Raw genomic sequence first — 144,179 nt, 5'->3', positions numbered from 1 at the left:
GAATTTTCTGCCGTATAGATAGTGATGGAACTGTTCTACAGCTTTCACTATGGCGAGCAACTCTTTCCTGGTGACACAATAATTCCTCTCCAGTTTAGACAGGCACTTGCTCCAGTATGCCACTACACGTTCTTGGCCGTCTATTTCTTGGGACAAAACAGCACCAACACTTTCATTACTCGCGTCGGTGTCGAGAATAAATGGTCGGTCAAGCTGAGGATACGTCAGGATTGGAGCAGATGTTAAAGCCTCCTTTAAGTTGTTAAATGCATCCTCGCATTCTTTTGTCCACAAGAACTTCTGGTTGCTCTCTGTCAGCTTGTGTAGGGGTCTTGCGATGGAAGAAAAGTCCTTCACGAATTTCCTATAGTAGGTGCAAAGCCCTAGGAAGCTTCCCAGCTGATGGACATTTTCGGGACGTTTCCAGGATTTAACGGCTGATACCTTTTCAGGATCCGTGCGCACACCTTCTGCAGAGATGACATGTCCCAGGTAAGTCACTTCCTTTCGGAACAATTTGCATTTAGCGGGACTCAGCTTCAGATTGGCTTCTTCCAGTTTCTGAAGCACCTTCCTAAGATTTTCTAAATGTTCTTCAAAACTCTTTCCGACGATGATGATGTCGTCCAGGTATATGAGGCAGGCTTCGTAGGAAAGGCCTTTCAAAACAGTTTCCATAAGACGTTCGAATGTTGCCGGCGCATTACACAGTCCAAACGGCATCACCTTGAATTGCCAAAGCCCTTGTCCCGTAGTAAATGCCGTCTTTTCTCGGTCTTCAGGCTGTATTTCTACCTGCCAATACCCACTCTTTAAATCAAGTGTTGAGAACCACTTGCTTCCAGAAAGAGTGTCTAGAATGTCGTCAATTCTAGGAAGAGGGTAACTGTCTTTCTTCGTAACCTCATTCAACCAGCGATAGTCGACGCAAAATCTTGTTGAGCCGTCTTTCTTTCTGACTAGGACGATGGGAGAGGCCCATGGACTTACTGAAGGCTCGATGACATCGCTTTCTTCCATATCTTTTAACAGTGTTCGCACCTCTTCCTGTTTAGCATACGGTAGACGTCTTGGATGTTGCTTGATTGGGGGATGATCGCCGGTATCTATTCTATGTTGTGCCAAACTAGTTCGACCCACGTCAGAAGAGGAGCGGGAGAAAACAACTTGAAGATCTTTAATGACGCGATCGGCAGCATTCCTCTCTTTATCGTTTAATAGCGCATTCTGCAATAACTCCGATGTAATTCTCTCTGAGGACACGGATTCTTGGATGTTACTCTTTCTTTCAACGGTGGTAAGTGGAGTACATGCTGCAACCACTTCACCTTTCTTAATAATTCTCCCCTTCTCAGTTACATTGGCGACTCTCACCGGGATAACCGTTCTGGATAGGTCGACGAGTGTTGAGGCTACTAGTACTCCTTTTTGGCTATTACAGTTATTGGGATATTCTATGATGCCGTAGCGGAAATTTCTGTTTTCGGCTATGGATCCAGGAAGTAAAATTTCTGTTCTTGCCGGTATTGTGATATTGTCTTGTGCTATGATTTTATGGACAGATTTAACTTCATCATTGACTCCAAATAACGCTATGTCCTCAGATGTAGAATGCAATTCGTTATTTTTAAAGTCCAAGGAAAAATTGTATTTCCTTAGAAAGTCCAATCCGAGTATGCAAGAATCAGTGATCTCTGCTATATATGCCGTGTGATGGTAAGCGGCACTTCCAAACGCGATGTTAGCATTTACTTTTCCATCGATGTTGATCTTCTCACCGGACACAGTCTGTAGGGTAACGCAGGGCGGCGTCCAGATAAGTTTGCTTCCCAGTTGTTGAGCCAAATCTTTTCGGATGATGGTAACGTTGGCTCCTGTATCTATCGTCATATTGCAGGGAACTCCATTAATATGTCCTATTATGAAAAGTCCATTACTGCCGCTTCTCACTGCAGAAATCTGAAGCGCTTTAAACTGGGGCTTTTCATGATCTGGCAACCTCCGCCCCGCGAGATGGCCACTAATTAGTTTCCCTGCTGTTTGTTAGGAGCGGTCTTAGCATCCGTGCCCTGGGGTGTTCTGCAGTTTCGTCGTATGTGTCCTTCAGCACCGCAGTTCCAGCACTTTACGGTCGGTTTCTTCTCACTAATATTCTGTCTCAAGGTTGTCTAGTTAAATCGTCTAGACGAGCAGTGACTTGATCCCCTGGCTCTTGGACTTGAGCAGCTCTGACTGGATGGCGGTCTCGACGGGTGGCTTGCTGGGCTGCCTCAAATTTCATGGCATACACTAAAGCGCTTTTCAGATCTTTAACATCCGCCATTCGCAGTGCTTTCTGTATTTCAGGGTCCCGGATGCCATCGATGAAATATTGCAGGGACAGGATTTCCCTTGTTTCTGTCGGGCACTCCGAAAAGGCGTGATGTGACAGCCTTTCAACATCCGTGGCGAGCTCCTGAAGCGTTTCGGTGAGCTTCTGTTGACGAGATTTTAATTGGAGCCTGCTGTAGTCTTTTAAACATTTCTCGCCGAAGCGCAGCTCCAAAGCGCCGGATAGAGCTTCGAAATCTAGCCTTTGATTTTCGGGAAGCGTCTGCAGGATATCCGCTGCGTCTGCTCTCAGAGAAGCGGCGAGATGACAGGCCTTAGCTTGGGAATCCCATCCATTCGCATCCGCAACGATAGAAAATTGTGTCCTATACACCTGCCAGGAGGTCTTCCCATCATATGTAGATAGTTTCAGAACGGAACGAGCAGGCATCGATAAAAATTTGAAACCTTCAGAATTGTTTCCTACCGTCGCGATGCACTTCTTTAGGCTGTCAACTTCTTTGGCGACGGCAGCAGAAACCCTATCATCAATTTGTTGTTCGACGGCAGAAACTCTTTCTTCAATTTGTTGTTGGAAGGCCGAAACTCTTCCTTCGACTCGTTGCTCCACAGCCGACACTCTATCTTCTATTTCATCTTTGACAGAAGAAACCTTTTCTTCAATTTGCCCGACTTTATTTTCGACAGCTCCTATTCTGTCTTCCATAGCCTCAAATTTACTTTCTATTACGCAGGTTATTTCTCTTTTCATTTCGTCTTGACCTGCTTCAATCTTTTCTTGTACAGCTTTTATGTCTTCTTTAAAAGTTACTTGACCAGCTTCCAACTTTTCGTGAACGGCTTCCATTTCCTTTTTAACGGATCTTATCTCTGCTTTAACAGAGTCTTTCATATCTTCTTTAAATGATGCTTGGCCAGCTTCCATCTTTTCTTGGAATGCAGCAAAAGCACTAATGAGCTGTCTCAATTGTTCTTCCATCGCTCTTGTGATTGGCATTCAAATCCCACTTCTGACACCAAAAACTGTTGCGTGCGTACGGGTTCATTATGAAATGAATGCACAAATCCGATGAAAAATGAACAAAAATTTATTATTATCACAACAAAAATGCTTAAATTTTCTCAAATTATCATGCAGTATTACAATATTTCACAGTAGTTATCTTTTAACTACTCAAATGTCCAATAGAATGTAATTCAAAATAGCTAAAGAACGCTAATCCGCGAATTCGCTACAATCAACAAGAGCAGTTTTCTAAACAACAACAAACTAAGCAACTACTACAAACTGAGATGTTTTCCTCCTTTTATAAAATTTTAAAATCACGCGCTAGAATTTTCCAGCACTTTCTCGAAATCAAAAAGAGATATTTATTTATTTAACGCACGCGCTCTTGTATTTTTAATTTTTCCGGCTTAGCTTTCTTTTAATATTCGTCACGCGCTGCACTGCGCGAGAAATAAAACCATTTAATTTATAATTGAACTAACATTAGCTTTTTAAATACCAAATTCGTAACAATATTCTATCGTATTTTTGAATTTTCATTACAATTCTCCCATGCTTTTTTCAAATTTAAATATTTTTAACATTTACTTTAATTAAAATAGATGATATATTAATATTTCATTATAATTTATCCGAAAAATATATTGTTAAACATTATCGCTTCATAATTTAAAACAAAACTTTAAATGTCGACCCACAGGACTTCAATTACTAATTTAGTTGTTTCTACATGTAGAAAAAATACTGTATTATTGTTTGAAAATTAAAAGAGGAGCTGCTATGACCTTTAAGCTTTTACTTTGTTTGATTTTAATGAGCTTAAGTTCTCGGACATTTTAAATGATCATGAAGATCGCTTTTATTTTAGCTGCCCTTTTATATTCAAAGAAGATGTCATGCCAGTACAAAAACTTTAATTTTATTAAAAAAAAAGTGTAAGAAAGTATTGTATTTGGGAAAGTTTGCTAAACTTCTAAAACACCCAAAACTGCATTTTTCAAAGCTGCATAAAATCATCATCTGTTGTTCCTCAATGCCCTCAAAAAGTTCCAATGTAGAACGATTTTTTCTTTTTTCTTTTTTTTTCAAAATTTAAAAATGTGTCACGAGAAAACAAGCATTGCTTTGGAACTGGAACCTTTGTCCCTGAGCTAATAACATTTCCAGAATTGGATAAATTTTTAAATATAATTATAAATTTTAGAAATATATTGGTTATTCATTTCGTACTATTTACTTATGTTAGAACTTCGACTGCCGAAATTTTTTAAAAAGTCAATTACAAAGTGTTCGCGATCTTGTGAGTCTAAATTTTAAGCCACAAACTTGAGCGCAAAATTTTTGTAGTTTCACGATTTATTCAATGAATTGATCTCAAATTTTGTAATTTTCATTGCAAAATTGCATAAGCTTCCTTCTGAATAAAAGCTTGTTCGTTACACAAAGAAAGTTATTCAAAACTAAGACATAACCGAACAAATTTTTAAAATAAAACCTTTTAAAGTCTGAAATTATAAATTTTAAATAGGTAAAGAAGACCTAATTTATTTGTCGGTAAGAACAAGTTTTTTCCGCTTATCCAGGGCTCTACTGAAACAAATACTGATTTCAAGGTAATCAGTTCTTGCAATGTTAATTTGACTGAAGATCGAAAAGACTCGTTCACTTCAATAAATAATATTCCTAGCAAAACAGAGTTTAAATTTAATGAATGTTTTCACATAAAAGAAAGTTTTTCTTCTAATCTCGCATAATGCATATTTCATATACCTTCAAATTTTAATCAGAAGAAAAGAAAAGGAAGGTAAATTCATTCTATCATCCGTAGCTCATGAAAAATTAGAAAAATTTATCATAAAAATCTGATGTGTACACCACATGACTTCCTTGTACGAAATATTAAATTATACGCATTTTTTGTTGCATTTCATTTAAACTTATTGGATTGAATTAAATCTACTTCGCCGAAAGCGCATAAACCACAATAGAATAAATGCATTCTTTAAAATTCACTCTATTTGTTTACCATAGCGACACTCTGGCGCTAGGTTCACTTAACAGTATTATATTTCGTTCATATTATAACTCAGAATGCACAAAATTTATATCATTTAAAGAATTATCTAATCGTTGCCACATGTTCTATTCAAATACTATAATAAAGCTATATAGATTTATAAAAGAAATTAAACAAACAAAACAAAAAGGAAAGAGTTTTTCACAGACGATTCAGTATTTCTCTTTCAATTAATTCAGTTCTCACTTCGCAACAGAGCAAAAATACATAAAAACTCAAAATATCTGTATTAAAAATTATGAAGTAAATCTTAAACACATATTTCCTTGAAAAAATTCCAGAAAGAATTAAGCATGATTTAATTCGCAATAATAAATGAAGGCGATATCTTTGTTGTTGCGAAGCTAAGTTTCTTTAGATTGGCAACAAATCCGCTATCCCGCTGTTTCAAATATAAACAAGAGCAATGGCCGCCCTCAAAAAAAAAAAAAAAAAAAAAAATATTAGGCTTAGCGGCACTTAAACAACTTTAAAATTGTTGATAATTCTAAAACTGTTACATACAGATTTACTAAAGGCATAAAAAACTTAACCGGAAGATAAGAACAACATAATTCAAGCACTTTTAAAGCAAAAAATGTACAATTTACAAACATATAAGAGTAAAGAAACTGAGATTACTGAGCCGGGTAACAGAGTGGATATATATATAAATATATTTAGTAGGTAGAAACATAGCAGCGAACTTGTTAAAAAGTCACCAGGAGCTGTAGCTACACGAAATATTGTAACACGGTACTACATAAATAAAAAGAAATTTGTCTGTAAAAAACTGGAAAATATTTATATATGTTTGTAGCGGCCGATTTCAACCAAAATACGAGGTGCACATGTGCATGTTATAGCAGTTCTATATACAAAATTTCAACGTTCTGAGGCCACTCGTTTTTGAGTTATGCGAGATACGTACATACTTTCATACATACGCCAGGAAAAATTCTGTTCAGAATTCATTTTAAAGCAGTTTTATAAATTTTTTGGAGGAAAAGAGCATTTTATTCTGTCCATACGTACAGATATCACCCAAAAACATCGTTAAATTGCATTCGATAGCGGTCAAAATGGATATTTTCGTTGAAATATGTTGCCTGAAACTTTTCGCGATTACAATGCTTCCTTTTTACTTCGTACAAGGAAGTAAAAATACGCAAACGAGATCATGATATTCAAATAAAAGTTCACAAAACCATAACTCTAAAGATAAACTTCAAATTTGTTGTTAGATGACCGTTTGTCCTTTTAGCTGAAATGAATCAATTTCGTTGACTCCATCTGTTGCTAACTGTGCTGCACTAGTTCTTTTCTGAAGCCGATGAAAATAAAAATAAGCTTTTATGTCACCACATGATTTCCTTGTAAGGAATACTAAATTACACGCACTTTTTGCTGCATTTCATTTAAACTTATTTCCTGGAATTTAATTAGAGATACATTTCTCCTTCAATTAATTCAGTTCTCACTTCGCGGTAAGGCAAAAATACATAAAAACTCAAAATATCTTCACTAAAAACTGAAAGATATAGCAAAACATAAAACACCAAATACAGTTAAAAACATTTTTTACAATTAAAATTACTGTTTCTACGCAAAAACAAACAATTCGGCAAGAAGGCAGATTTTTCGGTGAACGAAACTGAAAGATTCCTTTTGGTCACACTCGGCAAAAAGACACTGAAGGTGCAGAAATAATTAATTCACTGTTTTGCTAAGTTTCAAATGTAAACAAATATGGCTGCTATGGTAAAAAAAAGGCTTAAATTTTATTTAAACAACATTTAAATTGTCGATAATTCTACAAATATTGCATTCAAATTAACTAAAGGCATAAAAACTTTAACATGAAGATAAGAACAGCATAATTCAATCATTTTTAAAGCAAAAAATTCACAATTTACCAAAATATAAGAATAAAAAACTTGAGCTCACTGAGCCGAGTAACAGCGTGGGTATTTTTATACATTTAACGCGACCGATTGCAACAAAAAGGGAGGTGCACAACTACATGTTATAGCAGTCCTATATACTAAATTTCAACTTCTGAGTTGAACTACTCGATTTAGAGTTATGCGAGATACATACGTACCTACGTAGAGATGCCATGAAAAAAATCTCTTCTGAATCCATTGTAAGTCAGTTTTTTAGTTCCGTTTGGGGAAAAAGAGTCCTTTATTGTCTTCACCTACAGATGTCACGCAAAAACATCATTAAATTTCATTCGATAGTGGTCAAAATGGATATTTTCTTTGAAATATGATACACGAAATTTTTCGTGATTACAATATTTCCTTGACTTCGTACAAGGAAGTAAAAGTTAAATCTGAAAGCTTCCATATTTTATAACGATAACCTAAAATGATTTGTTAAGGTTATTTACGTTCTCGTTGAACTCGCAGTCTACCAGTCTGCTATTGGACTCACTCCTGCTAACACATTTTTTTTTTTTTTTTTTTTTTTTTTTTTTGTCTTGTTAGCTTTATTATCAAGCATAATTTTCTTCGCACTTCCGCCATATACGATTCAACAACAAAATTGTAAAAATTTTAGACGAAGCATATTCTCGATGCAGTGTTAAACGTTGGCATACATTTTAAAATTTTCTTTCAGTCTTTTCTCAGTTCATCATATCAGTGTTCAGTTTTCTTAGTCAGATGGTTTCCAAAACTTTTTTTTTTTTTTTTTTTTTTTGTCTTTTTATGAGTAACTTTTTGTGTTAACTTTGTTTATTAAATATCACGTTCTTCGTACTTACGACACATAAAATTCAATTTAACAGCAAAATTCCAAAATATTAATAACAGCATATCTATAGAATTTCCAGTACGCAATCTCGCACCCTGGCGATAAAAATGTCTCATTCCGTAAGGTATTGCCATTTTTCTCTTTCGAATCGTTGAACTGTTAATTGAAAATTCCTTAAAGTGTTACAAAATGTGAAATATAAAATTAGAAATTCAAAATTCGGGACTCCGGGTGCACATGTTTGGGAAGAGGACTCGCTGCTCATAATTTCATAGTTCTAGGTACCGTTGGTTTTTCACAGTTCGAGGAACATACATACATACTTACAGATTCTTCATTATTTAATTTCTTTAAGATAATATACGGCAATAATATTTGGTGGCAACAATTTGAAAAATGATTCGCCATTTATTGTGAACGGACACAAAATCCCATTTCGAGACTAATATCGACTTTTGGGTCTAAAAATAATCGGAAATCGATTTAATCGATCGTTAAATCGATTTTTAACGATCGCTTAAAAATGCTCTTTAAGAGTTTAGTATGATTTATCAGTAGAGACTATTGATAAAGATGGCCCAGATGGAATAATGAAACATTTTTTAGGATATTAGATAAATATTCGTTTGGATTACGTGAGATCGTTTATATAGATATATTTCTATATATCTATATCTATATATATAGATATCTGTATATATAGATATATCTATATATATAGTTATAGATATAAGGTGAAAAATTATGTAATATAATTCTAAAAAAATATTTAATGTTTTTAATTAGATATATCAGGTTTTTAGCATTTAAATATTCTCATAACATAAAGCTAATTTAAATTTTAAACTATGAAAATTTAATTGTATACAAATAAAGAATAAATTATTGCTACGAATTAATTTTCAATATCACTTAAATTCAGAAAGCATATGTAAATTAAGTGCAAGTATCTAAAAACATGATAAAATATTTAATAATTCAAAAATTAATCATAAAATTTTAAAAAATTTTTTAAGACTAAATTAATTTCAAAATTAAGAACTGCATCTATTGCTTTTAACTTGTTTAGTTTCTGAATTAATAACAGATAGATTAAACATGAAAGAATAATACCTTACTTTTTTTCTGATTGGGAACAAACTCGAAGGAAAAGTGAAACAACGCAAAATCGTTTTTCGAGATTAATAGCCCTTTCGGTCTAAAAACGTTATTGTTCCGAATAGGGAAAATGTTTTTTAAAAATTAACTGCGGATTAAGGTATAACTTCTGTGGTAAAATACTTGGAATTCCTTATCATCGACCCCTAAAGGTTACCTACGGAAGTTACGTTTACTTATTAATAAGTACCGCCTCTGGTACTGTTTACACTACTAACACATAACGCAGGACTAAAATAATAAAACTTAATATGAGATTTATTAGCCACGACTCGTGGATGTTACAGTCAAAACGAAAACAAACTAGCCTTCAAACACTGCTCATCAACTTACAATAATAGATGATTGCCGATATGCTAAGGCAAGACAATTTTCCAATAACAAACCCTACGCGCTAACTAGTCGCGACGAAAACCGGTCCAAATCCTTATTATATACCGAACAGCGTCAAAATTTCAATAGCTCCATAGCTGATATCGGAGTGGCTTTCAGATCATGGCAGCAGGATCATGAAACAAGTCCCAATAGGTCACGTTTGAGATTACATTTTAGTTTTCAGCTATGTCACTTGCCGTAAAATTTGCGTAAACCTCTGTTCTGAGTGAATAACGTGAACGTTTAAGATCCTAATAGTTATTTGCTAGAAAGAATAATCAATAAATTTTCTGTCGTTAATTTTTAATACCTCATGAACATTCTTTCAGTTTTCTTCCTTTATATATTTGCGCAAGTTAATTCATCTCATTGCAAAATCTGATAAATCACCAGCTATAAAATCACCACATGACTTCCTTGTACAGCCTATTAAAATTTATACATTTTTTGCTGCACTTCATTTAAACTTATCTCTTCGCATTAACCGATCCCTCGAGGCAAGTTGAAACTGTCATCAAAATTTGATATTTTGAAATTAAATGTCTCTGTGAATTTTTCTACGGGAGTCAAACTTCTTATAATTTTCTTTTTTCATAACGAGTATGAAATTTTTCCAGATATAACTGGAGGAACCGCATTAAAATTAAAATTTCGTTATTTGTGGAAAATCTGATATTACAAAATATGAAAATTTCGGTCATTTCTGTAATTGGAAATATATGGCTGCAATTCAACGATTGCGAAATATGACGGCACTTTTAAGCTGTGTAAAGAACACATTTTGCATTTCCGGTTGCAATAAAAGAGGGAAGCGTAGAACTATATGTTATAGCAGTCCCGTATACAAAATTCAGCTTTCTGCGCCTAATCGTTTTTGAGTTATGAAAGATACGTACGTATGTATGTACAGATGTCACGAAAGCATTTCTTTTGAATCCATTTTAAGTCCATTTTGCAATCAGTTTTGGAAAAAAGGAGCCTTAATTCTGTTCGCATATTATGTAATCATGTATGATTAATAATTCCTTCGCTTTTCAGGGAAAGCCCCCAAAGCTGTGTAAAATTGATGCGTTACTGACTGATGTGACTGATGTAAAACGTTAGCGTTCAAATTGATGATTTAAAAACGGCTTCAGAAAACAGACCTCTATTTCGCATCAAGCTTATTGCACCGGATCCCCCATTCAACAAAGCATCTTGCTTCAGCACAACTGGACCATGAAATACGTTCAAACATACACATGCTAACACGCGCAGAAGGAACGTGAACTGAAACTATGCGAAAGGACTTTCAACCCCCACTATGGCATCCGTCCATAAAATATACATTACGTACCTCCTCACAAAAGGAAAATAAAAAAATAAAAGGTGGTCGGCTTTTGTCCTTTTAGTGCATAAGACTCCACGTTTTACGGTCCGATTTGTAAAGTAATGGAAAGACGCTGCTGTAGATTTATCGTGTCTTTGGATACTCTAAGAGTATTTGCATTGAGTTTATAACCTCCTTTTCTCTCTAAGTTTCTTCTCCAGAAGAAAGGAGGAATCTTTCTAAGGAGTTAAGGTGGACTTGGAACGAGACCAGGATATCTAATCCTCTACGTGGAAATATTATAGCTTGACAGTAATGATAATTTATCGATTTGTGTTATATTATTATTAATTTTAATGTCATTAAATCATCAATGGAATTTTCAGCGTCGGTTCCATGAACAGCTCTCAGCACACAGAAAAATTAGTGTAATTTTTACAGTAAAAAGTAGATAACTTCAGACTCTTTTAAACATTCTTGAAATTAATAAAAATATTTCAGCAAAATAATTTCAGAAACATAGCCAAAATCTTTACTCGTTTAAAATATGTATCATTTGTGGCTAAGTTTTGTTATGAGCCCCTTTTTACCGTATGTGACTGCCACGCTGCATATTTTCTTTAACCAGGTTTTAGAAATATGCCTTAAAGCCTTGCTAAAGAATCTGTCTGGAATATAAATATAAAATATTTCAAACAAATAGTTGCCTTTAATTATAATTACCTTTCAAAACATCCATTGAATAACCGCTAAGGCAATAATAAGATTAATTACGCATGCAAAAATTAATTAGTATAAATACCATTTTGTACATATTTTTAAATAAAATATTTATGCCTCAGTATTCTAACGTTTAAGATGTAATCCAGATTTGCCTGCGTAAAACAACTATTAGCTCAACTATTAGCAAGTCAATGTTGTTGTTGTAGTCTTGTCCATGAATTTCATGGACGAATGGTTTCCAGAGCCTCAGGGAGGTTGGACTTTATTTTCCAACCTAGTTTTGAGGCAGAGCACCCAGAGGGTAGTCCGAGAGTCTCCCGCCCGTCTCCTTTACCACTAATACACACCAGAGGACTTTAGAGGGCTCCCCATGTCGCAAAGACACTATACATTAAAAACATCCATACCTTCTCCGAGATTCGAACCCGGACCCTTCGGTACCGCAGTAGGCTCCCTTAACCACTATACCATATGGAAGGGATAAGTCAATGACAGTATAATTAGAACATCCTAGTATTTTAAGTATGTTTGTGGTTTTAAGACAATGAAAAGTATATGAAAATAATGCACCAGGAAATAATAAATCAGTAAATAATTAACAGTAGCAATGATCATTGTTACTATTATTGTAACAAATTGTATTAATATAGTGGATCATTTTTATCTGTAAATTGATACAATTTTTAACGGTATTACTTGGTAAAATTCAATTTTCTTCGTGACTGGACGAACTTTCCAAATTTGTAATTGTCCTTTTAAGCCCCAAATTGCACGAAAAGTCCTCTAGTATCGTGAAAATATTTTAAAATTTCTATCCCAATAGCTTCTTAAAATTGCATAAAACTCAATGGGGTTAAATCAAAATTAGTTTTAGCCTGAGAAAACGATGTCAAAACAATCAACCTCAGCAGTTGTGCATGGCAAAATAAATGAAAAAATGACAAATCTAGGAATCCTTCTGACCATAGATTGGATTCTTTAATTCGATTCGAGAAAAAATCGATTTCGAAAATTTACATGAGTGCATTAATGGCTGAAACTTCTTGTTGAGCTGTATAAAATAAAGTGCATTCACTAAAATTCAAAACTAAGGACATGCTTATGGGATATGCTTCTTTCATGCACGGTAGTCAGAATATATTTTTACATTCAGGTACACCTATAGCTTAACACTTCTTCCAGGTATTTAAACTGCAATTCTTTAAATTCCTGAAATTTTAAGCGGCTTTAAATTCCAGTGGGTCTGAATTATACACTGAAGAAAATAATTACTTATTATTACTTTGAAAATGATCGTGGAAGTTAAAAACATAAAAAGCCTTTAATATAAAACAAACATCACTTTATGAAAGGATATCTCCTTCGTGATTCCCTCAAATGCTTTGAACTTATTTTTGAGATAATCGAACCCCGTAACATCACATATTTTATTTTTGCTCCTAGATAAATACACAGAGAATGTTTCGATAAAGAATTGAAAAGAAGCCAATGATTATTATTTGAAATAAGAAATATAGTCCACTACTTTTAAGTACTCTTTACTCTTTTTTTAAAATGTCTATATAATTGTCCAAACAAGCTGTGGATATAAGGATATGTTTTTGCGCTTTCCGAAAAGAAATATTCCTGTTCTACAATTCAAAAACGTTGTTAAATTCATGGTATTACAATTTATAAGTGCAAAATAAGCAACGTTATTAATCGGATAAAAAAAACCGTCAGTTGTTACCTCTACATGGATAGAAGGCTCCAAACGAACACCCAAAAAAGGTCTTCTACTGCATTATCGAAAAAAGAAAAAAAAAAATCTGAAAGCTTTCAGATTTTAAATTACGTACAATGAGGCGCTTTTTAAAGTGTTGCCTTTATTTATTAAATATCATGTTTTTTTCAAAGTTACTCACTTTGAAATTCTGAGTTACTGTTGAACGTGAAGAATCTTAAGACCTGATAAGCGAATAATCACTTGAATTCGTGAGACAAGAAACAACAAGACAGAAGGGTAAACTAGCCCTTTATTATTCCAATTTAAGTTTAACAAACTCTGTCTTAGAGTGTACAATAAAGCTGATACTCGGGCTTTGAACTTAAGAGACTAAGAATAATACTAAACTAATCTAAACTAAAGAGGTATAGCCGAAGCTATCAAGATTCTAACCGAGTTGGCCCCTTAACACTAATAGACTGCGAAGCTATCAAGGGCCTAAAGTACGGCGGAGCGTAATAATAGCTTAGAGAGAGTAGCCTAAAATGGCGGACGCTTGCAGGCAAAATACCTGGTATCTCTTTCCCTAAGACCGAAGAACTTCGCGGCTAAACACAGCTCCTCGTCATTATGTATTCAGACATGATTCTAAAACAACGTTCTAGCCGGAAGTAGTAAATTGAAGTTAAGAATCGACAGGAAAGGAATTTTAACTCAAAATTTAATTGTGAATAAAATTAACATAATCCTAACAAAGGTACGCACTCTTTCTAATGTTTCTAAAGTTAAATCATTAGTAGAACAGAAATTCTTTAAATATATCTACAGCAACAATAAATAAAATAACTTAAGCTAAAATACGTAATGTTTATCAATTAAAATACATAATCTGATTTAATAAATGTCAAAATTAAGGTAACATTTTGTCTAATTTTAAATCCCAATAGGTGTGTTTCCCTCCCATTTATTAACTCTTAAGTTTTTTTTGCAAACAGTTTGTTACTAAACACTTTTCTAAGTTCTTACGCACCTTGAGAAATTTAGTAGCATGGGTCTTCTACTGCATTATCGAAAAAAGAAAAAAAAATCTGAAAGCTTTCAGATTTTAAATTACGTACAATGAGGCGCTTTTTAAAGTGTTGCCTTTATTTATTAAATATCATGTTTTTTTAACTTAAAGTATAAAATTCAGTTCAACAGTAATATCTCAAAATAATTTTAAAATGAGCATATCTTTAGAATTTCCGGCACAGTTCCGCGCGCTTGAGATAAAAAGGTTTACCCCCCCCCCCGTAGAGTGTTGCCATGGCTCGCTTTTAAATCGTTGAGTTTGTTAATCAAAAATTCTTTAAAGTTTTACAAAATATGAAATAGATAATAAAACAAATTTCAAATTTGGGCCTCGAGATGCCCATATTCGGATGGAAACGTACGTTATTCAAAACTGGATAGCTCTGGGTACCGTTGTTTTATCACAATGCGAGAAACATACATACATTTATGGAGATTCTTCATTATCTAATTTCTTTAAATATAATACAGGGCGATAATATTTCGTGGCAACAATTTGAAAAGTGAATCGGACATTTATAGCGAACCAAAGCAAAATGCCAAAATGAAAGTAATAGGCCTTCAGGGCAAATTGCTCCTTTTGACTAAAACGGAGTCAAAATTTGAACTATGATCTTTCCAATTATAAAAATTATTCTAGCCATTTACAGACAAGGAAACTGAGATAAAATTAAAAAAATTGCACCCGATATTAAGTATTTCAGTACTAAATTAAGAGGCATAGAAGGTCGTTTCCGAAAAGATACGACAAAAAAGAAAAAAAGAAAAAGGAACACAATGCATCCTCACGTTTTCTGCTTCTCGAAGCAATTCTTCAGCGAAATACTTATTTTTAAGACCGACTTTCTATTCACGATATTTTTTATTAAAGAAAAAGTACTAAATATTGCATGAGATGGAGAATTTAACTTCCTGATGTATTTACTGAATCAGCTTTTGTCCCTATCCTGTATTCAGAGGGAAGAAAAATTCCCTTTGTATGCCGAAGAACTTTGATCCCCACGGAATTTCAATTTAAAATTTAGAGATTTTCTAGATCGTAAATCAACCCGCTTGTCTAGAGTTGAGATTTTGGAACACTGACGCGTTTTGTCGAGAGAAATCCGTGGACGCCATTGGAGGAACCAAAACACAGCCTTAAGGTATTTTAGTGCTCACTGAAATTCAACGGATTTTGAAAGCTTTGAATGAGTTTGAATGCTGAATCAAGCTTTTCTGACCTACAGTAAGAGTGGTGGCAACTTTTTTTCCTTTCATCCGTTCACGATGCAATTGCTAAAAAAAATATTAAGTATAACGAAAATATATTACATTTTTTAAAAGGAATAAAGCCCAGCCAAACAATAGAATATTATGCACCTTTTTTTAAAGCTATACTTTCTTTAATGCTTGTGTTTTACTTATAGGGTATAAATATTAGTACTCGGTTTAGCATTCGATTCCCTTTCTTAGAATTACCCTGAAAAGTCTTCAGAGATTCAAAGTAAAAACCAGATTTAAATTAATGGTTGCTTAATCAAAACTGAAGGAAATTAAACTTGCGTATTCATATAGGATGAAGTGATATCTTTGTGTTTCTTTTTAAAGTTAACTAAATAACTTGAGCAAAACAAATTAAGGTACATTTTAGATACTTAACATCTCTAAGGATCCCAGCGAAGAGATGAATTTCAAACATTAAAATAAAAAACAATGCAAACATTCTATAGCTTATTTTGCCCCTTATAATTATAAAAAAAAAAAAAAATATCTGAAAGATTTCAGATTTTATATTACGCCCAAAGGTACTTTTTTTACGTTTTGCGTATTACTTTTATTTATTAAATATCATGTTCTTCGCATTTAAAACCTAAAATTCATTTCAACAGCAACAACTCAAAATTTAAGAACATATCTTTAGAATTTCCGATATGCAGTCTCGCGCGCTGAGGATATTTTTTTCCCGTACAGTGTTCCCATTATGCTCGGTTTGAAATCTTTGAGTTTTTTAATCAAAAATTCGTTAAAGTTTTACAAAATATGAAATAGATAACAAAACTAATTCCAAATTTGGGCTTTCAGATGCAAATATTCGAGGGGAGGACTACGTTATTCAAAATTTAATGTCTCTAGGTACCGTTGTTTTTTCACAGTGCGAGAATCATACGTACATTCATGCAGATTCTTCATTATTAATTTTTTCAAATATAATGCAGGGCTGTAATATTTGGCGTCAACAATCTGAAAGTAAAACGCCGTTTAATAGTGAACCAGCGCAAAAAATGAGAAAACGGAATTAATCGCCCTTCTGGGCAAATTGCCCCTTTGGGCTAACAATGTAAGCATTCAATAATTACGCAATTTGACTAATGTTCGCAACATGCAGTAAGAAATTTCTCAATATGATATTTTATGCAAGTAAGTAATATGAAATTAAAAGAAAATAATAATTTAAAAACTTAGCACATTTTTTTTTCACATACGTTTGCTTCTTGTTTAATTAAAGTATCAGTAAAATACACAAGGACACAGTTACGCAAATATCTATGCCTTCTGAAGGATTCAAAACAAGGATGGTAGGATGCATCTCGACTAAACATACCAACGACCGAGAGGCATGTGGACGAAAACATTGTACTGTGTCCAATTATTACTCTGAATTTACGCGACACTGCCGGTATTCGTTGGGAAGCACAAAACATGTATTTCAAAATTATAACTCATGAAAACTCGCATTTCCTCTATGATGGCTCTTGACTCACAACACATTTCTTCTATGATGACTCTCCTCTACGACACAACTTACTGGCCTAGCAATAATAGGACATGAAACATTACAGATGAATTATTTTCAAAACTCTCTCAAAAACAAAGTCTGAAAAGCAGTTTTTCTTTATTTTTGTATTACGTGTGCTTGTGCGAGTATATATGTAATATACAAAATGAAAATTTTGTATCTGAAGTTAAAAATAATGACGGTCTGGATGCGAATATAAAAAGCAAACGTTAAAAACCGGTTAATATATTTTTTACTTTAGCCTTGGTTCTCCATAGCATTACTGAAAGAAAGAATATATAGTTAAACTAGTGAAACTGGCGGGCACAATCATTATTATTATTATTATTATTATTTATTTATTTATTTATTTATTTATTTATTTATTTATTTATTTATTTATTTATTTTATTTTATTTTATTTATTTTATTATTTTTTTTTTTTAAGTTGGTAGGCTACATATTTACTGAAAATAAGCAAACGTTATAAGTAGATACCTGCTAGAATTTTTGCGAGCGAGTAAAAAATTCTTAATTTTCTCACTAGAGAGTGCAATCATCGAATTCTATTATTGGCAATTAATGACGTTAGCATAGTATACGAAAGCAGATGGAAATCTGGAACCTCTTATATACCTATCAAGAATTTTCAGACATTTTTCACGAAGAAAGGCCATATCTAAAGGTAATTACATAGGAATTAGGAATTTCATTAGTTTAAGCATTCCCCTAAAGGGGTTGCTAATGAATGATTGAACTAAAACAAAATATGTTATGTTAAAAAGTTTAAAGTAACTTAAAAGTAGAATTTCCCGATTAAGAAAAAGATTAAGAGGCCTAATATTGAAAAACGATTTTGTCATATATATTTGTAATAATAAAATTCCATAGTCAAGAATACACTTAAAATTCTAACTGTATGTTTTTTTCATTTTTTAATGGCGACAGTCTCTTATTTGAAAGTACGTGGAATTAAATCCAGAGCCCCGTAGTCAAGTTGTTTTTCCGCCTTTTCTGCACGTACAGTTTTAGAATGTTCTGGAAATATTTAAAGCGAACTGGAATGGCTGACGAGGCAGACGTCGTTTCTTGGAAGCTCCGCCTTTCCAGAGACTATAAAAGGCCTCGCAAAGGAATATCGGGGGCTTTTTTTTAATGAACGATGCAGTAAACTTCATACAAAAAGTTATTAGTAGTTCTTTTTTATTTACTCCGGATATCTGATTTTGTAACTGCTATTTCTCCTGACCAATAATAAATGGATCCTGTTTTTTAAACTTATCGTCTGATAATTTAAGCTACGACTACATCTATGATTCTTCACCAATCTATTTATTTCGGACAAAAGCTAGTACATCACACACACACACACACATATATATATATATATATATATACACTGAGGTGTCGCATAAATATTAGTACATACTTTAAGAGGAGGTAGAGCACAGAAAGATGATTCAGAATTGCACGGCAACCCGTGATCGGAAACGTCACGGAAAATTTGGTATCAGACGTAAAAGAACTAAAGGGACACAAAACAGAGATTACTGGAAGTATTTGTTCCTCATAAATATTATATATGATGTAGTACACGAAACTACTTCAAAATGTTACGAAAGATGTTCAAAGTTTCCACCATTACACGAGATGCCTGCAATACACCTATGTACCAAGGATTCGTGGATACGGTTGAAAATACCTGGATTTACTTGGATATCTATATAAGCGCAGACGATTCTTGCAACGAGCTCCCTTTCAGAGTGGACAGGTATTTTATACACAACAGCTTTACGTGCTCCCACAAAGTAAAATATCTGCTCAAATCTGAAAAGCATGCGAGTCGAGCAACCGGACCACCATGCCCGATTCATCCAGAACTTAGAAGAGAAGGGCTAGCTCATAGAGCTTTTCCCCCTGAAGCAGAAAGTGAGAAGTGATGACGTAGCCATGATGACACTGAGCGCGCCAATATAATTCCCAGCTTGGAAATTAGCGTTTTTGAACCAGCGTTTAAAATGAGCTGTGTGTGAAAGATAGCTATAATTTGGAAGAGGCAATGTTATTGCTTTATGCATTTTAGACTGAACCATTAAAAAATTTAATAATGCTTACTCAATTTTAAAATAATAGATAAAATGTGCTACTCTTTTAACATAAAGTTCCGTGGGTTTTTTTATTTTTATTTGCATGTTTTTTTTATTTAATGCACGTTTATTTCTAATCATTTCTTTATTTGCATGCTAACTGAGAGAATTTTTATACTGCTTCTAAGATAACTTCTAATAGCAGCTATTTAAATTTACTCAAAAAACAACTTTACATTGACATAGGTTTAAACATATATGACATAGTATATGGCAACATTTCTGTTAACCTACTTTTGATTTTTTGCCTAATTGTAAATTTTACATTGTTATAATTCTCTTCCGATTCAATATAATAGATATTTTTTAAATAATTTTGTAATTTATACTTATATCTATATTACAATTAAATAAATGTATATAAGATTGTTACCTTAATTTTGACAAAATAGCTTTATTCAGAGTACCTAAAACAGTTATTTAATTTTTCAAAAGTGTGAGTAAAGGAAGCAGGTCTTTTTATGCCAATTACTTTGATGTTTTATACTATTATATTTTATCTAGAATGCTAATCTAGCACATAATCTAATCAATAATTAGTTACAAAAGATACAATAAGAATAACTTTAACAAGTACTTAGAAAAATTAGTTTGTTAAATACTTGTTATTCTTGTTGGTACAGATGCTTTCTGATTTCCTGTGGGGTAGAGTATACCTTTTGAGGTACTTTTTGAAAATAATGTTTTCTCTGGAGCGACGTTTTGTCTTCTCGTTTCCCTTGACCATTAAATAATTTGGTTTTAGTTTGCGACACAATTTGATTTCTTCTCAATCTCTATTTAAAAACCGCTTTAATAATATCAAAATTTAAAACAGTCACATCTTCTAAAACAAATCCTCTATCTAAAACGCGGTTTCTCAGTAATTTGAGGCAGAGCGCGAAATGAGACCTCTGATTAAAACAAACTGCACATTTTGAAAAGAACCAACTTAGTCCAGTTTAGAGTCATAGCAGAATTTTCAATCTATATGCATTTCGTCGAAACTGAGAACGCATATTTTTTCTAGAGAATACAAATATTCGCCTCTTTCCTTCTTTAGAGTAAGAACATTACTTTGAATTCTTGGACTACACTAAAATTTAGAAAACACTAAAAAATAAACACCATTTCTTTAATTTGATAATACTAGGTAAAGATATTCCAATTTTTTTCTTAATTTTTTTCTTTCCAAAAAACATAACTTTAAGATGACAGAGCTCTCAAGACGATGCAACGTTGAATATTTTCACTAGACCACCTGATTTTTTTCTTCCTTTTCAGTAATGCATTAATCTGCGTCTTTATAAAAATAGGCTTTAGACATTTTTCCAAATCCTCCGATTTGTGCTCCCCCCCCCAAATTTCGCTATTTGAGATTTTAATTTCTGATACCAATTTCTGTCTAGATGTCGTCCACCTTCTTTGTCGCTGAACAAACATTCTAAAATTTTTCTTTTCTCTATTTTTCAATACTTTAATACAATTTAATACAATTTTCTAAGGATATTATTTTGTTCTTCAAATTATCAATTCATTCTTGTTTATCCTTAAACATTCAGCATGATCTACATTTTCATTTGTGAGTTTTATTTCAAAATCATTAAAATTTGATTTATTATTGTCATCATCAATTTCGATTTATTATTGTCATCGTAATTTACTTTCGGCACAGCATTCCATTGCAACAGTTTCTTTTTGTGGCTATCCAAACAAGCGATTTTTCATATCATCTTCATAAACACTGCATAGAAAATGTTCGCTGCAGATTTTTCCGCTCTTCACATTAATAGAATCTTCTCTTTGACATTTGTGTATCAATTCTTTCGTCAAAAGCAAACTCTCATTCGGACTGCAGCGCAAAAAGCCATATTACGTAAACAATACTTTACAATATAGAATTTAAAATAAAAACTGACTAAAATTACATATATATAAATTATTTTAAATATGTACATAATTAGAAAAAAGATATATATATTATTAAAATTAATTTTGGATATGTAACCTCTAGAAAATCGTCTCGCAGCTCAATGAAACTACTGTTTTAAACTCGGGAAATCAGGACAGGTGGCATGACAGTGACGTCAGATTATTGCCTGTTACGTCCCCCCATTAGGCTCGCGTCGGCGAGGAGTCGAACAAAGAAATGAGCTAGCCCTTCTATTTATCCCTGGATTCATCGACACATTCAGATGTCTTCCAACACATCTTCCATCTTGTTGGGAAAAAAGTCCTATCTTCTTGAAACAACACGTTGTATCTCACATTTTGTGGAACAGGGGGAAGTAAGCTTGGTAGAATATGATCCAAAACAATGAGATAACTTGCTGATGTCGCAGGTAAAGCCCGACTAAGCACTCACCAACCAAACTAACCCAATCATTCATTGAATTACGATGTTGGGCTTCATGCGGTTTCATTCCGCAGGGTTTCGTGTGAACATATAAATACGCACTGTATTCGTTAAAACCACCATCTTGAGTGAAATACGCCTCATCAAGTAAACAAAACATGATATGGGAAATGAGCATTTTAGGACACTGATGGCGATACCTCTGCGCAAAACGCACACATCCTAGACGATCTGTAGGAAACAAATGATTCAGCTTGCAAAACACACGATGTACGCTATTCCGTAATCCTCCTAATGCAGCAGAGACGACATGTACTGGAATTCCTCTTTACGGCGCATCCAGCATATTATGTTTCACAGAGGGCGTAAGAGTTACTTTAGGCCTATCCTCACTACGCCCACTCTACTACCTCTTAAAGACCCATATTCATACCATTTTTGATGCGCATTCGAAAACAAAAGGAGGTCCGGTATATCTCTTCGTGAGAACTGCTCTCGATACAATCTTCGAGCTGCTCGCGCATTACCATCAGCCAATCCGTACACTAAATGTTTTAAAGGGACGTACCACTGGGGTTTATCTGAGCTAACAAACATAACTGAAGTAGCCGACTCATCTCCAAAAACAGTTTTTTCCCGTACGGCAGCAAGTTGAAAAATCGGAACTGCATGCACAGCGGAGATAGTCGACACGTGGAACTGACTCCGTTAGCTCAGATAAACCCCAGTGGGTTGGCCCTTAACAGCTCTACCAGTTCTCTACTCGTATAACCTTTCATGCTCTTCCTGACTACTGCTCGTATGATGAAAAATCAAATATTTCTTCACGTGAACAGAATCACCTAGTGCTGTACGATAACGTTTGCGGTCATAGGTTGCTATGCAGTTCTCAATCCTTTTGACGTTACATCTATGAACAGATAACCAATATTTAACACACACACACACACACATATATATATATATATATATATTTGATCGACTTCAGCATGTCCACATGCCTGTCAGTCGTCGGTATGCTCTTTAGCCGAGATAGCATCCAACCAACCTGAGTTTTGAATCCTCCAGAAGTCACAGATTTTGTGTGATTCTTTTTCACCACTCTTAGGTGCAGCACCGTTCGTACTTCTCCATCAAAATGTGCGACTATCTCACGCAGTCCCCAGACCCAAGAAATTTTGAGTAGAGAATGTATCGCCTTGTGTTACAGACATGGCGATGTGTTACATGTGTCAATTAAAAAAATATAAAATATTTTTGATTCATTTCGTCGTCTGTATTAATAACACATCTCATTCAAAGCTCATTTCAAAGAAAATTTCAACGTGAGCAAAATATCTCTTCGTACGTACTTCTACATTTTTAGACGTTATTTTTTAACTCATCTAGATTTAATCGAATGAATAATCTTTGGTGAGAAAAGCTATTACCATTTGTATTCGCAATACCTTTCGCAATAATTAATGTTTCTTGATGTGAAAACTTTAAAAGAATTATTGGTAGTGATAAAGAGCCGTACACAGATATTTCTTCACATGAGACAAAAAGATAAACACATGAAAAAAAAATTGCAGATAAATGCGGAAAAAAAAAAGAGATGTGTATTTTTGTAGTTCATAAATTTCAATAAATGAATATCTTTAATCATATTATTACAACTGTTAAAACATTTCTAATAATGAATTTCTATATTAAGGAAAATAATGTATGCAATGACTTTTGTCTAAAAAAAATGGAAACAAGAAAAGCGTTTTAATTTAATCAAAATAACAAGGATGTAGGAAAAATTATGTAAAAAATATTCTTATACAGAAGTTCTCAATCGGGGGGTGGGGAGAGATTTCATAGTTGCCAGGGTAATGCGGTCATCCTGACTCCACTTGTTCCTGCTGTGCGGCTAAAAAACAATCTAAACAAATGTTTACGTACTTTTCGAGTTTTGCAAAAAGAGGGATATGATCTTCTAGCAGTAGTCGAAGAGGTGCACGGGGCAAAACAAGTTGAGAACCAGTGCTCTAATACATTAATTTTCTGGCCTTCTGTTTTAATAAGGAGAATTAACAATAATGTTTTCAAAATTTACACAATTTATTAATTCGTGTTCTCTACGTAGAATAACTGTGGTTAATAATTTTTCTTGGCGTTTAAATTTCTTGAAGCATTTTCTAGCTCTAACTTATAATAAATATTAATGCCCAAACTACTCCTAACGCATCTTCTAATATATATTCTGTTACGATTGAATTATGTTGGTTTTGAAAGACTGAAACATATAATTATCTCGAAGGAGTGGATACACGAAATTTTAAAATCGATAATCTATATGGAATTTTCCCTATATTTAAGTAATAAAATGACCATAGAAAAATTACTATTGATTCTGTTCTAGGGAACGATATAATGCTGAACGAAATTATACGTATTGATTTTAATAATGCATTTCCATGTTAAAAAGCCATACGAAGAGTTCCCTTTCCAAAAGTCATGCAATTTGTTTAAGTTTCGTTCAAAATTTTCAAAACAGAAGCAAGATCGATTGATAGAAAAGCGACCTATGCGCTGCCAACTCAGAAATTATGCAGCACTTCTAGCTGCCATTTGAACAAGTCAGAACTTCTGCCTGAAACAAAAATTAATAACAGGAAATTTTCAAGTTTCAAAGTTATCTGTGTTTCTTGCACGGAAACATACTACGATTTGCACAAAATAAACACGCGCACACACACGCAAAAGGGGGGAGGAAAGAAAGGAGAGACAGAGTAAAATTTTTAAAGGGGTTTTAAAAATAAAAAGGAATTTTAAATTTAGGTTTTTAAATATTAAGCACATTAGAAAACCGCAGATAACTGTTATAAGGCTAATCAATTTTAGTCATTGTGGTTTAATACTGCCATAAATAGAGCTTATATTTTCAAAAACTGAGAAAATTTGAAATGTTGGTTATCACTACTTTGAGCTAAGGGACTGAATGAATGCTCTTCCTTTTAACGCCAAAATAAATTTTTAATTTCGAAAAATGAATCAATCAGTATAGATCGTTAAAATTAATGGCAATTATTATCATCACATCAACTCTCAACTGAATTTTCAAATGTAGAAGAGAAAAAAATTGCTATAAAAGGCTAAACAACTAATATGCACTTTACAGGACATTTCCTTTTCTTAATTCCTTTACAGCTACATGCAACGTATTCCACCGCGTAATTCAGCCCTAAAAGTATTACGCAGACAACTTAATTTCACAAACACTGGTTTAGACAATACAGTCACGTAAAAATCAATGAAGCAGGTTTATTCACAGCTACCTTATTACATCAAAACTAACGCAGCTTAACGAAACAATTTCCGGCTACTCTGGAAACAGATTGGCTGAAAAAATAAATAAATAAATAAAAATCAACACTTCGACTTCGGCTGCAGCTACGAAAACCATTCTCTCGTTATGGCGGACAAACCTCGTTACAGCATCATTACGAAAACAGCCTGTTCCAAAAAGCGATCGTTTGGAACGTGGCCGCCTAACTTCTTTTAGGCTGACGCCATAATGGCGGCAATCTTTTTTAGTCGCAATGACCCAACAGAGACAGCTATTACCACATGGAGAAGACACAACGGGTGATTTTAGTGCAGAAGGTTAAGCAGATTTATAGCGGAGTACTCTTTGGGGAGACGTTTACTGGCCAGGGGGCGCAACGATCGGAAGTGTGTTGAAAGTAAAGAGAATGGAAAGAACTGCTATTTACACTCTTAAATGGCTGGAGAAACAAAATTTTTGCACGTTAAATTTTTCAATTGCTATAGAAGTAAGCGAATCGATGATCCTTCGAGTAAGACAAATTCAAGAAGTAAATCTCAATGATGACCGATTGTTACTATTCGTTCATATTTTATGCAGTCCTTGGCCCTTTCCGTCATAATAAAATTCTAATAAACAATCGACTCCCTCTTACCCAAACTCGCTATTTTAATCGAAAATATTTTCATCGCGTCTTCCTCTCGCAAATCAAATTACCGTTGCCAATTACAGGAAAAATTATAGCATGTACTGCTGTGAGACAAAGGTTTTAGTTCATCCAAAAATTAAAAGAAAGGCACATAAATGACCTGTTAATTATAGTTTGGAAAGTTCTGCTTCTGTTAATGATTCATATTGTTAGCCATTTTAAATGTAGTCCACCTTTTCTAACAACATATTTAATTTTAGAGCACTAAAGCAACCTATTTTAACAAAACTAAGCTTTCAAAGACAAAACTAACGCCATTGTGACGCATTAGGCTGTTTGGGAGATCTAGATGTGGAATCTCTTATATAAAAAGAGTCTAAAAAAATTAATTAAACATGTGATTTATGTCCCACACACACACACAGTGAAAGCTAGGTTTCACGATTCTATCGGAATCCATGTTTTAAAATGCTAAATGCGCATGAAAATACGTATTTTTCAATGAGATTTATATTTTATGAAATTAAGTCCAAAAAGTGAAAAAATAATCATCGTGATATTCATTGCAGAAATTCAGAAGTCAAAATGACTCACTCAAACGAGCTTAAAACGCATTCCGGCATGCTTTTTATTACAATTAATTAAGTATACTTATTCTTAATTATCTTTCTGAATCTGTGGTGATTTCGGGTGCTAGCTCGCTTGCTCCACTTTGCTCGCATCGTCATCTATTACCACACATAGAAAGTGCAGCGCTGAAAGGTCCCACTGCCTTTGAAGGGGTAAATGGTCTTTAGAGTCGAACTTGGGTCTGCTCCATACCAGCCAAGTAACTTATCACCATCGCAAACGTGAACCTATGAGATAGCCTCGATGTTTTAACTGTTTCGTACTGCAGGCATTTGATTGTCCCTCGTGACCACTATACACTCCCCCTCAAGCATTTTTATAATAAATAAATCACACACGACTGGCCTTCGTGATATCTCCCTCGCCAGTTTTCAAGAGGACTCACTTGAGATATTTTTCTTCTTTTTCCTCCCTCTCCCTGTTCCCTCCATGGGATTCATCCAGGAACATTTCAACACCATGCCCATTGTGGATTTCCTTCAGATTTACAGGGAAGTACTGCGAATGCAGTAGAACCCCTGTATAACTAGTATCAACGTATCAGCCTTCGTGATTGAATCCTTGCTGTAGGCCTGGTTGCTAGCTCTGTGGATTGATGTCATTGATCGTTGTGTTAGTGGGCTGCAACCCCACTTTGTGGATGTAACTAAGTGAATCCTTGCTTGCAACGTGAGGTATGGCATGAGAGTCTTCGTTCGTCATTTTCCCTCACGGGACAGATATGCGTATTCTTGTCTCATGCGAAATCATCAGAATCATTCACACGAATTCATCAGTGTGGCAGTCCGAATTGGGCCGAAGAGAAATTTCTAGTATCTTTGATTTCTCGAACTTCCTGGAAGGCATATACAGTTACAGTTACAGTTACACAGGCATTTGGGCCAATCAGCGACCGGAACAAAACGTCGCCACGTTTGGCGACAAAAATTAGTTGCCAGAATCATCGCCAGCTTGATGCTATCTTGTCAGTTTGGCGAAACATATATTTATTTACCTCAATGTTAAATGGAATTACCCCTGTAACCTTAATTTTCCGGCGAAACTTCGCTCTTCAGAGCTATCATGTTACATTATACATGAGATACTACAGTTTTAAACATAATTTAACTAAAATTATTTACATATAAACAAAATTCGAAACAATATGAAATTTACGTTACTTTCTGCAAAAACTTCTATCATTTAACCTTTATACAAGGGTAATATTAAAGCTAAGTGTCATTTACCAGAGATGACGTTCAAAAAATGATTTTTGTGAAAACGTCAGCACTTCGAAGAAGGTTAAAGTCGATATCTTTGACAAAAGCCATGCATATTAATTAGTCAACGCATGAAGAGCAGTCTCTCAAGCCACAATTAAATATTGCTTCCAAAAAATATGATTTTTAAGAGAATCCTCATACTAACGTTCCAAACTTCATTGAGGAAAGTTATGAAGATTCATTTTTAGAATACATTGCACATTATGATCACATTGAGATAGCATGTGAAAAAAAACTGAATGCGATATTACAGAGCCTTTCGAGACGACACGACGCGCCTTTGTTTAAGATGTTACTTTCAAGACGAATTGGAATTGAAAGGAATCGTCCCTAAGGGCGGGTTTTTGCGTTGCTAAGCCTAACTTCAAGGAGGAAATAAAATAAATATATAAAAATAATTAAAGCATCATGAGCTCAGTCTTTGGCAAAGCGTCCGTATCAGAATCACTAGAAATATCGCTCTCTAACTCCTTAGAAAATTATTTATCTCATTCATTCATATCACTAATAGTCTCATTTACTATGCGTGTATATCCTTCCTCTGATAAACTGTACCTGCTTGCCATAATAAACTGAAGTCATGGCTTTCCGAAATAAAAAAGAAAGTACGCGAAATGTAAGGGATAAAAGCAATCCCAAGTGTAACAGAACCCCAAATAGTAGCGAAGAAAAGAATAAAAATATCTGATGTCTACATGACTTCCGTGTACAGAATATTAAATTGTACGCATTTTTTCTTGCATTTCATTTAAACTTATTGGATTGAATTAAATCTACTTCGTCAATAGCACATAAACCAAAACAGAATAAATGTACTCTTTAAAATTCACTATATTTGTTTACCATAGCGACACTCTGGCGCTAGGCTCACTTAACAGCGTTATATTTCGTTCATATTGTAACTCAAAATGCACAAAATTTATATCATTTTTAGAATTATCTAATCGTTGCCACATGTTCTATTCAAATATTATAATAAATCTAGAACGACGTATAAAAGAAATTAAGCAAAAAGAAACAGTTTTTACAGCCAATTTAGTATTTCTCGTTTAATTAATTCAGTCTTACTTCGCGACAAGGCAAAAATACATAAAAACTCAAAATATCTATATTAAAAATTACGAAATAAATCTTCACTTATTTCCTCGAAAAATTCCAGAAATAATTAAGCATGATTTAATTCGCAATAATAAAGAAGGCGTTATCTCTGATGTTGCGAAGCTTAGTCTATCTAGATTTCTACAATTCTGCTGTAAACAAATATGTCCGCCATGTTATTTAAAAATTAGGCTTAAGTGCACTTAAACAGCTTTTAAATTGTTAATAATTGTACAAATATTGCTTGCAGATTTACTAAAGGCATGAAAACCTTAACCGGAAGATAAGAAAACATAATTCAATAATTTTTAAAGCAAAAAATGCACTATTTGCAAACATACAAGAGTAAAGAAATTGAGATCACTGATATATATATATATCAATATATTTATATAGGTTTGGTGCGGCCGATTGCAACAAAAATACGAGGCGCACATCTAACATGTTATAGCAGTCCTATATACAAAATTTCTGAGGTTTCTCGTTTTTGAGTTATGCGAGATACGTATATACGTACGTACAGACGCTCCGAAAAACTCTCTTCAGAATTCATTTTAAAGCAATTTTATAATATTTTTGGAGGAAAAGTCTTTTTATTCTGTTCTTACATACAGATGTCACGCAAAAACATCGTTAAATTGCATTCGATAACGGTCAATCGTTGAAATATGTTGCCCGAAACTTTTCGCGATTACAAAGCTTCCTTTTTACTTCGTACAAGGAAGTAAAAAGGACTCAAAGAGATATCAGAAACGCGAATGTTTATATCAAGTGGCGAGTTAAGAGCCCAGCTCTGTTTGTTTACATTACGCTTTCATTTCTCCCCTAGCAATAACTTGACATCAATGTTAGGCAGAATGTTATCAAACTGGAGGTCAGGATCCTAAAACTATGTTCATTTCGAAAGTAATGGACACAAGGCGCCATCTATTGGTCTTTAAAAATCGGTCCGCTTAAAATACATAATACATCACCCGCCCCCTAAGTTCATTCATTCTCCAGTGATCCACGGGTGGCATGCTCGACTGCGAAAGACATTTGCATATTTAGTTTTCAATCTTGTACAAAAATAATTAAATTTAGAACTTGATATTATTACCGTTAATTATTTGATTATGATATGCATGACGAATGAAGTAAATTTTATGTTAAAAATTTTGTTCGAAAGTTTTCTGATTTTCGCAAGCAATACATAATTCTAAATGATTTTCAGTGATTTTAAAGCACCTTAAAAATTTGATGGTGTCTCAAAGGTTTAATTTTCATCATCCTCGGATAGTTATTAGCTGTTCATGCCAAGGCTACATTATGACTCCTCTTTGCATTATTATAGTAACAGAACATATTCTTTTTATAGAACATTAACACTTCACTTTATTTATAAATTGCCATTCTTCCACAGAAATTTTGTAGAGTAAAAATTCTATTGTTTTTTAAAGCATTTTGCACTTGACGCATATGATTTTGGAAAAAAATCATCCATCATTCCAAAACCATTTAATCAATAATCACTTTTCTTCTTTATAACTTTGCTCTCATAAACAGTCCCTCATAAATGCTACTACATTAAATTCTTGATTAAATTATTTTTTTATTGACATATAATTTTATAGTATAACTCCAAAAAGAAGTGGTGTTATGGATCATCCCACTTCAAAAATACACATTTTCCAAAATGCTTCCATAATCTTGGTCTCTAATGTATGGTGCTAAGGATTATAAGCAAGGTCCATTGCTTTACTTTTTGCTGGGTCCTACAAGAACTGGAATCAGAACTTGCTATGGTGCATATGACGACGTTCATGGTTCCATTAATTACATGGCGTCTTTTCTAATGAATCCTGCTTTTGCTTACAAAGCATCATAACGACTCTACCCCGTTCCCAGGAAATACGAGGTATACAAATTCTAACTTTTTGAAAAGTTACCTTATTCGTTTTATAATATGTATGTTAAAATGTGTTCATGATTTTTACACAGATTTCATTGGTACACTGCGGGGATTATAAAAAAAAGGGAGAGGACAGTTCTATATCTCTTGTTCCAACTGGGCCGATTGACGAAATTAAAATTGTGTTTTTTTTTTTTTTTTTTTGTCTGTCTATAAAGCATGACTTAGGATATGTATTAGATTTATATACAGCACTGTTCTAATATAGGAATTTTGACACAAAATCTGACTTTTTCTGAAATGATATGCCAATTTTTTTTCCATATTTCAATTCTAGGACTAAAATTACGCCAAACTATCAAGTTTTGTAAAAATTGCATGAGTAGTTTTTAAAAAATTAGCTCTCAAAATTTTAGCTCCTCGATGTTAATTGAGTCTGGTATATATTTATTAATCTCTCTTTTTTTTAATTAAATTTATTTGATTCTTTCTTTTTTACATTTTGAAATACAGGTTCATTCCAAATAAATTCATCATTCAATTAACCCATTTTTTATGATTTATTTAAAAATAATTTTTACAATTTTTCAAAAAAAAATCAGAATTCTAATCTGCAAAATTTTTACCATCATCTGAAAGCATTTAAGCATACCTGCAAAAAATTAGTTTTTTTAATCAAAATTTTCAAAGTATGAATTTATATATTGGCGCGTTTTGAAGTTTCGCATCTAACATGTTGTTGAAAGCGATAAAGCATCAAATGTGTTTTAGACACTTTGTTAAAATTATTTGAAAGTAGGAACGATGTGACTTTTTCTCCGCTAATGCACAATGTAAAAAGGTAGGAATGAGGTGCCTTTTTTCTGCTCTGGTATAATGGAAGGGAAAGGAAAATAGGTTGCCATTTATTAAGAAGTTTGCCAAGTGCATTACTTTTGGTGTAAACTGAAGAAACTGCACCAAGATATATTTTTGAATTTCTCCGGAAATTTTGCGCTAAATTTTACAAAATTTAGTATCGAGGCATAATTTGAGTCGTAAAATCAAAATATGAAAAAAAAAAGATCTGGTACCAAAATACCTATGTTAGAACAGCGCTATATATAAATTTAATATATATCCTAAGTCGCGCTTTCAAGATATGAAAAACGCAATTTGAATTTTGTCAATTGGCTCAATAGAACGAGAGATATAGAACTGCCTCCCCTTTTTTTGCACAGTGTACATATCAAAATATAGTGTGCTCACCAATGTAATCTATATGAATGTTAAATATAGCCCATAATAAAATCTGTAGGAACGTCATAGCTCAGTCATTCAATGTGCTAACTGATATAATATATGTGAATGCAATTAAAATGTATAATAAGTTTAATGTCAATTTTAGAAGCATGAATTAAAAATCTCCAATACTAACAAGTACACTCATGTCCATAAGTTAAGGATAATTCGGAGTCACACAGAAATCAAACTCTAAAATAAATATATCACCTGTAAAATCACTACACACATCTTCAAGAATCATATGCAAATTTCAGGAAGTAACCAGATGACACCGATGGTACGTCACAATGACAAGAGTGTAAGAGAGTGATATAAGGAATAGAGGCAAAGAAGTAAAATTGTTCGCAGGCGCTTTATAAGCATTTCAGTGCAATAACCGAATAGTTATGACACAAAGGACGCATGTGGATGATTTTTTACGTGGTAGAATTATCGGCCGTCTGGAATGGGGGCGTACCCAACTAGATGTATCAGACGAACTTGGAATTGCCCAGAGTGTCATCTCCAGGCTTTGGCAACGATTCCAAGATGATGGTAATGTGAATAGACGTTACAGCACAGGTCGTCCCAGAGTTACAACGCCGAATGAGGACCGGTATTTGGCAGAGCCTCGGACCTGTCTCGTCAGCTCTCTTCAGCCACTGGTACGACAATTTCAAGGCAGACCGTGTACAAACACTTAGGGCAGATCGGTCTATATGCTCGTAGACCTGTCAGATGCGTTCCACTTAACTGCAACTCACTGTGGGCTGCGGTTAGCCTGGAGTAGAGAGCATGCATTGTGGACACCGCAACAGTGGGCTTGTGTGATGTTTTCCGACGAGTCCAGGTACCCGTTCCCACCAAGAAAACATCATTGAAAGACACCGTTATGGTGGTGCAGGAGTGCTCGTTTGGGGTGGAATTATTCTGGGTTCCAGAATTGACCTGCATGTTCAAATTGGAACCATGACAAGCCAAATCTATCGGGACGTCATTCTGGAACAACATGTACGTTTGTTTCGGGGCGCCACGGTCACACAATTGTGTTTATGGATGATAATGCCCGCTTTATGTTTAAAACGCTGTTCTAGACGATATTATGTGAAAGCTATATCTAGCTCTCTTATTCATCATAGCTGTTTTCGATCTTTATATTTGTCAACTATTATTCAATACAGGCAATTTTTTGATAATTTAGTTTCTACTGTTAATATAAAATATTGTAAATGTAAAATTATATTTCAAAATTCTTTAAATGCTATTAATTTTAAAATCAGAACTAAATTTTAGCTAAAATAAACTTAAAATTTATTAACAATCAAATCTCTATAATAAAGAGCTTACATCAAATACACTTCCATCTTACTGGTATCAAACTTACAGGTCCACTAAGCTTTTTGCTAGAAAGCTTATCATTGTCTGTTGATTAAATCAAAATTTAAATAGCAAAACGATCGTAAATAACAGTACAAATACATGAAAGGCCAAATGTAATATATATATATATATATATATATATATATAATTTTGTTATTGTTATCAGACTTGATTCACTTCTTTGACCATCACATCAGAGCAAGTTCATAGGACGTGTTTCAATTCAGAAATGAAATGAAAATTTTATCTTTCAATATAATTCTACAGAGTAAATAATAGGTACTAGAACAAATATAATTTATAATATGTGGTGGTTTTTAAATATATAAAAAATAAACTTGCATGTACAAACCAAAGATTTATTATTGTTGCAACACATGTACATTAAAATGAAGAGTACAATAAATTATACACAGCAATTTTTATTAAAAAACTATCCAATAAAATTGTGCTAAAAAAAAGAATGAATATTTTTAAAGTGGAAAACAAATGACTAAAAGCTGCAATTAAAATGAATAATAAGCAGTTAAATGATGCACACACATCTATGTGCACACACAGAAAAATTTAGCATCCTTATTCCAAGACAATATAGGTATAATCAACTGAACAAGGTTTAATTTCCTTCCGTGGAATTTTTGCGATAGAAAGAATTACATATAAGAAAAAACATTCACACTGTCCTGTCAAAAAAGTATGAAGCTTTTAAATTAGAATGTCCTACCCCTCGAAACAGATTTAACTCTGCCAGACAAGAATTTGTAATGGTATTTCAGTCCAACTGGACTACCAATACTAAGAGTATAGAGTGCAATAGCAATTTAATATGGCTACATGTAATAACATTTGTGACTTTAAGTGAAGTTGCACTTGTAAACCTTGAAAAATTGGGACTTCATTAAACACCCCAGCCACAACAGTCTGATGTTCTGTGGCAAAGATCAATATAATAACACTATATTTATGATACATTTACAATGGAAAAGGACTCGGAATATGAGCAATAAGAATATCCTAATCAGGTTTCAAAATAATATTGCAAGATAAGGGTTACAAGACCTTTGGCTTGACTTATTCAGAGAAAAGCTAAGTCTCTATATAAAAACTTAGTTGAATTCAATGTTAATAAGAAACTATTCATATAGTCACACAAAAGTCATCACAGTGACTTGCATCAAATCGAAATTAGAAGTCAATGACCAACTTGCATTCCATTGCTGACCTACAAACACAAGAAAACTGACTATAGTGAAGAAGATAGTATCGGCAGTAGTTCAATGACAGAAAATCGCATGGCAAGGAAAAAGTAGGGTGATTGGTGGTGAAATTATTTGAAGAAAGACCGTCGTTGACCTTCTTTGTACCATCACTACAGTGCAAGGTCTGGAGGGTTTGGGATATACATGGATGGATAGATTAGCATATTTTTTGTTATAATTACATGGCATTTGTGGCATAGTGGTTGTCCCTGGAAATCATGTGCACTATACTATATTTGATGCACTTCGCTGGCAGTGATGAATACTTCCAACATGACAGTATTAGGGCCCATCAAGCTCAAATATACATAGTTTGAGGACCATCATAAAAGCATTAAATATCTTTCAATGAATTAAATTCCTAAACTATCAATCATAAGCATGGATGGGACCTACTGCTCTGAAATGTACATTTGAGCCACATAACTGAAAGTGCAGAAAATGGACTTGAATACAAATGGGAATATTACATCACTTCATCTATGACATGAATTAGCAAATGTGTAGCAGATGGTCCCATAAAATATTAAAGAAACATTCAACACTTTTTTGACAAAGCAGTATAAAACACTTCAATTTCAAGGATACACATTTCATACTCAAAATTACTTCCTTAACCAATATATATGCAAACACCAATTTTTTAAGCAGAAATGATAAAAGTTGAAATGAGTATAAAAAATGTATTTTTTTTTTTCTTTTTTTAAAGAGCAAGTATATTAAAAGTGATTGTAAAATAAAGACGAAAGAGGATATTAGTGTTAAAACTTTAATGCCAAATATAACAGAAACATTTAAATTACTAAGTATATTAATAACTAAATTTTCAAATTTTATTCTCTCCCTCATTGAAATTATTTTTTAATTAAAAAACTTAATTGCTTTCAGTAACTTAGTACACAAGCAAAAACCTGAAAAATTAAACTTAGAAAGTCACAAATTTAATTAAAACAGTTTTTATAAGGAAACAAATTGTATTCAGACTTTTAAAATTCGAAAAAAGGATAAAATTTCACAGATTTATCAGCTTTTAAAATTAAAAAAATAATAATAATAATAATATAAAAAATAAAATAAAATTATTTTTGACTCTTACAGAAACACTTCCACCATTAAATGACCATTAATTTTGAGAACAAATTTAAATCAACCAACTTTTAAAATCAGACAATCTCAGTAAAATTGGAATGTTTCTAAATTTTGTGCAAGCACTATACAAACACTTGCACTATTATATCACTGTTCAGGAAAATCCTCTTCATATAATGAAGTAAAGGAAAATACATTCACAAATTATGTAGATTTACTGGAAACTACTTATTAACATTACTTAGAGGTTTTTAAAATTTTTCTCTCATGTTTTATTACTACTTTTTAAAACTGGTTCAAAATACTAATTAAGGAGTTATATAAACAATGCATTTTGAAATATATATATATTAATATAATTTATATTTACACATTATATTATTTCAGTTGTTTTTCAAATTAGAGCACAGAATGCGAAACACGTTAATGTGAATATTTCCTTTCAATTGAAAAGAAACCCACCGAGTCTTTAAAGCAGCTCAAGATTTAACAATATTTCGTTTAACAATTTCCATCATAAGTGAGATGCTTCACAGTATTTTCTGGTTGTATAAGTTTAATTTGTGTTTTCTTTCACAAATTTAAAAAAAAAAAAAAAAAAATCAGCTTTAGTTTTATTTCTCTTTCTGCAATATTTAGCTAGAATGTGATATTATTAACAAGTTAAAATATTATATCACAGTTGCTGCTTGAGTACAAAAGGACATCCTTTCAATTGCCTTATATAAAACTCTCCTTAATATTTATGTAAACTAAAGGGGACAGATATTACAGGTATCACAAATGTTTTTAAAAATAATTTGTTACTATAAATTGGGGGAGGGACTTCCTAACACTAAATAGTAAACATTTCCCTTAAAAAAATGTATCCCCCCTTTATATTTTGATATTTATTTCATTCCTGCCTCTAGCTATGTCTTAAGTTATACTGGTCATCTAACATATTTAATTTAAAAAGGTAGAAAATAACTGTTTTTTTGTCAATGATTAAAGAAAGCAATTTGATATCAGTCATTTCAGCAAAATATTTAGTTTTAACAATTCAATATCCTCTTCATTTTGGCTAAACCTCTTAACAGTTGGTTACATTTGCTTTGCAGGAACATTAAAATTTCTACATAGTAAAAACCAATTCATTCTGCTTTATTATACACAGACTACAAGAAATAAACATTTGTAATTCTTCATTGAGCCAGTGAGCATAATTACATAAAAAAAAAGGTAGGAGCACAGCAATTTTAAAACCTTTACCTTGATAATGAATAAAAAAATAAGATCAGTTTCTTTATTATCAAAAACCTCTTGTTTCATAAGTTGAAAGAATATATATACAGAAGGAATGCTTGCATATTCATTTTGACAAAGAACCACATCACAGTCAAGCTAATTCCAATAAAAAATAAAATTATGTGTACACAATTTTAAGAATGCAACTTGTACTATACGAAACTAGAACATTATATATACACTTTCTCTATATACGAAACTAGAACATTATATACAAACAATTTACTTTCAAATTAATCATGACAGCACTTTGTTTACAAAAAAATATATCAGTTTTGTAATGACAAATGAAAATTAAACACGAAATACTGATAAATGTGATCTTTTGGTATAATGAAAAATATTTCAACATACATCATTCAGAAATTGATATGCAACTGCCAATTTTATTAAGCAGAAAATGAAGTTATAATACAAAGCTGCATGTTAATTCTTCAACCGGTGCATTTATCCGTGATATCCCCCCCCCATTTAGTCAAATGCAGAAAATATTTATCACATACTTACACTGAGTGAAGGATTAAACAAATAGGTCAAGAATTCATATGCAGTTTTCTCACTAAAAGTTCTTATTAAATTAAGCCAATTATTCAAACCAAATGGTAAATACTCCTTAACACAGGTAAATCAATCTGAGTTCAAATCCTAGTGAATAGGCTATTTGAATGGGTGTTTTCATAGTTTTCCCAAAATGTAACATGAATATGTGACAGTTTCTTTAAAAAGTCCTCTATGAAGGCATCACTCATTTAGCAGAGAACCCTCATATGCTTTGTTTTGATTATAGTTAAACATTAAAAAAATTAAGTACATAAAAATTCTGTGATGTCAACAAGACTCATAAAACATCTGCCTCGTGTATAAAAGCTATATAAAATTATTACAACTAAATTTAAATTAAAAAAAAACTAGACACAAAAATGTTACTGTTCATACAGGATAAATTAACAAAGTATGCTCAACATGCCAATGCGATGTGTTGATAACTGGCAGTTAAGATCATTAAATTCAGAGAGCCTTGCTTTGTAATGAAACAAAATACAAACAATTTCATTGTCATGATAAATGTCATTAATTATTCAAAAATAGCTACAATTACTAAACATCCAGCTGCACATAATTAAATGCATATCTGAATCAGGTCATAAATGCAGCATATTTATGCACAATATAATATTAATTTTTAAGCATGTCTATTTATTACATTGTGAATAAAATAATCATGTCCATAAGAAGCTACTTAAGCAATCCACCTCTCCTTTTCATTTTTCTTTTAGGCTTTCCAAAAATCTCCAAATAATAAATTGATGAAAACGAGTTTCAATCTACACAATTAAACACCGATTTTACTTTTTGGCACATTTTTGCTGCATACTCATTTCTTATGACTTAATACATTAACTACTAATACTTCAGAGATTTTCAAGATTTCATAAATTTTATAAAAAGTAACTAACTTTTTATATAAAGACAGCTCTGTCAAACATAAAACAGTAATAACTTTCAATACTAATATTTTTTCAAGTGTAGATAATATAATTTCAACAATTTAAAAGCTTTCACTATTAAAATTTTCTACAATATAAGCTTCAAGAAGACTGAAAATTTTATAAAGACTGCAAGCAACAAGAGAAAGCAGCACATTGTCATGAACAACAAGTCTAAAAGTCATTGCTTTAAATATAATGCTCTTGCTTTCTATAACAATAGAAATTTATTACTTTCTAGCCAAAAAAAAAGTTTTACAATAAGCACTTTAATAAAAATAAAACATATGCAGTCAAATCCCTGAAAATGACATTAGCTAAGTCATAAAATTGAGAAAATGTCATACTACATGCAAAAACTTTCATAGTATTAAAAAGAATGATAAAGAATTTTTTTGCTCATTCAAACAAGTTCACATTGTGTAACAGAAGGTAGAAAACAACAGCTTAAGCCTCCCATTGTATGAATTATTTCTATGTCATTATATTGGTCAGCACTTTATGAAACTAAAATGAAGGAAGTAACTTTGATTTTGCTATCATTTTAAATATTTAATTTATATATCCTAAAGCACCCTCCTTAAAATAATTCTTGAATAATACAAGCACCAACTGTTAAGTGAGGCATCATATCCTCATACACAGATTTATTCAAAATGCCTGGTCAGATTACAAATGACCATAATTTTCTACTGTTAAGAGTTTATTAATTTGGCATGAATAAAAAGGGAAATCTACGATACAGTTTTATCCGTGACCTCCCTTGGGTTAATTATTTTGAATTGCTGAAAGGAAATTTATTTGGTGTTTTCTTGATAATTCCACATATTTTTGCCTCCCTCTTCCCAGATTACATAATAAAAATTTACTTAATAGTAATTTCCCCAAATTTAGTATATTCAATAATTCAGTTCAACAATATCTTTCAACACAAAGTTAATGCTGAATTTTTTTTTTTTTATTTTTTATTTTTTATTATTAACACATTACAGTGATGCAAAAATGAAATGATAAAATATTGTGGACCAAAAAATTGAAACCACATTTCAAATATAAAATACAAAAATAAGTAAACACTGGAAAAAATGGGGAGTTATTCGAGAAGCAAAATAGTCTAAGACCTGTAAATACGAGTAACAATGTATAATGGCAACTATCAGAATTAACCACATTCTGCATATTTAAGATTACTGTATAACTCACTTAATTCATTCATATATTGTGAATTTTTAATGAGCTTTTTAAATTTTCAAACTATTTAACACTTAATAGTAAAATATATTTCAGATTTAAAACTACACATAAAAGATATATTTAAGTACCATCATAACCACTATTTAACAAACAAACATCACAAAAATTTGAAATTTTCAAATAATACTATGTAATATAAATAGCAAAAACTGCTTTAAGTCAAAATATCACTTTGCACAAAGCAAATGACAGAGATTCACACTAGGAACTACTTGAAATATTAGAAAAATGCTTAGCCAATATACGATCAAACTGAATGTTAAGCTTAGTATGCAAAACGAGAAGTTAATATATCCAATTCAATTTTTGATTAGAATTAAACTAAAGTTTAGCTGAAATTCAAAACTCAAACTAGTAGCTACTTCAATACCACAATAACAAGACTATGTTAATGTAAGTCAATATTAACATCAATCACTATGCTAACATAAATCAATGATCTCCTTTAAAAAAAAAAAAAAAAAAACCCATAAAATTTACAAGTTTAATCATATTCTGTATTCATTATGCATTAAATAACAGGTTTTACATGACAAGTTTTAGGACAGATGCTGCCCAAACGGGAAAGTGGTTAGTGACTCTGAGTGCCAGATCAAATGTCCCAAGTTCAAATCCCAGAAAAGGCATATATGTAAATTGTCTGTCCTTTCAAAGGAGGTAACAGTGGCCACTTGTAAGGTGCCTCCATAATAAAATAATAAAATGGTCACACTTCTGCCCTTAATAGTGGCCAAAGCCTAAAATGGCTAGTGTCCACCATTTAAAAAAAAAAAAAAAAAAAAAAAGGCCAGATAAAAAAGTATTTATTTTATTGCAATACTTCTGTCTACTCTTGGAACTATTACCAGAATCATGAGTATTATATTATAATATTGACTACTGAACTCTTAACTTTTGCTAATATACGGAACCTTATAATCTTGTGCAAAGACAACAATCTGCAAAATGTAAACACTGCTGTGGCCACTTGAGGTGTAGGAACAGCGTGGAGCATTCAACTATGTGACCCCGTTATCATCTCAAGTTTTTTTTTTTTTTAAATAATGGTGGACGTGATGCTATACTGATTAACTATTATGGTAAAGGGATAGTGCCCACGTCCCCCATTCTTTATCCTCATCCTTCTGTCTACTCTTAGTAGAAGATACTACACAGTGATACAATACCCCTTTCTTATGTGTATAAAGATTTGATTCAATTTCTTTTAGCAAGTCCTCCATGAAAGCATTTCTAGAAACGAAAGTCCTCATGCACACTCTCCACAAGATAATTATTTGATGGTAATTAAAATAATGTATCCCAGACAATGCACTTCAGAGCAAGATTTAAATAAAGAATGTTCTAAATCATACAAAAAAATAAAACTGCTTGGAATGTAAATTGTTACACAAATACATAGCAAATGAACAGGGAAGGCATATTCATCGGAAAACGATTATTCTTAACTATATTTATGAATTTTGTTTAATGTAAGATTAATGGACTTTGCAAGTGGCTGATTCTAATATTACAATTTATTTATTTACTACTTATTTTGTTATTTTAAAATTATGTCAGCAAAATTATGAAATAATAAACAATGGGGGGAAAACTTTATCTCTATTTTATACAGGTTTTCAGAGGCAAAAAATGCAGTTTCTACAAGAAAGTAAAATGGAAGAACACTACACTGTATTTGTTCATATCTGATTAAGAAGATGAAAAGAATGTTTGTCTTTCAATTCTGGATCAAGTGAATTAACTCTTTGCAATTTTATATAAGTAAAACAAACATTAATTTTACATTTAAAAGTACCATTTAACTCTTTGCAATAAATTCCTAAAATTAAAAAATTAATCAAATCTCAAGGAAATTGAATAATAGAATATAATCATGAATGACAAATAGAAGATGTAAATTATTTCATTAGAAACAAGTACGACTTTATTACAATAAAACAACTGCTTTACTCAATACATCAATTCAGAATCTCAATTTATAAAATGGTTAATATCAGAAATTCATTTCAAGGTAAAATGTATGGCACGATAAATTTGTATAAGAAAATATATACCTTTTTTTAAATATACATGGACACATCTTCCACAAGACAACAGAAATATACAAATCTGAATTAAATAAATTTTAAAAAACTGCACTAAAGATATGGAAATAACTGAAATTTGCAAAATGATAAAAAATATAAGAACAAAAATTACACATTTCTCGATATACTTGCTACACAAATTAATGCATTAATTCATAAGACTAGTTGAATATAGTGAATATAAAATGATCCACTTCTGACAATTCCACAAAAAGCACACATACAGCAAAGATGCATAGATACAACAGAAATATATAGCCATATTCTTCACTTACTAGAGAAATAAGTTAACTCCTCATTAAATTTATACTTTTTTCAGCAATATCTACATTGTAAACACTGCTACATGTTCTATAAATGCATCAAAAGAAGATAAAATATGATTTAAGACAATAAGGAATACTGTCTCAGAAGTTTTAAAGAAGAAAGCTTAAAGGGAATGTACTTAGAAAGTTATTATGAAAAAACACTTCTAATAATCAGATTTGTAAAGTCTATACAGGAAAATTATCCAGCTCAACAAAAAATAGCTTTGGTTATTATGTTAAAAAAAATGACTTTAAAATCCTTTCACATTTAAAATGTGTATGAAGATGCAAAAGTTCTTTGGTTATGCTCTTCTGAATATTTTTACGCACTTTAAGATTTCACTCTTTCATGTGCATTTAACATTTCCCTCAGCATTCTTTTTCACATAAAATAAACAACCCTCCAGCACAAGATTCCATTATTTCACACACATTTAGCACTTTCAGCATACTTTTCCACAGAAAACACAAACAGCCTTTAAAATACATCTTACGCACAGAATTCAAACTGGCACAAAAATTTTGGTCCAGTATGTACATTGTACTACTTTATGGATCAGCGTTTAAAAGACCCTTTAGCTGATACAGCTTTTAAACTAGACCTTAAAGAGCTAGTTTTTGAAGAGCTTCCTGAAGCCTTACCCTGACTAGTGCTTGGAACAACAGGGGCTGTTTTTTCAGGTGGAGGTGGTATTCTTTCAAGTGGAGGCAATTCTGAACGTTGATCTTCAATACGTCCGGCCTGCACCCGTATGATCAAACTGAAAAAATCTTCATCTGGCATTGTTGGAGCAGCATGAGCATTGCTGCCATTACAATTTGCCATTGAAAACATTGGACCCGGATCAATTTCTGGCATACTGCTCCGTTGATCTTCTATCCTACTAGACTAAGAAAATAAAATGTACTTAATTCCTCATTCTTTAAAATAATATACAAAGATTTTAATAAGATTTTTTCCCTCCCTATTCAAAACTTTATTACTTCAAAAAATTCATAATTACTAAAAATTGATCTTAGAAATATATAAACCCATCTGCAATTCCACATCTTAACTGACCAATATGAGAATGATATAGAGGGAATTTTCTTTTAAAAGCATGTTCCAAATTTCAACGCTGAAAAAGCATGCTTTTGATGGTTGCAAATAAATGCTTTCAATTGTCAATTTAACAATTTGCATACTACAGGAAAAAGGTTAAAAAAAGTTACCACATTTGAAGAATGGAGGACTTTTGAAAAATTACAAACTATAAGTAATATTTCACATTTGTATTATATGAGTATACTCTTACTAAGGATCACTAAAAACATAAAAAATAAAAAGAGAAACACATGATCTTTTGTCTTTTATTCATCAATTTGATCCAAATTAAGCACTATGACAAAAAACTTTAAACTTGATATACAGTAAAAGTCCAACTATCTGACAACTAAATGTAAAGTTCACATCATTGAAATATACCAAATTTTTCAGAAACTTTATGTTTCATGATGGTTGCACTAAAACAGTAGTACAACAGAGCAAAACCTATAAATTCATAGGCCAAGATGTGGTATTCCATCCACTTTATGCACCAGCTCTTATGTAGTTAAAATATGATGGTCACTCTGAAATTTTTGAGGTACACATAGTTTTTTTAAGTTATGAAATTTTACGAGTTCAAAGTACTCTTGTCCAGCATCAGTGCACATACTTCTAGAAGTGAATTTCCCAAAGATAAGATGCTTCATTTCACCATTGTGAGCATTGGATCATCTCTGAAGACACATACTTTACTTTTTTGACATGTTTGAATGTCAAAACATGGATGTACATTTCATCTTCAATTCTGATTTTAGGAATAATGCAGTGGCCACCATCTTTAAGTAATTTAAGGGGTTCTTTACTGATTCTGACACGCTCCTCTTTTTGGTGCTCAGTTAAATTATGGGGAAGCCAATGGCAAACTATTTTTTTCATATGCAATTCCTCGTGAATAATTTTATGTTTGGTGGCAGATCCAATGTTACATTCCTTCTGCATCATTTGGTAGGTGCAGCGATTATCATTTTCCAGAGGGCCATTATCCGGGAGCAATGACCTTCCTGTGTGTTCTTCATCAAGAAAAGTGTTGTGACCACTGTGAAATTCTGTAAACCATCTGAATACAGCAGCATGAGATGGCCTTTCATTTCAAAATGCTAATTGTAAACGTTGAACGCATTATTCTCGATTTAATCCTACTTTAAAATCATACTGCGATCATGTTCTCACATCAACTCCATTTTTCCTTCTTTTTAAAATATATTCCACACTAAACTACTTGCAAATGGCCAATAAAAAATCATCTGCTAGGCTAAAATAGTTCATATTTTCAAATCTAACCATTAATTTTTCTCTGCCACTTATCGTCTACACGTATCTAAAAAATTTCAGAGTGACCTTTGTATATTTATGAAATATCTTAAACTAAAATTACAATGTCCAAAAGAAAGTAAGAAATTTATTTAATTTTTTTAGAAAGTTATTAGTAACTGATCAATGTACAAAAAGTAATTATTTCATTTATTGATAGTTAAGATATTTAATATCATTCAGAAATACTTAAAAAAATTGCAATAATTCTATCAAACAATTTCATAAGAAAAGCTTTAAAAGATAGATTTGCATGTGGTAGATTTAGAATGGTGGCCATTTTAGCAATTAGCTACCAAAAGTTAAGTTGATGCTTTGTTAATGGCAATTTGCACAAGCTCAGTTAAATATTGATTAGTTGTTGTAACACAGACATGTCTTATGTTTAATAAATCTATGTATTGAATAGAAAGACTCACAGCAATACAAAATATCAAAAAGTGAGATTGTTCTGAGCACACACTCTTCGGTTTTACAATATTTTTGTTCCAGAACCTGTTTCCAAAGCTCAATAGCTGAGCTATTGTTTTGTTTTACTTGCTTTAATTCTTGATGCTCCAGTAGCTTTACAGCCATAATAACCCCCGCAATTAGCAGTAAGACAGGAAGGAAATTCTTCAAATTGTCAATAGGAAAAAGGTTTCCTAAAACTGTAAATGAGACTTCAGTACTCTTACATCACTCAATTTATCAGTAACGTTTTCAGCCAGTGTGTGCAGCTTGCATGCATAATCTGTAACTATAATGTCACACCCAGGTAAAGTTTCCAACACTTTAGTAAGACATGAGAACATGAGATGTAAGTAAAGATTTTAAAAACACTATACCTGCGAAAAATGCCCAATCTATTAACCAGTTGGCATCTTCACTTTCTAGGAAAGATAAACCCTTTTCCGATGATAAATTGTTTGAATGTTTCTAGCAAATAAAAGAATTTTGTTAGCCCACTGCTTAGTGAAAGCCACCTTACTAAACAAAACCACAAAAATCATCTGGAAGTTCATCATCTTATACTGGGTTGTAACGAAAGTTTCCCGCACCACAAATACCGTCTGCGCAAACATTTCACGTTAACGGGTTTAATCATATTTTGTCAAACGATTTTTAGCAGTTGAAAAAAAGAGGCTTTAGAATACTGCGTCGTGAAATTTGTAAAAAAATATTGTTATCGTTATGTACAAGGTGTCTGAAAGGGAACTATCACACTACCAGATTATAACCATCATTTACTTCCAGTTCTATTGCAAAAAGTCAGCAAGAGAATATCACCAAATTATGTGTACAGCTTTAGGTACTAATGTTGTATTATATGACAATGTGAATACCGAAAATTCAAAAACAAGGATTATAACATTCAAGAAGTACAGAGCATTGGCCGGCCTACCGATGTTGATGAGGTCCACCTGCGAGAACTTGTGGAAGAAGATCAGTATGCAACCATTTGAGAGCTTGCTAAGGCATTAGATGTTATACCATGTCCATTAGATGCCTTATGCATCGCATAAACTTGACATACAAGTTCAATCAGGTGCCGCATTAGCACGAGAGTATTTGGGAAAAGGTAAAACCCTCATCCGTAAGGTGTACAGTGAAATGCTAGTCCATGCTGATACTGCTATCAAGGAAAAACTTCGAACTGAGTTTTGACGCGAAAAGGTGACATTCCATCAAGATAATGCAAGATCACATGTGTCTGCATTCTCTGTATGGACTCGAATGGGATCTTTTGCCACAACCAACATATAGCCCGACATTGCTCCTTCGGACTTTTCCTTTTTTCCACATCTGCAGCTACATATGCTTCTTTAATATGACATTTCACACCTGCAGCTACCTTACTGGTGCTATCCTTCATTCAGCAGAGGACATCCGAAATGAGGTTGATCTGTTTTTGGACTCGCAGCCATCAAGCATATGGGCTGAAGGCTTAGAAATCTACCAAAACGTTGGCAGAAAATCATAGATTTGGGGAGTGATTACTACCTGCACTATAGGTACTATTTTCATGTTTTTTTTTTTTTTTTCCCAAACTTTATTTAAGAACATTTTTTGGCGGAAAACTTTTGTTACAACCAGGTATTACTTTTTCTGTACACAGACTTTTTTGAACTGTTGACGAGTTTTGGTGTTTCAGCATATGTAGCTAATGTTTTTTAAAATTAACATCCCAATATGATCAGATTTTAGATATTTAGCTACTAGGTGTTCCTTATGAACAATGCAATGGACAGGGATAAAATTAGGGTATACAATGCACTGGTATTTAAAATTGCCTAAAGCCCTTAAAATAAGACCTCTCAAGCTGGATTGCTGTAGGTTGCAAGATTGACTAACTTTTCATGAGTATATAATGTTTTCCAAGTACAGCGTCAAGGCTGTTTTTTTATAACTACACCGAGAATTGTATCCTTTTAATGTAACACTAGTCCAATAGTTCCCCCTTCTGTCCTAGCTTATTCGCTACATAATGAGCAAATACAACTAGCTATGATTTATGTTCAATGCCTTTAGATTTGTCAAAGTCCAGATTCAGTTAAGCAGCTTGTTAAATCCTTTTCCAAGTTATAAATGATGTCATCGGAAATAACACAAATTCGCCTTTCCATAGTACATTTAGATGCACCTATTTGTTCAATTAATTTCAGCAATCCTTCCCCCTGGGTCTAAAGCAGAAATTACTTCCGCAAGATTTCTTCTTGTGAAATCTCCTTCAGTGTAAGGGTGCTTTGATCGAGCAATAAGTATTAAACGCCTTAACATACCCATAGTTGGTTGTTAGATCTGCTTCTTTAATAAAAATTAACATAACCATGGCCTGGTTATTTAATTGTGCTTTTAAAGAAAATATTTTATTTCATCTTAGCTCGCAACCAGCAGGAACTTGTTGGCTGAAAGGATAGTTATGCGATTCATAACGCCACTTAAAATTACAGGCCTTGAACTGTGACAATATTATTTGAAAAAAAACATTTGTTGAAAAAAAATGGTTTCCCATTTTTTTCAACAAATTCACTTCCCACTTTCGGTCAGGTAAATAAATCAAAAGAGCAATGCTTAACATGCAAACATAAACAATCCAGCCTGAATTGTGATACCAAAACCTTCCATGTCGGACTAAGAGCCATATAACATTGATGGATGATAAACAGATATTGAAAATTGTTATGAATTCTGTCAATCAAATCTTCAGGAAAGGCTTGCTCTTACAGACAGTTCGAGCAAATATTAAAAACAAGGGTAAACAATCCATTTCTGAAATACATATATTACTCAACCTTGGACCTTTGATAAATTTCATCAAAAGAAGAATTTCTGAAAATGAGAATAAAAAAATATACAAGCCTTAGAAACAGAAATAAATAGTTACACCACAGTATCAATACACAACAAAATAACTGCAAATCTATGTAGAAATAAAGAATTTCAATTAGGAGATACATTTCATTGTAGTAGTACATTGGACTTCTTTCCATGTAGTATTTATTCGCACAATAATTGCAGATGAATTTCATTACTTCTTGAGCCAGATATGTATAGAATAATTATTACAGCAAAGGGCTGCTGAACTCCTGGATCATCAGTAGTAGAAACTAAACTGGGATGGTTTATGAGCGGAACAGAAAACACATGTAAAATATCAGTAACATTTAATATCATCGAGATTTTGATACAAGTTAAAAATAATTTGGAAGTTGATTCAACATTTCAAGATATGAGAAATTTATGACAACTGGAAGCTTTTGGAATTTCTAATAAATCTGATGACAATTACGTCTTAGATGATGAAATTTTTCAGAATCTGTAAAATATGAGGAAAACTTATAAACAGCTTGCTTGCCATGCATGCAGATGTATATATGCTGTGCATGGGATAATTTTGAGGCAGCAGAAAAATGACTTGAATCGCTGTGGCAATGATTTAAGAATCCAGTTTCAAGAGCATTACAAAGCTTTGATAGATCAACATTTATAAGAAAGTATTGTGGAAGAAGAGAGGTATTTAAAAACTGAAAAAGGGTATTTTTACCACATCAAGATATAATTAGAGAAAACAAAGATACCACAAAACTTGAAACATCACATGCTGAAGGCAAACTGCTATTGAATGTCATTTAGAATTAGAAGGTACTTTCCATTTGGAACAGGTTTTACTACTTTGAAAATAACGTAAATATAGACTTGTGACTTTCGGAAAATCTAGTTGTTGCTATCAACTTTTAAAGAATTCCAACAAGTGGCTTTTACTGACCTGAAGTTTGGACACTCCTGCTTGACTTTAAACTTCTGCAATATTTTAAATTCATAGAAGAAAAGATATTTCAAAACATACTGAAAGGACAGACAAATTTTCAATCAAAATTTCAATGCTTAATTTATAGAGAAAAATTCAAATACACTTTGTTATAGCCATGCCACAGATGAAATGAGAGCATTACGTGCAAAGCAAGGAAAATCAACTTTTATTTTATAAAAAGAATGCGTCAAAAAGTTTTCGTTTTTTTCTTTGTCTGTATTTTTTTTTATCTTCATCTGTTTTCAGATACACTGTGTAAAAATATTTGATAATTGTAAAATTATTATAAGTTAAAGAAATATCAAAACTACTAAAATTTTTGGCAACCCACAGTTTAAGAAACTCAGTCTAATAAAGGCCCTTTTATCTGGATTGTAGCAATCAAAGTAGTAGAGTACTTTGCAAATATTATTAAATTTTTTATGGCACACTATAGCTGGCTCTAGTTCTTCATTTGGATGCTAAATAAATAAAGCTAGCTTCCACAAACTCATAATGAAAAGTACTAAAACATTCAATTAGTTATAATATGGAGATAAAAATTCTGCAGTATATAGAAAATATAGACTGTTTTCTGATTTACAATACTGACACCATTGAAAACTAAAAAGACATTTTATCTACTTTTAAAAGAGATTCAATAGATTAAGACAATTCAAATCAAATGAAATTTAATAAGAAAATTCTATTCGGCATATGCATAATTTAATTTCACCAGTTCATTTATTTAATTTATTGAAGTGAAAAATTTTTCTTAGCAAAGGCTATAAATTGGGAGATTCAATGAGCTGTCAGAAGGCCCGGGAAATATATTGAAAATCTGGGAAAATCAGCAACTACGAATAAATATTTTGATATTCAATTTAACAGCATCCTTTACATTTCCTATCTTCACCTGCCAAATCTAATCACCTTAGTTATGAGAAAGTGATTATGGCAATAACAGTTGTTTCATATATATCATATTTTTATGCAATGAATATGTTAAAGCATTAAAGCTATAGGACTACAATTTTACAATACTAGTGTTACCACCCATTTATTAAAATAATAATAATAATAATAATTTTAAAAAATCTGTTATACTTTTTTTTATGAAGATGATTATTTTGACAAAGATAAGCAATTAGTATTCATCAAGCATGACTCTACAATTCCAAGATTGATACATAAAGAAATTATGCAGAAGATTCCAATAATATTGTCAAAATCATAATTACACAATTTTCAAAATAAATGTTATCCAATGACAAAAATTTAATAAGACTTCAATAAAAATGAAACTGATAAATTAAGTAACATGACTGGTAAGAAAATATTATTACTCTGAAGAAAAATTTTAATTCTGTTTAAATATTTATATTAAAGAATAAAACATTCTATTAGCTAAAAACTAGCGATACATACTTGACTTCTCATCAGCAACTCAAAGAACTCATCATCAGTTAGATCACCTGCATCTCCAACAGTACGATGAAGTGATTGGCCTGGAGGTATTGTATTATTATTGGTATAATGTCTACGTGGAACTCTTTCCATGTAGATTTCATTCGCACAATAATTCAAGCCAGGCAGTCGTGGTAAGCTTGCTCTTTGTTCATCCAGTCTACGACTCTGCATACCAGCAATTAAGTCAAACAAATCATCTCTTACACGATTATTCTCTGTTAAAACAAATACCACATTATGAAAATTTTATTTGAAAGATATATATTTAAATAGCATGCCTTTTCATTACTCAGTATTATCTACTTAACCATCATAGTAAACAGATAATGTAAAATATAATATTGTAATCATAAACACAAACACACACATGCGTACATATATATAAGCATAGGTAATCCTTATTACCATATCTAAGGAATGACATGGTGAAGTAATATTATAAACCTTATTGTATGGATAATCATGAATCATATTCACTTAAAGATGTACTAAAATTAATAAGGAAATTCATCAAAGAATAGAGAAAGTTACAGTCGACACCTACAAAATATTTCTTATTTAATGTTTCAAAGAGAACTTGTCAAGGGGAGTGTTTCAACTTAAAATTTTTAATTAAAAATATTTTAAGCTTTAAATTTGATTCATTAAAATGAGTTTCGAATACATGTTTTGTCCCTCTGGACTATTTGAGACTTAAAACCATTTTGAACAAAATTCGTAACACTAATATATATTAAAACGAGTCCCTAATAAGTTCAGATCTTACCCTACATTTAAATTTTTGCTTTAGAGCAGTTTCTCGTAAATTTTACAAAAAGAAATTGCCTTTAAATAACACAGACAGCCCAGTTATCTTATGTAAAAAGGACCTGTACACAATCGTTTTTCAATTAAGTTCATAGAGTTTTTTTTTTTTTTTTTTTTAAGTTTTGCTTAAGTGAAGATCTAAACCCATTTGGGACCCGTTATAATATATACTAGTGTTGCAAATTTTATGCACAAGTGTGTTGTGTGTGTGTGTGGGGGGGCAATATGAATATGTTTTAACATCTAGACTTTAAAAGAAACACAATTTCAAATAAATTTTTTGGAAATATGTACTGCATAACAAAATGCCAAGTAACTAGACTTCTATTTAGATTTTATTTCTAATTAAACACCTTGGGAAATAAATAGTTATCAAAATTTTTGTTTTTAATAGTTTACTCAAATGTTTAGATATAAGAAGATGCTCTGAAAACATCCACAATCAACCACACACTTGATTGCATAAAGTAACAGTAACAAAGGATACACTGGAATTATATTCTGCAAAAGAAGAAGTATACTTTATTTAGTAAAAGCTAAAAATTAAAAACTGGATGATGTGTTAAAAAAAATCAAATATCTCCTGGTAAAACTGGGAGAGCTGGCAGTTAAAGGATAAGAAATACTGTCATCATGTCAATTAAAAGAAGAAATGAAGATTATAAAAGTAATAAAACATGCTTTATGGTTTAAAAAAATCTAAAAGGAATTTTAACAATTTTAACAGTTGCTTTTGCTAAAATTGGCTCTTTCACACTTGAATCAGGTGAAATAGCAAAATAGTTTATATGATACTCGATGAACATGCATTTACACTAAAAATGGAGATGGTATATATCTTCTGTCTATTTGAAAAGTGAAAAAATATATATGTAACTCTATAAAAATATTTAATATTTATAATTAGATACTTCATGAATTAAATGCATTTTTATTTAAATTAGATTAAAAAGTCAAAAAATAATATTCTTAAGAGCTAAAACTATTGCTCTTAAATAGCTTAGTTTGCTAAATGATGAAAGACACATTATATTTGAAAGATCTCATATTTTGCTAAATGGCAACAGATTTGAATGAAAAGCAAAACAATTAACTTCCAGTGAACAACATGTAAAATGAAGCAACGAAAAACTGTTTCGAGATTAACAGCCCTTTTGAGTTTTAAAAAATAAATAAACAAAATAAGAGAGAGAAACTGGCTGATTAACCTTGCCGATTCTTAATCAGTAAAAATTTCTTAGTTTCTGGGGGGGGGGATGTCAACAGCTTTTACTTAGCTGTTAAATATTTTGTTTTAGTTCCTGAATATAAAAATACTACTTTTATTCAAGCTTTGGCTTTTGTTAATGCTTTTTACACTTTTCATTGTTTAATTTATGAAATACATTACAAATAATTTAAATCTAAATTAATGCTTATATGTGTTTTTTGAGCGTGGGAAAAGGGGGTGATCTTTTAACAATAATTAATGGGAAAGGATGAGAACTACTATATTAGACAGTCAGTCAATTAAAGAAGCATAGTAATCATCATTTATAAGTTACAAATAACTTTAAAATAAAAGTTACAAAGATGTTTTAATCCTTTAATGGTAATAAATGAGCCTAACTGACAGCTGAAGTATGCAGTATTACAAAGCACACAAACTAGTTCAGCTTTACCTGAATAATTTGTGCCTCCTGGAAACACAAGCTAATTTTACGCACATAGTAGATTTTTATCTACTGTGCATAACTAGTCAGTTTTTATCTAGTCAGTGTTCTTCAATTTACGAATGAAAACCAACTTACAAATGGAAACAAAATGAATTTTTTTAATGCGTATGCCATTACCAAATAATTTTCTATTATATAAGAAAGAATTAGTTTTCATTCATTATTTTGGCATTGTTACTGAAATGGTGTAAATGTGGACCCTTCATATACTTTTGTCAAAATTCAGACTCAAACTACAAAATGAATTTTAATAAATGGTTATGAGCAACTAAAAATTAGAAAGAAACTTTTCTTAACTCAAGAAACACAAAGTGAAAGTGATTTCAGTGGTTTATATGTTTACAGTAAAATATGCTACCAGTTTTAAACAGTTAGTCACAGAAATAAATATTAGATCTAACCATTTGGTGGCTACCACATCATTTAGACATTACTTTTTTACCATGCACAGTATCCTACAGCGGAAATAACTAGGAATGCAACTTATTTTTTCCAACTTGTCTTAATAAATGACACTCATTTTTGACAATGTTATAAAAGCTAAAAGTCAATTTTTTTTAAAGGAGAGTTATGTACTTGATTTCTAATGAAAATACTCATTCTTTCATACTAGCAACACCTGTAAAATTGAATTAGAGCTACAGAATGGTTAATAATTTTGTAAGTTGCGAATTACTACTGAAATAATCTGTCTAGGTTTTTTTTTTTTTAACATCAGATTTTTAATTTTTTCAAAACTTAAGTATCTCATAATCACTATAATCTTTCCTAAATACTAGTTATTAGTTAACACAATTTATCAAATTTTCCTCTTTGTGCTATCATTTTAGCAATAAAATCTTTGACAAATTAATGAGATGAACTGGATGTAAAACAATATTCTTCTAATTTATGTAGAAAATCATGCAATACATGTAGTAACATTTATATTCACTAAATTTAATTTGTCTGCGGAGGTTAACTCTCAACTATTATTCAAGAATACTGGGTTACTTTCACGAATGAGTCATGCACCTAGACGAAAATCTACTTTGTGAGTAGAATGCATTTGTCACTTTAAGCGTAAATGGTTAGGATAAACTTAGTTCATTTAAATATATAACACCACATACATGAAAGAGAGCTAGTTATGCTCGTTCATGACAGTCAAAGGATAAATGAAGGAAATAAAACACACATATATACACATAAGGGGGAATGCGTTCACATTTATTACTTAAACACTGATACATGACATACATACAGTACAAAGTCTTTAATCCGGACTCGTCGGGACTTCAGGGATTCCAGATTAGGGGTTTTTCCGGATTATAGATCATCAATTTAAATCTGGTAATATGGCATGCAGAAATTATAAAAAATATATATATATATGAATCCGTAATTTAGAAAATAAAGAGCAATTATGATCTAAAGGGTATTAAAATTTACAAAAACAAAAAAAAAAAAAGCTTAATATTTATTTGTTTACTTTATTAAACATTTCTTTCAAAGCAAGTTGTTTAAGTTGCTTCGTTTCTTGTGCTAATACTTTCTCTTTAATTCTATAAACAGACATAATTTCTTGTTCAGTTACAAAGTTCCGCTGTTCAAGTCCTGTAATTGCTGTGCCGAGAATACTTACTTATTTGTCAATCGAAATTTTTTCATTTTCACTAACCTCTCTGTCACTTTCTTCATGCCTTTATCCATTTTTTGCAGCAATTCCACTTTTTGGTTGATGGACATCGAAACATACTTTCGCTTTGTATATCCTTTGGCAGATCCAGAATCAGAAACTCTTTTTGCTATAACAGAAGGTTCAAGCTTACTTTTTATAAAATTGCTCTAACAGTCTGCAAAAAATAATAAGCCGGATCCAATTAGAAGATTAAGGAACAACGAAATCTGCAACATTAACTGAAATAATTTTAGTCTAGCTTATACCGTCCGTTATAAATGTGCATCCGTTAAACGTATTATGCGTATGCATAAATACTACGCATGCACAGAAAGTTTGTAGCTTTGAGGCCCGGATTATAGATCATTCTGGATTATGGACGTCAGGATTAAAGACTTTGTACTGTATTAAGTTACTGAATAAGGTAAAGCTCTCGACAGCAACCGCCTAAGGGAAGGCATGCTTTTATGGAGAATTTTTTAACAGAAACTGGCTCATATTCATATTGCACATGATGAAAACCATTATAACCAACAATGCAGCCAGTACATTTGCCTGAGATCAAAGGCAGGTCAAATTCCTAGTGGTCTTTATCACATGAACTTGGTGAGTTAGAAGACATACAATGTGTGATCAAATGATTTATTTGTGTCACATCACATGGATTAGTGGATAGGTAATATCATGGTGTCACAACCCAAAGAGCAGGCCAGCACTCACTTATTACCCTTGCATATTTGGGCTATTGATAAAAACCCAGCATGATTTAGAATCCGTCCACAGTCAGTGAGCAAGCAATAATGCAGTTTCCAACACCACAGGAATGCTAGTTGGACAAAAGTAAAGAAAGAAATTAGGAAGCGAAACTATGTAGCTGCGAGTGTATACAGATGATCACCATTTTATGAACTTGAGAGCAGATATAATCGAATTTGCTCTTAAAGAGTGAAATTTGTTTGGAGTTAAAAAAAGAAATTATATTAAAGATGATTGACAAAAAGAGAAAATCAAATGACTATAAATAAGTGACAATCCATTTCATTTGAAACAAAAATCACTTTAATAAAAATTGAGAATATTGTGCATTCAAATAGTATAAATCATTTGACAATTAGAATAATTCTCAGGGGGGGGAACATATACTTGAACATATCAAAAGGTGTAATGCCAATGCAATCAAAACCTGATGCATCTTGAAGAGCAACAGAGAGAGGAGGAGGAGGAAGAAAAGCCTGGCCCAATTAAAAAAGTTTCATACAGAGTCAATGGCAGTAGTGTTTTCCAACTCTGAAGAAGGCTCAACTTTTTTCGAAAACCAAAACCTAAATTCTGAAAGGTTTTCTACAGTAAATGTTGATGCATGATGTCTGCCATTCTGCAATATTATCTTTTATACAACTAAAAGAAAACAAACTGTTCTAACAAGTTGAGACACTAAGTTTCTTCAGAAAATGATATTTCACACACATCCAACAACTCCTTCCACATCCTCATCACAAATGTCCCTTACTTTCCATCCATACATGCGACAAAGATGAAAATCGAAAATATGTACTATACAGTAAAATAGTTATTTATCTAGAACTTTTTATTTACATCTATATACATCTATATTTAAATTTTAAAATGCATCATTTGTTTTGCATTTTTGTTTATTTGACAGTATTTATAGCTCTTATTTCACAAACATCACTAGTAATCCTAGCAACATTTTATCAACAAATTTATGGTATGAGCAATTATTTGGAATGTAACTTCATTCATAATGTGTGAAGCATCTGTATCTAGGATCAGTATCTTAAGAAATAAAAGTTAATAGTCACAATTCGAACATCTTTCATATGCATTATACATACATTTATGATTTAAAAAATAAATTATTACAATGAAAGTTTTTCACACCTTTGTCGACATTAACAACATTATTACTGTAACTCGTAGAAGCTTGGAAATTGTCTTGGCAATTTCCAAGTAGCTGATTATTTTCCTTATTTTCTGAAAGTACAAGAGAGCATCTCTGATCATCCATTCTTTTGCTTTGAAATCGGCTAAGTAAATCGAAAAAGGAATCTTCATCCATTGAGCCTTCCAATTCCTGCAAATTTCAATATTAAAAAAAATTAATTTACTCATCAACATCAGTTTATAAATATAGTAAAATTGAAAGAACTAAAAAACTATCAGTATGCAACAATTTAAATAAAAATTAATGCAAAAGAAAAGATATATTTTAATAGCATGAGAATATATATGATCATTACTCATAAGCAATTAAGAAGTATTTACAAATGGTATAATAAATCGAAAAATCAAGCAGAAACCACTGAATTAAAATTCAGAATCAATTTGATAATTACATCATTTTCTTTCATTATAGTGACTTTATTTTCTTTTACAGCTGCTGCAGTCCCAGATTGGCTTACAGTCTTTCTTTCAGGTTCATCTATAACTTTTGGTGTCACCTTTTCTGTTACAGAAGTAAATTTAGCCTTTTCATCTTCCCCAGATGAAGCCTATGAAATTAATTTTCATGAAAACCTTTCAGAATGATTCATACACACATACAGTTACATACACACAGTTAATTTCATCTTAATTTAAAAGTTTTTAATTACTAAATAGAAAAAATACAGTTTTTTAATCATAAAATTGTTTAAAATATTTTAAACAAGCCATGTCATTGCAATAAAAGAACCTGAGTCACTTTCAAGGTCTGTCTAGCCTCAAGCATAAATATAATCTGAACTGTTATTTGACGAGTGCACTAATTCAAAGTACATAGTGCATCATCTATGTAAATACGTTGTAAAAACATTATTTTCTCAAAAACCTAAACTAGACCCTTCAATATTGTAAAATTTATTTGCTACAAATGCATCCTTTTGTAGTGTACAGAACTCTCATTTCATAAAATTAATAGAGGTGATGGGTATAAGTTTCCACCTGAAAATGACTTCAATGATAAATTATATTATAAACGATAGACTAAAATAATAAAATTATATTATAAACGATAGACTAAAATAATAAAATTATATATGAAGAACAAAGAAATGCAGTAACATTTTAGAAAATCAAACAGTATATAAGGTGGTTGCTCTGATAACTATATTCAACCAATAATCAGCATATATATCTGTAAAATAGATGAAACTGAACATTAGTGGAACTGCGTTAAGGAAATCCAATTTCCCCAAAAAGCTATGAAAAAAGGTGTATTTTCTCGATTTTAATGCCGAAATGTCGCTACTTCATACCTGGATTTATGTGCTTTTAATATACTGCCTTAATTTTTTTGACAGATTTCAAGATGCATGTATTACAGTGATGGCCAAAATTGTGGACACTTTTGGAAATTTTTTGAACTTTGCATGCTTATAGAAAACGTTACGTTTCACAAAATGCAAACTTGTATATATCATTTTAAAGAGAATTTATTACTGAATTCAATACAAAACAAAAATTCAATTATTTGCAATACAAAAAAAGTTAAACGATAATAGTTATCGATATACATTAGATAGTGATGATTGCAGTGAGTTAACAATACTTAGTAGGGTACCCTTTTTTTTATTACAGCTTCACATCGATGTTTCATTGAGCTGACAAGAGTTTTAAGCTCTTCTTTCGTTATTACATAATGCCAGGAAACAATTATAGCCTCAATTAGTTCCCTTTTATTTGATGGGCACCTCATTCGGACAAGAGTTTTCAAACGGTGCCACAAATTTTCGATAGGATTGAGGTAAGGAAGGACTGTTTCCTGACCATGACAACAATTTAATGCTCTTTGTATGAAATCACTCTTTCGATATTTTGGCCGTGTGGCAAGGAGCAGAATCCTGCTGAAAAATAAACGAAGCATTGTTGGGAAAGAGATCTCTGATGGAAGGTAGAAGTTTTGGTTCTAGAATAGTGTCAATGTATTTTCTGGCATTCAGTGTCCCATCGATGACATGAAGGTGACCAATACCATCTGCTGACATGCATGGCCAAATCATAACACTAACTGGGTTCTTCACAGTTGCTTGAATGCAGTCAGGATGTAGCTCTTCTCCTATTCTACGTCTTACATATTTTCGCCCATCACTACCGAATAACGATATCTTAGTTTCATCACTCCATATAACTTGTGACCACTGATCATCTGCCCAATTAATGTGTTACTTTGCCCACTGTAGTCTTTTTTTTCGTTGCTGAAAATTAAGATAAGGCTTTTTTCGTGGAATTCTACCTTTCAGTCCAACATCTGTTAATCTTCTCCTGATTGTTCTTGAACTGACAGAAACACCAGCATCATTCAGACCACTTCTGATGGCCGCTGATGACATTTTTCTATCTTGGAAACATAGTCTTTTTATTCTTCTGTCATCAATGGATGTGGTGCACCTTTTTCAGCCTTTTCTTTCTTTGTTTTTTTATTGAGTTTGTCTCCTGATATCGTAAACAAAATTTTCGGACTCCAGATGTAGTCAATGAACCACCCATCTGTCTTCAAATTCCAGCATAGGAAAGACCACTTTCTCGTAACACAATAATATTACATCTCTTTCTAGGTGTCCAATCTACTCTTTAATTTGATGTCATTTTTTCTTGACTAAATATTAAAAATTTTTACAAAAATTCCTACTTGTAATTGCAGTGTATAAGAAACAGGTCCTCCATCTACAGAACAAAGCAAAATAATGAATTGTTTCAACTGTAAACAAGATGTCAGCTTCTACTGGCAGTTACTAACATTTGATTGGTTCTCAGAACAAGAACAGTGATTGGCAAGGAAAGCTAGACTTTACAAACCACTTCATAACTGTGTTTTTTATTTATATTAAAGTAAATATAACTTTTCTTGTATTGCAAATAATTGAATTTTGTGTTTTGTATTGAATTCAGTAATAAATTCTCTTTAAAATGATATATACAAGTTTGCATTTTGTGAAACGTAACATTTTCTATAAGCATACAAAGTTCAAAAACATACAAATTTCCAAAAGTGTCCACAATTTTGGCCACCACTATATATATACATACTTTCTTAAAGGTATAAAAAAATATTCTAGGCCACATATATGCATACGACCTTGCCGGTCAGAGAGAGTTAACTTAATAAAGTAAAATTTTCTTCCTTTTACTGCCATTAAAATTTTAAAAGTGAATTTAAATGTAAATGTAATAGTTTTATAACTCCATAATGCAGCAAATATAACAAAAATGAGAAAACAATTTTCAGCTTTTAATTTACTGTTGTTAGGCCCATATAATTAATTTACTAGGTAATGATATAAACAAATCAAATGTTAGTAAGAATGTTATGGAAGTGAATTTTTTCTTTTTTAAATTACCACCTTGCTTATTTGTAATTACATAAAAACTGCAGCTAAAAGAGCAGATTTTTCTTTCTTTTATTGCTGTTGTTTTGCCAAAATGTGCATAGCTACATTAAACATTACATTATGCTTAAATTTAGAAAAACCAGGAGATTTTTTTTTTGTGCAAAAACAAGGAGAAAGCAGAAGGCATTCGTGCTGCAAGGTATGCAATTTCAAAGAAAGCCAAACTGACTTCAATTTGCTTTCAATGCATGATTCAGGTTACTGAACTACTTATAATGCATAACTGCCAAATTTGAAATAGGAAAAAATGGGAGAATTTCTTGCTGAGCACCAAAGCTATTTTCAAAAGAATTCCAAATTGACTTAAATTCACTACATAGAGTTGAACTGTACTAAATTTTATATTTCTTGGCTCATTTGATTTTATAATAAAAGGCTCTAGAAACCTGTGCACTAGATCACAGCAATTAAAATTTTCTTATGAATTAAAGTTAATAAGAAAAATTATGCTGATTATATTCACTTGATGAAAAAGGGAAAATCCGATTCAAATAAAAAAAATCAAATTTAAATTTAAAAAATATTTTTCATATTTATTTATTTTTTAACACCCTATGACAGTTAACATCTTGGGATAACTATTGTTAGAAAAAGGTAAACATAATAAACCTTTGCCACTTTAGCATCTGGAGTGAGTTTCAAAAGATCCATTTGCTCCATACTTGTACGACGCATTCTTCCACTGGAATCTGGAAAAATATATTAAAATCTTAAATATAAAAAAGAACCAACAGCACACAAAATCAACTTCTTACTGTCAGTTATATATATTTTTAAACGAGATAACTTCTAAAATGCAACAGAAAATAGAACAGGGCACGGAAAAATAAAACTAGATATAAAGTATACTTAAATGGTAAATTTAAATAAAAAAAAAAAAATTCAAAATACAGTCAAAAGTCGTTAATCCGGACTCGTCGAGACTTTGGCGAATCCGGATTATAGATCATCAGTTTAAATCTCGTAAGATGGCATGCAGAAATTCTAAAATTAAAAATATGAAACCGTAATTTATGAAATAAAGAACAATTATGATCTAAAGGGTATCAAAATTTACAAAAAAAAAAAAAAGCTTAATATTTATTTGTTAACTTTATTAAACATTTCTTTCAATGTCAGTTGTTTAAGTTGCTTCGTTTTATGTGATAATACTTTCTCTTTAATTCTATAAACAGACATAATTTCTTGTTCAGTTACAAAGTTCCGCTGTTCAAGGTCCCGTAATTGCTGTGCCGAGAATAACGACTAACTTGTCAATCGAAATTTTTTCGTTTTCACTAACCTCTCTGTCACCTTCTTCATGTCCTTATCCATTTTTTGCAGCAATTCCACTTTTTGTTTCATGGACATCGAAACGTACTTTCGTTTTGTAGATCCTTTGGCAGCTCCAGAATCGGAAATTTTATTTGACATAATCGAAAGTTCAAGTTTACTTTTATAAAATTGCTCTTACAGTCTGCAAAAAGCAATAAGCCGGATCCAATCAAAGATTAAGGAACAACGCAATCATCAACATTAACTGAAATAGATAATTAGATAAATTTAGCTTATACCGTCTGTTATACATAAAACGCGCACGCGAAAACGTATTCTGCGCTTGCGTGCACGCATATGCGCAGTCATAAAGGTCTTACGAGCACGCGTAAATGCCTACGCGCATGTGTCAACGTGGCGCATGCGCAGAAAGTTTTTAGCTTTGAGGTCCGCATTATGGGTGTCCGAATTAATAACTTTTGACTGTACCAAATGTGTACTCAACATCTTTTGTAAACTGCTTTTTACTTCTTTATACAAAGTTAAAGGAAGTACTGTAAAAAAATACAGTGAAAAATTTCAAGTATCAGAAGTACCGTGAAATCAAGTATCAGAAGTATCGAAAAATTACAAGTATCAGATTTTAATGGAAATATCCATTTTGCCCATTCTCGTATTCATTTGGATTTCCCTCCCCTCAGTGTCTCTACATGTGGAAAGAGCGAAGATCTCTTTTTGACTCTTTTGAAGTAGATATGTGCATATATTGCATAACTCGAAAACAAGTAGGAGTAGCACACTGAAATTTAGTACACGGGACTGTTATAACATATAGCTGTGCACTTCCCTTTTCTTTTGCAATTGGCAGTACCAAACACATATGTATATTTACACACACACACCTTTACCCAGCTTACTTCTTACCTGGACTTTATTTTTGCGATCACCAGTTGTAGTCATACATTTCCAATTACAGAAGTATTTAAATGACAAAAATATTCATGTTTTGGCAATGTGAAATTAAAAAAAAAAAAAAAAAAAAAAAAAAAAATCATTTTTAGCAAATAATGAAATATAACTTTTAATGCGGTCTCCTGGTTCTTATTCTTGTAATTTGGAAAGTTCTACATTCATTATGAAGAAGTAAAATTATAAAAGTTTGACTCCCATACGACAAAAACTTGATCGTGATATTTAATTTCAAAATTTTGTTAATGTGTTTTTCAACTTGTCTTGAGGAATTGGTTAATTAAGTTAGAATAATTTGAGGAAATAAGTTTCAATGAAGTGAAGCATTACAAGAAAGTTTTAGTGTCCGCATCAGATTTTTTTTTAAAGCATATTACTAATTTCAAATGTTTTTAACAATAAGAAATTACATCTTTAGAAACTGCTACTGAGCTCAGGCATCAAAAACAGAAGCCTAACTTTAAAGGGTGAGAATAAAAAAAGTTTATGTCCTAACATCATTAATTTTTGATACCATTTTAAATTATTACTTAAGCTATAATATATGTTAAAATCAACATTTAATAATCTTTTTCCTTTAACTTTAGATGAAAAAATATAAAAAATTGTTTATTTTGAGAAATAACTTTCAGAAGTGTTATTCAAATTATTCCAGAATTTTAATTGATACAATACATTAATAAACTTTAAATTAATAAAAAAATTCAAGAAAGACTATTTACGAGAAGTAACAATATCGTTCATGGGAAGCGGAAGGCAGACACTCAATGAGTTAAGTCTCTGACAAAATGTCAGGACGAGAATCACTCGAAATATTGCTAACTCTTTAGAAAATGATTCATCACTCTCATCCACATCACTAGTTGACTCACTTACCAAGTGAGTGTATCTTTCCTTTGATAAATAATGATTGCTCACCATAATAAATTAAAGTCAAGGCTTTCTGAAATAAAAAGGGAAGTATGCAAAAAATAAATGTTAAAAGAAATGTTGTTGTTATCTTATCCATGTATTTCATGGAAGAATGGTTGCTAGAGTTTCAAGGAGGTGGACTTGTACTTTTCAGCCCAATTTTGAGAGAAAGCATCCCGAGGGATAGTATGAGGGTCTCGCACTGATCTCCCCTACCACCAAACCACATGTGAGGACTCGCCATATATTCAGAATGTCCCCATGCTGCAAAGACATAATACATTTAGAAACATTCATGCCTTCTCTAGGATTAGAATCCAGACCCTTCGGTTTGGCAGTAGGTTCTCCTAACCACTATACAGTTTGGGTGGCAATAAAAGCAATGCAAAGCATAACAGAATCCCACATAGTAACCCTAAAAGGCCCTAGGTAGTAGCATTAAAAAAAAAAGATTGAAAGTGAAAGTTATATTAGAAACGCAAATGTTTGTATCTCCTGGTCAGTTACGAGTTCTGTTTGTTTACATATCGCTTCTCTTCCTTCTCCCACAACAGCTGACACCAATATTGCTTAAAAAGTGATCAGTTGAAGATAGGGATCCTAAAACTTTATTAAGTTAAAAAGTAATGGACACACACCATCTAGAGGTCTTTGAAAAATGTTTCAGCCTAAAATGCATACATGCATCAGCCATCCCGTACGTGTATTCTCCAGTGATGCGTGGGTGGGACGTCCAGCTGTGAGAGACATTCCTCGGGAGTGTGTATAGGGTACGGATGTCTGGAAAGGGTTAAACCACTACTAAAATTATAAAGAATGATCTGAATACTGATAACAATTAAGAATATTATTTTGAATACATCTATTTAGGCTAGGAAAATGCTAAAATATGGTCTAGTATTCAAAGATGGATGAAACAGTATGTTAGTGAGCAAGAATCACAGTGTGTGAACTCTTTACAATACACAAAGAAAAATTATTACTTTAATGACTCCATATACTAAAGTTGAAGGTATGAATAATGGTTTTTGAAATTACTGAAACGTTTTTATCTTACACACCTGAAGGACTATTTTTCCAGCTTCTAATTCCAAATGAGAGAAAATCCAAACAATTTTTTGAGGTTTCATATTATTTTCACATATTTTGATTAACTACACTGCCTTTTCAATGTGTATGCACTTCTCTCTTTCTAGAGAAAAAAAATTCAGGACAGATACTTACTAATTGAAGTACTGCTTTGACTGCACGATGCAGCATCCTGAGATTCTAGAGCTTTCTGTAAATCTAATATACTGTGTTGGGCTGTAACTTCTCCTGACTCATCACCAATCTTGAAGGGGAAAAAAAAAAACATTTCTTATTAAAATTTTTGGTTTCACATGTTTGGAGAACTAGATAAAATCTCTAGCATAAATAAATTGCAGAATTTTGAAACTTAATAATTACTGACTTATAAATTGAAAATCTTGTGTTTTATTGAATCAATCCAAACACTTCTTTATCATAATATGCACGTAAAACATCTTGTTTAACATTTAAGATATAGAGACATAAATCTATATACTTTCAGAGTAGAAAGATTTTTTTTTATTAAAAACCTTTCAAGTTCTAATATTATGATGACATTAAAGAAGAATAAAACATTAAATTATCAAACTTAATTTTGTAAATTATCTACATGATATGTATAGAATAAAATATCTTTAATGTATGGCATCAAGAAATCATTATTATTCTTCATAAACAATAAGGTCTGTTTTATACTTACATCTTTAAAAAAATTAAGGCTAAAGCATACTCATTATCCAAATCATTAAATATATTGCATGTTTTTAATTTTCACAATGATGATACTTTATATACATGATATTCCAATATTTCATTAAACTAGTGACATAAATAACATAAACTACACACACGCATATTACATATATTTTATTCTAAGATACACCTTTTTTTTAAATACAAATGTCATTAAAAATGAGGGAAATCTTAGGATTGCATACTTTATCAAATTATTAATTCAAACATATGTTACTGTTACTAAGAAATCAAAATTGATTGTGAAGTAGTATTTGAGCATTTTGTATCATTTACTTGCTTAGAATAAGCCTTTTATTCTCCTGAAAACATCTCATTGTTTCTCAGAATTAAACAAATATTGTAATAAATTATGTTGAAAGATTTAAGTACAGAGGGAAAAAAATATTTGAACTATGTATTATCTTTGTCCTAAAACTTAAAATATTGTTTATTTTATCTTACTGTTACCTTGAAATTTGAATTAAAGTATACCATCAGATCAAACTGTGAATTATGTCATTTTGAAATTTCTAGGAGTTTAATATGCTAAAAGTGTTCTGCAAAAATAAAAATTAGAACTTTTGAAGGACCATGATACATTTATTTTATGCCCAGATAAAATTCATACATCATGCCTTTGATTTTAATGACTTTAAATGTTACTTAATTAAAATTATCTTTGGTATTTCCAATAGATAGTTACTGGAAACTAAAAATAAGAGGTCTAATAATTATGAATAATCCTGATCTTAAGTCAGAAAAAAGACAGCAAAGTGAATTCTAAGCATGAACGTAAACCAAAACTTTTATTTAAAGACATTTAGCTATACCTACATAAAATGACACATAATAATCTAAATATGAAATTAATAGGTTCTAACTTTTGTCAAAAAGCTAAGCTCAGAAAAATTAAGAAACAAACACAAGGTTAAAAAAAAATTGTACCCGAGGGGATTTAAACAATTAAAAATTAACTATTAACTGTAACTAAATATTACTATTAGCTGTAACTGAAAGTACAAAAGATTGTTTTAAAAATGATAGCAATCTTTATCTAATGCTAAATTAAGCTAAAAAACAGTCTTCAATTATTCTCAATTAACAATTCTATATTATATAAATGTTATATATTAACATTAATGTTTACATTGGCTGTTGATCATTCTTTCTAGAATAGGAATAAGATTAATAAAATAAAACGAGAATAAGATAGATTAACCCAGAATAACAAAAGTATGTTATGTTTAATGTTCAAATATATAACATGGCCATATCAAGGCAAAAATACGATTCACAGTAAAGTATTCAAAAACATTTCTCAAAATACTCAAGAAAAGACAAATTACTTAATGCCAGCTAGCTAATAACTGTTTTTTCTCTTAATGGCTAGAAATCAATCAAACCAGCATTGCTGGTTAAATACAGATACAAATATGAGAATTTCTGCAAATAACAAAATAAGTATACAACAACATCTCACCTGTTTAGATATTTCAAGATGCCTATTAGCATAATGCAATGCTTGCTCGTGATTTCCAATGGCAGAATGTGCATTTCCCAAACTCCAATAAGCTCTACCTTCTCCAATTCGATCTTGAAGATCCTGAGCAATTCTTAAATGGCGTAAATGGTAATCAATGGCAGTAGGATAATCATGAAGTAACGTATAAGTATTGCCTAAACTGTAGTAAGCTTGCGCTTCCACAGCTTTGTCACGCAATTCAATAGCTAAGGATAATGTTTTCCTTAAAAAAAGAAAGTCCACAGAGTTGACAAAAATAATCTAAGCACACATTTCTTTTTAAGTAATTAACAAAAAGCATATGATTTTGTTGACCAGTAAATAACTTCAAAAGATTTTAATATTGCATATTATTTAATACATTATTATTAAAGCTATCAAGTTTTATATTCTAACATTAATACAATGAATACATTTTTAAAAAAATCTGATGTGTACACCACATGACTTCCTTGTACGGAATATTAAATTATACACATTTCATTTAAACTTATTGGATTGAATTAAATCTACTTCGCCGAAAGCACATAAACCACAATAGAATAAATGCATTCTTTAAAATTCACTCTATTTGTTTTACCATAGTGACACTCTGGCGTTAGGTTTAATTAACAGTATTATATTTGAACCTTTACCTTCACTCGCATTTGGTACCAACTACTGTGAGTTATCACCAATAGATCAAGTATGCCTTAGGCCTTTCACATTTGTATCAAAGAGAAGATGTACTATTGGTACATCTATCACCCAGAGGCGTAGAATGCATTAAAAAACTCTAAGGTTTGGAGTAATCTGGTCGTGGGGAAGCAAAAGTTTCCATAGATCTTAAGTTGTAAAGCAATCTTTTACAAATAGTCGCATTCAGTCTCTGCTAGATATTAATTCGGAGTTATTTAAGAAGAAGCATTCTGAATTAAGAGCATTTTGTCACTGGATAGGAAAACAGTTTAAGTCTGCGTTCAAGTAATCAGTAATGTCCTTAACATTCATACATTATGATTCAGAATGCATAAAATTTATATCCTTTAAAGAATTATCTAATCATTGCCACATGTTCTATTCAAATACTATAATAAAGCTCGAACGATGTATAAAAGAAATTAAGCAAACAAAACAAAAAAGAAACAGTATTTAACAGACGATTGAGTATTTCTCATTCAATTAATTCAGTTCTTACTTCACGACAAAGTAAAAATACATAAAAACTCAAAATATCTGTATATTCAAAATTACGAAGTAAATCTTAAACACTTATTTCCTCGAAAACATTCCAGAACAGATTAAGCATGATTTAATTCGCAATAATAAATGAAGGCGTTATCTTTGTTGTTGCGAAGCTAAGTTTCTCTAGATTGGCAACAAATCCACTATTCTGCTCTTTCAAATGTAAACAAGCAATGGCCGCCATCAAAAAAATTATTAGGCTTAGCAGCACTGAAACAACTTTTAAAATTTTGATAATTCTAAAAATATTGCATACAGATTTACTAAAGGCATAAAAACCTTAAACAGAAGATAAGAACAACATAATTCAATCATTTTTAAAGCAAAAAAATGCACAATTCACAAACATTTAAGAATAAAGAAGAGATCACCAAGCCGAGTAAGAGAGTGGATACGTATATACATATATTTATATACTTTTGGTGCGGCCGATTGCAACAAAAATACGAGGTGCACATCTCCATGTTATAGCAGTCATATATACAAAATTTCAACATTCTGAGGCTACTCGTTTTTGAGTTATGCGAGATACGTACGTACGTTCATACAGACGCCACAAAAAATTCTCTTCAGATTTCATTTTAAAGCACTTTTATAATTTTTTTGGAGGAAAATAGTCTTATTCTGTCCTTACCTAGAGATATCACGCAAAAACATCGTTAAAATGCATCTGATAGCGGTCAAAATGGATATTTCCATTGAAATATGCTGCCTGTAACTTTTCGTAATTAGAATACTTCTTTTTGACATCGTACAAGGAAATAAAAACAATAAATGCTATATCAAATCAAATGATAATTGAAATATTATATGACAACAGATACAAGAGTTGCATGAAAACTTGAATATTACTAACCAGTAAAAATCTATATTAATTTGGTTTTGATTTAAAAAGAAGTGTCTCCTTACATTTTACAACACATAAATGACCATTCTCTTGTAGCAAATAACTACGGTCAGAATTAGCTTCTGAAGAAATGTGACTGCTCACTGTCTCTTAAAATTTATAACGCTTCTCCCACCAACATTAGATAAATAAATAAATTTTGCCTACTATTAAAATTATTTTCATTTATTTCAGAAATGAATATGCGATAATCATAAGCAATAATATGAAGTACACACAATTCCAGAATTGATTATAATAACATTAAGTTTTATAATCAATCGCAAAAAAAGGGGGGGGGGGAATCGGAAGGAAACTACAATACACAAGAAAATTCTTTTATACACCCTTTAGCTAACAATGAATATTTAACCACAAATTGCTTATAATAATGCTGTGATTCTGACATTTTATTAGACTTTACAAATTAAAAATTTAGTTTAATTAAAGAAAGAAAAAAACACAAGAAATGATGGCCAAATGTAAATAAGTGAGAGTAATTAATTCATTTGATATGAAATGACAAATGTGAAGGGGTTATTATTTACCTGCTAAAGATATCAATTTTCCTTTACTAAAATTAAAACTAATTTATATAAATGTTTTTAATTGACTATCAAAAATTCATAATTCTTACTACATTTTTCCATACTACTTTCATTTCATAAAAATTTTCAGCTATTGTTGCTACTAATTTTAATTCTTTGGAAATATCTGCTTAATTATAGATAAAGTTTCTATATTATGAAGAAATAAAAGGAAATATTCTAGAAATAATAAAATTTAGCTTAAACTCTTTTGAGTTTAAATTGTTTGTTAACATCAGAATGCCAAAAAATTATATTTCTTCCCAAACCTGATTTTTGACCACAGCAGTTTATGGTAACATTAATATTTAAAAACTTTATCCATAAAAATGAATACAATTTAATGAATATAAAAAAGTAAAAAATGCCAGACATCCAACTTGTTTAATCAAAAACTGAGCCAAGGACAAACAACCACTGTTTACTACGCCAGGGTATAGTTTTCACCACTCAGCTGGATAAGCTCCTTTAACACAAGTTGAATGATAAACACTGTGGACAAGAGACAACATCTGGTAATACTGACGCACAAATGCAGAGAAAAATTGGTTCAGATGATAGGTCCCTATAAGGGTGTGGATTACATTAAAAATGAAAGGAAACATCTGAAGAATTTTCTTTTTTACTTGCAATTTCTATAATGTAAATTTTTTTTAAAAACTTGGCGAGTTTATCTTACTCAGCGTGAGCATATTTTAAACCCCATTCTTTGTATGCTAGACCAACTTATATATCAGAATGTCATAACAACTCATTACAAAAAATAATATGCAATTCAATGAAAGAAGGATAAAGCATAGCAGTAACAGTAACCAAACCTGAAACCTCAAAAAGAGACAAATATACATTCAAATGGCCATGCTGTTTTGGTTTATACTTGTAGCTTATAATAAATATCATCAGTAAAGTTTAAAAAGTAAATTGGTTTGCCTATTTCTGTAAATATGACAAGAAATATAATTCACCAATGTTTTTATATTCTTCATATCAAAGAATTCAAGATAGAGAAGGATATGTCTTAAATCATATTTCCTTCTTGCTATTCATTTACTATTTATATCTATATTCTATAAGGTTTAAAATGTTACACCATAGTTTAGAAATGCAAATACATTTATTTAAAAGTAATAAATAACCTTTAAAATTCAAAAGCAATAAGTAATATTTACACAAATTAAATCTATTACACACTGAAAATAAATATTGCTTCCCCCCCCAAAAAAAAAACTTTTCAACAATGATAAATCAGTTGGCAATTTATCACATGCTTTACTCATATGCATCAAGAAATAATTTTTGGCATGACTAAAGCACAAATACCACATATTGTTTCCATGAATTACAATTAAAAATATACAATAAATAGAAAAACAACACCAAAAAAATTAACACAAACATACTTATAATGTTCAGCAGCAACCTGAAATTTACCCAAAAATATATGTGCATTGCCTAAGTTATTGTGAGCTCTTCTTTCAGCTGCCAAATCCCCAAATTCCTTGGCAATTTTCAACCTCTAGAAAGACAAATTAAATAGATTTTTATTTCAAGGGGGGACTTGCAAGCATTTCACTGTTTATGATATGTATATGACATATACAGCACAACAACTGGAAAACCATGGTTAACATTTAAACCTCCAGCCCAATATTAATAGTGCCTAGCAACATAATGACATCTTAATACGTAGATACTGTACTAAGGTTACAAAATAAATAAATAAAAACATATATTAGTACATGTTCTATTTCTGAAGTTAAGCATTATATTAAAGTGTTATAAACAACAATAAAATTGATGTGCAATTCAGCAAGATTTACAATTGGCAATTCAAATTGTCGCAAGCTAATTTTCTTTTTTAAATTCATTTGATTTCTAAACATTTAGTATTTCCAACACAGCTACTCTTTTCCCACCAAGTAAAATAAGATTGATAGTATATGAGAAAGACAGCAAAAATTAGTTTTTCCTAATACAAATATAAAATTAATGCCTATAATAAATATATGAAAGAGGCTGAATGCAATAATCAGTATCTTCCTATTATTCTGTGTTCAAGAAAAGTTCAAAATAGACCACAATATGTTAAAGACCATGTTAGTAAATACAAAGGCACTCCCATAGAAAAAGATTTCAGTGATGAAGAGAGTTGTATGTAATGCAAATTCACTTATCTAATGATCAAAATTAAGTTCCTAGAGGTCCTGAGGTTAAATTTCATTTCCATTCATCAAGTCTATCAAATTATTATATGAAAGAAAAAATTGTTATAACTTTTACCTGATGATATATTTCCAATATTCATTGAACTGAAACCACTTTAAAAATCTAACAGATTATTTTCAAAGTTAAACTTATCATACGATTACAATAATGATAGCCAATCCAGCAAGATACAAGGTTGTGTTTCAGTCTTATAGTGTAAGCAAAAATAATTAAGCAGTAATCATTTAATGGCCTTTTGAAAGGTCATGATGCGGGTGCCAAAGTATAGGAGTCTTAATAATTATCAGATGCACCCATTCTAATATAGTGGAGGTCTATGATGAATAGCAAGAAAATAAAATAACAGCTACCAAAAGGCATAACTGTAAGAGTGCGCAGAAGATTCCACCATAGAAGAAGTGTGGTATTTAAAAGGTTGATTGCGACATGCAACTTTTGATATCTTCTCTGATGAGCAAATGTTGCATTGCATAGAAGTGATATATATCCTTATTAAAGAATAATTTAGATTTTGAAATGGGCTCTGTACCAACATCGAGCTCGTGAAAATGACTGAAATTTTTAGCATTGCCATTCAAAGCCACTAGTTACAACCAAAGATTTTGACAATATCTAGCATATGCTGCTTTTCAAGATGATTAGACATCACATCAGCAGCAAGCCTAATATTCTTTGTAAGATTTTTCTACTCTTTCTCGTAGCTAAATCCTATTTTGGCTAGTATCTCAGGAGTATCCTACATATGTACACCCACTTCAGGGGTGTTCTGCACATACTGCTGTTAGCATTTAATTAGTTCCTTTATTAAAAACACATTCCGTCAAACATTAATTGTTAAATACTTGCTTTATTCAGAAACATTACCGTCAACATTACTGCTCAAAACCTTGCAGTTCAAAAATATTATCGTTCTGAAAAAAACTGTTGTTGCCAATCGGGAAAATACATTTTAAATAAAATTAATACGTTGCGTTTACATTCGGGCATCCTGACTTAGTTACGACCTCGGAACATTAAGAACTTATATTTAAAAAAATTAAATCTGTAATATTAATGTTTATAGTTCGAAAGTCTTTAGCTGTCATATAGATTCACCGTCGTTTTCTATTCTTTTTCCGTGTCCTAGTTTTAGTAATATGTGGCGTGTTGTTATCATTATCCTCAGTAACACTAATGTCATCACCATCATCATCGTCTTCTTCTGATTCAGCTTGACACTGCCATGAATTTAATAGCCTCACATGAGCTGTCGTACTAAAGAAATGTCCTGTCACCTTCTCTTCTAATTGAGTCACTCTATAGGTATCATTTGGTAAAACTTCTACCAAAGGTCCTCGATACTTTTGTTGTGTTTTGGTTGATTCTCCAGTTGATTTAGGTACTCTTCTCATAACTACTATTTCTCCTCGTTCGAATGTTAAAGAATTGCTTTTCTTCTTGTCATAATTTGCTTTCATTTTCATCTGCATATCTTCAATTCTCTTTCTAGCTTCATTCTGTAAGATTACTGGATTCTCCCATTCATCTGCGTCTTCATCTGTAATCATCCTCATCAATCCGTAGTTAAATTTTGGTGAATAACCGTGAAGCATTTCGAAAGGAGTTTTATTTGTAGTCTTATTTATCATATTGTTTAAATTTCTTTCGCATTCCTTAATCTTTTTGTCCCAGTCTCTCTGATTCGGATTTTCCATACTCGTTTTAATCGTAGCCAAAATTGTTCGATTTGCTCTTTCCACCATTCCATTACCACTTGGATGTTGAGTTGAATTGAGTGTATGACTGATTCCATTATTTTGACAGTACTCTCGAAATTCCTTCGCTGTGAAACATGTTCCTCTATCGCTGATAATTTTTTCTGGTAACCCAAAATCATCTACAAAACTCTTCAATGCAACTAACACATACTTGGTTGCAGTACTTTTCATAGGATATAAGCGTGTAAATCTCGTAAAATTATCAATTATTACAAATAATTCTGTATTTCCTCTTGAACTTTTTACGAATGGTCCTAAATGATCTATATGTATAATTGCAAAAGGTCTTCTACCAGGTCTAACTGGATGCAGTACTCCTTGTTTCTTACCACTAGGCATTTTATTTACTAGGCATTCGAAACACATCGAAATGTGACGCATAACATATTGTTTCATTCCTTAAAACCAGTATGATTCCTTGATTTTGGCAACAGTTCTGTCTGCTGAAAAATGTCCCAAAAGATCGTGAAATTTTACTACAATACCTTTTCTCATCGATTTAGGTATGACATATAACAATTTCTCCTTTTCCTGATCTTTCACTTTACGAAACAATCGATTATTCTTCAAGACATAATTTTCAGTTACATATTTCTCTGCATTCGTTCTATCATTTATCTTTTTCTTTAAAATGTCTATTAATTTGCATAATTCTGGATCTAAATGCTGAATCATAAGAATTTGTTCATGTATCGTTAGCGTTAAACAAACTTCCAAGTTGTTTTCAATTATAGAGTCTAAAGTTTCTTCTGGCTGATCAACTGGCGATCGGTTCAATGCATCTATGCGACTCATTTTTTTACATTGTCTGTGCTTTATTTCAAGATTGTATTCCTGGATCAGATTACTCCACCTTGCTATCTGAGGATTTGAAGTTTTCTTCGCGTTTAAATAAACTAAAGCTTGGCAGTCTATAATTACCGTAAATCGGAGTCCAATTAAAAATTGTCGAAGTCGTGTCAAAGTCCAAACTATAGCCATTAATTCTAATTTGCTTGAATGATAATTCTTTTCTGTTTCTGTTGTCCCTTTACTTACACAATAAACTAAATGCCACTTTCTATCTTCACCTGTTTGCAACAGCATTCCTGCCAGCCCTTTGTTGCTCGCGTCTGTGTGCATTTCAGTCTCTGCTTCGGGATTATATAATGCTAGTATTGGTTCATTAGTTAAATGATCCTTTAAAGTACTGAATGCTTCTTGCTGATCTTCATTCCAACGAAATGTTTCATTCTTCCTTGTCAGTCTCGTTAGCGGCTCAGCTTTCTCTGCGTATTTCGGTACAAACCTTCTAAAGAAACTTGTAAGACCTAAAAATTGTTTAACTTCATGTTCATTGGTTGGTTTAGGAAAGTTTAATATGGCTCGTACTTTTCTTAGTCCAGGTTGCATACCATTTGATTTCATTAGAAATCCCAAATACTCAACTTCATCTTTTCCAAATTCGCATTTTGTCAGTTTCAATGTCAGCATTGCTTCTCTCAATCTATCAAACACTTTCCTAAGTTTTTCCATCATTTCTTTCCAAGATTTAGCCGGAATTAATATGTCGTCCAAATAGCACAATACTTCTTTATTAAGCAATGGACCTAAAACTTGATTCATAAGTCTCTGAAATTCTGCAGGTGCATTAGCTAACCCAAAGATCATACGTTCAAATTGACCAGTATCATCTGGAGTGATGAAAGCTGTTTTCAGTTTCGCTTCTTCAGTTAAAGGAATCTGCAAATATCCATGAGCTAAGTCCAATGTAGTGAAAACTTTACACTCACTAAGACATTCAAGGAGATCATCTACCTAGAAAGTGGAAATTTATCTTTAACAGTTTGCGAATTCAACTTTCTATAATCTATCACTAATCGTAATTCACCTGTTTTTTTCTTTACGAGTAAAACTGGACTAGCATACGGAGATCTTGTTTCAGTAACAATTCCATATTTCTTCCATTCATTTATTATCTTCTTTATAGAAGCACGCTCTTCGGCATTGATTTTATACGACTTCATGCAAATAGGCTTACTCCCTTCAATTTCTTTAATATCCATTTCTGTTAAGTTTGTACACCCTAATTCCTCCAAATGTAAAACTTCCTGTTTTCCTTCTGGCGTAGTATTAACTTTAATTTCTTCTAAAGTAATCGGTCTCCTAAACTTCTTAATTTCATTTATTATCAGTATTTCCTTTTGACTTGAATTTTCAGTTTTCTGATCTGAACTTGGTTCAACTAATTCTGCTACTTCCGCTCTACCGATACATTGATTCTCTTTCAAAATTAGTTTTCGATCGCTGTAGTTAGTGACTGGTATCACTGTTTCTCCCTGTATTACTTCCAATAATGAGCCCAACTCATCTTCCGATCCATTTATTAAAACATAACCGTTATTTATGTCATCAGTTTTAACTTTCACGAAATAAACTGTATTACTTTCGATTTGAGTTTCTTGGGAAGCCTTCAGTTTAATTCGCGGAGTGTTGCTATCATTTTGCAACAGTGAAAATGGGCAGTCATTAGCATAGCATATATGCAAGGTATTACCTATCTTGGCATATGCAATATGCGGTAAATCAATCCATGTTCGACCAACTAATAAGTCGCATGGTTGCGTTTCATCCCCTACAATTAGAACTGTAATGTCTTTTCCTTCCACATTATCAATCTCTAAGTTAACAGTTACTTTTCCCAATGTTCTAGCGGCTGGTTTATTCTGGTTTCCAAAGCCAAACAATTCCTCCACATCAGGTTTTACAATAAGATTCAGTCTCTTAGCCGCAGACTGTTTCAATAAACACGAACTAGAACCCGTATCTATGATTGCAGTAATTTTTTCTCCATTATTGATGCGAGCATACTTTAAATATACAGCTGGTGAAACACCTGAATTCTGGTTCACGGATAAATTATTTTTAACATTTGTCAAGTCTGGATTCTTAGACGTACACTTTTTAAAAGTTGACCCTTTTCATTACATTTCCTGCAAATAATTTCTTTTTTAGGCTGTGGACAATCCGTCGCTATATGTCCATAATCATTACAATTGAAGCATTTCGGCTCACCCTTTTCATTGCGGATGCCAGGATTATATTCCCTTTTTCTTTCGTCTGTTTTATAAAATTTATCTCTCAGATTATATTTATTATCAAAACTGTTTTTAAAACCCACTTTGAAATTACCATCTGTCTGCATGGAATCTTTAACATTTCTTTGTCTTGAATACTGATTATAGGATCCTTCATAAAATTTAGAACCAGATTTGGACTTAAAATTATGCCTAAAAGTTTTATTTTCTACTTGAAGTACTTTTATCCCTGCCCGAATATTTTCATATTCATCTAGTTTTTCAGCCAACTCTTCAGGATTAATGAATTTAGACCAATCATCAATGAAATGGTCTCGGATACCAGCGGGGACCCTCTTCTTTAATTGATCAGTAATAATAAGTTGTTTTAAAGAGTCAAAATCTGTTACATTTAATCCAGCAAGCCACTCTTCAAAATAATTTTTTAATTCAAACGTGAAGTCCTTCCACGTATTATGCAACGTTTTAATATGATCAACGAACTTTTGCCGAAACTGTTCAGGTCTTAACTTAAATTTTCTCAGTAGCAGTTGTTTAACGTGCTTATTGTCGTTAGCTTTCTCTTCTGATTCACGGGCAATTAATTGAGTTATTTCATAAGGCAATAGACCGAACAGCTGAGAAACCCAGTTTTGTTCTTCTAACCCAATACGTTGTGCCTGTCTCTCAAATAAAACTAAATAAAAACTTATATCACCTTCATTCAAATCATACTTATGCATTAATTTACTCATATCACAAATATTACTTCTACTAACATTAGAAGAAACAGAATCATTTACATTACTACTTCTGATTTCCGCTTCTATTTTCAATTTTTCAAGTTCAAAAGTTCTTTGCTTATCTCTTTCTATAATTTCCATTTCAAATGCTCTTTGCTTATCTTTTTCTAAAATTTCAAACTTTTCCCTGTCTAAACGATCATTTATAATTCTATCTAGCATTTGTTTAGTAAAGTCTTCATTATAATTCTTACTATTCAAAATCATATCTCTTAAGCCTACAATTTTAAGATCAGAAGGGACATCTACATCAAGTTCCAAAGCAAGTTCTTTTAAATCACATTTTTTGCCTCTTGCCAAATAATCCATCTTAGACTTCAATTTTCAAATACTAATACAATAATTATACTCAAGTTCTTTCCGTTTAATACTTAGACATAACATAAACAGTTTATAAATTCACGTACCTTTCTACTTTCAGTTTTGGCGAGCTTCCGCATTCAGTTTAGGCTTAGCGTACGTTAAGGCAATACATTGTTAAATCTAGATAATAATTCTAGTTTATCCCACTTCTGAAATGTTAGCATTTAATTAGTTCCTTTATTAAAAACACATTCCGTCAAACATTAACTGTTAAATACTTGCTTTATTCAGAAACATTACCGTCAACATTACTGCTCAAAAACTTACAGTTCAAAAATATTATCGTTCTGAAAAAAACTGTTGTTGCCAATCGGGATAATACATTTTAAATAAAATTAATACGTTGTGTTTACACTGCTTTCTCTACTTAATCTACTTTGAATACTGAGAGTATTTCAATTTATTTCTGTCAAAATCAATAAATATTATAATGAAAATCACAAAAACTATAAACATATGGTGAAAGCACATAAATGGGTGTAGACCACTGTGCAAGATATTACAGCTGTATTAACAACACTATAATAATGGGTTACATTAAGACACTGAAAACTTGCTTATTATCAGTCATTAAATCTTTTAATCAAAATCCTAGTATTTTAAACAATAATGGCCAGAATGGCTTTGCATTTCTCTGAAAATGAAAAATGTCTTAAATATTCTAAAAAATTATGCAAGGTTTCATATATAACTGGTTATTTTCAGGAAAAAATTAATTCTGGATACACAACAAAGCAAAAGCTTTCCTGAGATGAAGGAATAATATTCTGAAGGCTAAAATTTAGATATGCGACTCAAATCAGATCAACAAATATGCCACATTTATGATAACAAATATACTACACATATTGATTTCACGTAAATTAGACACTATTCAAATATATCCCACATTACCACATTTTGATGTCATACTCATTACATTTTACACTTCTAAACTGCCACGTGTTTAGTGTTAACAATGCAAGCAAGAAAATCCTTAAATTATGTGCTTCAGAATTTTATTTAATAATTTAATGAAGATCTTTGTACCAGGCCTGCAAGGTTCAGCCCATAAACTACACAGACTTTCTGACAAAAACTGTAGGATAAATATTTTCATGGCATGCTTTAACCCTCTCACTGCATATATAATTGAATATATGCATATATATATAAATTGAATAATGATATAAAAGGAAAATTTTGAAAATTAATATTGGTTAAATTATGATTTATTTTATAAAATACAAAGGTAAAACATATATACTAATGAAAATATTTGCATAATGTAATATTTTGCATGTCAATTTTGCACCACTGTCGAACGTTTTCAATAGAAACTGAATTTTCAGATTCATCACTATCTGCAGAGGAATCCGAGAAATTCTCATCAGTTTAGCTATAACTATCTTCAATATACTTGAAATCAGAGTCAGAACTACTATCAGTGTTGGAAACATCATCAGGGAATTAGGTTATATCACTCGCGAAACGCTTCCTGCCAGATATCTTTGAGCTCTGAAAAGCGTGCGCGAAATGCTACATTATGTATTCTTGCATCATCTAAATAAAAAATTAAGCATCACAGAAAAGCCGAAAGGAAACCTTGAACAGCGAGTTGCACAGTTAAATAGATGGCAAAAATTCATCCCCGTGGAAATCGCGGGTTGCGCAAATTTAGCTACTTTTACGTTGCCTGTGGAAATCCTGAGATGCGCAGTGAGAGGGTTAAGCAATATTCTCAATAAAACAGTAAGTTGTGCTTCAAAAATATTAGTATGTAGTACAGTCAAAAGTCATTAATCCGGACTCGTCGGGACTTCGGCGATTCCGGATTATCGATTTTTCCGAATTATAGATCATCAGTTTAAATCTCGTAAGATGGCATGCAGAAATTCTAAAATTAAAGATATGAAACCGTAATTTATGAAATAAAGAACAATTATGATCTAAAGGGTATCAAAATTTGCAAATAGAAAAAGCTTAATATTTATTTGTTTGCTTTGTTAAACATTTCTTTCAATGTAAGTAGTTTAAGTTTTGCTTCGTTTCATGTGATAATACTTTCTCTTTAATTGTATTAAACAGACATAATTTCTTGTTCAGTTACAAAGTTCCGCTGTTCAAGTCCTATAATTGCTATGTCGAGAACACCGACTAATTTGTCAATCGAAATTTTTTCGTTTTCAATAACTTCTGTCACTTTCTTCGCTATCGAAAGCGAATTATAATGACGAGAACTTGTTTTAAATCATATCAAAGACGGAGCATATCGAGATGAAATACTACATTTGGTAAGGAATTATAAGCCAAATAAAATAAAAACATCTGCGCTGAAGATAAGGATAGTGCTGACAGATCAACTTCCAACTGGAATTTTCTATCAACAGAAGATAATATATATTATTTTCAATAATATAAAATTATACCACTCAGAAACCAATGCAAAAGTATTCATAACACAGCATGTAGCTGAAATTATATAAGCAATGGTATTGCAATATTTTTAATTGTAAGAGAAGAGTGTTTATTTGAAAGAGTACACAGTTAAAGGGATCAAAATTTCCTTTACCATTGTGTTAAGATGAAACTGGTTCCAAGAATTATCAGCCATACTCCCTAATTATCAGTCCCTATCTAGTTAGAAATACTAGCCACTAAAACTACACATAACTGCTATCTTAGCTCCTATTAAAATATTTTAGCTGGCAACAACATTTTAAGGAATAAGACATTAACTATAAGCAACAGAAATTTGACATCAATTTATTATCTCAAATTCATAATAAAATAGAAACTGTTTTGAAAAATTTATTACAGGTTTCCTTAGTTGAATTTCAGATTATCATGATTTATGCTGTAATTCAAAAGGATGGATACTTGATCATAATAAAACCCTTTAACAATTTTATTTGGAACAATGGAATTTAACAAATAAGCATAATACTCTATATATTATATTTCAGATAATTTATCTTTCAGCAAAATGCAAGAATTAAAATGACAGTATACTTTATCTAGAACTTTTGGTAAAGGAACTTTATTTGGCTATCGTCGTAAGAGAAAAGCACGCACAAAATGCAACATTACGTATTCTTGTATATTTGGCAGAAATATACAAGACAACTAATGCCATCTGTTAGCCCACCATCTAAATAAAAAATTAAACATCACAGAAAAGCTGAAAGGAAATCTTGAACGGGGAAAGAGCAAGTTGCACAGTTAAACAGACGGCAAAAATTTTTGTTTCGTAATTTTGGGGCAATCATAAATCTGCCATGAGTTAAATTGTTGTTTTGATACAAATAAACACAGCACTGTGTTGCAATAGATATAATAATAATAAATTACATTATTGAGTATCACTTCAATCTGAACTGATTAGAGAATAACTAAGCCTATGAAATGCTTATTGCACAAATTTATAATAAACATATACAAATCCTATTGTTAAGTAATTACCATAAAACCACACATTTCTGGAGCAATATTTGTTACTGAATATTATAAAATTAAATTGAACAGATTATTTCAAGGATATAAACTAAAGCCAAATAGTTAAAAGCACAGCTTAGAAACAGACGTCTGAAGAGCTTGATACCCCCCCCCCAAAAAAAAAAACATGCAGTTTCATTTTTTTACCTCCTGATGGTATGAAACAGCTTCATCAAAACTTCCAAGAAGATAATGTGTATTTCCTAAATTTCCACAAGCTCTTCCTTGGGCATTTCTGTCATTAAGTTCTACCATTATTCTTAAGCTCTGCCTGTGAGAAGAAAAGACAGTCCTTTTAAACTTTAAGAAAAAAGAAATTGCCTTTCAGTGAATAAAAAAAAGCTAGCATGGCAGATTAAAAAAAATTACAAAAAAAAAAAAAATAATAATTACTCATAACAGTGGTCTCAAACTTAATCGCATGCAGGCCAAATAAAAGACGTGAAAGCAGCTGACATGCCAAAATTTTTTTAACTAAATTTTCACTTACTAAATATTCAGATTCATAACTAAATATTAAATTTTCAAATTAATGTTTATTTCAAATAATTCTTATATGTTGAATTAACCCCCAAATAACTTACTTTCAACTTAAACTAAAAATAAATTATGAAAACTTTCCAATTTTGACAAAACACAAGAAAAAAAATGATAACTAATACTCTTTCTTTCATTTATTAAATTTTTCTTCAAAACATGTATATATATGGTAAATACGCGTATGTTTTCGTTTGCATGTAAATAAACATAATTTCTTTACTTCTTAATACACCCTGAAAGCATTTTAATTGCGATAAAGTCCATAGCCTCCAAGAAAAATTACTACAATTTATTTTCTTCACAGATTGTGGATTTCATCAGTTACTCTCGTTTTTCCTCAAACATATACATTTTCAACTATTAAAAAAAAAAAAAAAAAAAAAAAAAAAACTTAACATAGAATTGTACTCACAAAAAAGTGATTATCCTTATTTCAAAAATTAGTAAATGAGGTTATTTACCTTTCAACAAGTATAAGTAAAATTTAATCAAATCTGTACCTTCAGATCCTTCATGACTTAAATAACGCTCTAAATAATTTAGTCCTATTTGTAAGATTTTTGATACATCATTCACATTCTTTTATACTAACAAAAATAAGGTAAAAGATGACTTCAAATCTTTTTTTCTGTAATAACGTTTTTCTTTTTTGGGGCAAGTTAGTGAATTTTTTCAAATGATACAACATAGCTGGATGCCAGATGAAGGAAATACAGCATGAAAATCTTTTTATTCCAATAGTGTTTCTCATAACTGCAATTTAAATTTAAAAGCTTTAATAGGTGTTGTTGATAAGGTTATTCTCTCCTTGTAGTTCTAATTAAATAACCTGCTAAGTCAACAAGAAATGCTAAATTGTTTATCCATGTAATATTACGCAACTTGCTTAAGGTTCAATTTTTCATGTATTATACAAATTTTGATATCATTTATTAAATCAAAATAGCCGCAAGCTTCTGGACTTAATCACTATGATTATAATAAATTATTTATCCAAGCTTACTTTTAATTTCTTTAAACAATGCAAGTCTTTTTTGATGATTCAGAACTTATCCACAAATAAAGTTCACTGTCTTGTTTACATTTTCCATAACATTATCAATCTGAAAACATTGGCATGAAACGATGAAGTGATAATGGTGATGAATAATGCAAAAATTATTCTCAAATTTTTCTTCTTTCACGATATTTCTTTATTTTATCACTATTCCTTTTTTTAACCAACCATAGCAACTGCAGCATCAATTAAAATCATTTCAACCTAATTTATACCTGTTACAGATTTTTTGAAATATATATATATATATATATATTTATTCTGTACAACAGTTTTTCCTTTCATAGGAATTATTTTTGATAATCCTTTAATTACTAAATCATTTAGTTTCAAATTCATCAGTAATACCTTGTGAGAGAACAAAACTGGTCTTAACAGTTTTTCCACTGGATTCATTTGCTTCAAATTAGAATTTTAGTGTTATTTCAATCAGATATAAAAAACCAAGTGGTCTCTCTACTTGCTTTTCAACATAAAAAAAAAAAAAAAAAAAAAAAAAAAAAGATGTTTTAACAATTTGTTTCATAACTGTATGAAAACATATACTTTTTCATCCACTTTCTTTTTTTACCTTATGCTAAAAACATGGTTTGCAGTTTAATATCTTAATCACTATTATAGCTTTATATTTTTAATTCAAGAAGGTGAATTTTTATATTAAACCACTGCTCTTTTTATCTGTCCTCCCAATATCAAAAAGTCCTGGAAAAATATTCATAAACCATGCAGTATGTCTTCAGAATAGTTATGTGGCAATCTGCGTATAAAAAAATATTCATATAGCAATCCAAGTGTGCATATACAGTGCAAGTCTATTTATCTGCACTTTCAAAACTCAACCATCATTTTACTGATTAGTATTTCTTATGCATTGAGGATATTTTTCTTACAATGAATCATAACGAAAGAGTGGAATTTTCCAGCTGATGAAAAGAAAGCATTGTATTTTAGCAGAAATATGACATTTTGCCCAAGGTGAGTGCTGTGACAAGTTATACAATTCTGCTTCCCCCCCTTTTTTTTTAATGAGACAGCAGATCGCTTTGTACATAGGGTGAACAAAAGTGAAAAAAAAAAAAAAAAAAAAAAACACAGAATTTCTTGAAGAAGTAAGCATTTAATTTATCAGTGTTTGTTGCCTTCTAAATTTTATTAATTCATTGCTCTTTTATGAAATTCTTAGTATGCTGCCATTTCAAAAATGGCTCTTGCCTTTGCACTTTAATCTGTAATAATCAGAAAGTACTAAAAGGAATATTCAAAATTTATACACAACTCTAAATGATAGGCACTGATCTAACAATAAGTGAAGTATTAGAAATACCAATTCTATAAAAAAATATATTAGAATACTAAAGCACTATCAACTGTCATCTCGAAATTAAATTTCAAGACTGTATCTATGTGCAATGCTCTTCTACTTATCTCAATCTACGGCCTGGCATATAAGCATACAGTGACAAAGGCAATGCATCAACTTATCCATTCCCCCTTTTTTTTCCAACAGTAGTCAATGGCACTCTCTAAAATTAGAAGCATCATATTTACAACTAATACATATTTTAAATGCATTTGCAGGCCATATAAAATTGTTTTGCAGGCTGCCAGTTTGGGATCACAGATTTATAACATACTATTAAAAAATAATAATAAAAAGAACTGTTGTTATAATATACATATGCAAAAAGTAAAATAATTTTAATTCACACAAAACAAAAGAAAACATATGTAACTACTTAAAAAATCTTACATTCAAGCTGCTATTTTACATAAGATAAAATATTAGAACTAATGAACATATAAATAACAGTTGTAAAAGCAAAAAGTTATACATACTCATAATATTCAACTGCTTTTTGAAGGCATGATTTTACTTCTTCAGGAAATTCACCATTATCCTGATGCCCTATACATGCAAATCTTTTGCCTTTTGCATGATACACATTTCCTAAATTATACAATGCTCGACCTTCACCAACCTAAACATGTAAATTTGAAAGAATATCAATTTCACTTAATTGATACAAAATAAAATTACAAATAATAACGAAAGCAATGAAATGACATAGAAAACTGAAACATTGAAAAGGAAACTTGGCGGACAAGACGAATTAAATATTCATCTTTATTTTCAATTGACATTCATGGCCACAATTTACTTGACACTCTAACCATGCCTATATACTCATAAAGTATACTCTAACCGTACCTGTTCAAGAACATTTACATATTTGATACTATTGCAATATGAAAAAAAGCAGCACACCAGTATCTTAACGACAAAAGAGATAGAAGCAAAAGTGTGCAGTTATCCATGATGGAACTCACCAAGGTTTTCATTTCTCAAAATTCTTAGTTCAGGTTTCTAATTAGCTATGTTATAAGCATAATGCAAGTCATATGATATGGATTGATCTAGAAATGATGCAGACCAGAAAAAATACATTACTATTTTTAGAACAGAGAAGGGAAATTGAGGGGTCATCGCTAATTTAAACTATAATTTTGAGATTTATATATTTTTTATCTTCTATTTATATATATATTAGATTTCGGCAACTACTAACTGTTATATCATGCAATGATGCATTCTTGTTCACATAAAATTTTCAAAAATTGTTCTACTTTCAATCCAGAAAAATATTCATTAATATTTTAGAAACTTAGGTATTATAAAATCTGCAACAACCACATACGAAATGATTTAATTACAATGGTCATGAATTTTAAAATGGAGATGTGTGATTTTAAAACAAAACAGAAACAAGAACTTCAATCATTTCAAAGAGGTAAACTATTTTTTTAACCACTATAAGTGTCAAGTTTTAAGTAAAAATTTGCAATAAGTATCATATTTATGTAAAACTTTACAGCATGATTTACAGTAAAATTATTAAATCAAAAGATAGCAAGTAAATCAAAATGAGACCATGAAAGATGAACAACCTTCTAACAAGAAATATACATAACAAAACTGGGTTAATCTTTGGATTATGGTAACTTGGTGATTTTTTGGCGAAAATTTGGCAAACAACCCTGCTACAGCAACCTGCTAGTTTTGTTTTGTACGCCATTTTGTTTTCACGAAGTAAAGGCATGTTTTTTTTTTTTTTTTTACTCAACATTTTTTTCCAACAATCTGCTAGCCGAATTACGCTTATACTAGAACTTTTATGGAACAAAAATGCTTAATCATGACAAAGATTAGAGGTGAAATTGGGAAAAAGTGCAGAATTGCAAATTGCTTGCCGCGTTTTTAAGAATTGCACATACACGGTATCATCCATGTACACATCGACCTATTTTCACTTAAAAAAAGAATTGCACAAAAATGGTATTGTGCACACTCTTGACTTTATCGCCTTACCAAAATGTCGCCAAACTACCTGTTACCATATTCCAAAGATTAGCCCAAAACTGAAACAAAAACAATTCAACAAAATTTGTAAAAGTCAGTCAATCAAAATTTAAATGTAATTTTTATCAACAGTAAAGCCAAAATTTCTTATGAACGTGGAAAAACTTTATATGTGATTAACAAAACAGGAAATATGAAACTAAAAAATAGGTACTTTTAATGATGCACTACTGCATAAAAAAAACTAAAACATGTAACCTATCACAGATAAGCACAGAAGCAACAATACAAAGTTTTTACAGAAGTGTAAAATTCAATCAATCAAAAAACATGATAGAGCTAAGAGATATAATTAGTTGGACCACTTAAAAGCTCATTTAACGTAAGATTATATTTGCTAATATCTGAAAATGATTATAACAACTTCACGTTTGTTACTACAACTGAAGAAAATATCAGATAAAATTTATCATTTTAGATGAAAGACAAACAGGAAAAAGACATGTGTTAACACTGAAGAATTTTTAATCCATTTAAAGAATTTACTTGAGAAAGCAGGAATAAAATATGAATTTATGATACAGCTAGAATCATAGTACTAGTTAGATACCTCAAACAGCTAGTTATCAACCTTGACATACAAAAAACTTTTCAGGACATTTTTTGTATCATGTAATGAATGTCATTTGAAAAGAAATCCAAATTGACTTAAACTACCTTTATTATGAATGATGCAATGAAATGTTTAAAATACAATTCTGATGTAAAACATATTATTCTAAATGATGATTTGATTGATTTTGTTTTCTGAGAAAATCCTGAGTAGAGGAAAAAAAAAATCTTTCACTTATCAAAGTATTTTTAAATGTACCAAAAATAAAATTAATAATTAATATATATACTGTTGCATGGATAAACTTAGAAATGTACTATTTATTGATGCAATAAAAATTAAATACAAATAATGATTAAATATTAGTTGAATCTTTGTTCTACAAATTACAGTAGATTGAGACAATTGAGATCAAATCAAATTTAATAAAAAAATTATGCTTAAAATCTTAGGAATTCGATAAATGAAATTTACACGAAAAACGTTTAATAAATTTAACAAATTTCATTTAGTGCTGGGAAAAAATTTTCCTTACTAAAAGTTATAAAAACCAAGAGAATTCTACATCTGCTGGGAACAAGGAAATGCAATGAAAAACCAGGAGTCACCTAAATTTACTGGAAAAGTTGGCAGCAATGCAAAGAAAATGAAAAAGCTGGATATTTTAATCATATCATCATGGAGATTGCTAGAACTACGTAAACTAATAAAAAATTACATATGAAATTTTGAACTGAATGCATAAAAGCAACTGTTCATGTGAATAACAGAAGTCCTATGAAATATAAATTAACAACCATATGAAATATTCAGATGTAACCAAAATGTTGACATAAATGATTTGAAAAAAGCATGAATCTGAGGTGAAAAAGTAAATCTGAGGCAAAAAATATGGAAAGATGGATTTAAAAGCTTAGCTGGGGAATTATGAAAATAAACAGCATGAACAGAGAAGCCATACAAACTTTATATCTCTGAACTAGGAGAAATTCAAAACTATAAAATTCAATGAGTAAAAAATAAGATCAGCTTTGTTGAAGGAAAATGACCTGAAAATCAGGAGAAATGAAACGTTAGAGGAATTCATTATTTTTTTATTTGGGAGAAAAATGATAAAGAGAAACAAAAAGAAAAGAGACAAATATTGTCAATAGTTAAGATAAAAAATTAAATAAAAGGTAGCTTTTTTAAATAATTGACTGCAAGCCAATTTTTTAACACAAAAAAGTGACATAATTAAGTACATTTAATTTATAAAATACTTGTCTTCTGTAGCAGCCTTTTTAAGAGAAAACAGTATTGGTGTAATTTGGCTTAAGAAAGGGTATTCGTTGCCTAAATGTTATATGCATGACTCAAAACAAAATTGACAGCAGTAAATGGTAATTCATTCAATATCTATATAATATATGTTATTTAATACATACCATGGGGTTCTCATCTCAACAAGGGAGGAAATTCAGTCGGCAGTTTATTTACCTGCTGATCATTTACTTTTAGTTTACGAATATAAAAAACTTTTTATTCAAGTTCTGGTATTTATCAATATTTTCTATACCTTTTCTTGTTGAATCTATAATACTACATGTTAATAGTTTAAACTTAAATAAATGTATATTTATTTTCAAGTCTTGGAAGGACAGGAGGGGAATGACTGTTTAGCAATGAAAGGGGTATGTGAGATAGAAAAAGATGAGAACAACTGATGTATACATATAGAATTTTAATTTGTATTTATTATATCATTTCATAAATTTTGTCAGCAGTTTAGATAAATTAACAGCACTTATTTAATATATACATTAATTATCATAGTTAATACAATTATTTAAGTAATTTATTTCAAGACAAAAACATGCTGGAAAATTCCACTTATTATTAAACATATTGGAAATTTCCATTTTTTCTTTTAATACAGTTTTGGGTGCTACTTTAATAGACAGTTGCACGGATTTTGGCGATTATTTTTTTTTTTTTTTTTTTTTTTGTGAGCGATACGATTTATAGTAAACCCATTGTTATTTATGGTAACCGGTACTTTGTTGTCATTTTATTTTAAAAATAATGTGTTTTATTATGCATAAATTCCGTGTTTTAAATATTATTTACGGCTTCTAAATATTAAAAATCAATTTCATTTTGCATTTTTATTTGAAGTAAAAATTTTTTTGTTTATATTTTATGTTGTGGATGATGTAATCAATATCAATGACATCACCTTGCTTTGAAAGTAATTGGTTTTAATATCTATAAATTTAATCTAATGTTTTAAACATTACTTATGGCTGTTAAATATTAAAATACAATTTAATTTTTCAATTTTTTTTTGAAAAATGATTTTATTATTTATGATTATTTAAATAATTTTAATTCTATGCGTGATGTAATCAGCTCCCTGATTGGTTATTGAATATTTGTGCATTACCACGCCATTTTAAAATTTTATTATTCATCTCTTCGAATTCCTTAGGTCTCTTTCAAAGATTAATATTGTTATTTGTAAGTGCCAAGAATTATTGGTATCGGAATCAAAAAAACTGCCCTTTGAGACCTTATTTTGGCCAACCTGGCTTTCCTAATCAAAGATTTATTTATAAATTGCTACAAGGGTCAGAGGAAATTTATTTTAAATTTTTGGAGGAAACCTCGGTAATTGCTTCTTCAATGCAGTGTGAGAAATGTGGATCACAGATGAAGATCATTAAAAAAGCCGATTCTGAGGATGGCATTGTGGTCACGGTGGAAGAAATAACCGCTGTAATGATAAAAAAAGTATTAGACATTCCTCCTTTTTTACCAGCAGTAAACTTCTAATTGCTGTCATTTTAGCTCTAGTGTGCGAAGTGTTCTTATTTACTTATTTTAAAGTATTTGAATTCAAGTAATATTTTAATTCTTTTAAATGTTGGTATGAGGGTTTTTAACTTGATATTCAGTTCAAGTAATATTTTAATCCAATTAAAATTTGGTGCAATGTTTTTATAGTGGTGTTTTATTCTATTTCATTGCTATGTGAAAGTAATGAAAGTAATAATTTAACCTTATTTTAGTATTTTATACTCGTAGTAAATGTATTTATTTACATTTTCCTTCAATCTTAAAAAACAACGTTTTCAACAAAAAATTAATTTATTATTTTTAACGATATTTAGTTTTTTAAAGTTTCGAATACTTTAATTATGCGCAAAATGCGTAAAAACAGCGTTTTTCAAGATGGCTGATGATTGTAAAAACCTCGCCAATAATTGCACCAAAGTAAATCGCCAAAAATCTGTGGAACCATCTACCAAAGTAGCACCCAATTTTGTTAACAATTTATTTTTAAAAAGCATAAACATACTGAAAAAAAAATTTTTTTTTTTTTTTTTTTTGCACACAGTTTAGGAAATACTGCTAATAATGCCTAAAAGATCAAATATAGTGTCTTTTCCGCTGAGGGAAGATCAAAATGAATATTTTACAGCGAAAAACACCTATATTTTATACAATAAAAAAAAAAACAACTCTGATTGTTCGCCATATATTTCTCACATATGCACAGATTAGTAATTGTTTGTTTCTCACACATGTGCAAATCAGCAACAGTTTGTTTCTCACCAATGAAAAAATTTGCAAAATCAACATTCTCATCAAGGCCACTTCAGAGGGCAAGTACGGACTAATGTTATAGCTCAGGTCTTGGTAACATTCTGTTATAACATAAAGATGCTCTTGTGATGTGCTGAGTTAAAATTACCTCACTAAATTATTTGAAATTAAATTAAAAAGTTATTAATGAATAATGTTTCAGAAATTTAAGTACTAGAATAAAAGATATCTGATTTATATGAGATAAAATACAAGCTACAATATATCACAAACAAATATTATGAAATAATATTAAATAATGAAGATTATAAATCTAGACATTTTAGCCAAATTTCCAGACTACATGAATACATATTTAACATCTTTTTAGGTCAGTTAAAAAAAATACACGGGGTACTTCTCTTAAAACTACATATACTTTCATAAATTTATTATAATCATATTCAAATTATGTAAAATTTAATGTCTTCCATATGCTCTTACTATTAGTTTAGCATGGTTGAAAATGCATAATTAACAAGTAACATAAAACAAAATAAAGTCAATTCCAACTTAGGTCAACAAAGAAAAATTTTATTTTAGTTACTTTCTATTAACATATTATCATTTTTTCATTTCTAATTTTTGAAGTTGATGGTGGTCTATAATTTCTCATTCTATCCATTTCTTGTAAGGCTTCATTATTGCAAGGAACCTTTCCACAGAGTTTCGAGCAGTTCAGTTCTTCAATTAATATTCCATCTAATGATTTCACACGACTGAAGGTGATATATGCTTGACCTACTGCGAAGAGTATAATACTAATGGATTATTAATAATTGCTTGTGTTGTAGTTTCTTTTCGCATTCTCTGTTTGTGAAACAAGCAAGGGACATTTTAAACATATACAGTCAAAAGTCGTTAATCCGGACTCGTCGGGACTTCGGCGATTCCGGATTATAGATCATCAATTTAAATCTGGTAAGATGGCATACAGAAATTATAAAATTAAAAATATGAAACCATAATTTATGAAATAAAGAACAATTATGATCTAAAGGGTATAAAAATTTACAAAAAAAAAAAAAAAGCTTAATATTTATTTGTTTACTTTATTAAACATTTCTTTCAATGTAAGTTGTTTAAGTTGCTTTGTTTTATGTGCTAATACTTTATCTTTAATTCTATATAAACAGACATAATTTCTTGTTCAGTTACAAAGTTCCGCTGTTCAAGTCCTGTAATTGCTGTGCCGAGAATACTGACTAACTTGTCAATCGAAATTTTTTCGTTTTCACTAACCTCTCTGTCACTTTCTTCATGCCTTTATCCATTTTTTGCAACAATTCCACTTATTGTTTGATGGACATCGAAATATACAGGGGTTATCCAAATTAAACTTCCCCAACTCAGAGGCCTGTGCAGAGTGTTGTATGGGTCATAATGTGATGAAATTTTAAAAACAGACACTTCAGATCATGCGCGCAAGATTTATTAAACAAAAAAATTAGTACAAGAAGCTGCCGATAGGTGGCGCTGCAGATCAACAAGACATTCTACCAGATGTTCTATATGTGTGCCGTGGTTCTCCACAACTCTTTCCATTTGCAAAGCAGTGTGTTCCACAGCGCAACGCAGTAAGTCCACATTAACTCCACGAACATGTCGAATAATTGCATCTTTCAGATGTGCCAAGGTTGCTGGGTTGTTCTAGGTAGACCTGATCCTTTAAGAATCCCCATAACCAAAAGTCCCATGGCATGAGATCAGGCGAGTGGGTAGGCCAAGCTGTAGGGAAACAGCGGGTGATCACACGTGTATTGGTAAAAGTTGCCCATAACACCCATTGAATGCCACGAAGAATATGGGCAGGTGCACCATCCTGCATAAATATCGTGTCCTGGAGGCGGCCACGTTGTTGCAGTTCAGGGATCACAAACGTTGTCAACATGTCCTGATACCGTTTTCCTGTGACAGAGCAAGTTTTGAACCCTGTTGGAGTCACCTCTTCAAAAAAATAAGGCCCAATGACGAATGTTGCAGTGAAACTGCACCATACAGTAACGAAAGGGTTCAAGGGCACTTGATGGATTGCACGCGGGTTTTCACATGCCCAAATGCGGCAGTTGTGCATATTCACTTGAGCATTCCTACGCATGCAGATTCCACAACATGTCGTCCTCTACCTGGTAAAATTCCCATCTGTCCCGTTCTTTTGAACTTCTTTGTCATGTCTCGTAGAGCGTGTGGTGTCATTGGTCCTCGCCGTAAGATCTTCAGCCGACGGAATGCTCTTATCGCAGCAAAGGAGTTCTCGTCATTCTGGTAGGAAAGTTTCACTAACAAAGCTTTGTCTTTCAAAGTCGTCATTGTGCATCAGCGAGCTGGAAACAACTGCCTGTGCAAGGCCTGTCTTCCACTTTTGTAGGGCTCATCTTTTGGATACGTTGCGCAGAAGCTTTATTTCTGCAAATCACATTGTTGCAATATGCACATTACTAGTGTTGCAGCGCCACCTATCGGAAACTTCTTGTACTAACTTTTTTTGTGTAATAAATCTCGAGTGCATGATCTGAAGTGTCTGTTTTTAAAATTTCATCACATTATGACCCATACAACACTCTGCACAGGCCTCTGAGTTGGGGAAGTTTAATTTGGATAACCCTGTGTTTTCGCTTTGTTATGTTCATGAAATTGCTCTAACAGTCTGCAAAAAATAATAAGCCGGATCCAATTAGAAGATTAAGGAACAACGCAATCTGCAACATTAACTGAAATAGATAATTTTAGTTTATACCGTCCGTTATACATTAAGCGAACGTGCGTAAACATATTACGCGCTTGCGCACACGCATATGCGCAGCCGTAAAGGTCTTACGCACACGTGTAAATGTCTATGCACATGCGTAAACGTCTATGCGCCGTCAACGCGACGCATGCACAGAAAGTTTGTAGCTTTGAGGTCCGAATTATAATCATTCCGGATTATGGGTGTCCGAATTAACGGCTATTAACTGTATCACATTAACATAGAAATATGGGGAGAATTTTTGCTACATAATGGGACATTACATCTGCTTCATCCAACTCTATAAAACTACAATTCTTTAATTTCATGCACTTTAAAAATCTTTAGAACTCTTAGTGTTGCCAGTTATTTTTGTTAAATATTACAATTCCATTTATCGCAGTCATGTACTATTATTTATAAGTTGTTATAAAATTAATTTTTAAAACATGTGAGAATTCCCAATAAATTGTCCTTATTTGTAAGTTTTATAATACACTATTTAATAAAAACAGCATATCTTTAGTTTCTATAAACAAGAATAAATAAGTAGGAATTGACTTTAATATGTGAAAAAATTGTATTAACATCAAATGTCATCTACTACAAGTTTAAAAAAATATATTTGAACTTTGAGTGGATGAATAAAAAGTATTTTATTCACAATTGAAAATTTGAAGATACAGGGAAAGTGTGAGCTAATAGTAGAAATTTAAAAAATGATTCAACTTGTATATCACCTCCTTTAAAGAAATAACATAAAAACATGATGGAAAATCCTACATACTATTATAAAACATACTCTAAAATTCTATTTATTCTTTTATTTAATATGATTTTTAAATTTTATTTATAAAAAACTGTGTACCAAAAAAAAAAAAAAGAATTAACATCAAATCAGAATATAGAATTAAAACTTAAAAGATTTTTCAAACAATTGCAGTTTTAACAACTCTTTATTCACATTACGAATGAAATCTTAATTATTTCCTTTTGATAAATTCAAAACCATGTATTGCCAACTTATATTTTAAACATTAACATTAACAATAAACTGCAAATTATAATATTGCTAATATATGAAATACTTATAAATTGACATTACTAAATTTATTATGTCAATCAGTCTGTAGTCAGATAAAGAAGAAAGTAGAATGATTTTTAATTTAAACTCAAATTTTCTTCATAAAGCAGATGCACACAGTTGAAGCCAATTAAATGGGCAACTTCCAAATTTCAAAAATTTTTAATGAATAAAGCTTTTTGACTGTTAAGATACTAATGTCTTAAAATTCCTATAAAAACAAAACCTTCCCCTATAAATGTAATATAGAAGGGATTCTCAGCTGGGGGTATGCAATCAACCCTTTTAATGTTAAGTATTTGGTTTTAATTCACAAATGTAAAAAAAAACCACTTTGATTTGATTCAAGTTGCAGTATTTATCTACATTTTCTATACTTTTTGTTGTTTTAATTTACAAAATACGTCAAAAAACAGTCTAACTCTACCTGAATGTAAATATGTATTTTTCCAGTTTGGGAAAGGGAGGGGGGAAGATCTAGCAATGGTGAAAGGGACAAAACAGGTTGAGAACCACTGTATGATACTATATATTAGCAGTAAACATAATAAAAAAAATACAAGAATTATCAGATAACTATATAAATGCTATGATTATATTTCTGAAAGCAATTTTTTTTACATAAAATTACCTTGTCTTCCAATTTTCGTGATATATTTAAATGCCTTTCACAACATGTTACAGCTTCATCAAACTTGCCCATTACTTTTAAAGTATTCCCAAGATTTCCACTAGCTTTTCCTTCTCCCAATTCATCATTCATAGCTCTGAAAATTTAAGAATTGCTCAAACAATGGTATTCGATAGGAAAAAAAAATATATATATATAACATTTAAACATAATTCTTTTGAGAGGATGGCATGAACAGCTCCATCAATATAGGAAAACCCTATAATATAATTAATTAAATACAAAATCTAAAGTTATTAACTTAAAACTATATTTCTAAGATAATTTAAAAAATTCTACTAAGCACCTGGCAACTGTCAGATCACATCTATGATAGTCCATGGCTTTATTGTAATCTCCAAGATAGAAATAAGCATTTCCTAACTGACTATATATAGCACTGAGTGTTTTTAAGTCATCTGTTCCAACTCGAATAGCTGCTTCGAAAAATGCAACTCCACCAGCAAAATCTCCATTTTTACACAATCTCTCACCTTCCAAAGCTAACTCCAAACAAGCATTTCGCTCCATTATTCCTAATCAACAAAAAAACATATAAGCATTTATTCATTCAACAGTGATTTTTATGTTTAAGATACTATAGATATGAGAAACAGAGGAAATTGCGTAAATCTGTAGAACTGTCTGTCTTACAGGACTGTCTGTTTTGAAGGTTAATAACTCTCAAAACTGTAATTAATAATATTCAAAACTGTAGTCCTGCAAATATCAACCTTTGAAAACTTTTCTTTAATTATATGAGTGAATAATGTAATCATGCCAAAGGAAATGTAGAACAAATGTTAAAGGAATTAGAGCAATATAAATATTCATGTTGCTACAGTACCTTTAATAGCTATTCTTCAGTTTATTACTTTTATTGTAACTGATTTTTATTTTATTTATTATTATTATTTAGTTTTTAATTTTACTACATACAAAAATGAGAATGCAGCATACAATGCAAATACTTCAGATCATTCCCACAAAATACACTGGTTATCATAAATTAAGGAAAAATCACAAAAATCAAGATTACTGAAAAAGTTACATGTAGAATTTTATGAAACTTCTCCACAATATACAACACATAGTAAGGTATCAAATAACATAAAAATAAATTACCAGACAATTATAGTAGTATAGAAATTAGCACATTATAAAATGAAGATATCGAAGGTGTCGGTTTGCTATAGGAAAAGTACTTTCAATATGGAATATGGTCAGCTCTAGAAGCAATACAGCACATACAGCGATGCATGATGCTTTCAATTATGCGGTCTATCAGTTCCAATGGAAATGAGAGCCATTGCTCTTGCAAAGCAGTTACAAGCGCGGCAAGGGTCTGAGGGGACGGATTGAGAGCAGTTAAGACGTCTCTCTAAAGCATCCCAAATGTGCTTGATAAGATTCAAGTCCGGGGATCGAGCTGGCCACTCCATGCACATAAATGTTTCCTGTTGAAGATAATTTACGATGCGAGCCCTGTATGGTCTTGCATTATCGTCCTGTAACAGGAAAGCATCACCTATTACCCCGGCACATGGATGCACATAAGCATCAAGGATGTCATCTCTATAAACCGGAGCATTCACGATTTCCGTTGGAAAGACATGGAGATCTGTGCATCCACCCAAAGAGATGGCACCCCAAACACAGAAACTGCCTCTTCCGTACGCATCTCTTTAACAGATGTTTGACGGATGGTAATGGGTTCCAGGTTCTCTCCATATCAAATAACACCTATTATCGCTTTCTAAACTAAATCTAGACTCATCCGTAAAGAAAACAACCCTCCACTGATCAGGCATCCAGTAGACATGTTGTTGTGCCTACTGCAAGCAGTCCCTCCTATGGAGTGACGTGAGCGGCACGCAAATGGCTGGTGGCTCCTGAAGCCTTCAAGCACAGTTGACGTTGACACCAACCTTCCAATGGCTGCAGCAAGAGAGGATCTAAGAACAGTCGGAATAGCGGTTCTATTCCTGCGTGCACATAATGTCAAATATCGGTCATCGGCGCTCGTTGTAGCAGTTGGCTATCCTTGGCTTAACCTCCTACATGCCGAATCTGTGGTTTGAAATCGCCTCCAAAGTCTATGAACCACAGAAGGATTCACATTTAGCCATCTGGCCACTTCTGTTTGACTTTATCCCACCTCTAGTCTCCCAATGGCTCTCCATCGTAGTTCTGCAGGCAAATGATGGAGGTCATTGTTACGAATTGGCTATCTCAGATTTCTGATGTCACCATCGCAGTGAAATATGTGGGCTTGCTCTCAAACATGGACTTTTATTCTCCTCGCAGATGACATATTCTGAGTGCAGCGCCACTAATTTGCATATTGCACTTTTATTCAGCTACTCTTACTTAGCAACATATTCAAATTTTACACAGTTTGGCTTATGTTTGAGGGAGTTATCACTATTTTTGTGATTTTTCCTTAATTTATGATAACCAGTTTACTTTTAAGTGAGAATAGATAATGATAGATTAAATTTTTAACTGGTTTATTAGTTACAGGGGAGGGGGAGATCACATAATTTCTTGTTAATAAGTTATAATCATCAATAAAATTTATACATTTATATTAATGTTTGACAAATGCAAAATATTAGTTTAGATTATTTAATATGTTTGCTAAGAGTCTCATGATAAGAAAATTTTCAAATTTATTTAAAGAATCAGCTCACATACATATTATCAATAAAAATGTACCAATGCATTCGTCAGCATGTTTACAATCATTCAATTTTTGTCATTAAAAGAAAACCAATATTAAAATTTAAAAATTTATTGTAGGGGGATAAAACTTAGAATTCACTTCATTATGATAAAAAACACTTTTTTTTTTTTTTTTTTCTTTATACCAGCAAAATGATACATATATCAGCACAAATAATTATTAAAAAAGACGGTACTCAATAAATTCATATAAACATTGCCAAATATTAAAAAAAAAAAAAAAACAAGCAAGATGAAAATAATGACATTCAATCAGGAATTCATAAAAATTATATAAACAAGAAAATAAATAAAGTACTTGCGAAGTAATATAACATTCCTCTGTCAACTGTTAAGAAACATTTAAAAAAATTAAACTGTTGCTTACATAAAGAAATCATTAAAATATATTTAAAGCCTGAAGTGAAACTGAGTGGTTAACATTAAGGAAATTAAAATTTCACAAATACATGAAATTAGAGATTACAAAATACAGAAAATTTTAATCCGCAGGCTAATATTAATGTTACCTACGTGAGATTATATGTGGCATGCAAAATCGTATATTTAACCAAAAATATCATTCTCTATGTTAAAAATGTTAATGATAAAATAATGTAAAACGTCCGATTCATTTCTAGATATTCACTACGAGTTCAATATTTCTAACACAAAGCAGTGCATCCACGCATAAAAACTTATTGTTAATATGCACAAAAATCAAATTTAGTGTCGCAGAATTTCAAAATTTTTCTCTTAAATACAACAAACAGAAAAGAAAAACCGTTACGCATAAGACAGATGTTTACGTACCAAATCTGTTGTCAGGATGTTCCACACCAAGTAATAATATTGCTAAGTGTTATAATATCACACTTTGTTAAAAAAACTGCCTATGTGATTCATCGATATGTTCACAGTCAAAACTTAAAATACAGAACTCAAGTTCGTTTGTGTGTACATCCCTCTAACAAGCGAGGGTTCTTTGAAATCAAGATGGCTATGGCAGTTGCTATCTGGTATGACGTCATGATCGAGGACTCCGCCTACAAGGAAAGGATGTTGAATGCCGGTTTAGATTCGAATTTCATTTTTTCCCCAGAAATCTAGCATCTTGTTTCGCTTTCAAGACTCTGAGGCAACAGTGAATGTAGTAGAAGCACGGTCAGTGCGAGGCCGTTTGCCACCCAGTGCACTTCTCAGCAAAAATTGCTCTCACTTGGCCCTCCTACCTAAATTTTGAGCCTAGTGTCTTCCCAAAATTCTAAAAATGTTGCTTCTGCTGAATTCTGCCGCCCGTTGCGGCGCACTTTGGAGCCAGTTCTGAGTAAAAAAACGCGTGTAGTTCTTTTCAAATATTTATACTATCAGGTTTAGATGAAAGTTTCTTCACTTAAATAATTTCCTTAATTTTAAATAATATGTTCAAAACTCGGAAGGGGAAGAATTTTTATTAGCTGCCGAAAAAATAATTATTAGTATTAAAAGTTTTGTTTCAATATGTAAGTGTTCAACTTAAGACGTGTTTATGAGAAAATATAGTAATTTTATAAGTATGATAACAATTGGTTAGATGAACGGTGTACTTTTAAAACGAATACTCTGCATACATTTCGTCGATTCTAAGACGCCATCAGTTATTAGATGCACGCCTTAATTTTAATACCAACCACGAACAGATAAAAATAATTTTCATTCTAAGAAAATAAAATTAAAAAATTCCCTCAATAAATATATTTTTAATAATCAACTTCAGTTCATCAACGACAGTAGTATTTCTTTTTAAATTAACAGTTTAAAAAAAATTATTAGATACACCTTTTTTTTTTTTTTTTTTTTTTTTGGGCATGCTTATACAGGAAAAAAAAAAAAAAAGAGATGAGTCCTTGGAATAAAAAATTCAGTTATAATCAAGAAAATTGTATATAATATATATATATAATAATTTATTTACTAAATAATATTGATACGGTCAGATTAGTTTTTTCGTGCATTCACATGTTTTCCAACATTGATTTTAAACAGTTTTATTTCGCGTAAGCAGTTTTTTCTTTTTTCCATGTTAATAATTTTTTTTTTTAAATTTCTTCTATGTTAATATTTTAGTAATACTGCGTTGAACTATTTCGTGGAGCTATAGCTCCTGGTAACTTTTTAGCAAGCTCGCTGCAATATTTCTACCTATTATATATATATATATATATATATATATAACACATATTATAGATTAAAAAGAAAGGGAAAGTTAAAAATTAGTAAAGCCTTAAAGTACATTTGATGCAGCTAATTCCTAAGTTGACATGTATTCATCCCACATTAAAAAAACAGTTCAAAACTACATACATACAAAACGTTTTAATTACATAATTTTCTTAACTTGATCATATTTGGAATTTAAAAAAGTTTTTTTTATTATTAGCAGCTTATCAGAAGATAAGTAAAAATTTTAAACAGACGATTTGAGATTTATTAAACTAAGTCTTAAAATCAACAAATGAGATGGACCGCATTTACTTTTTATGAATGCAGTATTTCTTTTAATGATTAGTAAAAACATATATATTGGTCTTAATGAGAGATGTGTTTTCGGAATCGCGTATATCACATTCGTAAGGAACTCCGAAACATTTTTTGAATCCAAAGAAATTATAAAAGACACTTCATGCCTTAAAAAGAACGTCCCATGTATTTCAGTTGAGATAGCAACCCCCCTCTTCTAATCATGTCCCTGCTCTTTCGTCCTAACTGATGTTTAGCTCAAAAATTCCTTTCCTCGTCTACTGGTTATAATTTGACCTCCCTTTGATGGTCCTCTCTCCCCATCTGATAGCCCTTCGTCCATATCATTTCTAACTTCTCTCCTCAACAGATGGGTCATTCTTCCAATAGCATCCGTTTCCTCCTCCTTATGAAGATTGCTCCGTGTTTTTCTGAGGGACGTTAAGATGCTTTCTACTTTTCTTACTTTTTCGCACAAAATATTTAACATAAAAATGCAGCATAAATAAATCGCATCATTAAATGTATTTACATGACTGTTAATAATCAGTGAGGGAAATTTGAGAAAGGACATTCCTTCACAGGTGACATGAAAAAAATTAAACGAAATGACAATGTAAGCTTTATATCCGCCACACATTGGATTGTCTCCGTTACAGAATATTTACGAACGTTTCCATTTCCAGTCCAGTTGCGAAACATTTAGAGGTCAAGAGAAAACGCAATTTTGTCTCATAATATAAGATTTATTTATGTAATCATATTCTTTAACACAAACGGTAGATTATTATTGCCATTTTCATCAAATGTGCACAACTTTGCCACTTTATCAATCAAGATTTCGAGGCTTCGATACATATAGAGGAAAACATGCATGCATAAATGAAATATTGCATATGAATATAATCGACTGAATTACATTATGTATGTTATTATTATTATTATCATCATCATTCCAAATGAAAACGCAGGTAAAGTTTCTTATTTTAGAAGTTCTATGAGAACAGTATACTGTTGTATGGAACAGTATGTTCTACGGTAACAGTATACTGTAGTATGGAACAGTATGTTCTACGGTAACAGTATACTGTAACTAAAATAATTCCAGCTGATTCCAGTCGATGATGTAAACATAAAGCTTTTAGGTATTCACCCTTTTTTACTTCCTTGTGCGAAGTAAAAAGGAAGTATTGTAATCGTGAAAAGTTTTAGGCAGCATATTTCAACGAAAATATTCATTTTGACCGCTATCGAATGCAATTTAACGATGTTTTTGCGTGATATCTGTACGTAAGGACAGAATAAAAGACTCGTTTCCTCCAAAAATATTATAAAACTGCTTTAAAATGAATTCTGAAGAGAATTTTTCTTGGCGTCTGTACGAACGTATGTACGTACGTGCGAAAGTACGTATCTCGCATAACTCAAAAACGATTAGCCCCAGAACATTGAAATTTTGTACATAGGACTGCTATAACATGTAGATGTGCACCTCGTATTTTTGTTGCAATCGGCCGCACCAAACGTATATAAATATATTTATATATATATCCACTCTGTTACCCGGCTCAGTGATCTCAGTTTCTTTACTCGTATATAATTGTAAATTGTACATTTTTTGCTTTAAAAATGATTGAATTATGCTGTTTTTATCTTCCGGTTAAGGTTTTTATGCCTTTAGTAAATCTGTATGCAATATTTTTAGAAATATCAACAATTTTAAAGTTGTTTAAGTGCCTCTAAGCCTTTTTTTTTATGGCAGCCATTGATTGTTTACATTTGAAACAGCAAACTAGTGGATTTGCTAGAGAAACTTAGCTTCGCAACAACAAAGATAACGCCTTCCTTTATTATTGCCAATTAAATCATTCTTAATCCTTTCTGGAATTTTTTCGAGGAAATAAGTGTTTAAGATTTACTTCGTAATTTTTAATATAGATATTTTGAGTTTTAATGTATTTTTGCCTTCTCGCGAAGTGAGAACTGAATTAATTGAATGAGAAATACTCAATCGTCTGTAAAAAACTGTTTCTTTTTTGTTTTGTTTGCTTAGTTTCTTTTATACATCATTCTAGCTTTATTATAGTATTTGAATAGAACACGTGTCAACGATTAGATAATTCTATTCTTTAAATGATATAAATTTTGTGCATTATGAGTTATAATATGAACGAAATATAATACTGTTAAGTGAATCTAGCGCCAGACTGTCGCTATGGTAAACAAATACTAGAGTGAATTTTAAAGAATGCATTTATTCTATTGTGGTTTATGCGCTGTCGGCTAAGTAGATTTAATTCAATCCAATAAGTTTAAATAAAATGCAAGAAAAAATGTGTTTAATTTAATATTCCGTCTAAGGAAGTCATGTGGTCATCAGATTTTTTTTATTTATGAATGGGTAAACTCTCTCAAATGAGAAGTAATGTATTTAATTCGAAACCCAGTAACTGAGAAATTTCATGTCTAAATAAGTAAAGTAGACATACTCAAAATTTTTGGAATTAAGAGAGAACAGTTTTTTTCTGTGGATAAATTCAGAACTCACTTAAAGACACTTGCTAAAAATTGCATATTAAAGAAATTAACTCTCTGATGTGCGCTGAAATAGTAAATATTTTCCATAAATATTGCTAAACGAGGAACTTAGATCTTTATGCAGTCGTTTGCATCGTAAGGAGTATTGATCATTACACAAAACTATGAAAAAATTACTGAACTGTCACCCAAAGGAAATTCAATGTTAAGAAAGGAGGTTTAAATTAAATTTATAAGTTCAAGGCTTACTTGATGCGAAGTTTACTGAGTATTTTTACAGTTGCAGTTAACAGAGTGAATACTTGATTTTATGCTCCTGTTCAGTCACTTTGCACCTGTCAGAATATGCATTTTATGTTCCTGTATTAAAATTCTACAAGATAAATCTTTTCATTTATAGGAATGGAAGCATATTTTTTCATAAAATGTTAGAGTAAAAGTTAAATGTGCTTTGTGGACTTAGAGGAACTGAAGGCTATTTAAAGATTTACTTTTCTCTAATTTTAATTCTTAATATTAATAATAATTTTAGGTTGAATTTGTCTCAAATTACTTTAATTTTAAAGAAAACAATTAACATAAATCTAGAGTTTAATTAATTTATTTACTTACCGCACATTTTATTAGCCCAGAAGTGCTATTACTTTCGTTTTGACATTTTGTGTTGATTCACTGTAAACAGCAAATCACTTTTTAAATTGTTGCCACTAAATATTAGAGCCCTGTATTATATTTAAAGAAATTAAATAAAGAAGAACTTGCATAAACGTATGTATGTTTCTCGAACTGTGATAACACAACGTACGTAGAGCCATCAAATTTTGAATAACGTACGTCTCCACCCGAATATGAGCATCTGGAACCCCAAATTTGAATCTGGAATTTGTTTTATTATCTGTTTCATATATTATAAAACTTTAACGAATTTTTGATTAATAAACTCAACGATTTCAAAGCGAGCAATGGCAGCACTTTTTACGGAAAAAGAAACATTTTTATCTCCAGCGCACGAGATTGTGTATCGGAAATTCTAAAGATATGCACATTTTAAAATTATTTTACGGTATTGCTGTTGAACTGAATTTTATGGTTTAAGTGCGAAGAACAGGATATTTAATAAATAAAGATAACACACAAAACGCTTAAAAAAGCTTCTTTGGGCGTAATGTAAAATCTGAAAGCTTTCATATTTAAAAAAAATTGTTTATTATTTATTTATTGTTTATATGTTATATTTAGCCCAAAGGGACGGTAGTTAATAAGAGCGATTCGTCTCGAAACGGCATTTTGCGGAGAATCACTATAAACGACTGTATCCCTTTTCAAATGCTTGCCACCAAATATTATCGACCTATCTTAAAAAACAAATAAATAAATAAATAATGAAGAATCTGCATGAATATATGCATGTTTCGCGAATTGTGAAAAACGACGTACCTATAGCCATCAAATTTTGAATAAAGTAATCCTCCACTCGAACATGGACACCTGGAGACCCCAATTTTGAATTTCGAATTTGTTTTATTATCTACTTCATATTTTGTAAATCTTTACCGAATTTTTCATTAACAAACTCAACGATTTCAAGGCAAATAAGGGCAACACTGTACAGAAAAATCCATTTTTAATTTCCAACGCGCGAGACTGCCTATTAGAAATTCTAAAGATATGCGGTTTTAAAATATTTGGTGATATTGCTATTGAATTGAATTTTATGTGGTTTAAGAGATGTAAGAACATGATATTTAATGAATAAAGGTAACATACTAAACATTAAAAAACTCTCCCTTGGGAGTAATATAAAATCCGAAAGCTTTCAGATTTTTTTAATATAATTTTAACTATTCATTATCAGTAGTTCGCTAATTACTAGCTATTCGCTTTGTTTATTATATTATATTTATTTATTTTGATCATCGCTCTTGATCGGTGTACGATTTTTGTTGCTAATAGTTTAAAATGTATGAGCCTTTTCACTGTTCTGTTTCCGAGATGAATTTGATTCTTCTTTTGATTTGAGATGCATGGTATTAAGAAAAAGGCGTTTGATAATCAGTATTAATGTAACTGATATCTAACTTGAGCAACAATAAAAAGTTATGTAATATTACATGAATGTTTAATTGAGAATACTTAATTTATACATTAACAATAAAATAATAGAAATTATTGAGTCATCGCAATGCAGTCTAGGACTACATGCCCAAAAATAGCCTTCCGGGAAATAAAACTGGCTGGTATTTAGGTTAAAATGAGAAAGCCACGAACATCCAAAGATCCATGCAACCATCACCTTCAGCGCCTGCTGAACAAACCCAAAGTCAAATTAATAGTGTATTTTCTGCCACTCTGATAGGACTACGTAGATAATTAATGGAATGATTTTGTTTCGTAAAAAGAAATGTTCCGTACTCTGTGTTATTCATCTGTAACCTATATTCACACCAAAACTGCAAACCAGACGCTCTTATGTACAATTAGGTACAAATTTCGCACTCATTTATAGGTTATATGTATAGATTTTTTATATTATCTCATTTATATATTTTTTTATCAAATAATCATTTATAGGAATTTTCAAATAAAGAAATTGCTTTGAAAGGTTTACCTTCTTATCTTTCATAGCATCGAATTTCAAACTATGGTAAGAAATAGTCATTCTTGTATTCATGCATTTGTTTAAAATTCAACCTAAGGTTGCCGCTGGGGTTTTATAGAAAACTCAATCACACATGCAATTGGATTTATACGAAACAAATGACAAACTATGGTTTAATTTCTCTTAATTTTAAATCTGAAATCAATGTGCTTCTGTTTGACATTTTGTGTAGTTTTGATTTTTATATCCTCAACTATCTCAACTCCACGTAGGAAACATTATTTTAAAGTTTTCAGAAGGAAAACTTTCTTTTCTACATTGTTGAATTAAAAGTGCTTAAAAGAGCTTTTAAAGATTAAAATTATTTTCAGATCATGAATACACTTTAAATTCTAAACTCTACAACAAAAGCTGTCTGTGAAGAAATTTATAGCTTTCTATAGCTTTCTGTAAAAATTTTTAAAAATTGCCACATAATAATACTAACACATACAAATGCAAAATTTAGTGTGACTTAATCAATAATAATAACTTAAACTGAATCTTATGGAGCCAAATTATGCATCTTTGTGTGGAATTTAAAAATTTTTCATAATTTTTATTCCAAATAATAGGAAGCAAAATTTTATATATGTCATGTTTAAATGCATAGAAGAATCCGATACTTTAACAGCTCTCAGTCTTCATGGCCGGGGAGGGATATTTTGATGTGCTGCAGCTTGAAGTCTACACAGTTAGACAGATGGATGCATAAACCCCAAACTTCCAGATGTAGCCATTTAAAAACACAATTTTGTATTTCATATCAGATCAATTTTGTAGACAGTTTGGCAGATTTATCCAATCATATTTCAATACGATAATTTTTATGTCCACTGATTTTAAAAATAAGACGTAGACATTATAAGCGGCGTAGAGCTCTTTGCAAGGTGGAAGCTAGGGAAAGAAATGCCGTAATTAACTCGCAGTGGTATTTATACCAATGTAGATGCTATTATAGAGACAAGCTATGATTGGTTAATTTTAGGTTTTTATATAACACGGAAGGATCTCGAATTTGGGAGAACAGAGGAATTTAGGGAGCAAGCACCAAATCTAGACTAGTTAATTTTGATATCGTCAATTTTTCTTAAAGCAGCCATCGTATTTTGTTATATCTTACATCTTGCGGAGAAGTAGCTAAAAAGTTATAATCTGTATTTGATTCCATCATCAACAAATTAAAAGCTCAAATTTCGAACTTGAATTTCAAACTTGGAACTTTAATTTTTGATAATAACTAATTAACTTAAATCGGATCTAATAATGAAATTTTGTGAAGGCATTTTAATGCAACATTACCTTATGCCGTAAGAGTTTGCTATAATAAAGTAAGTCTCACTAAAAGGTTTGTTGTAAGAAAATAAACTGAAGAATAATATGTGTAATTGTCGTGAAAAGAAATCTATCGATCTAAAAATAAAGTGTATGTCTTAGTTAACCGCACAGGAATTTCAGAAAAGCAAATCTCGTATTATCAAATTTCCATCTATTTTAATCTATGTTGAATGCTCGGGAAGAGTAAGGCAATGGTAATGACGAATGGGGGAATAATATAACCGTTGTTCATATTTCATTCCGCAGAAAATGTTTAGCTTATAGTTACATATTAGCTCTAAAGAGCAGGAAACAAATAGTGACAATTAATTAGTAGTTTTCTGATTGGGCTGATTTTGTAGATGGATAATTATAGGGATATGTTCAAAATATACTTTTATTCTTTATTTATATCAACGGTATTGGTAGTAATTTCATCCGGACTTCATGTGAAATAATACGCTTAAGCATGATTAATTTGGTAATGAACGTTGTAAAAGATGGTAATTTTTTTTTTTTAATTTCGGCAAGCGAATTGCAAGCATTACTAGAGAAGGACAAAAAAAAAAAAAAAAAAAAAAAAAAAAAAAAAAAAAAAGCAGTTTAGACCTTCTATAAGGGTAAGCAAGCATAAATTCGAAGAAATTAAAACCGCAAGAAAACACTACAAAAAGCTGAAAAAAAAAAAACTTCCACTTTCAATGAGTAAATTGGGAGTTAAATGACTAACTCAAGCATGCTGACTATTTAAGAACAATTTGCAAAAATTAATCTGTTTTTAAATCCATGCATAAATTTCTTAAAACAGTTCCACTAAAAATTTTTCTGCAACGAAAAATACCTATGCCTTTGCACTAAAAAACAGAGAAAATAAGTTGCCTATTGTGTTTGGTGTATTTAATTACGGTAAAGCACACTAGAGCTATCTGCCTAAAGGGAGGGATGCCTTCGTGGAGGACTTTCTAAGGGAAACTGGCTCATATACACGTTACATATGGGGAAAACCACAAAAACGCCCATGCAGCCATGCCCGTTCGCGGGATTCGAACCTCGGACCGCACTACCAGTGTTCAGCGACTTTACCGCTCGGCCGCTGGTGGGCCCCTGCCTATTATGAGTTTACAATTTATTCTGTTGTCCTAAACGTTTCTGTATGAGTTTTTATTTAACAGTTCTATTTTATGAAATGCTGAAACAACTATAATTGTTTCAATGTATAGCAAAAAGAGTAACCCCATCCATTTTAGGATAAGCGTCAGAAGTCATAACTGGTCTCATTGTTAACGTATTATGCTAAATAGGGCTCATGCTATAATTCTAATAATGTGGCAAATTTTAGCAACTCAATTTACAAGATTAATATTTCATTCATTGTTTTCTCCGCTCTATCTTTCTTTGCAACTTTTACATAAACACGAAAAGCAATTGCAAACAGAGAAATTTAGTTTTTACTACAGCCTTATTTGTTTAATAAACTTAAAAATTAATAAGTCTCATAAATACTTTTCTTTAAATTTGAATTGAAACTTTCAGGAAATGGAAAATAAATTCGTAAGGCTTGCATGACAAATACCTGTTTATATCAGATAGTGTGCTCAGACCTGGCGTAAAAGTTGAAAACAGGACATGTAACATATCATTTATTGTTACCTCATTCCATTATGTTAGAGATCTCTTTAAAGAAAAGGAATTTTCTCTATTAATTACTAATAAGCCTCATAACTTTCTTAGTAATAATAAATAATCTTGAATTATTAATAGCACATTAAGATAAAAATCTCGTACTGATAACAGCTTATATTGAATAAAGCTTTCTGAAATAGTCATCTGAAAAGCAGTGGTTTAAATAACATAATATTAAGACACAATAACACGCCGAACAAATACTAATTCAGAAGTCATTGCTACTACTACTCACTCAAGTACACTCACAAGCTCGTTTGCAGATGTGCCGGGCCCATTCGACCCGGAATCGTATAGAATAGTTTTCAGCAATAAACCCCGCTCTGAACTGAGCCGCTATGACTAACGCATGCTTGGAGATGCACAGAGCAACGGTGGATCCTATATGACCTGACTGTCACCTTTCACGCAAACCAGACAACCGATAGTTATGGTTGGGCAGTCTCTTAGCAAGCGTCTCTGACCATTCCAGGTTGTTGATTAGAACACCTAACTCCACAGTTAGAAAGAATTTCGTAACAACAAACTCTTATAACCGCTCCTGCTACTGAAAGCAACTGCGGCGTTTTGTAGCGATTGCTGCCAGTAAGTGGATTTGAATCTACGCTCCTAGACACTCCGTTATCTCACTTCGTATTGAAGAATTTGGTAAGAAATCCTACAGGAGAGCATCTGCTACACTACGGGTCAATTCAAAGTCAGATAACAGCTTGCATAAGGGCTAGATTTGGGCTAGCGCCTTATCAATTTATATGTAGCCATATGCCTTTTATGTTAACAGTCAATTCCCCTAAAATTTTAATCTTTATTTTTCTATAGGTATACATAACATCTAACGAATTTCCTCTCATTCGCAGAATTCTTTCTTCCTGCATTTATTTATTTAAAAATTTATCAAGGTAAAATTCACATCAAAAAAAAATGTCGGCATATACTTTTAATTTTATAAACATAAAGCTTATTTTATTTACCAAATTATTATAGATTTCAGCAACATTTTCATGGATTTTACGTTTACTTACTGTTGTTTAGCTATAATAAGGTGTGCTTTACTTTTTAAAGTTTCTGGGAACTTATCCATAGCAAAACGTTTTCAAAGATGGCTACAGCACGGAATTTATGTAATTTTTGGTTTCTTGTGTTTATGCATCTGTTTTAATTTTACTGCTGTGAATATTATTTCCATCCTGCTATCCATGTAAATCATACAGTTATGGAATCCCGAATCCAACATAAATAATCGCTTTAACGATAATTTTGAAAAAATCTGAACCAATAATTTGACGCAAGAGCTCATAATTCTGTAATTCCATTATTAATATTATTATTTACTGCTTTCTGTAATTTATCCGAAAGAATTTACTTTGTATTGCCAGATTTCGTCATTCCTTGTTTAAAAGGAACTTCCGCACCTTGTATGAAGTACTTAAAACATAAGCGGATGTGAGATTTGGCGCAGTTAAAGGCCAAGTATAAGTGCGTCTATTATCTCAAGAGGCGGATGATGTGTGAAAAGTCCTTGAGATGGAGTCCTTAGTAATTAATGTAATTTAGGGGTAATATGTTCTACCTAAAATAATCACACGTCTGATTAATTTCTTCATTGTTAGCTCGTTCCGAACTGTCCAGTATATAGTAGGCCTGAAAGGGAAAAAAAAATTGCATTCTCGGGATTTATTTCTTCTTCGAGATCAAATACCAAATCCAAATATAAATAAATTTAACAAGTAACTCTGTTATTCTTGTAAATTTTCAGCGTTGGTATATCTGATTCAACGGTTTTTAAGAATTTTAAGACAAATTGTTAAAAATTTCGAATTTCGTGTTGAACTTAAAGTTTAACTAACTAATAGTGTAATCACTGTTTACTACAGTTACTGTGTTGTCACTGTTACTGTTTTATTTTCAAGTGTGGTAGAAAATTGTTAAAAAAGGCAAGATTAAATACTTCTCAAACACTGATTGTAGATCCATAGTTCCAGTTTAAGAGTTGAACCAAAGAAAGAGTAGGCTTTCAAAATATGACTATTTCTACTAAAAGCTCCAAAATTTTCATTTTTGATATTTTCCAGTTATTAAATAGGAAATTAAACAATTAAAAATTGAAAGCAATGTTACTGTCTATCAGATGAAAATTATTTAAGAAATCAAATGTTTACCAGATGAGATAAAACTCAAGTATTTGCAGATATATGTCAAAATATAACAATGTTAAGTTCAAAATACAATGTACAAGTATAAACCGTAAGATGCTTTTTAGAAATACAGATTATTTTTCGAATTGTTAATTATTCTGAATCAATAAATTTCTTAAAACTATTAATTTAAATATAAATATTATTACTACTAACAAATCTAAATTGATTAATAAAAAATTATTTACCTCATATGTTTTTTAGCCCAATCGAGTGTTATCTCAGATGGGCTATTAATCTCGAAAAGGAATTTTGCGTTGAATCACTGTAAAAGGCGGAATAACTTTTCAAATTGTTGGTACCAAACATTATCGCCCTGTATTAGTTTAAAATAAATTTAAATAATGAGGAATCTGCATGAATGTATGCATGTTTTTCGCAATGTGAAAAACAAAGGTACTTAGAGCCATAAAATTTTGAATAACGCAGTCCTCCACCCCAATATGGACACCTGAAAGGCCCCAATTTTGAATTTGTTTTATTGTGCATCTCATATTTCATAAAACTTTAACGAATTTTTGATTAACAAACTCAACGATTTCAAAGCGAGCAAAAGCAACACTGTAAAATAAATAAATAAATAAATAAATTATCTCTAGCGTGCCAGACTGTACATCGGAAATTCAAAAGATAGGCTAAAGATTTTTAAATATTTTTATGCAAAATGCTCTCGAAATGTTAGCTTAAACACTCACGAAACGTGTATGTGAATGAAAAAAAATGAATGCTTCTTCGAGCATAATATAATATCTGAAAACATTCAGGTTTTTTTTTTTTTTTTTTTTTTTCTTTTTAATAGAATCAACGACTTAAATTAAGGAGTGCTTCTTTAATCGACAACATTTCAGATTCAAAAAGTATGGTATTACAATTTGCAATAAAAAATAAATTATTTAATACATCATACACATACGTATGCGTAGTTTAAATTATGCAATGAGCCTCGCTGTATGTCTTATCTGGAATACTTCCAGCAATATTACTTTCGAAGGTCAAAATTCAATCAATAAAATGCACCCATTAAATGTCGGAATGCCCGTGAGGCTACATAAATTTATGCTGTGAAACGAAGAATGCAGTCATTTTGCTCTGTCGTAAATTTCATGCGATTTATAGGCTGCAGCGATTAATTCGGAAAGATAGTGAATACTTCTTTGAGCTAACATTTAATTGGAAAAGACGTTTTAATGTGTTTCAAGGATAAGGGAAGCTCTTTAATCAATGCCAAACATATTTTCATGAAATGAAAGTTTTCCATATTATATTCAATGCAGAAATTATTACATATAAGGAGTCCACCAGATTTGCCTTAAACTGATGACCCGCTGTATCTGAATGTGCAAATTAGAGTTGGTCGTTACTATTGCTCTGGATAGTTCTTATTCTACTAGAACTACTATTGACAGATTCTACTAACATGAACCACAATTAACCAGAAAAAATCAATTAAAGGGGGAGAACCAGTGGAGCAGTATATGCAAGAATAATTTTATTGCATCCGGAAAAGTAAAATTCGGGGTAGCTGAGTAAATCATAAAACACTATATATTTCGAGGTTGACTACTTAAGCCAAAATTAAGAGGCAAGCTAGGTGGGTCAAGTAGCTCCCAAATTTTTAAAGAGTTGTTGCTCCTAAAATATTGAAGGCAGAATGTTTTATACGCATATGGTTTACTGTATGCCATTACCTTCCCTAATGCTACAACTCGATGTGCCTTCAGAATTTGCTATGCATTTTCGTAAATGAACTGGTATCAATGAGCTTCTTAAAGAACTCAGCAGAAACACAGTTTGTGACTTCACGGATCTTTGTCTCAAGTTCATCAAGAGTATTTTTTGTGGTTTTCTTTTATATACTTCTTCCTTAGCCCATCCCCATAAAACAAATTACATGGGATGATGTCTGGACTTCGTGGTGGCAGTCAGGAACATGTATTTTTAAAACTGGACATTAATTTCAAGTAGACATTGATAAATTTGGAAACACCGATCCGTGATATATAATTCCAAAAAACTGCCTTTGCCATTTTGTCAGCATCCGGTTCAACTTATAAATGCGAGCGAATATTTTAACACATGAAATTTAAGTAAGAGCAGGAGCAACTTAACTACCAAAAACTCAAGTGCTCGTATTCCTTTTAAAAAGAAAGTCTGTGAGCAAGACTTGACTAAATTGATATAAAAAGTTCAGTATCAGGAGAGCCACTGATATTGAAGAGAAAAATAAAGTTCATTCAGTTATGTTTGTTTTTATAATAATTGTAATTTTTAGTTTTAGTTTTAAAGAGTATTATAGTTATTTTTCAATAAAATTTAACTTATCAATCACCAAGAAAGACTGTTCTAAAATTAAAATTCCAACTGGCCTGAAACGTCTTATTAATACACGCATTTTGGTTGGTTTTGACACGCACCAAAAAAAGGCTGCTGAAAGCTGTTATATTCCATACTAAATTATCTAACATTTCCAGACAACGTTCAGCATTCAACAAATAAAGTCAAATAACATAAGAAAATATTAATCTATACCATACTGTCAATTTTGGTCTACTCTGCATACTTTCAACAGTCTATTTTGAGTTCAAGATCTGCCCAGTAATGGCTATTGTGACAGTAAACGAAGCCGCTTACATGAATAGTTCCATCACTCCAAAAATTTGTTCAAGGTTGAATTATCTTCTTACCACGCGAACATAATTTCCCAAAATTAAATATACCTTTCACAATCATCTGGAAATAATTATTGGGCGTAATGAGGCTTCCATGGTCTGTAATACAACTGTTTATGGAGAACAACATACACAAGGTAACCTGTAAAATCTCCCTTTTTTGAAGCGTACCTTGTTGATTTTGAAGGGTTTCGCTTGAACATCTCATTCCTTGTGTTAACCTTTTCCACTGATGCTGTAGTCGAAAGCTTGCCTGGTCCACGACACTTTTGGTAGTCAGTAATTTTGTGTCAATTTTTTACTGTTTTAGCATCTAGAAAACAGCGCACCAATGTTAAGATCTCCATCACTTTAATTACGGACTGCCATACTTCATATTTTGCTGTAATTTTGGTTCCTCCTCAATGCTCATTCTACCTCCGTTTCTGCTGCTTCAAAGGCAGTTAAAAAATCTGAAAAAAGGTAAGCAATGACATTCTTGTGAGAATAAAACAAGATAAATTTTATTGTAATATGCACATAATTTTAGTAGGAATAAAGAATTGTGTGTGTTGTAACTTATCTCACTCACAGTAACATCAGAGGATGGCCCACGAAATTCATCGGGGAAAGGCGTGCAAGATTGCGCCTGTCGTTGGCAATAGCCTTGGCCACTATATAGATGACAGTACGACTTTGCTCAGTTTCACCCCTAATTTTGATGGAGAGCTCCCGAGGGGGGAAGGGATTAAATGTTTTCAATCCTTTTTTCCCTACCATCATTCTCTCGAGAGAACGGAATAAAAATTAAAAATACCAGTATGTAGATACTGAATTCTGTATAAGCTGTTTTTTGCTGTCAAAGAAGATAGTTCTATATCAGTCATCCTCGAAGCTAATTCTAGTTTTATACTATATTTGTGGTTCAAATCTCACATATGTATTTATGTTTGCGGTCAAAATTATCGTGGAAAGACATTTTTAAATGCCTGAGTTGCGTTTCCTTATGTTACTTTTGTTCTTCCTTCACGCGCCTTTTGTGACATGAATTATTTATACCTTAAATTCAGAAAAACTTTTAGACTGCTGTTGAGAATACGTAATTATTTGAATGTTTATTTTTTGTATTTTATGTTTCCTTGCTTATAAGCAAGCCTCACTAAATTTTTGTTAGTATAGTTAAGTAACTTGTAATTGGTAATAGTTATGTATTGTTAAGTTGAAGAACATTAATAGCGACTTTGGTTTTGTGATAATAAAGTTTTTATTCTTTTTAAGCTGGATTTTATTTTGCGAATAATTACCATAGGTATAGTTTTTTTGTGCAAGTGACTATTTAAAACTATGATGAATGCCTTTAATTAAGGTCTATTTCACTCTGAAATGTGATTTATTTTTATGTGAATTAAAAGATGAAAATGTCAGTGACGTTTAGGTCTTCTTGTAAGCTTTAAGAATTGCTGCAAACCGCACGTGACCGAAGCCGCATGTATGCAGTCAATGGATACGGGAGTATGAGTATTACAGTCTAATTGCTACAAAATGGATCTACAAATAAATCAGCAAAAATGCCATATTAAATGTCACACGTACTTTAGTAAATTTAAACTATAATTAGAAATAAAATTCTGTGGAATTGAATTAAAGAATATGGCATCTGAGAAGATTTTGAATGGAAGACCTCCATTGTAAAGTTTAGGAATCGTGGCATTTCTGTTTTGCGTATGCTTTTTATTTATTCATTTATTTTCGCTCATTTCTTAAGTCTGTTGCCTTTCCAATTGGATAATGATTAACACTAATTTTTATTGTAAAATTTTATTTAGGTTTGCTTATGTATTTTATTTGCTTGGATTAAATTTTGAAATGAAGTTTTAATTTCCTTCTATCAAATATATACACTTGATATTTGCATTTTTGAGAAAGTACAATATTTCATAGTGCCCTTTTTCAAAATTCGATGCAGAATCTTTTTACTTAATATCGAACAAATTTCTTATGGATTTCACTTACATCCTTTTCTGATGACAAGCTAATCATAACAGATTCTTAGTCTTTGCAATCTTGGTCTTGAATTATCTTTCAAATGAAATTTCCTTGAAATCTAATATAATTTAGCGATTTTTGGAGATTAACCCAAAATCAACTAATAGGTTACTAAATCTCGTGACTGTCAACAATGATATTGGAGCTACTGACAGTAACTGATATTTAAATCAAATGCGCCAAAGAGAAATTTAAGTAAACTAGCTGCACTGAGTGAATAATTTGCAGGGAAATTCTTCGATCTTTGTTATGTATAATCCAGCTGCTTTATACTAGACATTATGATATCTTATATCAGATTTCATTGCACTGATATATACAGAAAAGACGATTTTACTACAAAAGTAATGTATGTGGTTGTTATCGAATAATTTATAGATACAATTAAGAACGAAAATGATAATAATGAAAATATGAATCTATTAACAGTTGAGCTATTTTTTTGAATCATATATTAAATTAATCAACACATGTATTTGCTCTGAAAATAAAACACAATGGTTTCCAAATATAAAGGAAAATTACGTAAATAGCAATAACTCATTCAAAAATAAGTCAATCCGTATAAAATTGGAATATGTTGTCAAGTAAGAGTTGCTGAGTAACTGCAATATGCAAATTACTGTAATACTGAGACAAAAAATGTGGGGTAGACAATTTGTAATAATGACCTCCAGGCATCATTTGCCTGAAGAACTGTGATTGAGAGCTATTGGAAGACTAGAGGCAAGACAAAGTCAGACAGAAGTGGCCAGATGGTTAAATGAGAATCTATCTGTGGTTCATAGACTTTGGTAACAATTTGTAACCACAAATTCGGCATCGAGGAGGTTCAGCTAAGGACAGCCGACCGCTACGATGCTCAGCGATGACCGATATTTGTTGTTATGGGCATAAAAGAATAGAACCGCAACACCGACTCATCTCAGATGCTCCCTTGTTGCAGCTACCAGATGGTTGGTGTTGGCGTCAACCGTACGTAGAAGGCTTCAAGAAGGAGGTCTGCACATGAAGTGACCTGCCATTTTCATGGCGCTCACATCGCATCATAGAAAGGAACGTTTGAGGTGGGCATGTCAATATTTTACTGACGATTGATCAATGGAGAGCTGTTCTCTTTACGAATGAGTTTAGGTTTAGCGTCCAAAGCAATCGTAGGGGTTATTTAATTTGGATAGAACCTGGAACCCGCTACTATTCATCAAACATCCGTCAAAGACATGCATACAGAGGAAGCAGTGTCTGTGTCTGAGGTGGTATTTCTTTGGGTGGACGCACAGTCTTCCATGTCTTTCTACGTGGAACTCTGAATGCTCAGGCCTATATGAGATAACATCCTTGATGCTTGTGTGCGCCCTTATGCCGGAGCAATATGTGATGATTTCTTGATGCAGGATGACGACGCTAGACCGCACAGGACTCGCATTGTGGATGATTATGTTCAGCAGCAACCAATTCAGCGCGAAGAGTGGCCTGCTCGATCACCGGACTTGAATTCCATCGGAGCATGTCTGAAGTGCTCTAGGAAGACGTATAGCTACTCTCAATCTTCCTCTTCGTACCCATGCCGCACTTTCAAATGCTTTGCAAGATCAATAGCTCCCCTTCATACAAAATGTCAAACCGCTTATGCTAGTTTCTGTAACACCATAATTGTTTGGTAATTTCTTTTTATGTTATTTTTTACTTTACTATGTGTTGTATACTATAGATCAGTTTCATTAAATTTTACTTGTAATTTTTCGAGTTATCGTCATTTTTGTGATTTTTTCCTTAATTAATGATATGTATTGTGCATAGATTAACTAAAACAAAAATAAAAAGTTTGGTCCATATTTAATTTTCTCCTCTTAAGGCGTCGAGTAACTTTAAAGAAATCAAAAATCGAAATTTTTTATGATTTTATATTAAAATTCGATTCTTTTTCAAGCATTTTAAACAGACCTCATGTAAAAATTAGCTCTGGAATCAGAGCTGTGAGTTTCTAAGCTTCTGTCATTTAAAAAGCCAGATGGTTTGGTTACATTTGCATTTTAACAAATTTCTGGTATTAAAATCCCTGAACTTTATTTATAATGCTTGGGTATACGGTTTATTTCAAATCTATAGTTTAACATGATAAAAAAAATTGATTTATTAGCATATCTATCTACTTAATAGTTTTAAGAAAATAATGCACTCAAAACATTTCAAAGCAGTTTTCCAAGAGAATATATTTCTATTCGGATGATATAAAAGTACTTCTATATAGTGCATTAAAATTCCCATGATTGCCACAAAAATAGTTCGTGGGGCATATAAAACTCAAAACTCAGTGATGCTGAAGGCATTAATTAATTAGCGTTTTCACCTACTCTTTTTAAATTGAGGTCAAATTACTGACGGTAACTTAATCAAAGAAACTTGCAAAATACACTGCCCTTTTTAGGCGAATTTAATTCGGATTTATTGGACTCTTCTATACCACAAACAGATTTATCAGTGAAAGCTATTTTGATATATTTAACTTGTATTTTTTTTTTCTTGTATGTATGTATTAATGTGTGCATGTGGAATGTGTTATTTTTGCATGAATAAAACAGAGGTGTATACATAAAATTAAGGCCAACCGGTAGACATGATTTCTCTTTTGATCTGTGTCTGGAAACACCTAGCGCATATTCTATAAAATGCCTAGACACCAGTGTAAATTTGAATCCCAAAATGGCAGCGAGACAAAACGTTTCGAATTTTCTTCGCAGATATATTAGTTATATTAATATTGTTATATATGGATTTTTTTTTTATTTTTTATTTTTTTTTATGTGTGCGAATCTGAAGTTCTCGGTGTTCTATTATGAATAGAATGCCTGAGTGTCTGCAGTCCAATTAAATGAAGAATATTTTATTATTGTAAAAAGTGCATCTTCATTTATTTTTTGTGAAGCAAATCCCGTAAAAAAATTGTTAACAGCCACATTTTTAAAATAAATTTTTGTCATAAAAATGGCTTTCTTTTAGATCACAAATGTATGACTGGAATAAGTTTTAGTAATAATATTAACAATTGGTAATAATTATGGCATTTTTGGGGCAGATCCTTATTTAGGAAATCATAACATTTAGCATAACAGTAGTATATATTATTTATATGCTATTCCACAAAACCTTTTAGGAAGTCCGGCACTGCATTTATCGCATTGTTTTTAAACTTTTACTTTGTACACTGCATATTTTCTATGCTTTTCTTCATAAGACTTCAGTAGAAACATTAAGACACTGCAGACGTAAAAACCAAAAAGTACGTATAAGACAAACGTAAAACATTGAGTGAACTTCTTAGTTGCTTCTGCAAAGGAAAAAAGAAACAGTGCATTAAGATCATCAAAACAGAAGGAAAATAAATTTAACTAAACGATTTGTACTGCAATATATCATCTATAAACAAGTGTTATTTTTCACAATTTGGTTTTTTTTTGGGGGGGGGGGACGTGAACTCGCCTTAGATTTCTCAAATGCGAATCATACTAGGCAAAGCCTTCATTACGTAGACGTACAAACAACAAACGAATATATTAAAGCACAGCATAAAAATATAATAACATATATACTCGTCATCTTGATTTTTCAGGAAGGAATAGAAGGAAAATATTGACTAATAAAATAATCTCCGCATAATTTTTGGTTTGTGATTTGTGCAGTCTTTTTTTTTTTTTTTTTTTTTTTTTTTTTAACAGAAAGAGCAAAAGCACGCACGTATATTTCCTACATGTGTACTCATGTGCTTCTTGATGATGCAAAAACTAAAATTCGCTGTAGATTACGCATTTAAAAATAATTATTAAAAATATATTCTGAATGCAAATGTTTTCCGCCCTTTTGGGAGGGAGGGGGAGTTAAACGCACTCAAGGTTTGGTTTATTTAATTATGGCAAAACATATTAGGGCAGGAAGACTTTCTAAGGCAAACTTGGATCGTATACACGTTAAACATGGGGACGCCGACAAAAAATATGCAGCCAGCCTCTTCATAGTTACTCGAACCCTGGACAGAGCTAGCATTGTTCAGTGACTTAACGCTCGGCTGCTGATGGGTCTTAAACACGCTAAGAGTCTCGTAGTTACAAATCGTTGATGAAAATAGCTTTTAATTACTGGTACATATATTTCTCCTATATTTACACTTGTTTTTTTACTTCAAAAGTTATTATGCGCTTCAGAAGGAAAGAATACATACTAGTTATAGAAATCCGAAATAGAAATTGCTCCGTGTAATATCCGCACCTGAAAACTTGTACTGAAAGTTTTGGAGAAAAAGGGTACGCATTATGCTTGCGCACAATATCCACATAAATGCTTTTATTGCATTTTATTATATTATCTTTCTACATTAGAAGTAAATTAACGAAGCTTATTTTTTATTTTGAAATTCATTTTTTTACTAGTATACGTCATTTCATCTGTCGCCTGTGATTGTCTGGTGCTCTAACATTCTTACTTTTATTAAAACTAGTCTTCGCTTTCGCGGTATCTAAAAAAAGACCGATCTTTTGAGAGCTCGCAAAATACCTGGTACATTCGAAAAGACCGCTACCCATTTTTAGATCCCTTCTACGATCGATATTTGCTTAGATTTCCATTTTTGGCTAGCTGTGTGAATGATGTATGCTTAGAAATAACAGTTTATTTGAATATCACTAGAACATAAATTAGAAAAACATGGATCTACAAATAACTTTACTATAAACATTTCCCTGCTTTACATATGTTACCGTAACGATTTAAAATCGACTAGAACACAACCTTATTAATAAATATGTGAAGTTTCATTAGCACTAATAATTCTTACTAAATTCCCAAGTGAAAACGCTAAAACTGGCTGCTTGTTCAAATTTTTTGTCAAAATTATTCTCACTTCATTATTATTCAAATGAAACAGAATGATATGTTGAAGATAATGAAAATTTCTCAATCATCATTGTTTAGAAGTGGAAAATAAAAACAGAAATATTTAACGATTATTATATAGTAACACTTTTTAATCATACATAATGCTGTTTTTAACGTTTACGTAATTTAATCAAGCCCCTTTCTATGCATTTGCTGGCTGAAAGTAACAACTATTATATTTTCATCCAGTAACTTACAACTGTCATTAGATTAATCTACATGTACATTAATGAGGAATTAATTATTAATAGAAACGGCACCCTCGCATTTTTACTAGTAAATTCGCGTAATACGGATTTCAGGCATTTAAAGTACAATTCGTAATTTCAAATTTTTACATTCTCTAATGAAATTAAAATTTTCCCTTTTTTAATAAGATGAAAATTTCTTAACTTCCATCTGTTAAGATGCATTCATTTTCCAGGACATGTTAGAACAAATCTAAGATTCTAAAGTATACTTAAATACTCTACCATATTATTATTAAAGGGATATTCACATTTTCTTCAAAGTGGGATTCTCTTGAAAGTGCGCACAGTTTTTCTTATCATCACCTCCAGCACAAGCAGTCTTTTCCCATAACCGCTGACTTTTTTAATTTTTCAAATAAACCGGAAGATGAAAATTTAATTGATGGTTAAGTCATCAGTTGTCTTTCTGTTTTTCGTCTGAGCACATTTTTCGTAGGGAGGCATTCGTAATGGAAGCAAAAAAATAATGTGCTTAGAACATTGTGTACATGGATGTTATGCTTAGCAATTTCACATAGTTAACAATTTCCATAACATCAGTTTTTTTTTATCATAATTATATAGAAAATGCAAGTAATTTTTGGTGACTATACATTTCTTCAAATCTGGCTGTCTGCAGGATTTTGCCATTGTCGGTGACAAAAGTTTTGAAATTTTCCTTTAAAATTTAAGTCTGTACATTTGAAGCAAACTTAGCGGGCTATAACAATATCTTTGCTTAATTATATGATTAACTTTTATATAATATGATTAATGAAAGATTGTCAGAACGCCATATGACGTACAACTCCGTTAGAGAATTTTTGTTTAGCGTCCCAATGTAAAGTCATGATTATTTGGATCTACAAGTAACCTTTTAACGTTAATGTTAATTTTAATACGACTTTTTAATAGCAGCAAATTTTTCTAACTTTTGTATCCAATCAATTAATGTACCATATCAAAAATACGTATATACTATACCTTTTGCAGGATTTACGGTATTATAAGTTTTGCAGCAGTAAAGCAAAAAATTAAGCACTGGTTGCAAACATTTTGCTTAGCAATATCGTAGTAACTGTAGCCGGAATTGCATAAATGAGAATATATGTGTTATCGTTATTTTTAATCCATTTTCTCGAACGTAGAAATTTGCATTGTTACATTTTTAAAAAAAATTCAGATTAATTATTTCAAAAATCCGATTATGAGCAGGTGTTCTTTGTGCCTGTATGGAATTTCATAATACTTTTTTCCTGCCAGAACTGCACAATGTCCATCTGCATGTTTCTTACAGCTGCTGTGATTTTTTATTTCTATAAAGCCAAACGAAATTAATAGCAACGGTATTTTGAATACAATTCATTAGAAAAAACACAAATTGAGGTTAGAAATTGCCATCCTAATGCCAAAGAAAAACGTATGTCAATTAAAGTAATATGTTTAACATAAGCCATAACACATTTTCTTAATTAAGCATACATTAAACATAACCATTAAATATTATCTTAATTAGATTGTGCGAAGTGACAATTAAGACCGGCGTTCTGCTTAAGTTTATAATAGAAATCTAAATAAAGAACTGATCAAAGTATTAATTTGATTTTGTTGAAACAGTCATGAATCCACATCAAGATACAGAGAGATAATCCATAAACAGGAGGGCCCACTAGCGACCGAGAGGTAAAATCGCTGAATGTTGATTGTTTCGACTTGGTATCGATTCCAGGCGGATGAGTTGAGTGCATGGATGTTTTGGGGGTTTTTTTACCATGTATAAAGAGGAAACGAGCCAGTGTTCTATAGAAAGTCCTCCAAGAAGACATTATTCCCTTTAGGCATATAGCCCTCACATGTTTTGCCGTAATTAAATAAATCAACTCTGAAAGAGCAGTAATTAGAAGTGCTAGTTAATTAGCCATTATTTGAATATCTTTCGTTCTTCCTGAATGCCTGTTAGACATAGAAAATCTCAAAAAGCTATTTCGAAGCATTTACATCACAAGAGAAAATATTATTTGCGGCTATGAAAGAATATTTGGGTACTTTTCCGTTTTGCCGGCGCAAAAGATAAAGTCGCCAATAATGGTAAAACTGATGCCAAACGGAATATCTTCGCTGGTAACCTTTTACGCTTCATTTTCAAAACAATTCGCAGCCATTTCTTATCAGAGTGATTGTTTCTTTCAATGCTGGCATAAATTACATAGAAGTTTTACAAGATAGTTAAATTTTATGCCCTAAGACCATTCGCGGTAATTAAGTCAATTAGGATGCAATCACACCGCTCACCGGAAAGCGAAAATATAGAAAGGCCAAATCAAGGATTAAATTCATCAATTCTAATGAGAATGTACTAGCGAAGTAAAGTATTGCGGTTTTACATAATTTCTGAGTAAGCTATTCGTACGAATGAAATAATTCTTGCATTTAAACTAGTATTCCAAATTAAGATTTAACTTCAAATTAATGTAGATAATTACTGAGAGAATTAGAGATGAAATCATTTGGGGGTCACGTGATAAGAACCGGCGAATCAGGATGTTGAACCATGAAAGCATAGTAAATTATTAAATTAATGTCTTTTTACAAATTTATTGTCTTTATTTATTGGTTTTTTACAAAATTTTAAACCATATTAAAATCAAACCTTATCAAAATAAAAAATTCTTAGAACTAACATTTGTTAACATTTTTTATGTTGTATAGTGTATGTTGTCGCCGACAAAGTCTGCTTGGCGAGATTTGCGGCGGCGAAACGGAAAAGTACCAATATTTGAAATTCTGTTACCTTCCTTTTTTTCAGAGGATCATAAATTAGAAATTTCAGAATTATGGTATTAATTTTCAGTTTGCATTTAGAATCGTAGATTCTACTTAAAGGTCAGAAGTTATTGAATATATCAGTTCATCATTGTTATTGATTAATATAACTTTAAAAACTTTTATTTCATTCTAGAATATATTTATTAGTGATATGTTATTTCGATATTGTTCATATATTTCTGAACAAAGTTTTCCAATCAGTTAATTTTCTTAATCTTCAGTATGGACGTTATGTCGTCCAACCGGTATAGTGGATAGCGTCGCTGATTGCCGTCGGCAAAGGTTCGGGTTCGAATCCCGGAGAAGGCATGGATGCTTATTAAATGTATAGTCTCCGAGCGGCATATAGGTTAGGGTAGCCTGACTGCGATACCAAAGGGCCCGCGTTGGAATCATCAAAACTACCTGATTTCTAAAATCCTATAGATAGCTCGTTAAGCTACACTAATCGAGCTTAAAAAATTATCTATGTTCAGTGAATTTTATCTGCTGATCTGCTATTAGTCTTGGCTTTTAAAACATAGAGTTCAATGATAAACATAGAGTGAAAAGAACATAGAGTGAAAAGAACATAGAGTGAAAAGAAAATTTTGCCTCTCATTCTTTTGTTAATGCGAATCTTGATGTTTGGATCAAACTACTGTAGATGAATTGCATTTATATGGCTTTAAATAGTTTTCTTTGAACACAAGTGGATTTAAATATTACCATTTTAAATACACCAGGCTTTAAAAATAATGCTAGTTTGACCAGATAAAATTTGACGACCAATGAGTAGATTTATTTCGCGTATAATTTGTGAAAGGTACTTTAATTTGGTTCATATTCCATCAGTGCTATATTCTTCAGTAGTGGTTGGAGGATAAAATTGTTGGTGTTTAGTACACTTCAATATGTTTATTATATTTATGCAGCTATTTCATTATGAATATGTAGTACTAATGATTTGCAATACTAAATACTTAGATGGTGTCATTTTCCATAATCAACGCATTATAATAATAATTACGTTACTGTTGCTATATGCAGTACATCCTGTGCACTAGCTTCTGTCTAATGTAATTATAATTATGTAGTATAATAATTTATATTGTATAGCAGAGTGGAAATAGCTTATAAGAAAATGATGTAAACAGTTTTTAAATTCGTTAAGAATTACGAAAACTACTTAAGATATGTGATTACTGTATTTCAAAATAACAAGCAGCCATTAGAATGTTAGAAAAGACACAGAGAAGAAAATATAGGCTAGAACCAAATATATTTCACTATAATAAGTGTAAATTTATTTTGACGGTAATAAAAGAAGTCAAGAATATAAACTGCATCTATGTAAAATAGTACATTGCTTTTTTCCCTAATCTAATTCTTCCCGAATTGATGAAGCAGATAAAACTACGTTGCGCCGCGAGGTTTTAATGCCTCATTCATCTTACTGTGATCTACTCAGCGACGATGACTTAGTACTACTCGAAGCGGAAAAGAATGTCATCGTAGTCAGAAGCGGAAAGCTTCGGAAAAGTTCAGAAAAAAAAGAAAACCAATTTAGCTTCGTCGCTTCTTTTACAAAAAAGAAAATTAACACAGAAAGCTGAGAACTGCTGACATAGAAGTTGCAATGAAAGATCATTATTTTTTACTCATTGCCAAAGAATGTATCTTTCCCCTCTTTTTTTAGATCATAATACATTTATTGTGCTGAGTGTTTCTTAAGTACTTCTAAAAAATGATATCTTCTGCTTATTAAGATGACTACAAAGAACGTTTTTGTTCGGCTTTCTTTCATTTACAATCGAGCTCTATGGCGTCGAACTTAAATGTATCTTAGAAAGGGAAGAAGAAAACTAGAAATGTAGACTTTGCTTCGCCGAAACGCAGTGAGATTCCGAAATTTAATATTAATTGCAGTTACTAACTTCCAATTAACTTTCCTTTTCAATCAACTTTTTAAAAGCATCTATGTTTGAGACAGAATAATTCAGTATGTTTGTTTATGCTTTTTTTTGTTTTACATTGTTGGTTTTACATACGTCACATTTTGTTATCATTATATTTTACTCTAGAACGAGACTTTTTATATTTTTAAGTTTTTTATAGTACAGAAAATTAGAAATTTTGCATTTTAATTATACCAAACTCCATTTCTTAATAATTTTATCATCCTGTATTGGGCCATCTACACTCATGTCCATAAATTAAGGATAATGCAAAATCAGGCAAAGGAAGAGTTAGAACCAAAACAAATTTGACTTATTTGTAAAGCTTATTTATTAAACAATACGTAAAGAGCAAAAAAAGATACTATATGTTTGATATTATTAAAAAAATTAGCGATTTTTTCTCCCTGGAGCAAATTACAAAAAAAAAAAAAAAAAAAAAAAAAACCTATTTACAAAAAAACCAATATTACATGCTTGGTATGATTGTTAATACATTGTATGTCTCCCAGATGATGCAATACAGTCTGTACAACGCCTAGGCATGCTGAGTATCAAATTATCGATCTGATCTTGGGAGATATTACACCACTCAAAAAGCAATGCTCTCCGAAGTTCCAGTAGACATGTAGGAGGAGGTTGACGGGCTGCAACTCGTCGGCGAAGCATATCCCACACGTGCTCTACTGGATTCAAGTCTGGTGAGAATGCTGGCCAGTCCATACGGGTGATATCCTCCGATTGAAGGCATTCGCTTACGACGTTTGCACGGTGAGGACGGGCGTTGTCATCCATAAACACAAATTGTGCGCCCATGGCGCCCCGAAACAAACGTACATGTTGTTCCAGAATGACGTCCCGATAGATTTGGCTTGTCATGGTTCCAATTTGAACATGAAGGTCAGTTCTGGAACCCAGAATAATTCCACCCCAAACGAGCACTCTTGCACCACCGTAACGGTGTCGTTCAATGATGTTTTCTTGGTGGTAACGGGTACCTGGAGCTCTCCATATGAAAGTCCGGTGAGAATCAGACTGCAAGCTAAACCTGGACTCGTCTGAAAAAAATCACACAAGCCCACCGTTGCGGTGTCCACAATGCATGCTCTCTACTCCAGGCTAACCGCAGGGGACAGTGAGTTGCAGTAAGTGGAACGCATCTGACAGGTCTACGAGCATATAGACCAATCTGCTCTAAGCGTCTGTACACGGTCTGCCTTGAAATTGTCGTACCAGTGGCTGAAGAGAGCTGACGAGACAGGTCTGAGGCTGTGCTTCGCCTGTTTCTTTTGGCGGTAACTGTCAAATACCGGTCCTCATTCGGCGTTGTAACTCTGGTGCGACCTGTACTGTAACGTCTACTCACATTACCATCATCTTGGAATCGTTGCCAAAGCCTGGAGATGGCACTCTGGGAAATTCCAAGTTCGTCTGATACATCCAGTTGGGTACGCCCACATTCCAGACGGCCGATAATTCTACCAAGTAAAAAATCATCCAAATGCGTCCTTTGTGTCATAACTATTCGGTTATATGTCATAACTTATAAAGCGCCTGCGAACAATTTTACTTCTTTGCCTGTATTCCTTATACAGTCAAAAGTCTTTAATCCGGACTCGTCGGGACTTCGGCGATTCCGGATTATCGATTTTTCCTGATTATAGATCATCAGTTTAAATCTGGTAAGATGGCATGCAGAAATTATAAAACTAAAAATATGAAACCGTAATTTATAAAATAATGAGCAATTATGATCTAAAGGGTATCCAAATTTACCAAAAAAGAAGCCTAATATTTATTTGTTTACTTTATTAAACATTTCTTTTAACGCGCGGATGCGTAAAGCATACCTTACTCATAGCCGAAATTAGAAAATTGCAACCAGAAAACTATGTGATTTGTATTCGTGATATTTATAATGACGAGGAATTTCATTTAAATCATATCAAAGACGGAGTACATCGAAATTAAATACTACATTTAGTAAGGAATTATAAGCCGACTAAAATAAAAACATCTGCCCTGAAGATAAATATAATTAATTCACTAATATAACTCAAGAAGGTAATATATATAACTAAAGCAGATGACGAAAGAAATATATAAAACGCTTCTTTCTCTCAAATATGCTGCTCACTTTATAAACTATAAAATATATATTTAGCTTCTCTATGTACAGTGACCTCATAGTCCAAGTAGATTGTACATCTAAATTAATAAGAAAGATTCATATTTTGATACTTTCTAATATATATTCAGAATTCACTGTATTGCTAATCAGACGACAGGAACAAAGAAAACAGACGAAGAAATTGATATTCTATGAAGAAGGAAGTTTACTATGGAGCTCATTTGATATTAAAATGCATTATAAACAGCATTCAGTTCCTAATATAATCATACCTGACACTGTGAATTGAATAATTTTCTGATCAAGATAAATTACTTGCATAAATTTGTTTAGCGCATGTATTGCAATATCAGACATACATATAAACGTTTTACGTTAAAAATTTCATTTTAATGATATGTAAAATTTTTGTAAATGATATGTAAAGTTTTTTAATATTATCGAGAAAGACAAATGACCTTTTATCAAATTTAGAGATCAAAAATGAGTTTTCAATGTAGCTTTATTTTTGATTTTTAAGTGTTTAAAGTTTAATCTTTAAGGTAAGGGCCAATAAAGAAACGTTGCAAATTAAAATAAAATACATGAAAGGATATATATATAAGAAATATATATGCTTTAATGTAATAAAAATTTTAGGATTGCACCTGTTTTGATTTAATGACAGCAGGGTGTGAATAATTCTGTGATATTTTGTAGCATTTTCTAGAGCTGTTTCAAAATCAACTGCGTGTCAGTAAATTAATGTTATCTGAAAAAGGAGGAAAATTTCTATATATCCTCATCGTATACACGAAATGCTTTGGAAAATGTTATTTGTAAAAACAGTCTTTATAATTCAACACGCTCGCTTTTTTCGGATTACCTTGAATTTCATAGACAGCATGCAATTTTGAATTACTGACCTTGTATTTTTGCACTGAGTTACCATCTCGTAAAAGTAGATTATAAGCTTCTTATTGTTCTGTTTCATGTCCCAGGTAGTATGTTATTTAATTTCGTGACTATGGCTGTCACCATGATCTGGTAAGATGTGATTTATCCTACATCATTTCAGCTAAATGTTATTATTTCTTTTATGAAAAACGTTGAAAAGCTGAATTAAATTTTGCAACTTTATTCAAGATAAATACTTTTTGTAAGAAGTATTTATCTTGAATTTAATCAGCATAGTGGTTAGCAATTTAAAATTTATATTTTATTTATTTTTATGTTGACTTTTTTCCCCTTCTTTCAATTTATTTCAGTAGTCGAAATGCTGAAAATTTTAGCAACTAAGATGTAAGTCCACCGAATTAACGCCCTTCCCCGCCACGCGGATGATACCCTCTGGAAAATTCATGGAGATTTTGTAGAGAAATTAGGTATTTTGAAGCAGGAGAGATGATAAATGAGCAACGCTTTCGCTGGGACTCGAACCACGAGCCTTTCGAATACGCACCGAGAGTGCTGACCACTACACTACGAAAGCATGCTAAGAAGGCAGGAGAAATATCTTATATATTCCCCCTTTTAAAGGGCGACTGGGGATTAGGGGATTAGGGGATCCAATCGCCAAATCCTGGGGATGGAGAATTATCATTTACCAACTTTTGACTTGGGGCGCCGCTGTAGAGGCATTAGGTATTTTTTGGAAACAGGAGACTTGAAAAATGAACAATGCCTTTGCCGGGAATCGAACCACGGACCTCTCGAATACACGCCGAGCGTGCTGACCACTACAATACGAAGGCATGCTAAGAAGGCGGGAGAAATATCTTATAATTTCATGCAGGACGTTTTAAGAGAAACTGTAGCATGTAACGGTCTATTGTCTTAATCTAAGTATTTATTTTATGTTTTATATTTTTACTGTCACTTCTCCTTTCGGTTTCTCGGCAGAATGCAAATTAGCTCGCATAAAATTAAGCTGAGGCTTTCATATTGTTCTCAAGAGGCAGAACGTGTTCTGCCTCTTGAGAGCACTTTACTAGCTTCCCGCTAGATAAGATTTGAAGTCTTGGGCCTTGCATTATAATTGCCGATATTTGAATATCTACGCCGGTTAGAGTTTTTAACCAGCTTCGCGTTAAATTGAATTGTATAATTGCTACTACTAACTTATTTTAAATTTGAACTTACTGTTAGTTTAAATTACATCACTACTAGTAGTTGGCTGAATTGTAAGCATGAGTCGTAAATTTATGTTCCAGTTTTGATTGTGATTGAATAAAAAGGTTTGTTTTAAAACTTTCTTCAGTCTCTGTCGTTAGCTTTTAGACTCAGCGATAATTTGCTGTCGGTCAATCTAAAGTTGTTTTGTCCCAGTTCATGATAGCTAAGAAAATTACTAAGCTTTATGAGCATACGAAAGAGAAAAATCACACAGCCCTTCGGGTTTTGTACTCAAGTACCAGTGTTTAACAATCTTCTTCAGTGCTGGGCCTTCAGCAAGTAGGATTTACATTTTTCGCTCAGAATTTAATTATATTAAGAAGAAAGCTAGGCAGTTTTAGAAATTAATAAAAATAATACAGTGCTTTCTATTTACAAAGTAGCTGTACGAAAACATCATAAGGCCCTCTGTATTATATGTACTGAAAGGTAAGGATTTAAAATAAAAAACAAATAAAGTTTTCCTAAAATAAAATAACTGTAAAAATAACTGTTTTCATAAAGAATAATATTTCATAAAATAAAATAACTGTAATTATATGTTTAATAGTTAACTCAAAAATCATTCTTATGGATTTCAGTCAAAGAGTTATATAACCAAAAATAATAAATAAAGTACGAAAGTTAAAATATTGGATGGTTCATAATTCCCCTTATGATTTCGAAAATTTACGATTATAAGTAAACGGATGCATGGTAGACATATATAAAAAATGTATGCATAAAGAATCTTTATAAGTTTACATTCATAATTGATTTTATCATGCAAATTTAAATTAACTAGTAGATGTCACTAATAAGGTAACTGTAGCACTCACTACTGAGCACAAGATTAAGTCGGTAAATATGAATCGGTTGTTAGAATAAAACAGAGTTCTCGTACGAAATATTAAATAGAAGCACGTACAGACAAAACTAATCGTCCACGGTAAAACAAATTCTGCAATTACAGTATACTCTCGATTTTTAGGGCCAAATGCCGGAGAAGCAGGTCACGGACAGTGTTGACAGATCAACTTCCAGTTCATTGCGCGCCGCGACGTGCCCCCCCCCCCGCGCAGAGCAGCGTGAAATTGATAAACAGATTTCGGAACGGTTAGATAAACAAAGGATATGCTTTTATCCATTTTTTGTAGCAATTCGTTTTTTGTTTGATGGACATCGAAACATACTTTCGTTTTCTAGATCCTTTGGGAGCTCCAGCATCGGAAATTCTATTTGACATAATCGAAAGTTCAAGCTTACTTTTAGAAAATTGCTCTTACAGTCTGCAAAAAATAATAAGCCGGATCCAATTTGAAGATTAAGGAACAACGCAATTATCAACATTAACTGAAATAGATAATTAGATAATTTTAGCTTATACCGTCCGTTATACATTAAACGCGCACGCGAAAACGTATTCTGCACTTGCGCAGATGCATATGCGCAGTCGTAAATGTCTTGCGCGCACGAGTAAAACGCCTATGCGCATGCGTCGATGCGGCGCATGCGCAGAAAGATTTTAGCTTTGAGGTCCGGATTATAGATCATTCCGGATTACGGGTGTCCGAATTAACGACTTTTGACTGTATATCACTCTCTTACTCTCTCGTCATCGTGTACCATCGGTGTCATCTGGTTACTTCCCGAAATTTGCATATGATTCTTGAAGATGTGTGTATTGATTTTACAGGTGATATATTTATTTTAGAAGTCGATTTCCGCGTGACTCCGAATTATCCTTAATTTATGGACATGAGTGTATATTATTACTGCTAATTATATGTCCAGGCTGAGAAAAGCCTTATCAATGATTAATTAGCTCTGAGTTAGGAGTACTCCAGTTGTCGGTCATAGATTTTAGGTGCTAATGGTGACCTTAAGGCATTGCCAGTTGCATCAGAACTCCGAATGAGAATATTCTTATAGATAAAGCTCAAGGGTCTCACACCTTCTTCTTCGACTATTGTTAAATACTTTCAAATCGATGGATTTTAAGTGTCCTTCACCCTTGAAATTACAACATTTAAAATGTCCATGTCTCATCCGGGACTCGGAATCCAAAGACATGATAATCGATAAAATAATGACCGAAATAGCAACCTTCAAAGTATGAATCAGTTCTATTCCAAGATTTCAATAATAAAGAAAAAATAAGTCTTTTGAAAAAGAATTGGGTCCATATAATTGAGGTTGAAAATTAATTTAGACAATTTTGCTGTAAAAGATCTACTGAGAATATTTTAACAGTGCAAGCAAAAGTAAAGAGCAAATGAATTTACTTTGCCATTATTTCTACATTAAACTTATTGTTCTCAGGTTGTGACATTTTTTTTCTTTCTTGCAGTAAATGAGTATCTTTTGTATAAGTATTATTATAAAAATAAATAATCCATTCTATGAATGTACCTCGCCAAGGAAATAAACTAAGGGATTAAAAGTTATAATTAAATACATATATAATATGCTTTTAGACGAGCATATAGAGTCCTGTTTAGTTTTATTAACAGTTATTTTAACTTTTGAGCCTTTCCTGAATTTTCTTATTTGCCCTCGCATTTCCTCGCCAGGATGCGAATTAAGTAGGTAGATGAGAATATTTAAATTCTTGAAAGGAAAAGGTTAGACAGAGCGTGATTTCGTAGTGAAAGCGAACTTTTGCTAGTTGTTCTACAGCTGTTAATCTTAGTAGCAGGTCGTCTAGTTAGTGTATTGCCGGTGTAGGTTTCTGATCCAGTCTGCTAGACTAAATCTCTAACTTTTAAATTTATTGTTATCGTTTAAGTTCTCACCGCAAATCGACGGTGTTTTAGTTGCACGCACGTAAGACCGTGCCATTTGTTACTTATTTGTGATAAAATAAAAGGGCTTTTGTACCCTTTCCCTGTTGTGTTCCTCTTCACCTCTCTGCGAAAAGTCGGAAGGCTAACATCCAAGTAGATCTAGTTACCCTTTCATGCTTGCACAACACACTAAATCTCACAAGCATTCTTTTCAGTTTGGCAGGACATCAACAATAGCCAGTTTGAAATAGTCTGGATGATATATGAAAAAAGGTAATAAACAGTAAATTAACATCATTAATTGAAGAAAATTTTCTCAATTCCTTAATAAGTACTCGCATTCCGAGGCCACAGTTGTCTAATTTAGCCAAAATTAACCACAGTTGGTAATAATGTTATCGTAGCTGGTTTCGAACAATATTTACACCTTTAATGGACAAAGGAAGCAACTGCCTGCAAAAGTGCATGACGAGTCATCTAGATGGACGCACTTCTGGCTCGGCATTTAAATTTGAATAATGAAGTAACCTCAGTTGTTGTTTGTTGCTAGGACAGAGTTAGACGATGCGTAACCTCAATGCAATTATAAGGTTAATTACGTCATCGCTCACGTGACCCTCCGAATGATCAAAGATTTGCCTCCGAAACACCAAATTCTCAAAACTGCCATGAGAAAGAGGTATTTTATTGATTATAATAATGAAGTATTCCCGGCATCCTACACCTGGATTCTTTTTCTTTTAATATACTGCCTTAATTTCTTAGACATATTCAAAAGGCTCGCTAGCCGTAGCTAGCTAAAGAGAATTACTTTTTATTTCTAGATCTCCAATGTACTCGTACTTTAAAATGAAAAATTATAAAAAACATTTCTTCCTGATAATTCCTGCAAATTTTAGATTAGCTTGATCCATCCTGTGACATAAAAAAAAAATATGGTATGAAGGTACTGCTTGCTTTAATTGGAAAGGGTCATAAGTAAGATTTTGATGTAATATGAGGGAAACTGGCATACCCGTTTCGAAAATCTGCAAATGTTGGGGAGAAAATACTCAGTCTTATAAGGCGTAGGAAACCCTTATATATGAAGCTTTTTATCTATCTATTGCAGTTCTGTACCAAGCATAAAAGTGTTTTAAAGAATTTTTCCATATCCTTCATTCGAGACAATGATATGAAAATATCCACATTAGAAAGAATACTTTTTAAATAAAAAAAAAAAAAATGAGTAAAATGCTTGACGGCAAAACTTATTCGACCAGACAAGCTATTGGATCTACTCGACGATTCATTTTATCTAACGCAATTATCAAATCATTTTGAAGAGGAGGGAATTTAGACTAACTGGAAAAAGTAAATATTAGATTTGGAGGGTACACTAACGAATCTTTCTATTTTGCAGTCCCATCCATTCTTATTATTTTCACTCACTTTTACACTCTGTTTCCAATAAACTAAATTCAATAGATGTAAAAGCATAGGAGAGTGAAATCAGATTTAAAGGCAACTAAGTACAACTTATAAGGTATTTCTCCCACTTCCCTAGCGTGCCTTCGTGGTGTAACGGTAGCACGCTGGGCCGTATTCCAGAGGTCCGTGGTTCGATTCCTGGCGAAGGCGGTTGCATATTTTTCACCTTTTCTGCTTCTAATTAACCTAATGACTCTACAAGTGGCGCCCGAACTAAAAGGGTTGTGGTTGAGGATTCTCTGCATCCAGGATTTGGCGACTCTGTCCCCTAAAACCCTAGTTGCCCTTTAAAAAGGGGAGTACATAAGGTATTTCTCCCACTTCCTTAGCGTGCCTTCGTGGTGTAACGGTAGCACGCTCGGTCGGTATTCCAGAGGTCCGTGGTTCTATTCCCGGGGAAAGCCGGTTGCATATTTTTCATCTTTTCTGCTTCCAATAAACCTAATGACTCTACAAGTTGGCAGGTCCACCAGCGGCCGAGCTATAAAGTCCCTGAACACTGGTAGTTCGGTCCGCGGTTCGAATCGCGCGAACGGGCTCGCTGCGTGGACGTTTTCGTTGTTTTCCCCATATGTAACGTGTTAATACGAGACAAATTCCCTTATAAAGTTCTCCACAAAGATTTTTCTCCCTTCCGTGTAGTGTCTTTGGGCGGAAAACGGAAATAATAATAACTACAACTGGCAGTTCAATTCATTATTAGAATGTAAACACTGATGCGCTCTCATTCTAGTCACATCAATGCTACCTTTCGTGGCTTCACCTCAGTGTCTTATTTGCGTATCTCTGAATCAAAAGAGTGAAATAGGTGTAGAAAAACAGACAGAAAAGTAAGATTAATGCGCTAAAAATGTATAATATTCATACCCACCTCAGGTATCGCACAAATAATCATAAGTTATTCAGTTTGGAGTTTTAGTATGATTTTATAATATACAATAATGAAATTGTTGAGAAATAACAGTGAAACATTTGAGGCATTATTATTTTCTCGAAAGATCAGCAGTTTTTAGGAATTTAATAGAAAGAAGCTGACGAAATATTATAGCAGCTATTTTGACATCAGCAAGAAATCATCTGTCAATTTGACAACACATTTTAGAAGTTACTTCAATGAATATAAAAAGGCAGAAGAAAAGTCAGAAATTACTTTACACACTGGGCGGTGAAAGGAATTAGTCAGCAAAAGAATGACTACTCTTATGTAATTATATAACAGTATGTTTGAATAGCAATGGTATCACATATTACATACTATTATATTTTAATGTAAAATGCAGAACACTGGGAAACAAGTGCGAAATTGCTCGCTTTTCCAGGTGAAACATGTTGTCTGTATGTATTCATTTTTGTGAAAAGAAACTTGGTTTTAAAATGAAAGGATATTACTTTGATTTTTAAATGGAATATAGACAACAAGCTATTATATTTACATTAGGCAAAATGTTTTAGGCTGTGCGCGTAAAACTGGAACATGATACATTATACTAAGCCACCCAACCGGTATAATCGTTAGCGTCGCTGACTGCCGTGCCGAATGGCCCAAGTTCGAATCCCGGAGAAGGCATGCATGTTTGTAAAAGTATAGTATCTGTCCGGCTTTGGGAGCACTCCAAATATGCGGTGAGTCAAAAGTCCTCTCGAGATTGAGAGATTATGGTAGGAGAAGAGGGGATGGGAGACCCTCGAACCCGTCCCCCGCCCAGGATGCATGGAGGTAGGAACTTTCTTACCTCCATGCCGGGGTGCTCTCCCTCAAAATAGGAGGCGGAACTGAGATAAGTCGCACTGTCACCTGTAAGGTGCTCAGGGCTGTTGCCAACGGCAGGCGTAATCTTGCGCTCCTTGCTACGAGGAATTTCGTGTATTTAGACTGACTCTAGGTCAGACAAGTGAACATCTGTCAACAACAACATTATACTAATCGGTTATCCAAATGTATTTTTCTTGCGAAAAGCTATTATTATAATATAGGTAAAGTTGCAGTTATGCTTTGGCATTTCAATAAACATTAAGTAGTGTTAAGAAGTCCACTAACGGCAACTGCTTTCAGAATCATTCCTCTATATGAGGATACCTAGCATTTAAGAAGTGAGACCTCGATGACACGGTAAACTGATTTGCCCACAACTGGTTGATAATGTTATCGTGGGTGGTTCCAAATAACATTTGCTGCTTTCACGGATAAAGAAAGCAACTGGCTCCAAAAGTGCATGACGCGTCACCTAGCTGAATGTATCTTAAACATAGAAAAATCGTAAAATATATTGTGCTTTCAGCCTTAGAAAATGAGCCTGGCTTAGCATTTAAGTTCAAATAATGAAGAAATCTCAACTATTCTTTGTTGCTGGAACAGAGTTAGATGGTGCATAGCCGTGGAAACTGTGAGGTTAATTTTTATTTGAATGGGTGTATAAAGAACATGAGCAACTGAATATGGGTTAAGTAAAATCCCCGTGCGAACTAGAATGTTCCTTTCCATTTACTTTATGTTATTGATAAATGGATTTATGCAGTATTTATTCTAGTTAATTTAAAAATTAAATAAATAAATGGGTAATTAGATGAATGAAAATGATAGAACTAGATCTGAAATTTGCTCCACTATCCCCCCTCGACTTGGACAGCAGAAGAGAAAATTCTCACAGATTTCCAAACTTTCATGGAATGTAGACTTCCTAGGCAATCTGCATATTGCCGTGTTATATTTTAAACTATTTAAATAACAATATTGAATAATTATAATGCAATATTTAATGATTCAATACTAAAAAATTATCACTTATGCGACATTATTCGTTATTGTTTAATAAATGAAACTAATCAATAATAATAAGTTGTATAAATAATAAGCATTATTTATGCAACTTACTTAGACACTGAAAGGTATTATTTATTACCACAAAGGATTTTAGTACTAAAATTTAAATAATTTAATACGTGTTATTTATGTAAAATTATTTATTATACTACATCATTTGGTTGATTGGTAATACAAGAAAAATAATTTGAACTCATCTTTGAGAGACTAGTTTCCTCTAATTGGAAGTCAATGAACTCTTCTAAGAGGGGATCTGTATAGAGATTTTCCTATAGCTGCCCAAAGGTCTAGTGCACTTTTGAGCGATTTTGATAGTCTAATTTTTACAAGACAGGAATGTGCCTAGAGATAATTATCTTTTGCAAAAGTTGAAAAATCTTTACATCGAACAGCTTAGACAGCATTTCCTAAGGCATTCTCAAAAGATAACAATCTGCTACTGATTTCCCGCGGCACGGGTCCATGTTTATCTGTCTTAATTTTGAGAGCTTGCTTTATAGATACTTCAAAGACATGGTTTATCTTGTCTATCTTTTAACATGGCAAATCTGATAAAACACGTTAGTACTGCAAGCGGAAATCGTCAGCTTTGTATCGTTGAACAAGAAGGTCAATGAATGCAGTTCTCGACGTGTGAAACCGAATTCATTAGCATCTTAAGATATTGTGTATCATAATCTAACATTATTCTTCTTAACTATAATCTAACATTACTTTTCTAAGTTTTCTAAGCTTTATTTCTAATTTACTTTTCTAAGCTTAATTCCTTACGCTTCCATATTTATCCGTCTAGTTATGTTTAGAATTAATTTTGCATCATCTGAAAATCGTAAACGAATACCTTAAATTATTGCAGGGGTTATAATAATTATTAAAATATACAGTTCCACCAATGTAGCTTGATTGAATTTTGACTGCAGGGATGCAACCCCACATGAAAACGAATCAAAATACTATTTTAATTATAATCATTGAGTACTTATAATTAGTGCATGTATAGTGTGTACACTGTGCAAAAAAAGGGGGGGCAGTTCTACTGGGCCGATTGACAAAATTCAAACTGCGTTTTTCATGTCTCGAAAGCACGACTTAAGATATATATTAGATTTATATATAGCATTGTTCTAACATGGGTATTTTGACACAAAAATCGGACTTTTTTCTAAAATAACATACCAATTGCTTTACATATTTCAATTCTACGACTCAAATTATGCCTAGATATTAAACTTTGTAAAATTTAGTTCGAAATTTACGGAGAAATTCAAAAATTTATCTTGGCACAATTTTGTTTCAGTTTACGCCAAGAATAATTCACTTGGCGTACATTTTAATATATGGCAACCAATTTTCCTTTCCCTTCCATTATGCCGGAGCAGAAAAAAAGGTACTTCGTTCCTATCTTTTTACATGGTGCATGAGAGGGAAAAAGGTCACATCGTTCTTAATTTCTAATAGTTTTAGCCAAGTGTCTAAACCACATTTGATGTTTTATCGCTTTCAATAAATATACCAAATTTCAAAACGAGCCAATATATAAGTTCACGTATATCCTCGGAAATTTTGAATAAAAAAGTGTAATTTTTAGCAGGTATGCTAAGAAATATGTCTACTTTAAGATGATGGTAAAATTTTTATAGACTATAATTCAAAACGTTTTTCGAAAAATTTATAAAAATTTAAAAAATAAATCATAAAAAATGTGTGAATTTTATTTGGTATGAAACTGAATTTCGAAATATTAAAGGAAGAATCAGATAAATTTAATAAAAAAAGAGAGATTAATAAATATATACGAAACTCAATTAACATTGAGGAGCTAAAATTTTTAGAGCTATTTTTTACAAACTACTCATGCGATTTTTACAAAACTTGGCAGTTTGGCATCATTTGAGTCGTAGAATTGAAATATAGAAAAAAAAAATTGGTATGTTATTTCAGAAAAAGTCCGATTTTGTGTCAAAATACCTATATTAGAACAATACTATATATAAATCTAATACATATTCTATGTCGCGCTTTCGAGACATGAAAAATGCAAGCTGAATTTCGTCAATCGACTGAGTGAAACGGGATATATAGAACTGTCCCCCCTTTTTTGCGCAGTGTACATATAGACAGGGAGATGTGAAATTTTTTATATACATTTTAATAAGAGATTATGATAACTAAAGCAAATTTTCACATTTATTCCAGGAAAGTCTGACCGAATTTTAACTGCTGGATATACTAACCCCACAAATAAACAAAGAGAAATGCTTTAATTATAATCATAACATATTTATAGTTGGTGTGTGTATAGTACATATATACAAGAAGATTCAAAATTTTCTGTATTAACTTCAGTGAGAAATGGTAACCATTAAAGAAAGTCTGCGCATGGAATTGGAATATTGTATGGGTAATGGAGAATATAGTAGTGGAGTTTAACTGAATTTTGAACCTGTATGTAAGCCCAGAAATAAATTTAAAAATATTTTAATTATAATCAGAATATATGGTAGGTGTGTGTTTATACACGCAGAAGGATTCCAAGTTTTCTGTGTGAATTTTAGATACCGCCTAAAATCTCTGTGTTATTTTAGACAACTTAATCTTCTGTCTTATTTTAGACACCGCCTAAAATTAACGTTTTTCTTTAGTAAATTTAAAACAAAATCCATAGATTTCGTTATTTGGAATCAGCCAGTGTTGCTAATATATAAATAAAAAAAAAGCACAAAATTATTTATTTATAGGAGTTTTACTTTGGTTGTACGCTTTTCTGCCGCCCAACCGATATAGTGATTAGAGTCACTGACTGCCGTGACGAAAGGACCGGGTTCCAATGCCGGAGAAGGCATGTATGTTTGTAAATGTATAGCGCCCTTGCGGCATGAGGGCACTTTAAATATGCGGCGAACCGAAAGTCCTGTCGAGAAGTTGTAAGTACGGGAAGAGGATGGGAGTCCCTAGGATCGGTCTCCTGGGGTGCTCTCCATTAAAATTGGGGGGGGGAGTGGAACTGAGCTAAGTCTCACTGTCATTGGCCAGACAAGTGAGTATTAGTCAACAGCAACAATGCTTCTCTACTTGCACCGAATTTTCAACGCAGTTTTTCATACATGTGTCGTAGAGAAAGCAGTAACTTTCAAACTTCCATTGGAAGACTTATAAGTGAGGTATTCGTTAGCCTTCTGAGCATTTTCGAAATGTCTCCGTGTTTTCACGTTCGAATTGGATTGTATTTGTTAAATTATTGGAACTTGTTCTAAGGATAATCACCTAAGAAGAGGGATGCGTTCATGGTGAAACTTTCTTACTGAAACTGGCCGGTATTAATATGACATACGTGGAGCACCAAATAATGAAAAAGCTGGCTTCCGTGATCAGTATATCACCTGCTAAAATCTGCACAGTTGTAAGTACACAGAATATTCGTAAGCAAGTTTAAAATTGTCTTCTTAAATTCGTTTTAAATTTATGAGATACTCTTACTTTAAAAAATTTAAATTATGCAAAGAATTTTAGTAATAAATCTTCTTATAAACTTCATTTTGTAAATGAAACAGAATACTGGGATATGCATATCAGAAGTAATTTATGTTAAACATGCTTTTAATATTTTAAAAAAAATATCAGCTATTTTTAATAAAGTAAATAAAACAGGCAAATCTTGAGTGAATTTTTATATTCATTTTAATATTAACTTTTTAATTACAACACATATTTTCTCATGAACATTACACTATTTATGTACAGTTTATAATGCTATTTTATTTACATTATTTTTAAATTCTAGAAACTTTATTTAACCCGTACTACTGAGCAAACAATTCACTACTGAGCAAACAATACATATCCACAAGCCTGGGTCTATTACTTATTCATATACAATTATAAAGAAATAAGACGTATGAGCGAAATTTTAATTTATATGTAAAACTGTTAACGTTGTTTGGACTGTAGAAAAAATTATCATCTATTTTTGGGGTTTTGTGAATAATTGTATTAATATAGACTTAGTTAATTTGAATATATCTATTTCTGTTGCAGTTTATATGTTTGAAAACATACTTTTATTATTGTGCGAAAATGTATAGGTATGAGCTTCAGTTTTCTGTCAGCGAAGAAATATGCGAAGAAGAAATTGTGAAATGTCAACGAAGAAAAGAAATAAAAGAACTAGGCATAATTTGTCGTCGTGCATGTACTGATTAAAAAAGACCAAAGTTAGTGCCCAAGGAAAGTGTTCCGGAACAGGATACGATGTTTAACTTTAATTTCCTGCTTGCAGTTAAAGTAAAAAAAAAGAAAAGAAAAGAAAGAACTGGAAGCGGAACTGAAATTTTATAAAAGTGTAATTTTTTTTGCTTAGTTTACTATTTAGATTTACTTCTTTTTATTATTTTTTGTAAATCTGTCCGTGGAGTTTTATGACACAAAAGTTCATGGATAAATTTTTGCGTAAACCTTTATAAATCAATGCAGTTTTGTATAAGAGTGAGTTTCGTGATATAAAACTCATTTTATGATAAAATTATTTTTTCTGAAATGCTTTTATTATTTTTTAATTTTTATTTTTGAACATTTAAAATTTCTGGTTGATAGGAAACTCAACGAGTTTTGCATGCTGAAGAAAAATATTCGCTTTGCAGTATTAACATAAATATCCTGAAACGTCATTTAAAAAAATAAATTTTACAGTAACTGTTTCAAAACTGATTTATTATTGAGAATCAGGTAGACGGGAACGCATTTGCAAACAATATTTAAAGTTGAATTTAATTATTTTAACCTTTATATTCCATTAGTATTGGGGAAAAATAGTGGAAACCCAATTATCTGAACGAAAATCCAATTATCCAATAACCGGATATTAGTATCTGCAAACACAATTTTGATACTTTCTGGTGGTAGATATGAATACTTCTTAACGCCACATAGAAATGAATACTTCTTAACGCCACATAGAAATGAATACTTCTTAACGCCACATAGAAATGAATACTTCTTAACGCCAATTTCATACTTCCAGTGAAAAAACATATTATTATCATCAGCTTATTTTAAACATGGTAAACGTTTTCTGAACGTAAGAAATATATATTTTAGTTAATTATACAAAGAAAAAAATTAAATTGCATACTTCAAAAAATATTGACAATGTTTGCTTTGAAAACAAGATCATTGTGCTAAAGTTTAAGCATAACATTTTAAATTTCAAATCAGCCAATATTCAACAGCGGCCGAGCGCTAAAGTCGTTGAACAATGATAGATCAACCGAGGTTCGAATCTCGGCGAACGGGCTGGTTGCATGGGCATTTTCGAGGTTTTTCTCAAGTGTAACTTAGATAGTTCTCCATAAAGGCATCCATTCTCTTATGCAAATAGCCCTCCAAAGCTTTTCCGAAATCAAATAAACCAAAGCCTAAAAATCATAATTTTTGTCATCAACAGGCTACGCAGACGCATTTTTACAGAAAATTGGTGTAGTCCTAAAAGATCAAAATCTTACTTAGTAAAAGAAGACTATGATGCCATGTTACAGAACTATCAATTAATGTCTAAGACTACATAGTATAATAGTATTTCAGTATATTGCGTAGATTTTCGATTGCGCTAAAATGAAACTTTTTAGTAATAATAAAATTCTACATCAAAGTATAGACTAACCATCAAAATGGTTCTTTTTATACTTTATTTAAAGTAATTTCAAACGTTGAGACCGAAGGAAAACAAGCTATACTTAAAAACTTGTTTTCCTCTTAGCTCTCCTAACATTTTGAAATTACTTTTGTTTAAAATAGAAGCAATCCTAATTCCTTTGTGTTTCAACAGAGCTTTCTTCTTAGAATTTAGCGTTTTAACAATTGGTTTACGTCATTCTGTTTGCCAAATATTCGGTAAACGCTTTTAAAAACTTGAAATGTGATTTATTTCCAAAGTCGTTATTCTTTCAAAACTGATATCAAATGCAAAAAGTTCCTTAATCAATCAATCTAAATACGCTCCTGAGAACATTCATTCTTAGAATTGTTTGAAATTTGGATTTCTTAGGAACAAAGCATATACGATAAAATTTTTATTTAAAATTATAATGAAAAAATCTGAAAGTTGTCGGATTTTATATTAAGCCCAGGGGGCTTTTTTTTTCCATTTACACATGCATATTTACTCGTTTTGAGAGCATTTGGGCTAACGCACCTTTGAGCTAAAAATGTATAAAAACAGCATATCTTTAGAATTTCTGGAAGACAGTCTCGTGTGCTGGAGATAAAAATATTGTTACTAATGTTGTACATAGATAGATAATTTTAGTGAAACTGCATGTGGAAATGCTGTATTTCTCTTGTATAGTGCACTATGAAAATCTAAAGGAGCGAAGCTTGCCAAAAAAGTAAGCATACGGGGAACAAGTCTGTTGACCGTTAAGTAAATGGGTACTCGGTAATTTGGTGAGGTATCGTCAAGATGTCAACTGTTTTGGCGACTAATTTTTGTCGCCAAATTTGGCGTAAAATCTTCAAAAGTCGACAAGCTTGGCAAAATTTTGGTCCGGCCCCTGTATCACCGCAATAGGTATTGTAATTGAATAAATGTAATTGATCGCTATATTATCTGTAACCGTAATTCGACTCTCATATTGCCTTATAGTAGGGATCTTCAACCTTTCACGTGCGAGAGCCACATCAATAAATTCACAAAGATCCGCGGGTCAAATTCTGTCAAAAATATAGTGTAGTCAGAAAATTTATATAAAAAGGGAGGTTTGGTTTGCAAGACTACAACTGATTCTAAGCGAAGAGATAGTGTTACAGATTTATATATATACAGGGTGTTCGGGATAAATTTGACATATTTCTAATTGATTATATTTTTCCGTAGGTTGGAGGTATTGACACACACTACTCGTCATTTAAAAGTTTGGACCTTTCTTCATTCATATACAAGATGTCAGAAAGGATGGATGACTGGAACCCACCTGAATCATGGAAGAGAATAACTTTCATCATGATGATTCGTGGCGGCCATCAAAATAAAGATATTATGACTGCTGCCCAATGCTCTCTGAACACAGTAAAAACAATCAGACATGAACTAGAGACTTGAAATGTTGACTACGAGGAGGTAGCAAGAAGAAAGATCCCTAGCAGACGATCTGATTGCGTTCGCACAGCAGAATTCCTCGCAAATCTGTAGGAACAGGTGTTGAAGAATCCTGGCATTGGAATTCGGGCTTTGTCAAGTGAAATGAATATTGCAGCCTCTACTATGAAGCTTGCACTCAACGAAGACCTTCGCTACTATTCATACAAGCGGATTTTCTTTTTCCTTACGAAACTGTCAAATTTATCCCGAACACCCTGTATATACATTGGTTCGAAAAAGTCAAATGGGAATCGAATTAAAATGTTTTGCAACTTTTTTAACTATGAAATAAAGTATAAAGATGATTGTACAGAACGATGTTACAAAAATGCGTTTACAATAAAAAAAAAAGAAAAAAACATTACATTACTGGCGAGAGGTGGTAGTTACTTTAGCTTGAATGTGATATTTGACAATTTTTTTGCTTAATTAAAGCGATTAAAGCTTCAATATCCGGTTTAATCTGTGTTGTTGCAATTCGTAAAGTTTTCTCCAAATGTCTGTCTGTCAGCCGTGCTCTTGTTTTTGATTTTAGGATTCTCATTTTACTAATAAGCTGTTCTCCTATGTAGGTACGGTCCAAAGTAGAAGACATGAAGAATGCATGTTTACGAATTCCTGGATACTAGTCTTCGCTCACGTACTTCGAATAAAAATCAATTCACATACGAAATCACACGAAATCTATAAATTCTAATTGAAGTTCAGGTGGAACACTTCCAACTTCTATTGAAAATGGAAAGGAGAACATTCTCATAAAAATCCCATTTTCACGAAAATCAGAAAATTTGCTTTGGAATTTCTCTTTGAAATTTGAAATGCATTGTACTTAATTATTTAAATTTCATGTTGTAGAGTTCATCACACACTCCATCAATTTTGGAAAGAGAGGGGAATTCTTACTTTAGATTGCATGAATTGTGAATTTCGCTCTTCAAAGAAAACAGGCGCTGAAGGCTTTCCTCGGCTTAACCAACATACTTTCGCATAATACACAACATCACACCATATTCAGCTTCCAAATCGCTCAAGAACTGTTGAAATTGCCTGTGATTAAGTCCTTCAGACCGAATAAAATTAACCACTTTTACAACAACATTCATCACATGTTCAAAGTTTGAGAAGGACTTCTTGCACAATTTCTTGGTGGATGGTGCAGTGAAGAAACATCATAGTATTATTTCCACTTGTCTTCAAATCAGATTTGAGTAATGTTGTTACTCCTATTTTCTCTCCAGTCATAGATTTTGCACTATCCGTTGTTATAGCAGATATATTACTGAAGTCTAACTCA

The 144,179-nt window shown here is 31.8% G+C and overlaps 1 protein-coding gene across 2 annotated transcripts; it reads right to left on the bottom strand.

Moving 5' to 3' along the window:
- Positions 1-33,547: 33,547 nt before the first annotated feature.
- On the bottom strand, positions 33,548-98,122 carry LOC118185920 (G protein-signaling modulator 2-like). 2 transcript variants are annotated; one of them, XM_035355886.2, is made up of 13 exons: positions 97,740-98,113; positions 94,510-94,738; positions 94,164-94,299; positions 83,959-84,101; positions 80,673-80,796; positions 70,247-70,362; positions 66,108-66,372; positions 64,046-64,154; positions 60,296-60,375; positions 56,654-56,809; positions 56,199-56,391; positions 50,073-50,329; positions 33,548-42,862 (listed from the first exon to the last, which is right to left on the bottom strand). In XM_035355886.2, exons 2-13 carry the CDS (start codon positions 94,731-94,733, stop codon positions 42,530-42,532), a joined length of 2,136 nt encoding a protein of 711 aa, XP_035211777.2. In that variant the 5' UTR covers positions 94,734-94,738; positions 97,740-98,113; the 3' UTR covers positions 33,548-42,529. The 2 variants fall into 2 exon arrangements, with proteins under 2 accessions (XP_035211777.2, XP_035211778.2); XM_035355887.2 differs by lacking the exon at positions 33,548-42,862 and adding an exon at positions 48,554-48,700 and having other exon boundaries at positions 97,740-98,122.
- Positions 98,123-144,179: the final 46,057 nt, after the last annotated feature.

The sequence above is a fragment of the Stegodyphus dumicola genome, chromosome 7, assembly GCF_044657685.1.
Source record: "Stegodyphus dumicola isolate Sdum_Otavi_A_Nest chromosome 7, ASM4465768v1".
NCBI lineage: Eukaryota > Metazoa > Arthropoda > Arachnida > Araneae > Eresidae > Stegodyphus > Stegodyphus dumicola.
This window is presented reverse-complemented; position numbering and strand designations above follow the sequence as displayed.

Coding starts and splice junctions, on each gene's coding strand:
- LOC118185920 (XM_035355886.2), bottom strand. CDS start 94,733: ATGGAGCGAAATGCTTGTTTGGAGTTAGCTTTGGAAGGTGAGAGATTG. Junction 64,155..66,107: donor ATCTTGAAATATCTAAACAG/GTGAGATGTTGT, acceptor TTCCCCTTCAAG/ATTGGTGATGAGTCAGGAGA. Junction 60,376..64,045: donor TCAAAGCAGTACTTCAATTA/GTAAGTATCTGT, acceptor ATATTTTTCCAG/ATTCCAGTGGAAGAATGCGT.